General features: G+C 44.8%; 7 protein-coding genes and 2 long non-coding RNA genes across 20 annotated transcripts; 5 read left to right on the top strand and 4 right to left on the bottom strand.

The window, feature by feature from the left end:
* Window positions 1–18,373: 18,373 nt before the first annotated feature.
* Window positions 18,374–20,913, top strand: LOC129591108 (uncharacterized). Of its 2 annotated transcripts, XM_055486640.1 has the most exons (4): window positions 18,374–18,539; window positions 18,768–19,150; window positions 19,355–20,418; window positions 20,500–20,913. In XM_055486640.1, the coding sequence occupies exons 3-4, from the start codon at window positions 19,625–19,627 to the stop codon at window positions 20,651–20,653; spliced, it is 948 nt and encodes a 315-aa protein (XP_055342615.1). In that variant the 5' UTR covers window positions 18,374–18,539; window positions 18,768–19,150; window positions 19,355–19,624; the 3' UTR covers window positions 20,654–20,913. The 2 variants fall into 2 exon arrangements, with proteins under 2 accessions (XP_055342615.1, XP_055342614.1); XM_055486639.1 differs by having other exon boundaries at window positions 18,374–19,150; window positions 19,317–20,418.
* Window positions 20,914–46,617: 25,704 nt separating this feature from the next.
* LOC129591057 (uncharacterized) lies at window positions 46,618–48,205 on the bottom strand. The gene is made up of 4 exons (XR_008690801.1): window positions 48,097–48,205; window positions 47,063–47,133; window positions 46,833–46,961; window positions 46,618–46,752 (listed from the first exon to the last, which is right to left on the bottom strand). It is a non-coding gene; the product is annotated as an uncharacterized LOC129591057 (long non-coding RNA).
* LOC129591056 (uncharacterized) lies at window positions 47,696–48,738 on the top strand. The gene is made up of 3 exons (XM_055486577.1): window positions 47,696–47,776; window positions 47,833–48,027; window positions 48,099–48,738. Exons 1-3 carry the CDS (start codon window positions 47,719–47,721, stop codon window positions 48,371–48,373), a joined length of 528 nt encoding a protein of 175 aa, XP_055342552.1. The 5' UTR covers window positions 47,696–47,718; the 3' UTR covers window positions 48,374–48,738.
* Window positions 48,739–80,390: 31,652 nt separating this feature from the next.
* On the bottom strand, window positions 80,391–94,032 carry LOC129591055 (uncharacterized). 5 transcript variants are annotated; one of them, XR_008690798.1, is made up of 11 exons: window positions 93,847–94,032; window positions 93,612–93,779; window positions 93,460–93,542; window positions 93,019–93,078; window positions 83,364–92,876; window positions 82,922–83,295; window positions 82,534–82,865; window positions 81,590–82,461; window positions 81,242–81,519; window positions 81,060–81,176; window positions 80,391–80,991 (listed from the first exon to the last, which is right to left on the bottom strand). XR_008690798.1 is itself a non-coding variant. In XM_055486574.1 (11 exons), exons 8-11 carry the CDS (start codon window positions 82,414–82,416, stop codon window positions 80,678–80,680), a joined length of 1,536 nt encoding a protein of 511 aa, XP_055342549.1. In that variant the 5' UTR covers window positions 82,417–82,461; window positions 82,534–82,865; window positions 82,922–83,295; window positions 83,364–92,876; window positions 93,019–93,078; window positions 93,460–93,542; window positions 93,612–93,769; window positions 93,847–94,032; the 3' UTR covers window positions 80,391–80,677. The 5 variants fall into 5 exon arrangements, 2 of the variants coding, with proteins under 2 accessions (XP_055342549.1, XP_055342550.1); XR_008690799.1 differs by having other exon boundaries at window positions 93,612–93,769; window positions 93,941–93,989; XM_055486574.1 differs by having other exon boundaries at window positions 93,612–93,769.
* Window positions 94,033–94,275: 243 nt separating this feature from the next.
* LOC129591133 (putative aldehyde dehydrogenase family 7 member A1 homolog) lies at window positions 94,276–95,381 on the top strand. 2 transcript variants are annotated; one of them, XM_055486668.1, is made up of 2 exons: window positions 94,276–94,471; window positions 94,688–95,381. In XM_055486668.1, the coding sequence occupies exons 1-2, from the start codon at window positions 94,318–94,320 to the stop codon at window positions 94,891–94,893; spliced, it is 360 nt and encodes a 119-aa protein (XP_055342643.1). In that variant the 5' UTR covers window positions 94,276–94,317; the 3' UTR covers window positions 94,894–95,381. The 2 variants fall into 2 exon arrangements, with proteins under 2 accessions (XP_055342643.1, XP_055342642.1); XM_055486667.1 differs by having other exon boundaries at window positions 94,685–95,381.
* Window positions 95,382–105,639: 10,258 nt separating this feature from the next.
* On the top strand, window positions 105,640–117,323 carry LOC129591094 (uncharacterized). 6 transcript variants are annotated; one of them, XR_008690808.1, is made up of 10 exons: window positions 105,640–105,925; window positions 108,928–109,867; window positions 110,397–111,035; window positions 111,657–112,239; window positions 112,311–115,017; window positions 115,085–115,297; window positions 115,437–115,520; window positions 115,645–115,684; window positions 115,901–116,266; window positions 116,958–117,323. XR_008690808.1 is itself a non-coding variant. In XM_055486621.1 (4 exons), exons 1-4 carry the CDS (start codon window positions 115,392–115,394, stop codon window positions 117,023–117,025), a joined length of 603 nt encoding a protein of 200 aa, XP_055342596.1. In that variant the 5' UTR covers window positions 115,334–115,391; the 3' UTR covers window positions 117,026–117,323. The 6 variants fall into 6 exon arrangements, 1 of the variants encoding a protein (XP_055342596.1); XR_008690810.1 differs by lacking the exon at window positions 108,928–109,867 and having other exon boundaries at window positions 110,512–111,035; XR_008690809.1 differs by lacking the exon at window positions 108,928–109,867.
* Window positions 117,324–128,810: 11,487 nt separating this feature from the next.
* Window positions 128,811–129,255, bottom strand: LOC129591047 (uncharacterized). The gene is made up of 3 exons (XR_008690793.1): window positions 129,121–129,255; window positions 128,970–129,020; window positions 128,811–128,855 (listed from the first exon to the last, which is right to left on the bottom strand). It is a non-coding gene; the product is annotated as an uncharacterized LOC129591047 (long non-coding RNA).
* A 6,268-nt stretch (window positions 129,256–135,523) lies between these two features.
* LOC129591078 (dual specificity testis-specific protein kinase 1-like) lies at window positions 135,524–138,715 on the top strand. The gene is made up of 3 exons (XM_055486598.1): window positions 135,524–135,941; window positions 136,351–137,404; window positions 138,124–138,715. The coding sequence occupies exons 1-3, from the start codon at window positions 135,569–135,571 to the stop codon at window positions 138,713–138,715; spliced, it is 2,019 nt and encodes a 672-aa protein (XP_055342573.1). The 5' UTR covers window positions 135,524–135,568.
* A 553-nt stretch (window positions 138,716–139,268) lies between these two features.
* LOC129591152 (uncharacterized) lies at window positions 139,269–141,538 on the bottom strand. Its single transcript, XM_055486688.1, has 4 exons — window positions 141,238–141,538; window positions 140,331–140,778; window positions 139,469–139,828; window positions 139,269–139,368 (listed from the first exon to the last, which is right to left on the bottom strand). The coding sequence occupies exons 1-4, from the start codon at window positions 141,513–141,515 to the stop codon at window positions 139,312–139,314; spliced, it is 1,143 nt and encodes a 380-aa protein (XP_055342663.1). The 5' UTR covers window positions 141,516–141,538; the 3' UTR covers window positions 139,269–139,311.
* Between the last annotated feature and the right edge of the window lie 1,242 nt (window positions 141,539–142,780).

The raw sequence follows: 142,780 nt of genomic DNA, 5'->3' as shown, positions 1-142,780 counted from the left end.
AACTACGCTACGATCGCGACGAAAATTTTCAGACGATTGTATTTTGGCTGCATTAACGCTGTCCTGTGTGCTTGGGAATTGTCTTATATTTTTATCATGTCGGCAGCCAGCGAAAAAATTGTGTGCCTGGCAGAAACGGGACGAGCATTGTGGTAAATTATTAAGGCCTTCCGATCGAACAGTGATATTAAGCTTCTTAACTGGGCATTTTATCGTTTCTCTGGCGATTATTGCTGAATAATTTGTATTTTTATGGTTATGGCGATGTTTTTGGCAATATGTTAGAGGCGTATCATCATTCGTATTTCCCCAATCTTTCACTAGATGCACTAGCTATTTTTAGCATTGTTTACTATTTTGAATCGTCATCGTTTGAGCATGTGCTATTAGGGTATGTTATTTTTCTGGCGATTGTGACTAGGCTGATATTTCGCGAATTGCGGGAAGACTTCAACTGGTAGTAACCGAAGGCCAGCGAGTACAGGGTGTGCGTCCGAAGGCCAGCGAGTACAGGGTGTGCGTCCGAAGGCCAGCGAGTACAGGGTGTGCGTCCGAAGGCCAGCGAGTACAGGGTGTGCGTCCGAAGGCCAGCGAGTACAGGGTGTGCGTCTGCATAGAGCGGTTGGTCAAATTGTCAAAGATCTCGATGCAGACTTGTTCTGCAGAACTCAATGCAGACATATTCTGCATACGTGTCACGGCTACATTAGGATGGATCGTTATCGCGAGCTGAGGATATGCTGGCTGTGGTACCGCGGCTGGATCAGTTCTGGTCACCCTCGTTAATTCGGTGCGGAGTTTGGGGACCGTGACCTTCGCATGCGTTTACTCGGTCAAATAGGTAAGGGGTGTACGATTTGCAGCTTGTGTTGCTAGGAGTGCTGTTTATTTATTTATAGTTTTGCAATCATTTTTTTAAATTGAGCTTACATTATCGAACACATTAAACAAATCAATACAAATATTAGTAAATGGGTAAAACAATAACTTTTTTAGCATGTATTATCAGTAAAGTTAAAACTAACATGGCGAGTAGCAGAATTCCATGTGGCATGTCTCAATTACAGGCGCAGCGACTGGTTTCCGTTGCTGAAGTAGACCTTCAGAGGCGTTGCACAACATCCCAGCTGAACATTCCAGACCTAACCGAGCCCGGGCAATACCGGTTGCAATGGCTCTACGTGCGTCGCCTAAAATTTGCTCGACCAGGATTCACTGTGGCCATGATGGTGGGCAACGTGGAAATGCGCTTGTGGTAAACAAATGCAGCAGATAATAAAACAATCTGGTTTGAATTGTTATTGCACCGGTAAGGAGGCCACTGGCATGATTAGCTGCATTCTCGTTTTCACGGCATTAGCCAGCGGCAACAAGCGGTTTCAATTGTTTATCAGCTGCTGGAACTACGGCACGACTTATATAAGTTCTTGATAAACTCGCTGGGCACTTGTTACACATGAAAACATTTTCGTGCACTTAGTGGCTGAAATCTTCCCCAACCAAACAAGAAACAGAAGTGCCACGCACTGAAAACGCCCATTGCGTTACCATGCATAACGTCTGAAGATCAAAGAGTGATTCCCAGTATAAAGCACCGATAACATTCATGTCGAAGACCGCTAGTTCGCTTCCGAGCGATCAGAAGCTTTTCGGCATTGCTGTTCGACATTCTGTAGCTAATTGCTTCGTATGCACCCACACCTTCGCGTGATTAGCGTTTATGGGCACGACTCAGTTTGGGACTTTAGAAGGTTATCAGTGGAAAATGGTACCTAAACATTGAAACGTAAGATGGAGATGGGGTATCGAAAGTTTCTCTTATGGTCCAATTTTCTTTAAATTAGAAAGTGATTTAGTGAGTGAAGTGATTACAAAGCGGCTAGTGATTTCTTTGGCATAACTGAACGCAACAGCTTTTCATATACAGTGTATTACGCTACATCACCGTATTTGAAAAGATATTAGGAGCAGTGAACTGTCCCACCGTCAGTGCACATTTCTGGTACTTCATACATAGTACAGTGACAAAAGCAACAGGAGCAACGTATGTACTTATAATTTACAGCAAACAAACTCTGACTTCGTCTATGTGCGTGCTGTCTGTACTCTTATTATATAGGAAAATGCGGGGTTGGCTTGTCCATATAGCAAACCTCGGTCAGCAACGGTCAGTGCGTCCTTTAATTGATTTAAAATTTTATATCATCATCAGCATTACAACATGAAATCTGCATAAATCTGCATGAATCAGTAGCGCTCCACAATTTGCATGAATCTGCCAGTTCATTAAAATGCACCACAGGGTTCATTCTTGTTTGTGACTATTTCATATTTGCATGAAATTTTTTTAAAGCTTTTATTGCGGTACTGAAGATGTTATCATATCCTTGGCCATTTCAGTTTTAAGGAACGGGCACTGCTTGTACAATATTGTACGGTACTGAGAACGTAGAGTCAAACGTTCGGTATACAGGCGCAATTTAAGCTTCAACCTGAAACATGAGACCCTTCGTGTAATCAAACACCGTTGGCTCAGTTTATCATCTCCCCGAAGTTCAAAATACCCATCCTGATGTCGTGTTGGAATTAACCATACAAGTGAAACTCGTATTGTTGGCATTGGCCAGCTCCGAGAATACGAGTATACAGCTGATGAGCCCGATAGCGCCCTGCACCGTCAAAGCATCCATAAGAAAAGCTTAATTCCATGCTGCTAGTGTACTTGTCAAAGTACGTAGGTTGTGTTTACCTCAATTGCTGCCTCCCTGGACACAGTAATACCGGCCATCGAAAATCCCGGTGGGGAGTCTTTAACGGACTCCATGTACAGCCACATCCGCTGCACCAGCTCAGCGTCGCATGAACCGTTCACATGGTGCACCATGCTGCGCTCCTCCAATTCCTCACCGATGATCTTAATGATTAACTGAGCCTAGAACAGGTAAAGGTAGCTTGTGAACCATAAGCAGCTGTCTCCCATAAGCCTGCTAAGACGAAAGTTTTGCAAGACTGATATGGTGAATGCGTAACTGTAAGTTACCTGCTCGGATGAAAAGACTTGAGATGCCATCAAGACGCACAACACAATTAGCGTCTGTGCGAGGGTCACCAGCGTGCTACCAGCCGGAGCACCACAGTTGCCATATTGACCACTGATATTAAATGTCGCGATTATTACCCAGCCCAACATCGCAATCAAGCTGATAACGGATACGTTGGACAAGCAATCGTCCAGTTGCTTAGTCAGTGCACTTAGTCTCTCATGGACAACAACAAAATCCTCAAACCGGTTGCCGGAAGCCGCCGCTTTTAAGCAGACACGCCGAAAAGTTTGGCCAACGGCCTAAAATTCGAAGTTTCATAGCCACTATTTGGTTATTTGGCCCTTTAATCAACTTTTTAATATATACAACGTAGAACAAAATGGTCGCATAGCCCCTTACCCAACATTCTGTACGCATGCGGGGCAGTGCACTTGTACGAAACGGATATTTTGAACTCAGTCGTACAGTGCACTGCACTGCATTCGTACTGAATGCGGATATGTTGGGTATGCGACCATTATTATTTTCGTCCTAAGCTGTAGTCTGGATTTGCTGTATAGTCTGGATTTGGCTGCATAGTCTGGATTAAGTTTTCTAATTGTAAAATAATGTTGATGTCATATAACCCTTTAACGGCCTTTAACCAGCCATGAACATCAGTGAATCACCGCCAGTTTATTACGGTAACAACTCGCAACCTGATTGCGCAACCTCGCTTAATATGTGTCAATATTCACATTTCCCAATGAAAAAGTCATATAGATGTCCGCGTTTTACTTGAGTTTTAATGTATGGTCAAACCACTTACAATCGCCACAAAAGAGATGAAGCCAACAGCAATGCGTTTGCTGGCATCGAAGGTTCACGTTGCCACATAATAAATGCTATTGATAGACAACAAAATTGTGGACGAAGCGTCAGGAAAATATGATTCCCCAAAGTCAACAGCGTCACTGTAGAAAACGCCGCTGCGATGATAGCAATAAATCAATGTACTACTGCTGGCTACCATCATAATCAAGTAAGCCGATGTAAAAACAACGAGGCCAATGTAATCGTAAACCTTTAAATATTTGCCAAATTCGCTGTCCAACACCTGGATAAGAGCAATGACTTTCTTCCTGATCATGAAAAAAATAACAAAGACCGGACATTCGAGAACGCACAGCACACTGTTGATGCATCCAACCACAATAACGGGAAAACGGGTCGCCGTGGAAGCATAAAGCCGGAATGTGTCGTAGGCATAAAACAGATTGACAATCAATACTAATATTGCCCAGGATATCGTAGCAATTATTGCGAATAGCGCTAGCTGTTTCTGATTGACTATTGGATAACAGAACAGTCCCGTGACTTGCAGGGCGATCAGCCAGAATTGCGTTGTTTTCCAGACGATCTTAGGTGGCGCCGCTACATCCATAGTGAACACGTTGATCTGCGTTCCGTAGCACAGGTAACGGTCTCTGCGCAGTTTTCTGTAAATTTCCATCGAACAGCAAACATTTTAAGAGTTACCCAGTTGTAACGACTCCTACCTTTTCTTTTTGTACAAACAACACCACCAGGGTCGATGCAACCGGCCATAAAGCAATTTCCACGGAATGTTGGTCAATGCTATGCGCAGGAGTTTTTCATTTTTAAAGAAATCTTGTACGTCAACGATTTGTACTAAAAATCTAAGAAATATTGTACGAATAAAATAAGCTCGGGTTCAAAGCAGTTCATCGTACGAACTTGTACTTAACTTGTTGACACTTTACTTTATTTAAAGTACTGCACAGTAGTTAACACTTCTCAGATGCCGTGGATCCGGGAATTTGCGAAAAGTTAGTACTTTATGTAAAATACTGTCAATACTTCATACTGCCAATACTTTCCACCATGCCGTGAATCCCTTAACTGGTGAACAGTCCGTACTTTGTGTAAAGTACTGCACAGTTTGTGTATCTATCCACATATACCTAATTCCGTGAATCGGTGAAAAGTCAGTACTTTGTGTAAAGTACTGCACAGTTTGTGTATCTATCCACATATACCTAATTCCGTGAATCGGTGAAAAGTCAGTACTTTGTTTAAAGTACTGCACAGTTTGTGTACCTATCTACATATACCTAATTCCGTGAATCGGTGAAAAGTCAGTACTTTGTGTAAAGTACTGCACAGTTTGTGTATCTATCCACATATACTTAATTCCGTGAATCGGTGAAAAGTCAGTACTTTGTTTAAAGTACTGCACAGTTTGTGTATCTATCTACATATATATATCTAATCCCGTGAATCGGTGAAAAGCCAGTACTTGACGTAAGTACTGCCAGCACTTTCCACTTCCCACATGTCGCGAATCCATGAATCCGGGAAAGGGTAGCATTTGTGTAGAATGTTACATAGTAGTCCAGCCACTCCAATATGCCGTGAATTTGTAAAAATCCATATTTTGTGCTTAAAGGATAAAGCATATGTTATTTTTCTATTGGAAAGAATGTTAAAAACTGCTCACGAGTCGAATACGGTGCTTTAAATATTATTTTATAAATTCTGTTTTGCTAGTTCATAATAAATTAAGTAGTTCACGATAAATTCAGCGGAAACTGGACGGTCAGTGTTCATCTACTTATTTTGATCGTGATCTGTTGGTTTCACCTCAGTATCATAAAATTGTCTTTTGAATGAGGCCAAGCCATTTGCGATACAACAAACAAGTGGCTTCCGAGAAACAAAATGTGAGCGATCTGAGCAGATAGCCATTTTTGTTTAGCAAAAACCACGTCAACCAGTGTTCACTGGTAAGTAATACAAAATGAGGACTGGCTTTTGCTTCCCACCTTTACCTTGTAATTTGGATTTCAGTTATTGTACGTACAGAATACGGTGGTTACACTTGCTCAATAATATAATAATTCTTAGTTAATGCTGCCTTCATAGGAAAACATGGGCGTTAGCTGTGTGCACGGGTGTTTACACGGGGTTCGGTTGCGTTCACGGGATTCGGGAACGGGTTTTATTTTTGGCAGTAAAATATCAATTCTCCGACCACCGTTTTGCTTCCCGGCAATTTACTAACCGGCATACTTCGCTTTTACTATTATTTCCAACGGATGCACTGTACGAATCAATATTTGTAACACCCATCACACACATTTGTCCGTGTTGGACTATACGAAAAATAATTTTATACATTTAACTAGGTAAATCTTTCAAGTTTCAACTCCCGCGACTGTTTAATAAAAAAACCAGTGCAATAATTTACATATTACAGTTCATAATACAGTTTAAGGTGATCAAGTAGTTGCCCGACAGAGCGGCTGTTAACCCGACCGAGTGTTAGAAAAATTATTCGCACAGCGCAACCGTTCGAAATAATGGTAAAAGCGAAGTATTGCTGATTCACACACCCTGCTGACCGACAATTCGCTTTTCAACAGTTTTGCTGCCGACATTTTGCAGAACCTGTTTTGTTGATCAATAGCCTGCTTGTCCGTCTAGTTTCAGATTTCTGAGCTTCTAAAGTGTTTTTCTTATGGTTTCTTATGTTTTTATTTGTTTTCTTATGTTTTCTTAGGTTGTTCTTGCGTTTTTATTATGCATGTTTTCTCAGGTTTTCGAATGTTTGTTTTTTGCTTTCTTCTGTTTTCTTATGGTTTTTACTCGATATTTTTTTCCTGTGCTTGCTAACGATTTTCAATTTTTTCTCTATTTTCTGGTGTTTTCTTGCATGCGTCTCCCGTCCTATGTTTCATTATGATCCGTTTCGTTTTTCTTGTTTTTTGAATTATTAGCAAACTGTAGGGTTCAGCAAATTGGCGTTCAGCAAGTCAGCAACCGATCATCCAGCTGTCGGTTAAGCAAATTGTCGGATAAGCCCTTTGTCGGTCAACAAGCTAAGAAATCGTCAGAAGTTGTCGGTGCGCCGGTTTTGGCTGCGTGCACTGCTGAATTCTTTCAAATTGCTTGAAATTAAATTTCCGGGGGGCGCTAATGCCTTTCCGGGTGGCGGGGAGGGAGGAACGCGTATTTTGGATGTCCGTCGCAGAGTGGGGTCAAAATATTTCTTCCTGTCAGTAAGACCCGGAGTAACATCGAAAAAAAGTTTTCAGAAAAATTGAAAACGCTATTAAAAATTTAAAACAAATTACTAAAATTACGGAAACAAAAAATTAACAAAAGGAGGATATTTCTAAGATTGATTGAAAGGATTTGATTGATTTGATTGATTTAAACGTATAGCGCCCTTGAGCGGCTGACTTCCCGCCGGATGTAATGTAGATATTCTGTACAATCCGACCAGTCATGTCAAGCAAACGTGACGGACTGCTACGAAGGGGGAGGGAGGGGTGAAAAAAACGTGGTTTTCTGCGTACTTAATTTACGGATGCCCCCTTAGGATACTGTCATACGGGCTCACTGCTACAATACAAGTATCTGTGTACAACAGCGAAAACCCATGGCAAATTCCCGTGCACGCAGCCAGCACCCGTGCGGACCCATAAAGGTCACCCGTGCACGCTGTCAACGCCTGTCTTTGTCCGTGCTCGCCGCCCCAATGTAATTATTATTGTAGCTGTACAAATGAGATTTGTAATGGAGATATGTATCTGTACCTCACTGGTGCTAGTTAAACCAGAAATATCTAAATGTGTACAATACTTGTACGAAACGACCAGTTATGCATAGATGACCTTTCAAAAGATCCGAATGTTCTGAAATCAATCTTACTCTTGCCCTTGCTTTTCCTAATGACTTTTTAACTGAGTAAATGACTAATTGATTACAAACCAACTGAGGTGCACATTCGAAGGATCGCACATGCGTTGGCTAACACGTTCGTAGTTGCATAATTGAATTTTGGGTAATTAGTTAAGTTCACTAAAACCGATGATGGCCACCGATGAACCATCAAATTTCGTTTTATCGTGTCTGTTTTAATCAACTCCACTGAGGGCAGCTTAGAATTTGCCGTTGAATACTAATCATCTCGGTCAGGATTTCGAATTCTCTCCATTTCTCTCAATGAGCTTGTATAGTTATTGTGATAGTGCTCCTAATCATTATAACTAAGTCTTAATGTGCTTTTTATTTAACTATTAAACCGTACGACTGCCGCATTCAAAATCCGCCATTTTAAAAGCCCAAAATTTAAAGACGGCTGTTTTTTTTCGCTGACGTTTTATCTTCAGTCGCCCTAATGACGTTAAATCGTTAAATAGTTAACTTCCATGAGTACAAATGAACAGCACAACGTTATTTTATTAAGTACTGTATTTAATTTCCTGTTACTGGAGCATACAATAGCTAGACTCGAAAGGCACTTTAAATGCGTTCTGTACGATACAGAGCCGGAAGTTCTGTAATTTTTCGATCACACCCCCCTACCTCTGATTGGACGGCCGAGTTAAAGTGTTCTGTATCTAAAAGGAACTCTCCTGCTCCGTTACGATACAGAACTCGCATTTTTCACCACAAGTGCAGGTCGATCTCACCAAGTGTATGCAATAACAAAATATTTTCCCTTGCTAGTTGCTACTTGCTACCCTTGAACCCGAACATCTTTTTAGTGGTTTTCTGGTTTTTACCTGGTTTCTAATTGCCTTTGTCTAACTTTCTTTAAATCACTAACGCCTGGCCCAACGCGTTCCGCGCTCTAGGCAACCACAGTCTTCGGATGATACAAGTCCGGCCTTTAAACATACAAGTCTATCAGTCTATGAGTGATACTTCTAGCGCTGATTGTTCCAGTTTTGACATCACTGGATCCGCGATAAAACGTTACACCAGCTAAAATTAAAATAAACAACGCCTATATCGACCATCTATTTGTGAATAATCATTTTGTGATGTGAGTTCGAAACTCGCTGTACGCTGAAAGTTTCGACCACATAACTGGAAAATTTTGAGTTGTGGTCTCGTTGCTCTGTAACGCTCTGTAAGATTAAGCGCTGTGCCATTGGTAGATTCACTTTTACAGAACTCCCGGCTCTGTATCTTACAGAACGCATTTAAAGTGCGTTTCGAGTAGTACTAATAACGGAAACGGGAAAGTATAGTACAGCAAATATCTCCATGACAACTCCGTTAAAATTACGGTCAGTGCTATGCGCCCCGATTGTCGGGGCGCACAGCCATTTCGTAAAATTAATCGGTATCCACGTGCTGTTAGCAATGTACTGCCACTTGGGCCACCTGACACTTGGGCCACCACATCTTACGCATCTTAGTTTTTTTAGTTCTTATTTGTTAGACGTTTTTACTATACTTTCCATTACGTACTATACTTTCCACAACATTGTTTTTAATCTACTTTCCATAACAATGTCATACCATCGTATATTTTACCAGTGTAATTGCACCATCACTGCATCATACAGCCGAGCTAATCCGTTACACACAGCAAGCAGTATAATTATAAGTACTTAATTATGCATTACATGCATGTGACTGTGTGCACGGTCAAAAATTTCAAATTATTTGTAGAGGTGATTCAAAGTATTCATTACGTACACCTGTGCTTTAAATTCGAAAATAAGTGGCCATTTACATGCCGCATGCAAGTGGATGTGCATGAAATGCAGGAATTTCATCACAGCAGCATCAGCCAGTGTCATAAGTGAATCGTACTCACCTGCAGTATTACTTGACTATAGATTGTGTTCTAAGCATTTGCCGTTGTACTTTTTGCATATCTTCCTGATTTTAAATTAATACGTTGCTCTTCGTTTTTGCTTAACTTTCAGTTAAAATATGCCCCCAAGTAACTTTTTCCACTACTAACCGGTAAGCGAAAGGGTAAAGTGTTAAACTTTAATGGTTACGGATATGTTGAAGCGTGGAAACGTGCGGATAATACAACCGAACCTGGGGACGGTCGGGTGTTCTCGAGAGTTAGAAGAGTTATTTTACTGGTCCTAATTATTTGGGTTTTTAAAGTTTGAATGCAAATGGCATTGGCTTGTACAAGTTCACAATAAATGAGATAAAACAGAAGATTGTACCACTTGGCGTAATGGCGTTGCTGTGAGAAGACCCAAAGGTGGCCCAAGCGTCAGGTGGCCCAAGCGTCAGGTGGCCCAAGTGTCAGGTGGCCCAAATGTCAGAGGCCCAAGCGTCAACTTAACCGCACAGCACGCATGCGTACTGAATGTGGATATGCGAGTATGCGACCATTTTGTCCTATATATTAAATTAAATTGAATACAACACAATACAATTGAATACAACACAATTAAATTGAGCATAATAGTTTTTCGTACAAGACTACTTGTATACAGTTAATCTCAAGATCGAAAATCTCCTGGCTATCTGTGTCGCAACGTTTTACAATAGAATTTTGAAAATTCTAAGCACAACATATGATTCATATTATGGCACAATGGAAGGCACAAATGATATGAAATCGGCCAGTCAGCCGGTGGTGCAAAAGCATCAAGTGCAGCGGTGCAAAAGGATACCCGCCACCAGTAAAGTTTTGTTACAGAGTTGGAAAAACAAGGAAAATGGAGCACACGCTCCTCGACCTAAGTACTTAACGTGCACGATGCCTGACAGGGAGCACGCAGCGGCCGGATCTTAAAGTGGTGCAACTTCATCTAACGGTTACAGTACAGACCAACTTACATAAACGATAAACGTTTTGCAAATTCCGGAATCAAAAAACTCGTAAATTTTTTCGTTATTACTTATTATTAAATTTTGCAGTATTAATGAGGAATGGGTGCTACATCCGAGCATAGGACACAGGTTTTAAAGAAGGCAGTCGTAACCACAGTTAGGCCTTTCGTTGAGCAGTGCGGTGTGCACTACCGGCACCGAAATAAAAATAAAAAACGAACAGCTGGCAGCAGCAAGAAAAAAATTAGTATTAGAAACTCATGCAATAACTTATTAGAAGCGCTCTGCTCAGCCAAGTTGGGGCAGTTTGCAAAATAATTACAAAATAAATGGATACACTGTTTCGCTTTTGAATTTACAATTATCTAGTGTAAATTTTTAGTGCACAAACTCCTGCGCATAGCCACTTTGCGGAAGGTTTGATGCATCCATTTTGCTTTGCGCTGCCAGGAGTTTGCTAGGTTCTCACGTTTTATGACAGGGCGGTATCGGTTATCCAGGGGGATTCCATCCACGGATGACTGTCGAAAGTATGTATGCTTTTGAGCAAATGGACTGTTAATGCAGTAGTAGGTCCCATTACATGTACGTAGTACTTGTGAAAAAAAGTTTCTGTTAATTTCATCTCTGGGGATATTTACGAATTGGATTGTTGTTTCTTCTCAAGTTTGGATTTTCGATCATCGCTTGGCGTTTAAATAGCTTTTAACAGATGGTACCATTTAGCAGATGATAGATGAAGCCATTTAACAGATGATACCGATAGTACACTCATTCCATCTCTGAACTTACAGTTACAGATTCTCGCAAAAAGTCTGTAGGGCAGTCAGTATTAATTATTAATACGCACGGCTGCATATTAACGAACCTCCCTTATGTAAGCTTCGTACTTTGTTTTTTCTCATAATATTACTAGTATACATATTCATATTTTGGTCAGGGTCACTAGCACGACCACACGCGTGACGCACTACAGGAATGGCTGCTAGTCGTACAATTTTTTCTCAGCGACTTTCGCAATATACGTGTAAGTATGTCTAGCACTGATAGCTCTCCACCTGTACATAAGCCATCAAAACTCAGATTCCAGTAAAACGTTTCCGGTCAGACTTTTGTCAATCCTGCCAGTGACAGGAGAGAATGATTTAATTTTGATAACATGCATCTCAAACTACTTTCATAAGATTCCTAATACTTTTGTATCCAAAATCTACTTTAAATTTTAAAAAATTCGAAGCGCTTTATAATTTGAAAATCGAAACAGAAAATCTGAACAAATAAATCAGCCGTGCACGCAACCATTTCATTTCAAGGTCAAACGAAGGTCTGAAATTCGGTACTGGATCCCTGCTTTTGTGAACAAGACCATTTAATAGCTGTAAACATTTTAAGAGATTTCCCGACTTTCACATCACAATAACCCACCAGATTTCCCGACTTTCACATCATAATAACCCACCGGACACCAACCATGAGATTTCGGATTGTAAAAAACAAATAATTTAGCCATAGATAACAGGATGACGATTCAACTACTGACCTCCGGCAAAATAAAAAGAAATCAAACCTTTGTAAATTTCATATTTGTATATTTTTATCCGTACTTGTATCCTATAGACTTCGCCCCGACGTTCCGTTAGATAATAAGCAGCCGAAACTTATGTTGTTATCACTGGCCAACGCCGTAAAAACCAGAATGCAGCTGATCAATCCAATGGCGGCCTAAAACAATAAAGTATTACATGGATAAGCAAACACCTTATTGACTTAAACAACAAAATTGTTCAATAATGGGTCTGCTGGCCTCGAGTGCTTTTCTTCGTTGCGCCACAATTCCGGCAAACGTGAATCCCAACGGATCGAATTTCAAGCGTTCTTTGTATAGCCATTGAAAACGGTATTGTCCTGGCTCGCTTAGAAAATCCATTTTGGATGTTTTACAGCGTTCTCGAAGGCCAGTTTCAGCGATGTGTACTAGGCGTTGTGCCTGGAATCCAACACACACTTGTGACATTATTAGATATAGAGGGTGACGCGTTTTTGGTCTATAGCCGTCCCCAGGTTAATATCAAAAAGAATAGCAAAAAAGACTACGTACTAATCGGGCACTATTTACCTGCTCGGTAGAAAAAACACATGCGAATGTAACGCAGCACAAGCTAAACAAGGCATCGAATAGAGTAAGCAAGACCGATCCAGCCATAGTGCCACAGTTAACCATTTCTCCGCTGATGTTACATGCCGCTATAATTGTCCAGCCTAGCATAGCCACGACACGTATGCCGAATATGAGCGACAAGTGTCCATCGAGATCTCTGACAATCTGACCGAGAGTATTATGTAGGAGGACACAGGCGCCCTGCTGATCCTCGTTACGTGCTAGTTGAAATTTCTCTGAGATTCGTCGAAATATTAACCCGGTCGCCATCGCCAGAAAAATTATATACCCAATTAATAAACGATTCCCCAGCTCAAACGATGCCGAATCAAAATTGTATACAGCATTAAAAATAGCCAGGGCATCTTGTGAAAGGTTGGGAAAGTAAGACATCTGATAGACTTCTATAATACTGTAGAATGCATCGCTCCGATTGTAGTAATACAAAAACGCACCAGTCACACTGAAAACCCAGACGGAGTACCCAGTTATAAATATCAATATCACCGTCCAGTCACGTGTCGTTAAAAACTGGCCGTGATATTCGTCCAGTTGGCAGACAAGGCGCACAATTTTTTTGCTGGGCGGCAGCATGATGAATATGAAAGATAATTCGCATACACAAACGAAAGTGTTGATGCAGGCAATCACTATCGTCTGAAATGTCGTTGCGGTCGTAAAGTAGTTGGTCCAGGTGTCGTACGCGTAAAATCCTTGACCAACTATCGTCAGAAATGCACGTAAAACGAGAACGGTTCGAAGGCAAAAGGTTATCAGGCGGTTATCTGTCAGTGGGTAATTGAACAACCCAAAAAACTGCAGAATTATGAACCAGGGTTTCGATATCATCGAAAGCCAACCAAGCGTTGCACAAAATTTTATTTTTGACGAGCACTCCGGCATGACTGCTATTGTTCTTTAAGTTTTAACCATGACTTCTTCATGAAATTGCTGCAGCCTATAAGCAAGACTTAGTTCCTCTCTTACACGATCACTCAGAAAAACTGAGTGTGTGAGTTGAAGGATAGCAAGCTGATGTAGTTTTATCAGCAGAAGTACTACGGTACTTCAGTATGCAGTAATTGGGGATCTCTAAGGAATTCTCTGGAGAAGGACATACCCGCTGCTGTGTAAACGTCAGAGTGCAAACAACGTTTTTAGCGCTTTCGAATATGTCAATAATGCAACATTTCTGACTTACGGCTTAGAGCAGTAACGACTAATTATTTATCAAATGAATGAAATGAGTAAGTCGGTTTAAGTTCATAACAAAGCGCGCTACCGGTAGCATTTAAATTGCATGAAACGGTTCGTTGACAAGGAGAGCTGAATATACCGACACTACAGACTCTGTACCAGCACAGAAGTTGACCTTTCCCGTGATAACGCTGTGCTGCAAGTTCAGAGCAGCCGCCCGGCGGTTCCATTGGTTGACAGACATGTAAAATGGGTATCATCATAGCTTGCTAAGGCAGCAAAGACTAGAATACAGCTGATTATGCCGATCGTACCCTGGAAACCCAAGAAGTGCAAGATTGTATAAATAGGTATGTATATTACTGTAATACGCAAAAATAAGATCTTTCTATCGTTACTATTACGCCAGACAGACTGACCTCCACGGCTTTTTGACGTGAGACGATAATGCCTGCCAGAGTAAATCCTGGTGGACAAAACTGTATACGTTGCGCGTAGAGCCACTGGAATCGGCATATGCCAGGTTTGTTCAGAATGTTAAGCTGATGATCAGGCATAGTGCAACGCTTTTGCACATATGCTCTGTTGTAGCTGGCGAGCGACTGTGCCTGCAAGAATACGGGACTTCATAAGTCAAATGTTAGTGTAGACTGTGTAGTCAAGAAACGGCCAGGATTCCTGGACAAGGTCAACATAACGGCCGGTGTAATAAAAGGAAGGGAAAATTAATTAAATAAAGGGGTTTTCGTTGGTCAGAGAAGGGAGGAAAAACTACCGAGATTTTTATAGCTCAGAAGAGATAGGAAACCTTGAGAAAATTTAAAAAAACTGAAGAAGTTACAAACGAGATTTGTTGCGACCATACTAGCGAGGCGAGCTTGCGTTTTACAGATAGGACTTCAAGTTTCTAACGCGGAGACCTTGAACCGGGTTCATGGGTATACCAATAACGTCGCCCAATTTTCGCCGGTTTACGCCGAATTTCTTAAACAGTTCGATGTGCTGAGTCAATTGAGACACGAAGATTCGAGGCCCTTGGGCAACTAAGTTCGTCGGTTCAGAAAGTTTGGACAAGCTGAGCTTAAAGGGCATCCCGAAACAATTTTCAACCATTTTTAATCTTTCCAGAGATTTCTAGATACTTCAAAGCATAAATATTGTTGCATTTCCAAAATATATTTGTGAATAATTTTAGGATTTCTCAATATTTTTAAATGTATTACTCGGCATTGTCTCTGTCCAACGTGCTTCAATCTTGGTACTTCAGCTGAACTCGGCGCGTTGAACGGTCTAACAAAGTTGCATAACCCCGGCGTTCGGGATTTCTGTGTCATTTTTATAACCTCAAATTCCATCAAGTAAATGCGAGCAGCTTTTGCCCGCATGATCGCAAAAGATCCCATAGCATGATCGCCAAAAATTTTGTATGATCTCATAGCCGAAAGAAACAGCTTTTTGCTGAAAAATTTTCTAAATGACAGCGTGAACGGGAAAGAGTAAAAAAATTAATAAAACGGTCTCAATATGGCGTGAATACTCGTTTTACCTGCTCAGTAGAGAAAACGAACGCGAACACAATTGCAATCAAGTTTCGCATCGCTTCGACGAGTGACAGAAGAGAGGATGGAGCTGCGGCACCGCAGTTAGCATATTGTCCGCTGATGTTGAATGTCGAAATGATGGCCCAGCCGAGCACTGCGACGATGCGCATGCCTGCGATTCCGGATAGGCTGACGTCGAGATCGCTAACGACCTGATTGAGGAACTTATGGAGCAACACCCATCGGACTGTATCCCGGTCGGTGTGCGACTGTGCGAAACCCAGCGCGATCCGTCGAAATATTAGTCCCGTGCTGATTGCCAGAAAGAGGATGAATCCAACGAGAATGTCCTTAGCGACATCAAACCACGTCGACATGATGTAGTATACCGCATTGAAGGCTGTCACCGAATCCAGCGATAGACCAGGAAAGTACGAAGCACGGTAGACGTCAGTCATGATGGAGAACGAATCGCCGCTATCGTAGCAGTACCACAGCAGACCCGTGATGACGACAACACTGATCGCAAAGCCACCCAAAGCAATGGCTAGCGCTCTCCAATCCGATGCCGTTAAAACTGTATCAAAGTTTTCATCAAGCTTGCGAATTAATCGTAAAAGTTTCTTGCTGGCACTGCACATTACTAAAATGTACGAGAGTTCAGATGCGCACAGAACCGTATGAATGCATCCAACGACGATGATTTGGAATTTCGTGGCCGTCCTGTGGTAGCTTGACCAGGTGTCATAAGCGTAGAACATTTGGGCGGCAAAGGTCAGCACAGCGCTGAGTAGTAAAATGACGTTAAAAAAACACTTTAATGCGGAGTATTGTACCGCTGGAAAGCGAAATAGTCCAAAAATTTGTAGAATAATCAGCCACAATTTCAGCACTCTCCATAGCCGGCCACCATATCCCGATACGGCATCCACGTTGTTAGGCCGAAATTCTGGCATGGCAAATGCAATTTATTAAAGCTTGATTTAGCGGGATATGAGTTACACAAAGGCTTTTGATAAGATATGTACTGTCTTAGATATCGTATTATGCGCAATGCACAAGGCAGACTCTGCGGTATATTTCAGAATTATATAGTAATACTAAGTTTGGGTTTCGACGGTTTCAGTTATAATGCAACAGATTTTCTCCATTTTTAAGAACCACCAGTTCTAAAGAGGACTGTCAGTCTGTCACCCCATAACACAATTTTCTCAGTTAGCTTCAGGAGCCACTGTATGTCCTGGTAAGGCAAGAAACCGGAAAATTAGTTAGATGGAAGAAAATATAGGGAAAGTATTAGACTTCAATGGTATGTAAGTTTTGCAATGCTCCCTGAATTTGAACATTGAGAAACCGGATATGCAAACTTCAAATATCACCCGGGCCAACTGTGGACCGCTCGCCCAGATCATCGATGAATGGACAAATCCCACAGGCCACATGGCAAATGACAAGGTCACACCATTTTTTTGTTTTCTTTAACGTATCTAAAATATATGGCAACAGACGCAATGTCTAACACTATCGCACTGTGTGAAAATCGCGTGCTATCTTCGGGCTAATCAATGCTCGCCACTTGGCATTGAGGTTAGTATGACAATTATGCACTTGTTTTTAAATGATATGGTTTCTCCTTCACCTTGCTATCTTCACGGTTTACGGTACGAAAATAAAAGCATAAACTACAGCTTGTACAAGTGAAATGAGTGCATGCATCTCAATAACTTTGAGCATCTCAATAATTTTCTGCTCTTCCCAGCAAACAACAAATCCCTATGGAATTTAAGCACATGAGGACTAAGGCCAATTCAGTCGGCCTTTGAGCTACTGCCTGACCAAATTGTCATAGGGGTTACAGGTATAAAGTTTTCAACCGTTCGCTGGGACAACTGTCTATTTGATCTAGCGATAAAGGCGGTAACGTGGTCGTGTCCATGTCAGCGAGAAATCGTGAGACATTTGTGTTATCCGCCATCGAAACATTCGCACAGAACGTTTATGCGGAGCTACTCATGTTGAAGGTCAACGTATGATGGAAGCTGTTTGAAGTACAACCGTTGAAGCGTAATAGGTGCAAATTCCGAAAAATCGAAACTGTTTAGGCTTTATGTATTGTACTAGGAACAACCGCTGGAAATTTGGATCCGGTATCCAGTGGGGATCAAGTTGCTGGTTCGCTTTAAAGGGCAGTGCTCAATGCAGTGCTCATGCTTGTATACATTGATCGAACACTCATAGTAACAAGTTAAGAAAACCACAACTCGAAGTTTACAAATAAGAAATTTATAAAAGTTTTAGAATGTCATACTGGGCATTTCAAATGCCATACCGGGCATTTATACTCTCACACGGCGGCGTTCTGAGCTCTGACATTTAGTTCTATGATTTTCATTATTTTCTACGGTGGTGGACCTTTAATAAGTATCACGTGAAAGTACAAACTAAGTACTAGAAAACAGAAGTTTTATTATTTTCTTGATATCAGATATAGTGCAGATTTTTGTGGGAATATTATCGCGCTTGAAGGAATTGACTAACAAGTAAGACGCATTTCGACAACACGTACCTATGCGTATCTAAGACAGTGAAAATTGTGGAAGTTAGGAACATTCGATAGTCGATACAAGGTGGTTATACCGTATAATTACAACGCCGAACCCGGCGCAGTCGGATATACGGGTACAAACAAGTAAACGTGTGCAGTGTGCACAGCACAAAGTCCGGCTGTAGTAAGTCATGCGGTTCCCCTCAAGACATTTACCCAGCGCAGGTGAGAGATCGATATTCAATATTTTCAACATAATTTTATTCTTAGTGCAGCCTAGCAAACGCTTTCCGGCGTGCTGCTAAAATTATTTCAGCAGCACGCCGGAAAGCATACAGTCGCACGAGTTTCTTATACACATACAGCCGTTTTCGCTACAAATCCACGGGAGACCGGCGACCGCCGCATGAGCACTAAGCACCACGGAAGAAGTCTGCAGCAGACAAAATGTAGCGCCCTTTCTTACAATATTAAGTTATGGTCTTTTATAGTATAAGCCGTTTTGTTGTATGCCTAGTTATTTTAACTGTTAGTTAAAGCAGGCCAGGACAATAAGGCTTCTTTTTGGTTATATATGACGTCGGGCAATGGCGGTGTGACTTACCAACACTCAGCCAGATTACTCTAACGGCACCATTGATCGGGTCCTATCTAACGTTCGTGATCGCTTTTGATAGCATGGACCAACAGGGCTGTTAATTTGGTACAATGGCCAGAGACTCGGTCTCCGTAGGCAGAAATTAGCGCAACACCCCGTCGTCTACGGCATTCCGGAGCACGCAAAGTCAACTAGGGAACACGGTGCTGGTGCACCGTGCCAACGAGCAATGGTGGCTGGGATATATGTAGGACATCGAAGGCGATAACTTTTTTATTGGCTTCGATGCCCGCACAATCTGCGCCCAGTGGATCCATTCTCGGCACGTATTTCCTCACCACTTCTACTGTCCGGCAACCGAGGACCGCTCTGATGCCCGTGGCACTACGTGATGAGGAAGTTGATCCCCTGGTGTTCCGTCCGGCAACCCTCCTCCACATTCTGGATCATATACGAGGGGATGTCAGTAGCACACCTAGATAATCCCCTCTATTGCTGCCGTCACCCGCCTGGAGTGTGACGTTACGGCAGTACATATGGCTAAATCTGGCGCGGTACATAAGCGCCATGTATAGCCATAACGTCATGCGCCAGCCGGCTGACGGCAGCAATACAGGGGATTATCTAGGTGCGCTACTGCCATCCCCACTTATTCTACATCGTCAGTGTGGAATGTCTGGATAAGCAAAGTGTAGCGGAGCCGAATGCACAGACCGCGTCCAATCACCTTGTGCATTTTACGCAGTTCTCTTGGCGGCCTCCAAGGCCCGGTTACAGTTTCTTCGGTAGATCGAATTGGATTCTGTTCAAAAAACACGTTATCAGCTTCTCCAAAGCGCATCTGTTGCGTAATCAGGATTTCATGCCCACATTCCTGCTTAAAATGCGGCAGATAGAATTTATACCCTGGTGCAGCGTGTAATTCCCGTTGTCGATATGACCGGGAAGAGAGCTTCGATGAAGTTTTTTTTCCTTTGCCAAAGGAAACATGGACCGGAGGTGGAAGATCAGTTTCGTTTCCCTGTCGGCTGTCGAGTGTTTGTCCGCGCGGATGTCGACACAGTTATTCTGATTTGTGCTGAAGTGCACAAGGATGCTCTGCGGCATAATCGGTACCCTGAGGAACCGGCAGCCAACAATATAATATTCTGGAAGATTGAAAAGCCGGGCTCGTTCCCGAATTTCCGCTTTAACGTTGAGGAGAATTTGCCGGAGATTAGAGTGTTGTTAGGCGTCAAAGGCATTCGTGTACCCCGGGTCATCGTAATGAACGGAACCACGTTGGGTCCACCAGCGTGTTCCTCCTTGGTAACCAGCTGCAACGACCCCAGCGAGGAGTTCGAATGCCACATGTTGACCGATTTTTTGTCGGTTTGTGAGGAACTGCTGCTGATCAATTACACCGCGTCAGAAGCCATTGTCGGATCATCTTTGAAGATTCTCTTCATCTACATTAACTTCCACGTTCCACCTTTAATGAAGCGGGAAAGGTTACTATTACGCAGGGTATTTGAGGTTGACGCTCCGACAGCAGTGGTCGTTCCGTTCATGCGCTTCCGCTCCACGGAAACGGCTGCTGAGCAGTGCCGACGCTTTTTATCCACAGCCAACGACAACTGCCCGGCGATTACTCATCGTGTTTTTCAGAAGGTCTCCGCGATTTATGCGCGCTGGGTACGAATGTTGTCCTATCCGGAACAATGGACCCGTGTTCACATCTTCCTGAAAATGTGAGTAATGCAATATAGACAGATTTTACTGTCATTTTTTATGATATAGGTACAACATAGCAGATCGCATGTTTTGTTCAGGTTCAACAGTTTGAACCTTACTGACAATCCACAGCGATGGGATAGTGTGGATCCGCGCCAACTGGATATTTCCGCCCTGAGCAAGATGACTTTCGAAGCGTTGGACGGATGCTTCGAAGATGAAGAAGACAAAACGATCTGTTGTTTGCTTTAGGAAATATGCCGAAATATGAAATGACTTATCAGGTTACCAGTCTTTGTGATTGTGCGCGTTTTGTTCCATACGAAGAGTTTTTTATCTTAATTTTAACATTTTTTGTAATAATGTTATCGGTTCAGTTAGTGTATTTAAAAAATTCTGTAAGTTACAGCTTTTTTATATCGCATATGCTTTGGTGTACGTATGCATTGAACTGTGAAGCGACTGACAGATTTTGTTTTTTAAATATCGGTATATGTGTACATGAAGTATGATAAAATACAGCGATTTCGAATCTGTGAATAGCAGAAGAATGCTAATTCGTTAAATATTCCAAATTAGAACCGTTCTCCAACATTCCAGCAGAACTTAATATAATATTTGACAGTCGGCTGCTATAACGCTATTCAGAACGGTTCTTTGATAAGTTACGGTCCTCTTCTTTCGAACCAGCTTCCCGAGAAAAGCCAGAGCAGCGGCCCGGCTCCTATTGCGGTGTCCGTTGCTATCATAATTATGCTACTTCCGCAAATGACGGACAGAGATCCGCTTCGTGCTGTGCTACCACTTCCTGTACGCCGGCGGTTCTTCGATCGGATTATTTGGTGAGAACAGAGAGGATGGTGGCGGAGCCGGGTGTGGAAGAATGCTTTCCACTGCAGCATCCCGTTACCTTTCGATTGCCATCTGTGCCCTCACGAGTATGCGCTCATGCGCCATGACAGCGCGGAAAAGATCAGAGGCAAATTAGATAGATAACATTAACCGCATATTGTGGTCAAATCGGTTTTTTTCGGTCCCCAAAGTGTTCGTTGTTAGCTGTAATTCGAGTGATACAGTTGCGCTACATCTGCACCGTGGACTTCTAAAAACTCTTTCGATCTACTTCGCTATTCCTTTCCGATGAGGAAGAAGAAGGTGAATTCGCTAACATATTTATTTATTGGGCGGTCTTTGAACATAACGTCAGCATCTCATGCTATACAACCTTATCCTGAGTCCTACTGGTTTCTGCAAACATCGAAATACAGTAAAGGCCAAATTTCGCTTATTAATTTTCAGAAAATTATTTGGAAAATGTAGTAGCTGCAATGCTGGTAAAATTTTCGGAAAGATCACATGCTAGCCTTCCGCGTAGGGCATGCACTTGCTATCCTGGCCCAGGGTCACCAATTGTGCGATGATAAAATATGTTTTGGACATTTTACGGGTCACTTCCGCATTCCTAAAAAAACTGTTAGCAGTCGAGCTCTTAAATTAGAGCAAAATTACGTCTATGATAACATATCAGTAAATTTATTCGATTATGTAACCTACAGTATTCCAAATCAAGTACAGTTAATTCTTCTCAGTGTTCGACCGTTAACCAATCGGGATCCTATACAAATAAATAGCTCGCTCAAGGGCAACTGCATACCGAAACGCTTCCGATAAACACTGATGGACAGAAAACTCCCCAAGTACGCGCTCCCTTAGGGAGCTTCCTTGGGGAGTCTTGGGTGCACCCCGCAAAGTCGTAGCACTTGTTATCAATTGTCGTTTCACAAAATACGGCAGCAGACGAATACCGGAGAAACAGCTGTCTGATTTTATAATACCTGCCAACCGCCGGTAGCGTATATACGGAGATATTACCTCATGTTCATTTGCACCATTACATCTGGAACCAGCTTCCAAAGTCTCACTCGTGTGTTTTTCTTGTTGGAAGAGTGTAAAATTATTAACGAACCTATTGCTCACAAACATTCTTTGAAAACGTGACGTTCAACTAGACGGAACAGCATTAACGACAGCATGAACAAGCCCATGCCGGCAACTGTGGTGTGGAAAATTACGAAATTCTGGATGGCTTTCTTGCAAGCTACGGGACTCTGCCCTTATCCAGCCATCCAACATAAAATGTTGGCACTATTCGCGCAGATAGTTACTCTTTTATGGGCAGCGCTGGTGGTAATTATCAGTTTTTTCTATGCCTATGACACCTACAGATTGTACACCGCCCCGGCGACGCGCTTCCCAGTAATTGCACTTGGATTTATAAACGGCTTGTTATGTATTATTGAGCTGCCGTATTTTATTACATTTTACCTGGCCAGGCAAAAGCTTGTCTTCATCATGCAGCAGTTGGATCGAGAATTTGGCCAGTACCTAATAACAAGTGATCGCATTTGCCTAATTCTGTTTACGGTGGCTTATCTTCTGGCGTTTGCAGTCGCAAAGGTTGCACTGATTTCTGGTGTGATCCACAGTGATATTTTCAACATTAGCACTGTCTATTTTGGAGATTTATATTTTCCCAGCGCTTCTCCGACCGCTTTGACCGTTTTTAATAGTATATACTCGGGTACCGTTTACATGTTCGACCTAAGTAAGCGCATTGCCGTGGGTTTTGTTTCTCTTTTGGCCATTGTAAGTGCACCAGTTAGCGTATAACTACTGTAGATCTACTGTAGACCAGTTTTCGTGCACGTTTAATATACAAGTACTCTTAAACTTTATTGGACGGCAGGTTGTTTTAGCTGCGTGATATATCCGTAATATCGCGCACCATAACCTGACAGTATCTCCTACGTATCCTTCTTGCATCCTACCAGTTTGTGCGTATGAAACACGTAAACCACGCCATGCGAGCCAGTGCACTAAGCCACATTTACCCGAAATGATCCCAGTGGGATCATTTCACATATAATGAATTCACTTCACAAACTCACTTGCGGTTTTAGCGAATTCGAATCGTTGCTTTTTATCGTGAGTTTGTTTTTGCATATATTAGTGTGTTTCACAATTAATTGTACTGAGAAATGTACAATGAGTAACATGTGGAAAAATTGGGAGATACATTAAGAATACGTATGGAGTGCTGAAGATTACTTACGCTGAGATTTTGTGGATACAATTTAAAAACGATGCCTTAAAAAATTAACGTGCTCGAAAATGTCAGAAGTTTACACAAGAACGAAGCAGCCGAACTCCGTGATTAAGTGACAGACAAAAGTATTATCTATCTGAAGGTCTCTGTCGTCATTATGGGCCTTCTCTTCAATTTAAAAATTGAATCGTTATGATTTAGTTATGCATTCGCGTACCATCAGTTAATAACTACCCTAAGTGTAAAATAATCAAGACAATTTCAGACCGTGGGGCTATTACACAGGCGGACCTCCTTAAACGCAACCACTTCTGATAGTCGAATGTGTGAGTGTGTTGCTCAACATAAAAGAATAAGTTCTCTGGTGAAGGAGCTGGACAACTCCCTGTCCATTATATCCGGTATCACTCTGATTGCGGTGCTAGGCTGGTCAGTTATTGCCACGTTTAATATCAGTGGACAGTACGTCAACTGTGGTGAGGCGGCCGGCAGCACGATCGTGACCTTAGCCGAGACGCTAACTGTGTTGTCCGTTCTAACTGTTTCGCGTGTGTTTTCTGTCGAACAGGTAAATCATCGCTATGTTGAATCAAGAGCGTAATCTTATGAAAGAAGCAAGTGGTGAATAAATTTTTTTTTAATTGCAGGGCCAGTTAATCGTTCCAGCTATCGATGTCTACCTGCAAGAGTGCAACATTGTGCTCCGTATAAATGATCCGCACGACGCTGCGACGACCATCCGTCGATTGTGGTTGTATATGCAGTCTGTCAAAGACTACCCGCCTGGGTTCACAATAGCTGGTATTACAGTGTCCAGGGAAGCCGCACTCCAGGTGGGTTCAGTAAGGTTTTATGCGGATGAAACGCCGTAAAAACCAAACGCATCTGCTACGACGTACAGCAATGTTGATCGTGAAAAAGGGATTATCAATTTCTGTTCTAGCTCAGTGCTTGGGATTCATGCGCTCTGGTTGAACCCTTCTTCCACACTTTTTATTATCGAGTAATCTTGATAAACTACATATTGGGTAAATCCTAACTGTATGTTGGGTAAATACTGACTGTTAATGCCTTACAACGAACCAACACACACATATTGTTAATTATGCATGCATGACATTTTCCGAATTACTAATACCGACACCGCTTTATGTACCATACATGGGATGGCAAAAACACCCACTGAATCAGGTTTTCGCCCTATAAGGAATAGCTGCACTTTTTGCAAACGATCAGGCATTACGTTACACATTCACGATGACTAATTTTAATAGAATTTTCAACAAATATAGAAGTTTGTTAAATTTAATACCGTAATCACCACTTCTTTTGTACCATGTTGTACTGTCATGGCACCATGTCCGAGGACTGTTGTGGTTCGCAGGGCGCCATCGGTCTGACCAGCTGCATTCTAGTTTTCTCGGAGCTGGCCAGCAGCAACAGTACGAGCTTCACCTGTGCGGTCACCTCCAACGTAACCTCCGGATGGGTATTCTGATGACATTCATATCATCTCGGCATAGCTTCTGCTGCTTCTACACCATGTTCGCAACTTATGATGTTAAGGCTTCGGTGCACGAGTTTACAAATTACAAGCGTTGCTTTTGATCATACGGAAGAGATTTTTGTTTTCGACACCGCTATCGCAAGATTTAGTGTGATAGTGGTCAGAGTATGTGGTTGATGCATCCATAGTATTGTGGAAACCATTATATGTTAAGGAAATAAAATTATGCTAATACAAGGCGCAGGCACTCGTTAAAATTACAAACTGGGAAACATATCCAAACGATAACACGAGGACAACGAGCGGATTGTGGCGATCATTAACAGAAAACTATGAAGGGAAGACATGCCTGAAAAACCAGGGAAATCGATTTCACTAAAGTCCACATGCTTGTGGGCATCGAAAGATACACGGATTGCAGTGCCGGCTGAGCAAAGCTCTCGTTAATTAAACAAGTACTTTGTTTTATCGAATTGGCACCGGTATACCACGTAAAAACTATGAAGACTTCTCTGCGAATACACCTGCAAAAGTTCGTTTTATTTCTGAGAGTTTTTTGCCATGTTTGACTCAGCTGCGTAAATTATTTTAAGTCATATGTTGTGGAACAGTGTTATGTACACGACAAAATTAGTGCGTGGGTACTGGGTACGTTTGTAACCGACTAAAACGTCCGGACGACCAAGACGTCCGGCGGACGTTTTAGTCGTTAAACCGACCAAACCGTCCGGGGGCCAAAAAAACGTCCGCCGTAAATTTTGCCCACTCAAAAATTTTTGCATTCTCGATGTGACCTGAAGCTTCTGAGAGCGTCTCAGCCCGGACACTTTGGTCGGAGCACTATTTCAGCCCGGACACGTTGGTCGGAGCACTATTTCAGCCCGGACACTTTGGTCGGAGCACTATTTCAGCCCGGACACTTTGGTCGGAGGACTATTTCAGCCCGGACACTTTGGTCGGAGCACTATTTCAGCCCGGACACTTTGGTCGGAGCACTATTTCAGCCCGGACACTTTGGTCGGAGCACTGTTTCAGCCCGGACACTTTGGTCGGAGCACTATATCAGCCCGGACACTTTGGTCGGAGCACTATTTCAGCCCGGACACTTTGGTCGGAGCACTGTTTTGACCGGACACTTTGGTCGGAGCACTATTTCAGCCCGGACACTTTGGTCGGAGCACTATTTTGACCCGGACACTTTGGTCTGAGCACTATTTCTGCCCGGACACTTTGGTCGGAGCACTATTTTGACCCGGACACTTTGGTCGGAGCACTATTTCTGCCCGGACACTTTGGTCGGAGCACTATTTCAGCCCGGACACTTTGGTCGGAGCACTATTTCTGCCCGGACACTTTGGTCTGAGCACTATTTCAGCCCGGACACTTTGGTCGGAGCACTATTTTGACCCGGACACTTTGGTCGGAGCACTATTTGGACCCGGACACTTTGGTCGGAGCAATATTTCAGCCCGGACACTTTGGTCGGAGCACTATTTCAGCCCGGACACTTTGGTCGGAGCACTATTTCAGCCCGGACACTTTGGTCGGAGCACTATTTCAGCCCGGACACTTTGGTCGGAGCACTGTTTCAGCCCGGACACTTTGGTCGGAGCACTATATCAGCCCGGACACTTTGGTCGGAGCACTATTTCAGCCCGGACACTTTGGTCGGAGCACTGTTTCAGCCCGGACACTTTGGTCGGAGCACTATTTCTGCCCGGACACTTTGGTCTGAGCACTGTTTCAGCCCGGACACTTTGGTCGGAGCACTATTTTGACCCGGACACTTTGGTCGGAGCACTATTTTGACCCGGACACTTTGGTCGGAGCACTATTTGGACCCGGACACTTTGGTCGGAGCAATATTTCAGCCCGGACACTTTGGTCGGAGCACTATTTCAGCCCGGACACTTTGGTCGGAGCACTATTTCAGCCCGGACACTTTGGTCGGAGCACTATATCAGCCCGGACACTTTGGTCGGAGCACTATTTCAGCCCGGACACTTTGGTCTGAGCGCTATTTGAGCCCGGACACTTTGGTCGGAGCACTATTTGGACCCGGACACTTTGGTCGGAGCAATATTTCAGCCCGGACACTTTGTTTGGAGCACTATTTCAGCCCGGACACTTTGGTCGGAGCACTGTTTTGACCGGACACTTTGGTCGGAGCACTGTTTCAGCCCGGACACTTTGGTCGGAGCACTATATCAGCCCGGACACTTTGGTCGGAGCACTATTTCAGCCCGGACACTTTGGTCTGAGCGCTATTTGAGCCCGGACACTTTGGTCGGAGCACTATTTGGACCCGGACACTTTGGTCGGAGCAATATTTCAGCCCGGACACTTTGGTCGGAGCACTATTTCAGCCCGGACACTTTGGTCGGAGCACTGTTTTGACCGGACACTTTGGTCGGAGCACTGCTTCAGCCCGGACACTTTGGTCGGAGCACTATATCAGCCCGGACACTTTGGTCGGAGCACTATTTCAGCCCGGACACTTTGGTTGGAGCACTCTTTTATTCCTGACAGTTAAATTTTGAAATCAGGCGCATTGGTAAAATGTGTTACTACTTGGACAGGGTTCTACGGTTCATGTTATTATGCAAAAATGTTTTCGTCGTCACTCTATGAATAAATTTTCTTTGTTACAGTCATTCATCACCCGCCTGAACGAGTGTGCTTTTCTTGAAAGTACACTCTTTGCTGATTATGGCAGAAGAACTAAAATGAGTGCTCTAATCAACCATGCTTTGATACTTTTCTTTACCGTATGGACGGTATGATTAAGTGCAAGCTTTCGGTCAGCCTAAATACTATACAAACTGACCGTATAATGGTTGACTTGTAAAGGCTGCCTTTCATAGCTGTTTTAAATAAACGGGTGACCGAGCGCAAACTGCGCGGAACAAATTAGTTACAGATCAATTACGTTATTGAAAGACTGTTAAGGTTTCATTTGATGCTTATCGAAGCTACCTTGATAATTACTTAGTTATTAACAAATTCATTACCTTTTCCACTGGCAGGCGTCAATTACGCACCAGCTAACTACTTACATGAACTTCTTTGTTTAGTTTAAAAGGATCAATTCTTGCAAAGCTGGCTGATACACTGAAGAAAAGAAAACCTCCAAACATGCTTTCGCTTGACTGCTACTTTGCGAGCTTTCCTCGTGCAGCAGTTCGGCTTCGCCTTATGTTCCTATCACTTATTTACTACCAAAATTCAAAGATCCTTTTTTTCATGAAGATACCGTTTGAAACAGTGACGCTGGAATCATTTGAGTAAGGTTAGTTGCGCTCATCCATTTTATTCGCAAAACATCTTGCCGGTTCTCAAGAGTAGCATTCCTCAGCAAGCATTTATTATTATTCGTCGAAAATCGACAATTTTTGGCGTGAACTTTAAAGTTCAAGCATTATGTGATTAAAGCGTTCATCATAAAGTTCATTTTAATATTCACGTTTCTCGTAAATCGCTATGTTTCTAGTCCACAAACACGAACAAAAACTTATAAAAAAAGTGGAACGATGTACATATAGAAATTTCAACACTAGATCTGTAGGAGTAGTCTTAAGTCTCCACAAAGTGGGACTCCAACATTTGGAGTCCAAATCGGTTCAGAGGGCGATTCGATAACAATAGCCCGCAATGGCTTAGACTTCACAAAGGCCTATTGTATTTTTAGTCTATACATTTTACGCAATTGACAGGGCGGTTCGACAAACGGTGGAACATGGGGGTATCAGCAAACTATTCTAAATGCATAAACTACCGCACAAAGAAACGGTAATACGTTCGTCTGCGACCGTTAAGCGTGGAAATATCAATACCGTGCCTTTGCCGTTGTGTTAACCTTTCGTATAACTGTTGCTCTTTTTTGAGCAAATCAATGCATAAATGACGAATGCTGCGTTGTTAAAGTTAACTGTGTTGTGTTGAAAAAGTTAAATATTTGTTGAAAATAAAGCTTGTTGAATCGCCCCAAAGGGTTGTCGCATCGCCCGGCGAAGAACAATGAACACGGAACCAGAGTTGCGCACCCGGATTCACTGATGGATCCAGGTTTGCTTTAATAGCACTACGTACCGTCCAAATCGCAAAATTTTTCTGATACAGAACACTGCCTTCTACATAAGTATCAAGCTGCTACCCGCCATCCCGCAGCTACTCGAAGCTTGCCAGTTGTCAGCAAAAGGTTCGCGAATCTCACTTGGAACACTTCTTTAATAGGTTCCCCTAGTTTTTTGTGCGTTCAGTTTTCAAAATAATTCAGACCTTTCTCGAGTATATGTTTTTGTTATCCTAAAACCCAACGCTATACACAAAGGTTTCTAGAAGCTTACTTCCCAGTCAGACCGAAACAAAAGACCGAAAATATCCAAGTAAACCAAATTCGCAAAATTTCAATATCACCACACAAGCTCCCAAACAACTGAAGCCAGCAGTTACTTAACGTCCTCGCTAATTGGTTGTGGTGGAGGTCCGTAGACTTTGTATGATAAGGTTTTTTGAAGTTTTCTATCAAACGATCTTTGGTTTTTGAAATCCACCGCTAGGAGATCTCGGGGATTTGACGCTGGCCACGCCCCCTCTTAAGCTTTTATTAAGCGCAATAATTTATGTGTGCGTGACCGACGTGACCGACGTGACAGAAAGTCCCGTTTCCTTTAACATAGAGGACCTTCGCTTCGCTTCGGTCGAAAATGTAATACTGAAAAACAAACATAAAAAATATTAAACTAGAAAGCGTAAACCATTAAACATTTTGGGGGGAAAGCGCCAGCATACTGTCGCCCCTTACAACTCATCATCTCACCGTAATTTTTAAGGTAAGCTGTATTTCCTTAAAAGAAGCCTTACCAAGTAGAAAGTGAAAACATCAAAATTTTAAGAAACTTAGAATTGGCAGCTACTCGGTTTTTGATTACTTCGTATCTTGCCGAATTCATGCTGGCATATCGTTTCTCTAATGGGAATGCTCAATAGGTTACAGGCAATGAAATGCGCGGCATCCTATGCGCTATTGCGCACTGCCTTTATTCAATCGCTAATTGTTGTTTTTTTTCATTTTTTCGCTATCCAACAGTTTCGTATCGCCGTGGACGCTAATGCAGATATTGTAAAATAAATCCCATCCGCTTTCCCGCCAAAGGTCCACTGATATGTGATGAACCCCATGATCAAAGTGCCCGGGCTGAAATAGTGCTCTGACCAAAGTGTCCGGGCTGAAATAGTGCTCCGACCAAAGTGTCCGGTCAAAATAGTGCTCCGACCAAAGTGTCCGGTCAAAATAGTGCTCCGACCAAAGTGTCCGGGCCAAAACAGTGCACCGACCAAAGTGTCCGGGCTGAAATAGTTCTCCGACCAAAGTGTCCGGGCTGAAATATTGCTCCGACCAAAGTGTCCGGGTCCAAATAGTGCTCCGACCAAAGTGTCCGGGCTGAAATAGTGCTCCGACCAAAGTGTCCGGGCTGAGATATTGCTCCGACCAAAGTGTCCGGGTCCAAATAGTGCTCCGACCAAAGTGTCCGGGTCAAAATAGTGCTCCGACCAAAGTGTCCGGGTCAAAAAAGTGCTCCGACCAAAGTGTCCGGGCTGAAATAGTGCTCAGACCAAAGTGTCCGGGCAGAAATAGTGCTCCGACCAAAGTGTCCGGGCTGAAACAGTGCTCCGACCAAAGTGTCCGGGCTGAAATAGTGCTCCGACCAAAGTGTCCGGGCTGATATAGTGCTCCGACCAAAGTGTCCGGGCTGAAACAGTGCTCCGACCAAAGTGTCCGGGCTGAAATAGTGCTCCGACCAAAGTGTCCGGGCTGAAATAGTGCTCCGACCAAAGTGTCCGGGCTGAAATAGAGCTCCGACCAAAGTGTCCGGGCTGAAATATTGTCTGACCAAAGTGTCCGGGTCCAAATAGTGCTCCGACCAAAGTGTCCGGGTCAAAATAGTGCTCCGACCAAAGTGTCCGGGCTGAAATAGTGCTCAGACCAAAGTGTCCGGGCAGAAATAGTGCTCCGACCAAAGTGTCCGGGCTGAAATAGTGCTCCGACCAAAGTGTCCGGGCAGAAATAGTGCTCCGACCAAAGTGTCCGGGTCAAAATAGTGCTCCGACCAAAGTGTCCGGGCAGAAATAGTGCTCAGACCAAAGTGTCCGGTCAAAACAGTGCTCCGACCAAAGTGTCCGGGCTGAAATAGTGCTCCGACCAAAGTGTCCGGGCTGATATAGTGCTCCGACCAAAGTGTCCGGGCTGAAACAGTGCTCCGACCAAAGTGTCCGGGCTGAAATAGTGCTCCGACCAAAGTGTCCGGGCTGAAATATTGCTCCGACCAAAGTGTCCGGGCTGAAATATTGCTCCGACCAAAGTGTCCGGGTCCAAATAGTGCTCCGACCAAAGTGTCCGGGTCAAAATAGTGCTCCGACCAAAGTGTCCGGGCTGAAATAGTGCCCAGACCAAAGTGTCCGGGCAGAAATAGTGCTCCGACCAAAGTGTCCGGGCTGAAACAGTGCTCCGACCAAAGTGTCCGGGCTGAAATATTGCTCCGACCAAAGTGTCCGGGTCCAAATAGTGCTCCGACCAAAGTGTCCGGGTCAAAATAGTGCTCCGACCAAAGTGTCCGGGCTGAAATAGTGCCCAGACCAAAGTGTCCGGGCAGAAATAGTGCTCCGACCAAAGTGTCCGGGCTGAAACAGTGCTCCGACCAAAGTGTCCGGGCTGAAATAGTGCTCCGACCAAAGTGTCCGGGCTGAAATATTGCTCCGACCAAAGTGTCCGGGTCCAAATAGTGCTCCGACCAAAGTGTCCGGGCTCAAATAGCGCTCAGACCAAAGTGTCCGGGCTGAAATAGTGCTCCGACCAAAGTGTCCGGGCTGATATAGTGCTCCGACCAAAGTGTCCGGGCTGAAATAGTGCTCCGACCAAAGTGTCCGGGCTGAAATAGTGCTCAGACCAAAGTGTCCGGGCAGAAATAGTGCTCCGACCAAAGTGTCCGGGCTGAAATGGTGCTCCGACCAAAGTGTCCGGGTCCAAATAGTGCTCCGACCAAAGTGTCCGGGTCAAAATAGTGCTCCGACCAAAGTGTCCGGGCTGAAATAGTGCTCAGACCAAAGTGTCCGGGCAGAAATAGTGCTCCGACCAAAGTGTCCGGGCTGAAATAGTGCTCCGACCAAAGTGTCCGGGCAGAAATAGTGCTCCGACCAAAGTGTCCGGGCTGAAATATTGCTCCGACCAAAGTGTCCGGGTCCAAATAGTGCTCCGACCAAAGTGCCCGGGCTAAAATAGTGCTCCGACCAAAGTGTCCGGTCAAAATAGTGCTCCGACCAAAGTGTCCGGGCCAAAACAGTGCACCGACCAAAGTGTCCGGGCTGAAATAGTGCTCCGACCAAAGTGTCCGGGCAGAAATAGTGCTCCGACCAAAGTGTCCGGGTCAAAATAGTGCTCCGACCAAAGTGTCCGGGCAGAAATAGTGCTCAGACCAAAGTGTCCGGTCAAAACAGTGCTCCGACCAAAGTGTCCGGGCTGAAATAGTGCTCCGACCAAAGTGTCCGGGCTGATATAGTGCTCCGACCAAAGTGTCCGGGCTGAAATGGTGCTCCGACCAAAGTGTCCGGGTCCAAATAGTGCTCCGACCAAAGTGTCCGGGTCAAAATAGTGCTCCGACCAAAGTGTCCGGGCTGAAATAGTGCTCAGACCAAAGTGTCCGGGCAGAAATAGTGCTCCGACCAAAGTGTCCGGGCTGAAACAGTGCTCCGACCAAAGTGTCCGGGCTGAAATAGTGCTCCGACCAAAGTGTCCGGGCTGATATAGTGCTCCGACCAAAGTGTCCGGGCTGAAACAGTGCTCCGACCAAAGTGTCCGGGCTGAAATAGTGCTCCGACCAAAGTGTCCGGGCTGAAATAGTGCTCCGACCAAAGTGTCCGGGCTGAAATAGAGCTCCGACCAAAGTGTCCGGGCTGAAATATTGCTCCGACCAAAGTGTCCGGGTCCAAATAGTGCTCCGACCAAAGTGTCCGGGTCAAAATAGTGCTCCGACCAAAGTGTCCGGGCTGAAATAGTGCTCAGACCAAAGTGTCCGGGCAGAAATAGTGCTCCGACCAAAGTGTCCGGGCTGAAATAGTGCTCCGACCAAAGTGTCCGGGCAGAAATAGTGCTCCGACCAAAGTGTCCGGGTCAAAATAGTGCTCCGACCAAAGTGTCCGGGCAGAAATAGTGCTCAGACCAAAGTGTCCGGTCAAAACAGTGCTCCGACCAAAGTGTCCGGGCTGAAATAGTGCTCCGACCAAAGTGTCCGGGCTGATATAGTGCTCCGACCAAAGTGTCCGGGCTGAAACAGTGCTCCGACCAAAGTGTCCGGGCTGAAATAGTGCTCCGACCAAAGTGTCCGGGCTGAAATATTGCTCCGACCAAAGTGTCCGGGCTGAAATATTGCTCCGACCAAAGTGTCCGGGTCCAAATAGTGCTCCGACCAAAGTGTCCGGGTCAAAATAGTGCTCCGACCAAAGTGTCCGGGCTGAAATAGTGCCCAGACCAAAGTGTCCGGGCAGAAATAGTGCTCCGACCAAAGTGTCCGGGCTGAAACAGTGCTCCGACCAAAGTGTCCGGGCTGAAATATTGCTCCGACCAAAGTGTCCGGGTCCAAATAGTGCTCCGACCAAAGTGTCCGGGTCAAAATAGTGCTCCGACCAAAGTGTCCGGGTTGAAATAGTGCCCAGACCAAAGTGTCCGGGCAGAAATAGTGCTCCGACCAAAGTGTCCGGGCTGAAACAGTGCTCCGACCAAAGTGTCCGGGCTGAAATAGTGCTCCGACCAAAGTGTCCGGGCTGAAATATTGCTCCGACCAAAGTGTCCGGGTCCAAATAGTGCTCCGACCAAAGTGTCCGGGCTCAAATAGCGCTCAGACCAAAGTGTCCGGGCTGAAATAGTGCTCCGACCAAAGTGTCCGGGCTGATATAGTGCTCCGACCAAAGTGTCCGGGCTGAAATAGTGCTCCGACCAAAGTGTCCGGGCTGAAATAGTGCTCAGACCAAAGTGTCCGGGCAGAAATAGTGCTCCGACCAAAGTGTCCGGGCTGAAATGGTGCTCCGACCAAAGTGTCCGGGTCCAAATAGTGCTCCGACCAAAGTGTCCGGGTCAAAATAGTGCTCCGACCAAAGTGTCCGGGCTGAAATAGTGCTCAGACCAAAGTGTCCGGGCAGAAATAGTGCTCCGACCAAAGTGTCCGGGCTGAAATAGTGCTCCGACCAAAGTGTCCGGGCAGAAATAGTGCTCCGACCAAAGTGTCCGGGCTGAAATATTGCTCCGACCAAAGTGTCCGGGTCCAAATAGTGCTCCGACCAAAGTGTCCGGGCTCAAATAGCGCTCAGACCAAAGTGTCCGGGCTGAAATAGTGCTCCGACCAAAGTGTCCGGGCTGATATAGTGCTCCGACCAAAGTGTCCGGGCTGAAATAGTGCTCCGACCAAAGTGTCCGGGCTGAAATAGTGCTCCGACCAAAGTGTCCGGGCTGAAATAGAGCTCCGACCAAAGTGTCCGGGCTGAAATATTGCTCCGACCAAAGTGTCCGGGTCCAAATAGTGCTCCGACCAAAGTGTCCGGGTCAAAATAGTGCTCCGACCAAATTGTCCGGGCTGAAATAGTGCTCAGACCAAAGTGTCCGGGCAGAAATAGTGCTCCGACCAAAGTGTCCGGGCTGAAATAGTGCTCCGACCAAAGTGTCCGGGCAGAAATAGTGCTCCGACCAAAGTGTCCGGGTCAAAATAGTGCTCCGACCAAAGTGTCCGGGCAGAAATAGTGCTCAGACCAAAGTGTCCGGTCAAAACAGTGCTCCGACCAAAGTGTCCGGGCTGAAATAGTGCTCCGACCAAAGTGTCCGGGCTGATATAGTGCTCCGACCAAAGTGTCCGGGCTGAAACAGTGCTCCGACCAAAGTGTCCGGGCTGAAATAGTGCTCCGACCAAAGTGTCCGGGCTGAAATATTGCTCCGACCAAAGTGTCCGGGCTGAAATATTGCTCCGACCAAAGTGTCCGGGTCCAAATAGTGCTCCGACCAAAGTGTCCGGGTCAAAATAGTGCTCCGACCAAAGTGTCCGGGCTGAAATAGTGCCCAGACCAAAGTGTCCGGGCAGAAATAGTGCTCCGACCAAAGTGTCCGGGCTGAAACAGTGCTCCGACCAAAGTGTCCGGGCTGAAATATTGCTCCGACCAAAGTGTCCGGGTCCAAATAGTGCTCCGACCAAAGTGTCCGGGTCAAAATAGTGCTCCGACCAAAGTGTCCGGGCTGAAATAGTGCCCAGACCAAAGTGTCCGGGCAGAAATAGTGCTCCGACCAAAGTGTCCGGGCTGAAACAGTGCTCCGACCAAAGTGTCCGGGCTGAAATAGTGCTCCGACCAAAGTGTCCGGGCTGAAATATTGCTCCGACCAAAGTGTCCGGGTCCAAATAGTGCTCCGACCAAAGTGTCCGGGCTCAAATAGCGCTCAGACCAAAGTGTCCGGGCTGAAATAGTGCTCCGACCAAAGTGTCCGGGCTGATATAGTGCTCCGACCAAAGTGTCCGGGCTGAAATAGTGCTCCGACCAAAGTGTCCGGGCTGAAATAGTGCTCAGACCAAAGTGTCCGGGCAGAAATAGTGCTCCGACCAAAGTGTCCGGGCTGAAATGGTGCTCCGACCAAAGTGTCCGGGCTGAAATAGTGCTCCGACCAAAGTGTCCGGGCTGAAATAGTGCTCCGACCAAAGTGTCCGGGCTGAAATAGTGCTCCGACCAAAGTGTCCGGGCTGAAATAGTGCTCCGACCAAAGTGTCCGGGCTGAAATAGTGCTCCGACCAAAGTGTCCGGGCTGAAATAGTGCTCCGACCAAAGTGTCCGGGCTGAAATAGTGCTCCGACCAAAGTGTCCGGGCTGAAATAGTGCTCCGACCAAAGTGTCCGGGCTGAAATAGAGCTCCGACCAAAGTGTCCGGGCTGAAATATTGCTCCGACCAAAGTGTCCGGGTCCAAATAGTGCTCCGACCAAAGTGTCCGGGTCAAAATAGTGCTCCGACCAAAGTGTCCGGGCTGAAATAGTGCTCAGACCAAAGTGTCCGGGCAGAAATAGTGCTCCGACCAAAGTGTCCGGGCTGAAATAGTGCTCCGACCAAAGTGTCCGGGCTGATATAGTGCTCCGACCAAAGTGTCCGGGCTGAAACAGTGCTCCGACCAAAGTGTCCGGGCTGAAATAGTGCTCCGACCAAAGTGTCCGGGCTGAAATATTGCTCCGACCAAAGGGTCCGGGCTGAAATATTGCTCCGACCAAAGTGTCCGGGTCCAAATAGTGCTCCGACCAAAGTGTCCGGGCTGAAATAGTGCTCCGACCAAAGTGTCCGGGCTGATATAGTGCTCCGACCAAAGTGTCCGGGCTGAAACAGTGCTCCGACCAAAGTGTCCGGGCTGAAATAGTGCTCCGACCAAAGTGTCCGGGCTGAAATATTGCTCCGACCAAAGGGTCCGGGCTGAAATATTGCTCCGACCAAAGTGTCCGGGTCCAAATAGTGCTCCGACCAAAGTGTCCGGGTCAAAATAGTGCTCCGACCAAAGTGTCCGGGCTGAAATAGTGCCCAGACCAAAGTGTCCGGGCAGAAATAGTGCTCCGACCAAAGTGTCCGGGCTGAAACAGTGCTCCGACCAAAGTGTCCGGGCTGAAATAGTGCTCCGACCAAAGTGTCCGGGCTGAAATATTGCTCCGACCAAAGTGTCCGGGTCCAAATAGTGCTCCGACCAAAGTGTCCGGGTCAAAATAGTGCTCCGACCAAAGTGTCCGGGCTGAAATAGTGCCCAGACCAAAGTGTCCGGGCAGAAATAGTGCTCCGACCAAAGTGTCCGGGCTGAAACAGTGCTCCGACCAAAGTGTCCGGGCTGAAATAGTGCTCCGACCAAAGTGTCCGGGCTGAAATATTGCTCCGACCAAAGTGTCCGGGTCCAAATAGTGCTCCGACCAAAGTGTCCGGGCTCAAATAGCGCTCAGACCAAAGTGTCCGGGCTGAAATAGTGCTCCGACCAAAGTGTCCGGGCTGATATAGTGCTCCGACCAAAGTGTCCGGGCTGAAATAGTGCTCCGACCAAAGTGTCCGGGCTGAAATAGTGCTCAGACCAAAGTGTCCGGGCAGAAATAGTGCTCCGACCAAAGTGTCCGGGCTGAAATGGTGCTCCGACCAAAGTGTCCGGGTCCAAATAGTGCTCCGACCAAAGTGTCCGGGCTCAAATAGCGCTCAGACCAAAGTGTCCGGGCTGAAATAGTGCTCCGACCAAAGTGTCCGGGCTGATATAGTGCTCCGACCAAAGTGTCCGGGCTGAAATAGTGCTCCGACCAAAGTGTCCGGGCTGAAATAGTGCTCAGACCAAAGTGTCCGGGCAGAAATAGTGCTCCGACCAAAGTGTCCGGGCTGAAATGGTGCTCCGACCAAAGTGTCCGGGCTGAAATAGTGCTCCGACCAAAGTGTCCGGGCTGAAATAGTGCTCCGACCAAAGTGTCCGGGCTGAAATAGTGCTCCGACCAAAGTGTCCGGGCTGAAATAGTGCTCCGACCAAAGTGTCCGGGCTGATATAGTGCTCCGACCAAAGTGTCCGGGCTGAAATAGTGCTCCGACCAAAGTGTCCGGGCTGAAATAGTGCTCAGACCAAAGTGTCCGGGCAGAAATAGTGCTCCGACCAAAGTGTCCGGGCTGAAATGGTGCTCCGACCAAAGTGTCCGGGCTGAAATAGTGCTCCGACCAAAGTGTCCGGGCTGAAATAGTGCTCCGACCAAAGTGTCCGGGTTGAAATAGTGCTCCGACCAAAGTGTCCGGGCTGAAATAGTGCTCCGACCAAAGTGTCCGGGCTGAAATAGTGCTCCGACCAAAGTGTCCGGGCTGAAATAGTGCTCCGACCAAAGTGTCCGGGCTGAAATAGTGCTCCGACCAAAGTGTCCGGGCTGAAATATTGCTCCGACCAAAGTGTCCGGGTCCAAATAGTGCTCCGACCAAAGTGTCCGGGTCAAAATAGTGCTCCGACCAAAGTGTCCGGGTCAAAATAGTGCTCAGACCAAAGTGTCCGGGCAGAAATAGTGCTCCGACCAAAGTGTCCGGGCTGAAATAGTGCTCCGACCAAAGTGTCCGGGCTGAAATAGTGCTCCGACCAAAGTGTCCGGGCTGAAATAGAGCTCCGACCAAAGTGTCCGGGCTGAAATATTGCTCCGACCAAAGTGTCCGGGTCCAAATAGTGCTCCGACCAAAGTGTCCGGGTCAAAATAGTGCTCCGACCAAAGTGTCCGGGCTGAAATAGTGCTCAGACCAAAGTGTCCGGGCAGAAATAGTGCTCCGACCAAAGTGTCCGGGCTGAAATAGTGCTCCGACCAAAGTGTCCGGGCAGAAATAGTGCTCCGACCAAAGTGTCCGGGTCAAAATAGTGCTCCGACCAAAGTGTCCGGGCAGAAATAGTGCTCAGACCAAAGTGTCCGGTCAAAACAGTGCTCCGACCAAAGTGTCCGGGCTGAAATAGTGCTCCGACCAAAGTGTCCGGGCTGATATAGTGCTCCGACCAAAGTGTCCGGGCTGAAACAGTGCTCCGACCAAAGTGTCCGGGCTGAAATAGTGCTCCGACCAAAGTGTCCGGGCTGAAATATTGCTCCGACCAAAGTGTCCGGGCTGAAATATTGCTCCGACCAAAGTGTCCGGGTCCAAATAGTGCTCCGACCAAAGTGTCCGGGTCAAAATAGTGCTCCGACCAAAGTGTCCGGCTGAAATAGTGCCCAGACCAAAGTGTCCGGGCAGAAATAGTGCTCCGACCAAAGTGTCCGGGCTGAAACAGTGCTCCGACCAAAGTGTCCGGGCTGAAATAGTGCTCCGACCAAAGTGTCCGGGCTGAAATATTGCTCCGACCAAAGTGTCCGGGTCCAAATAGTGCTCCGACCAAAGTGTCCGGGTCAAAATAGTGCTCCGACCAAAGTGTCCGGGCTGAAATAGTGCCCAGACCAAAGTGTCCGGGCAGAAATAGTGCTCCGACCAAAGTGTCCGGGCTGAAACAGTGCTCCGACCAAAGTGTCCGGGCTGAAATAGTGCTCCGACCAAAGTGTCCGGGCTGAAATATTGCTCCGACCAAAGTGTCCGGGTCCAAATAGTGCTCCGACCAAAGTGTCCGGGCTCAAATAGCGCTCAGACCAAAGTGTCCGGGCTGAAATAGTGCTCCGACCAAAGTGTCCGGGCTGATATAGTGCTCCGACCAAAGTGTCCGGGCTGAAATAGTGCTCCGACCAAAGTGTCCGGGCTGAAATAGTGCTCAGACCAAAGTGTCCGGGCAGAAATAGTGCTCCGACCAAAGTGTCCGGGCTGAAATGGTGCTCCGACCAAAGTGTCCGGGCTGAAATAGTGCTCCGACCAAAGTGTCCGGGTCCAAATAGTGCTCCGACCAAAGTGTCCGGGCTGAAATAGTGCTCCGACCAAAGTGTCCGGGCTGAAATATTGCTCCGACCAAAGTGTCCGGGTCCAAATAGTGCTCCGACCAAAGTGTCCGGGTCAAAATAGTGCTCCGACCAAAGTGTCCGGGTCAAAAAGTGCTCCGACCAAAGTGTCCGGGCTGAAATAGTGCTCAGACCAAAGTGTCCGGGCAGAAACAGTGTCTGACCAAAGTGTCCGGGCTGAAATAGTGTCTGACCAAAGTGTCCGGGCTGAAATAGTCCTCCGACCAAAGTGTCCGGGCTGAAATAGTGCTCCGACCAAAGTGTCCGGCTGAAACAGTGTCTGACCAAAGTGTCCGGGCTGAAACAGTGCTCCGACCAAAGTGTCCGGGCTGAAATAGTGCTCCGACCAAAGTGTCCGGGCTGAAATATTGCTCCGACCAAAGTGTCCGGGCTGAAATATTGCTCCGACCAAAGTGTCCGGGTCCAAATAGTGCTCCGACCAAAGTGTCCGGGTCAAAATAGTGTCTGACCAAAGTGTCCGGGTTGAAATAGTGCCCAGACCAAAGTGTCCGGGCAGAAATAGTGCTCCGACCAAAGTGTCCGGGCTGAAACAGTGCTCCGACCAAAGTGTCCGGGCTGAATAGTGCTCCGGCCAAAGTGTCCGGGCTGAAATATTGCTCCGACCAAAGTGTCCGGGTCCAAATAGTGCTCCGACCAAAGTGTCCGGGTCAAAATAGTGCTCCGACCAAAGTGTCCGGTTGAAATAGTGCCCAGACCAAAGTGTCCGGGCAGAAATAGTGCTCCGACCAAAGTGTCCGGGCTGAAACAGTGCTCCGACCAAAGTGTCCGGGCTGAAATAGTGCTCCGACCAAAGTGTCCGGGCTGAAATATTGCTCCGACCAAAGTGTCCGGGTCCAAATAGTGCTCCGACCAAAGTGTCCGGGCTCAAATAGCGCTCAGACCAAAGTGTCCGGGCTGAAATAGTGCTCCGACCAAAGTGTCCGGGCTGATATAGTGCTCCGACCAAAGTGTCCGGGCTGAAATAGTGCTCCGACCAAAGTGTCCGGGCTGAAATAGTGCTCCGACCAAAGTGTCCGGGCAGAAATAGTGCTCCGACCAAAGTGTCCGGGTCAAAATAGTGCTCCGACCAAAGTGTCCGGGCAGAAATAGTGCTCAGACCAAAGTGTCCGGTCAAAACAGTGCTCCGACCAAAGTGTCCGGGCTGAAATAGTGCTCCGACCAAAGTGTCCGGGCTGAAATATTGCTCCGACCAAAGTGTCCGGGTCCAAATAGTGCTCCGACCAAAGTGTCCGGGCTCAAATAGCGCTCAGACCAAAGTGTCCGGGCTGAAATAGTGCTCCGACCAAAGTGTCCGGGCTGATATAGTGCTCCGACCAAAGTGTCCGGGCTGAAATAGTGCTCCGACCAAAGTGTCCGGGCTGAAATAGTGCTCCGACCAAAGTGTCCGGGCAGAAATAGTGCTCCGACCAAAGTGTCCGGGTCAAAATAGTGCTCCGACCAAAGTGTCCGGGCAGAAATAGTGCTCAGACCAAAGTGTCCGGTCAAAACAGTGCTCCGACCAAAGTGTCCGGGCTGAAATAGTGCTCCGACCAAAGTGTCCGGGCTGATATAGTGCTCCGACCAAAGTGTCCGGGCTGAAACAGTGCTCCGACCAAAGTGTCCGGGCTGAAATAGTGCTCCGACCAAAGTGTCCGGGCTGAAATATTGCTCCGACCAAAGTGTCCGGGCTGAAATATTGCTCCGACCAAAGTGTCCGGGTCCAAATAGTGCTCCGACCAAAGTGTCCGGGTCAAAATAGTGCTCCGACCAAAGTGTCCGGGTTGAAATAGTGCCCAGACCAAAGTGTCCGGGCAGAAATAGTGCTCCGACCAAAGTGTCCGGGCTGAAACAGTGCTCCGACCAAAGTGTCCGGGCTGAAATAGTGCTCCGACCAAAGTGTCCGGGCTGAAATATTGCTCCGACCAAAGTGTCCGGGTCCAAATAGTGCTCCGACCAAAGTGTCCGGGTCAAATAGTGCTCCGACCAAAGTGTCCGGGCTGAAATAGTGCCCAGACCAAAGTGTCCGGGCAGAAATAGTGTCTGACCAAAGTGTCCGGGCTGAAACAGTGCTCCGACCAAAGTGTCCGGGCTGAAATAGTGCTCCGACCAAAGTGTCCGGGCTGAAATATTGCTCCGACCAAAGTGTCCGGGTCCAAATAGTGCTCCGACCAAAGTGTCCGGGCTCAAATAGCGCTCAGACCAAAGTGTCCGGGCTGAAATAGTGCTCCGCCCAAAGTGTCCGGGCTGATATAGTGCTCCGACCAAAGTGTCCGGGCTGAAATAGTGCTCCGACCAAAGTGTCCGGGCTGAAATAGTGCTCAGACCAAAGTGTCCGGGCAGAAATAGTGCTCCGACCAAAGTGTCCGGGCTGAAATGGTGCTCCGACCAAAGTGTCCGGGTCCAAATAGTGCTCCGACCAAAGTGTCCGGGCTCAAATAGCGCTCAGACCAAAGTGTCCGGGCTGAAATAGTGCTCCGACCAAAGTGTCCGGGCTGATATAGTGCTCCGACCAAAGTGTCCGGGCTGAAATAGTGCTCCGACCAAAGTGTCCGGGCTGAAATAGTGCTCAGACCAAAGTGTCCGGGCAGAAATAGTGCTCCGACCAAAGTGTCCGGGCTGAAATGGTGCTCCGACCAAAGTGTCCGGGCTGAAATAGTGCTCCGACCAAAGTGTCCGGGCTGAAATAGTGCTCCGACCAAAGTGTCCGGGCTGAAATAGTGCTCCGACCAAAGTGTCCGGGCTGAAATAGTGCTCCGACCAAAGTGTCCGGGCTGATATAGTGTCTGACCAAAGTGTCCGGGCTGAAATAGTGCTCCGACCAAAGTGTCCGGGCTGAAATAGTGCTCAGACCAAAGTGTCCGGGCAGAAATAGTGCTCCGACCAAAGTGTCCGGGCTGAAATGGTGCTCCGACCAAAGTGTCCGGGCTGAAATAGTGCTCCGACCAAAGTGTCCGGGCTGAAATAGTGCTCCGACCAAAGTGTCCGGGCTGAAATAGTGTCTGACCAAAGTGTCCGGGCTGAAATAGTGCTCCGACCAAAGTGTCCGGGCTGAAATAGTGCTCCGACCAAAGTGTCCGGGCTGAAATAGTGCTCCGACCAAAGTGTCCGGGCTGAAATAGTGCTCCGACCAAAGTGTCCGGGCTGAAATAGTGCTCCGACCAAAGTGTCCGGGCTGAAATAGAGCTCCGACCAAAGTGTCCGGGCTGAAATATTGCTCCGACCAAAGTGTCCGGGTCCAAATAGTGCTCCGACCAAAGTGTCCGGGTCAAATAGTGCTCCGACCAAAGTGTCCGGGCTGAAATAGTGCTCAGACCAAAGTGTCCGGGCAGAAATAGTGCTCCGACCAAAGTGTCCGGGCTGAAATAGTGCTCCGACCAAAGTGTCCGGGCAGAAATAGTGCTCCGACCAAAGTGTCCGGGTCAAATAGTGCTCCGACCAAAGTGTCCGGGCAGAAATAGTGCTCAGACCAAAGTGTCCGGTCAAAACAGTGCTCCGACCAAAGTGTCCGGGCTGAAATAGTGCTCCGACCAAAGTGTCCGGGCTGATATAGTGCTCCGACCAAAGTGTCCGGGCTGAAACAGTGCTCCGACCAAAGTGTCCGGGCTGAAATAGTGCTCCGACCAAAGTGTCCGGGCTGAAATATTGCTCCGACCAAAGTGTCCGGGCTGAAATATTGCTCCGACCAAAGTGTCCGGGGCCAAATAGTGCTCCGACCAAAGTGTCCGGGTCAAATAGTGCTCCGACCAAAGTGTCCGGGCTGAAATAGTGCCCAGACCAAAGTGTCCGGGCAGAAATAGTGCTCCGACCAAAGTGTCCGGGCTGAAACAGTGCTCCGACCAAAGTGTCCGGGCTGAAATAGTGCTCCGACCAAAGTGTCCGGGCTGAAATATTGCTCCGACCAAAGTGTCCGGGTCCAAATAGTGCTCCGACCAAAGTGTCCGGGTCAAAATAGTGCTCCGACCAAAGTGTCCGGGCTGAAATAGTGCCCAGACCAAAGTGTCCGGGCAGAAATAGTGCTCCGACCAAAGTGTCCGGGCTGAAACAGTGCTCCGACCAAAGTGTCCGGGCTGAAATAGTGCTCCGACCAAAGTGTCCGGGCTGAAATATTGCTCCGACCAAAGTGTCCGGGTCCAAATAGTGCTCCGACCAAAGTGTCCGGGCTGAAATAGTGCTCAGACCAAAGTGTCCGGGCTGAAATAGTGCTCCGACCAAAGTGTCCGGGCTGATATAGTGTCTGACCAAAGTGTCCGGGCTGAAATAGTGCTCCGACCAAAGTGTCCGGGCTGAAATAGTGCTCAGACCAAAGTGTCCGGGCAGAAATAGTGCTCCGACCAAAGTGTCCGGGCTGAAATGGTGCTCCGACCAAAGTGTCCGGGCTGAAATAGTGCTCCGACCAAAGTGTCCGGGTCCAAATAGTGCTCCGACCAAAGTGTCCGGGCTGAAATAGTGCTCCGACCAAAGTGTCCGGGCTGAAATATTGCTCCGACCAAAGTGTCCGGGTCCAAATAGTGCTCCGACCAAAGTGTCCGGGTCAAAATAGTGCTCCGACCAAAGTGTCCGGGTCAAAAAAGTGCTCCGACCAAAGTGTCCGGGCTGAAATAGTGCTCAGACCAAAGTGTCCGGGCAGAAACAGTGCTCCGACCAAAGTGTCCGGGCTGAAATAGTGCTCCGACCAAAGTGTCCGGGCTGAAATAGTCCTCCGACCAAAGTGTCCGGGCTGAAATAGTGCTCCGACCAAAGTGTCCGGGCTGAAACAGTGCTCCGACCAAAGTGTCCGGGCTGAAACAGTGCTCCGACCAAAGTGTCCGGGCTGAAATAGTGCTCCGACCAAAGTGTCCGGGCTGAAATATTGCTCCGACCAAAGTGTCCGGGCTGAAATATTGCTCCGACCAAAGTGTCCGGGTCCAAATAGTGCTCCGACCAAAGTGTCCGGGTCAAAATAGTGCTCCGACCAAAGTGTCCGGGCTGAAATAGTGCCCAGACCAAAGTGTCCGGGCAGAAATAGTGCTCCGACCAAAGTGTCCGGGCTGAAACAGTGCTCCGACCAAAGTGTCCGGGCTGAATAGTGCTCCGGCCAAAGTGTCCGGGCTGAAATATTGCTCCGACCAAAGTGTCCGGGTCCAAATAGTGCTCCGACCAAAGTGTCCGGGTCAAAATAGTGCTCCGACCAAAGTGTCCGGGTTGAAATAGTGCCCAGACCAAAGTGTCCGGGCAGAAATAGTGCTCCGACCAAAGTGTCCGGGCTGAAACAGTGCTCCGACCAAAGTGTCCGGGCTGAAATAGTGCTCCGACCAAAGTGTCCGGGCTGAAATATTGCTCCGACCAAAGTGTCCGGGTCCAAATAGTGCTCCGACCAAAGTGTCCGGGCTCAAATAGCGCTCAGACCAAAGTGTCCGGGCTGAAATAGTGCTCCGACCAAAGTGTCCGGGCTGATATAGTGCTCCGACCAAAGTGTCCGGGCTGAAATAGTGCTCCGACCAAAGTGTCCGGGCTGAAATAGTGCTCAGACCAAAGTGTCCGGGCAGAAATAGTGCTCCGACCAAAGTGTCCGGGCTGAAATAGTGCTCCGACCAAAGTGTCCGGGCTGAAATAGTGCTCCGACCAAAGTGTCCGGGCTGAAATAGTCCTCCGACCAAAGTGTCCGGGCTGAAATAGTGCTCCGACCAAAGTGTCCGGGCTGAAATAGTGCTCCGACCAACGTGTCCGGGCTGAAATAGTGCTCCGACCAAAGTGTCCGGGCTGAGACGCTCTCAGAAGCTTCAGGTCACATCGAGAATGCAAAAATTTTTGAGTGGGCAAAATTTACGGCGGACGTTTTTTTGGCCCCCGGACGGTTTGGTCGGTTTAACGACTAAAACGTCCGCCGGACGTCTTGGTCGTCCGGACGTTTTAGTCGGTTACATACGTTCCTTCATATTGATACTTTAATATTTAGTTTACACACTCTCACGGCTGTTAGAATGAACGGCAGCAACGTTAGTAATTTTTTGAACTCGTCGTTCAACGCAATGGAAGCGCACTGGAGCTGTATGACAATAATGTCTGTAATAAGCGTCATACTGTCCTTATCGGCGAATTCCGTGGGAATCGTTGTTTTCGCCATCAGATACCACACTTCTGGGAATTGTTTCTGCACTTACGTTATTGCACTAATGGCTGCCAATCTCCTGTATACCGGCTTGGGAAGCTCGTTCGATATAATGAACAGTGTTTATTCAGTGTGGTTTCTAGGATGGTATACTTGTATGGTTTATTTGTACGCCATCTGGGTTCTTCCCACCGTGCAAGCCTTTTTGCACCTCGTAATTACGGTTAATCGCGCCTGTGCCGCGGCGGTACCCGTTCTTTACCGACGGTACCACGGTCATCGAATTGCGATTTTCTTAATCGTTGCAGCTTGGATAGCTGGTCATGTTCTGGTTACGCCTGGTAAGCCGAATTCCAAACATTATTACCAATACATTGATCACCACCACAAGTTACCACGCTATTCTAGCACTTGTAGTCAGCACTTGTAAGCACTTATAATTACCAAAAGCAAACAAAAAATGTTTTTCTTGCCTCTTGTATATTTGAATATTTTCGCACGGAAAAGATGTTGTTTGATGATTTTGTAAAGAAGCACCTCACAGTCGACAATCGGCACACATACAAAAGCGTTCGGTCCATTTCTGCATCCACACAAAAAGCAACTTTATAAAACCAATGCCCATATTGCATTTCCGAGAAAAATTTGTATTCGGATAGTAAAAAAATAATATAAATTTGTATTCGGATAATAATATGCGTAATATCGCGTTTGCGAAATTTAATTTAACAATGTAGTAAACAAAGTTTAATGGAAAAGAGGACAGCAAAATCGCATTTGACTAAAATTGTATTTTGGCAATGTACTTTTTTTCCGCCAACTATCGTTGTTCTGCTTGTTGCGCGCTAGAGTCGCTCTTCATAAGAAAACATTGAAACATGATACAGCAGAGCGGTGCCGTTTAACTGAGTGCGTAACACTTAATTTTTTCAAGGCTGTATTCAACATGTCTTTATTAAGGCTGTGATTTCGGTTTCTAACCACATCAATCAGCGATAAAATAAAATGCAATCAAATTTACCGTGGGATTTACATATTTAGTCAGATAGTCAATCAAATGCAACAACGCCGTAACGCTTAAATGCCGTAGACTCATTGCACAGGTGTCCTTTTGGATGGTTTATTTAATCGACCGGCAACGGATGACCTGATGAATGTTTGCAATCTCGATTCAGCAGCAAGTGGATCTGCTCGAAAAGACTGGATGTTGACTAACCAGATAGTCATATGTTTCGTGCTACTGATCATCGCCATCCTGTATCCTTACGTTCTGTGCGCTAAACGCCGATCTAGGAGAATCGTCTGCAGCGTTATCCCAACCGTCAGCACGATGACATCGTTATCACGTGTCAATAATTCTGTCGAATTAGGTAACGTATGTCGTGAAAATATCGACCTAAACGTATTCATAAAATATGTTCAGTGTACAGCGCATTACTATTACAGAAGCAGTAACGAGACAACGATACCGCACAAAACAAAATAAAAGCAACGTACTGCTGACTGTGCTGACCGCTAGCTTGCTGATCTTCTGGACGCCCAATGCCGTCTTTTTCGTCGTCGTTCCGCTACAAAATCAGTATAATGAATTAATCGATAATATCGTTACGTTGCTTGTTAACTGTCAAACGGTCATCGATCCCATAATATTTATGTTAGCGTTTTGTCGTCGACCAGTAAACTTGACGCAGCTCACCTGCCGTTCTAAACGGCACGCTAAATTCTGAATCGAATGCCTTCGAAGAGGAAATGCTGATGATAATTATGTAGCGCAATAATTTAAAATAAATTATTTTTTAGTTTAATATTATTTATCTAAGTATGCTGCCTGTAGGTTCTGTTATCACACAATAATGATCCAGCTAAGATACAACAACGGTTATCGATACAACAGTTTAAGTCTTTAATATACATACTCCGAAAGACATTGCTATCGAATAAATTTCATGACCACAAGTAACCAGCTTGACTGCAGATTAATCGACAGTTTATTGTTACTGGCTTACTGCTAATTTATGCAGCAATAATTACCGACTTTTCCAAGTTGTAGTGGAACGAAACTGCCCACAGGCATCTATTTCTTCGCTACCTTGTAAAAGCACAGGCGAGACACAACCGCTGTCAGGATGGCTTATGCAGACCAATTTGTCAAAATGGCGCATCGTAATTTTTTAATTCGATTCTGGTTGAGCGGATTGTTGTGTTTACAAGGTAAGCACCAACTTCCACCCATGACCCCTAGCTTACACTGCTTTGTCCTTTGTTAGGCACAGTGTCAGCTTTGAAATGCCAGCAGTGCAAGAACTACGACAGCTTCCTGGTTTCTCCGCAACTCAACACACGGGACTGTCGCAACTCCTCTACCACGTTAACGGTGGACTGTCCCGGGAAACTATGCGTTAAATTTGTTGGGGCGCTGTATGGGAGTGCGTCCGCTGTACCACAACCGAACACTCTCGATGGTACAGATAAATGTTTGGGATAACTATTACGGTAGTTCTGTAACATTTATATTATACGATGGCGGTTACAGGCATTCAACGAGGATGTGCGAGCGATTTGGTGATCCAGTATTTGAAACCGGAGAGCGCCGCCTACGGTCCCTATGGAAGCTGCCAGAAAGGCGTGCGGATGGTACCCACTCCGTACTTTTCCATGTTCGGCAGTAATTTGGTGCCGACGTACACTTTCGACGGAATCTGGTGCTTTTGTGCCGGTGATAACTGCAATGCCGCCGTATCTTTATCCAGGAATATTTGGCTCATTATGTCATCCTTTGTCGCCTACAAATTGCATATGGTTCTGTGACTGCATTACATCTTTTCTCGTGTCGTGTTTCGCTCACTGGAGAATACCGCATCGCATTCCGGACGCCGGAGACGCGGAAATCTCCATGGTTTTTCACATAAGCAAACTTGGAAAGCCTTTTATTTTCTTCTGCTCTGTAAAAAATTTGTAGAACGACAATAACTATCACTTAATCAAGCGTAGTAAAGTTTGTCATGCGGAATATCGTAGTGCAGCAAATTAGCAACGTACTCGTAATTATATTTATGCAATTTGTAGCGGATTAACAGCACTTGTTTGACGAGTCCAATCGGAAACTGATCATGTTTAGAAACTGCCGATAACGATCTTAATTTGTATCTGTACCGAAATAAAAAATAGCTTTAGGCGAGGAAGTTAATTGTTTTAATTTAACTAGATTCCCATCATTTGATCACGGCCGGGTACTATACGTGCCTCTAATATACTGCTTTATATTGATTGGTACAACGATGCCGAAGGCAATCAGAACCGTTAAATGCCGCTTAACACATATCTGTACTATTGCTTTAGATGTGTTTGTAGAGAGAGCTTCCGCTTTTTTTCGTGATGCAGCCATGGTTTTTGGTGTTTTTCCTTAGGGGTATGTATATGTACACAGTAGGCCTGTGCGGTTAGCATAGTCGCCTATTTTTAACGAGCCCCCAATAGACGGCTACGTCAAAATTAAGCAAAAAAAATCTAACGCTGGATTACTGGAATGAAAAAATTAGTGTTACCAATGTTTGAAGATTCAGATTCCAACACTGTGGCATGGGCCCCCACTCACATGTTTCAATAACGTTGTCGCTTGACAATCAGCACTCTCGAATCAGTGCGCCTGACAGGCTCAAAAATAAATAATTCGATTTACCGTATGTAAAGCGCCTAAATCTATTGTGCTCTCACTGTACTATGTTCTCACTGTACCAGCCCACCATGACCGGTGCATGACCGGTGCCCACTATGACCATCGTACAGCGGTGAACAGTGAGTATTGCGTTGTGCGTTCTTATGAAATTATGGAAGAAATACCCGTCATTGCTTCCCGGAAGCTACAGCGATCTCATGAAGCTAAAATTTAACACTGGAGAATGGATGCAATGGCCAAAAATACAAAAGAACTTCAAAAATTTGGTCACAAAAGCGAATGCAAAATTTTATTACATTTGGGCTACGGCATGGCATGTCTGCATGTTGTTCCGTAATAAACTTATAAAAAAAAACAAAAAAGGTGTTCGAATACGAAATTGTAAGCAATATAATATTTGTAGACTTCGATATCGCCTATCCGTTGTCAGCCCACATTTGCAGGGAAAATGCTTGAAGCTGAACCTTTCCGATTTAGAGTAGCAGGTTATCAGAGGAAGGCAGCGACGATTGCTGCACATTTGAATTCAAAAATATTATTTACAGGTACGCAGGTTTGCTTTCCCGGGAAATAACTTATTCTGAATTGGGTATTGGCTTCGAATTCTTCGAACAATCGTTGTCTACCGTACAAATAAAGGACACCTACAGATAAATTCAAAGGAGCAATCGGACAATTTCATCAATTGAAACGATAACACGCTGATATGCCGCTGTACCGGTACAATTCGGTAAAAGAATCAACATTTTATGTTGATTGATGACCGCTACAATTTTAGTACACTACAGATCTGTACACACGGTCAAATCAATCATAACTCGGGGGAAACAATTAAAAAGGGTTTCCAAAACAAGCAAACTAAACCACATTCGTAGGGCTAGCTAGGTGCCATGACAGGGGTGAAAAACATGCACTTTAATACCAATTTATACTGCGACATAACAGTCAATCATTCCACTACAGACATTACTACACAATCAAGAATTAAAAAAAACAACCAAAATCACAATTTTCAACAACTGTATTCTTTCCGGCAAAGTTCCTAAAACCGCGGCCGCATTGCCTTTAATAATTGCAAGGCTAATGCGCTGCTTTAAAAACGCCGTGGATCTGCCTTCTCCAGATCTCTCCTTGATTTTCCGACCAAAAAAGCTGACCATTTCTCTGGCTCCTTCGCCGAGCACTCCGAGCGTTTCTTCAGCAAAAGGGTTAAACCAGAACTGATCGCCCAGATCCCGATAATTGTACCGTTTCCGGCATTCTGCTTGGTGTGCCGCTGCGCCCGCTGCCTTTGCAGACCGTTTAAGGTACGACTGTGCTAACGTGTCCGCAAAGGTGGCGTTCCATACCAGCTGCTTTCCCTCTCGAACTGGCACCAAGGTCAATCCGTCTGGACGCTTTCCATTGTCTCTGGATAAACCTACGGGTTCCAACTCGCAGGGAAAGCCCGCTGCTACGCATCCTCGTTCCAGTATACTGTTCAGTTCTGTGTGTTGTCTCCATCGACCTTTGCTGTACAGGCAGGATAGTCCATGATGACCATCGGGAGTTACCTGAAAGCCACATCCTGCGCATTCATGCGGTGCCACTCTGGCAAACCAAATCGTAGTCCGACTGCAATTCGAACTTGTTCGTCATTCACCAACGTTCCCAAGCATGCTGCCGGTAGCGCGTGCAGCCATGCCACGGATTCTTTCTCAGATGCCGCTGATAGTGCTGCCATTTCCTGCGGCTTACCACTGGCCATTGCTTATAGGCGTAGCTGCGAGTATGTACGTTCCACGACTGGCCAATCCCAGCTTTTCTGATATTTCCTTAAATTTTCGCTTTAAGGCTTTTGGTCGCATCATGAACGCAAAAAATTTTGGGTGTGCAAAATTTACTGGGGACGTTTTTTGGCCCCCGGACGGTTTGGTCGTCCGGACGTTTTGGTCGGTTACATAATTATGTGCTGCACAGCCTCAATACTAAATTCCCGTAGTGCTGTGAGCCTTGCAGCTCGTAACGTGCTGGCGCTGCTGCACGTCTTTCGACTCAACCGGGCTTTGCTGGGGAATCCGTGTAGAATGTTGTTGTCTGTTTATAAAAGTTTTCTACTATTCTAAGTATTCTTCCTTTTTTAAAACTGCAACAATAGCAGCAACATTGTTTTGTTTAAAACGTCAGGGTCGTTTTAAATTTGCATTATGTTGTTTTCATGTTATTGGAGTATGTTGGTTGCTTGATTATCCGTAAAGGATAAATCCCGAATTTTTTCTTGATACTTTTATGGATCGCGTGCGGTGCTATAATCCCGGGAAATTGGGGGCCTGTGGCATGCGGGAAGCGGTCCGACGATCGCGGTGGTTGCCTCCATAAGTATGCTGGTCCTTGGAAACTTTTCTTCAATCCGCTAGCTGCCCCATGGCTCTTAATCGTACGGGACTTAATCGCTCGCTCGCTCGGACTTAATCGATCGCTCTCGGTACTTAATCGTACGGTTTTTGGCATGTTTGGCGTTGAACGGTCTGCAATCGTCTGAAGCGGTAAAACCGCAATATATGGATATGGCCAGATTTGCATAAAATGGGCTGATTCTTTATGTTTGCTACTCAGAATTTTTTTCTGAGTCGAATGGACCGAGACAAGAATGGTTCTGAAGTCACGTGACTGAGTTGCAGGCTAATTTGCATAAAGGTGCCTTGATATATCTTTTTCAAGAACTGCCTAATAAAAGTAGACATATTGTAGCTTGTTTTGCTCAGAAAAAAATTCGGAGTCGAATGATATATAACCCATGCGGATATGATATCAGGTGACCAAGTTATGATTTTTTTACATTTTTTCCTTGTTTTTGGCAATTCGTAACTGGGATGCTTTTGACAGCCACGACAGATTTGCCGTGACTGCATACTTCATTCGATTCTATTTTTTAGTACAAAGGTCATGACCATTATGAGAAAAAGTCATCAAAAGGTCATGACAAATGCGGCTTTTAATGGTAAAAAATCCAATATAGGGACACCATCTGAATGAAGTCATACTAACCTGTTCTGCACTCATTAAAAAAAGACGTTGCACGTTTAAAGAAAGAATAACATTGTTGTGGGGTGCTACTGGTTCTGTCTCATTTAAAGAAAGGAGTGACACTGTTGTGGGGTGTTACTTCTTTGGCTTCGTTTAAAGAAGGGAGTAACATTGTTGTCAAGTGTTACTAGCTCTGTCTCATTTAAAGAAAGGAGTAACATTGTTGTGGGGTGATACTTCTTTGGTCCCGCTCAAAGAAAGGAATAACATTGTTGTGGGGTGTTACTTCTTTGGTTTCGTCTAAAGAAAGGATTAACATTGTTGTATGGTGTTACTAGTTCTGTCTCGTTTAAAGAAATGAATAACACTGTTGTGATGTGTTACTTCTTTGGTCCCGCTCAAAGAAAGGAATAAAACTATTGTGGTTTGCTACTAGTTTTGTACCTAACCTAAAGAAACCTGAAAAACACAGCTAATATATAACAGCAAAATTGATCTACCTAAAACAGTTAAACCTAAGAACCCAGAAAACCTTTGTTAATATGAATAGTGAACTGAGTTGTCTTACAAATTTAATTAAATTTAAATAAAAAGCTATATAACTAAAACTTTATTTTAACTTTAAAGAAGCTCAGTTGAACTAAAAACCATTTGTCTCACTTTCAATAAGCAGCCTTACTTTGAAATATAATTTAAATTAAATCGACAGCAGAGACTGAAAGGTATCTGTCTCGCTATAAAGAAAGAAGCAACCTCACTGTGAAATATTCTACAGACAAACTGAAAAGCACTAACCGAAAGGCATCTGTCTCGCTTCAAAGAAAGAAGGAGCCTAACGGAAATATAACGCTGAATATTTTCAAACGATTATTTTCCAAAAGAATGATACTGTGACCTTTGTTCAGCTGCAAGAATCGAATGACGTATTTAGTGACGTCAATAACAAACGCAGGTAAAAGACACGAAATCAACAAACTGGCCCAACTACGATAGAAATTTTAAAAAAATCCTACCATGGTCACGTCACTCACGTGATTTCAGATCCACGTGGGACAATTATCACTCGACTCAGAATTTTTTCTGAACAAAACAAACGTCCACTTCGAAAAGCATTTCATAAATAAACCTTGGGAAACTACCTATATGCAAATTAGCTTGAAACTCGGTCACGTGACTTCAAAACCATCGTTGTCCCGGTCCATTCGACTCAGAAAAAAATTCTGAGTAAGAAACATGAAGAATCAGGCCATTTTACGCATTTTTGGCCATATCCGTATCTTGCGGTATTGCCTCTGAGGTAATCTGAAGCAGGTGCTGGATAATCGCGATTCCAAACGCGGCCTCATCACCGTCGCCAGTCACTACTGCTGCGCGGTTGATCCTGTAGTCTGGGGTAAGGTGAGCTTATACTTTCTGGTGATTTCTAGTGCTAAATCGGTGCAGTTTTCGTGCGTTTGCGAGAGAAGATCAAACGTTTTGACATTTTGCGACGATTTCGCAGATGCTTGGATGAAGCGGGCGTAATGGGGCGACTTCCCTGTTAACAGATGCTATGTTCAAAGTGCTGGAACAGGTTCTTCGGATGTTGCGCTACATTTTTGCTGGGAAATAGAATTCTTCGCTTATTGTGTAGAATACTTGTTATTACGGAAGACTTTCCATTCCGCTTTAAAACTTGCAACTAAAATATTTCTAGAACGAAAAAATTATTAAATAATCAAAATGAGTAAGTGAAAATCCAAAGTATTGTATGACTAATGAAAGTCTTCAAGATATTGTGAGCCATGGCTGCACTCACGTACACCCTCACGCCTGTGGCGTCAAGCGGATGACGTGTCTGTGTTGTGTCTCTTCTGATTGGTTGACGGCTAAAGCCGTCCATTGTATTTGCCTTCTGTGGGCGCGCCTATGTGCGCTGCGAAGAGCGTTGATTTAGCTCTTCGCTTGGCAGATTTGCCAGTGTGCAGTCAGTAGTGATGTGAGTTGGACTTTCACTCAATAAAGTGTGTCTATGCTAGTGGATGCCGTGCGTTGTGCATTTATCCAGTATTGATAGCATATCACACAACGCAGGATCTTGTCAGTGGAGATCTCTGTCCTGGACTCTTCCAGAGTACCACGTTATATGGTAGCAGAGCCCGTGAAATCCGCGGTGCTCGATTTATCTGTTTGGCGAACGGCCATATTGATCTGTTTTGGCGAACGGCCACATCGAATCTGGATCGATCGACATTGATCGACTGCACCAGTAAGGCACTGGTTTTTCTCATCTGACAGCAAGGCGCATCTCAGCGGATTGCCAGCAGGAGCGGCAACACTGAGTCAAGTATCTCCTGTGGAGAACTTGTCTCGTGTTTTCATCGAGTCAGACGGCAGCTGGCCGCGGTGCAGGTCTCTCCTGTGGAGAACTTGTACTGTTTCCACTGCTAAGCAGCGAGATCCTCTGTAGAGGACGAGGCTGCTGGGCACAGGCGCCGAGAAGCCACGAAAGTTGGCAGCACCGAAGGAGGTGCCAAAGAGATCAGTTACGCGCTCCACCAAATTGGCTGTAGAGCGACCTGCTGGTAGGCCTGACAAGCCCAGCAGAAGGCTGAAGAGGTCGGAACAGGAAGGCGCCAAAACCGTGCGGAATACGGCTGCGCGGGATCGGATCGTGGAGAAGAAAATCGCGATCATCTGGATCACTTTGGCGGAAATCGGATCGGTAATCAGGTAAAATACCGTTATTAATTATCGGATTGGTTAGCGCGTAAAAAGCGCAAATTTCATTGGTCTGTACTGAGCTGAGCTAGACGGAGGCGGAACTTTTGCACTCGGCGCGCAAGTCTGGCCGTCGATCTGTGACGTCAGGCAGGTCAGAAAATTTAGCGGGTTACCGTGATTGGTCAATTATATGAGCCGTGATTGGTCGAAATCTTTACCGGTAAAATCGAACTAAACGATCTCATAACGAGCTCCAAAGTACCTAAAACGAACTTTTCTCTACAAAATCGATCTAATACAAGCTGGTAGGAGCTGTTTTTAACTGAAATAAGTTGAGTGAAAAGTGGACCAACCGGACCTGAGATCGATCTCTGACTTTGAGCTGAGCTGAGAATGACCTACTCAGATGAGCTGAGATGATCTAATCTGATCTTGTATATGATCTTTTTCATCGAAAACGAGCTGATTTCAATTGAATCGAGCTGATTTTAACCGAAACGAGCTGAGTAAAAGATGATATAAGCTGAGCTGAGATCGATCAGCTGATCCTAAACGAACTCGAAACGAACTTTTAGCAACTCAGTTGATATCCGTAGCTGATCATCGGCATCTCCAAAGTGAGCGTATCGAACTTTTTATTGAAAAAGTGATCTTCTAAAACGAACTTGAGCTCATCTCCTGAGCTGATAAAGTGATTTATAGGGATCATAACGATCATACTATAACGTGTGTTTGAGATAAATCGACAGGTGCGTCTAAGTTATCCGATTAAAGATGGAAAAAGAGATCGATGAACCGACATCTAACAGCAGTCAGGGGAGCCGAGGCTCTCACGGATCCCAGCAAGGCGCACCTAATCCGTATAAAAAGGACTTGAAACCATACACACGTCCCGTCGCACATGATCGGAGGACCCGGGCACCTAAAGCCTTTGAGAGGAAGGACTCTCGAGGCTCGGACGCGACCTATCAGAAGGCACTCGAAGCAGTGTCAGGTCAGGAGAGCTCCAGCGATGACCGGAAACGATCTCCCGCGTCTGCGGCGGGAAGCAGCGAGGTGAACCAGCAGGTCACCAAAGAAGGAACGAGCTCACAACGAGCTAAGGAGATGGATGCGACATCACAAAAGGATGTCAAGATCAGCACTCTCACATCGGAGCATGCCAAAGATGCCGAACCGGATCTCGTTGAACGGCCACAAGATGAGAAGCTTGATGACCTGAAGTTGGGCGATGTCTCACTCGACGATGACGTCACAGTGGAAGATTTGTTTGAGAGCCCAATGCAGTTCGACGAGACGATGCGAAATCAGAAATTCAAAAATGAAGAGTCGTACCTCACCGAAGATGATGTGACGATGAACATGTCGTTCAGGACGGCTATGAAGGAAGCTGACCGAGCTGAGGGGATGATATCGTTCAAAGACATACCCGAGCATCTAATCGAACGAACTCAAACTGGGAAGATCATCAGTGTCCGATCTCCATCTCCGAATAGTCCCACCTCCAATCTGAAGAAACAGATCAGGGAACTGCAAACCTCACTGGAGGAAAAAGAATGTCAGATGCTTCAGAAGAAGCAGGAATATCAGAACCGAATAAACTCACTCGAAACTCACGTATATGAGATGGAGCAACAACGTGGGGTGCTGGAAAACACAGCAGCCGAGTGGAAGATCAGATACGAACGACAAAAGGAGATTGCCGAAGAAGCCCAGAAGATCGCGGACGATAAAGAAGTTGAAAAGTTCATCGCGGTTGATGAACTCAACGAAAGCATGTCCGAAGAATCAGCTGAGAGATCACGACATGTAGCTGAACTAAGGGATCAATGTGATGAGCTTCGCAAAAAGGCGAACGAAGCTGAAGTCAAACGTAACGACTATGCAACCAAGTTAGCTGAAGCTACACAACGATTGGCAACGATGTCAACTGACATGTTGAAGCTCAGAAATGATCTGAAACTGCGCGAGGAGAATATTGGCATCCTCCAGAAGGAATCACAAGCTCATCAAAAACGAGCTGATGATGCACTCCAGGTGGCGAAGGAGCTCACAGAACTTGGAGCAACCGAAGGTGAACGACTCAAAGCAGGAATCAAGGAAGTTAATGAAGAAAACCAGAAGTTAACGGAAGAAAATAAAAAACTCACACAGGAGAGTCAAAAGTGGCAGTCTCAAGCATATCGGCTGGACACAATGGTCACAGCTCTCGAGATAGCTGACAAGGAAAATCAACGAAAAGTCCATGAGCAGCTCGAAGAAAACATTAGGCTCAACACGGAACTCACCGCAATGGCGACTACAGCGATGCTTCGAGAAGATGAAGCTACGGAAGTGCGAAATCAGCTGATATCGGCAGGGCAGGCATACACCGAGCTGGAACAGCAGGTGAATCAGATTGCCGAACGAATGATCACACTTAAAGACGAAACATATAAAGAGATGGATAATCGAACCACCAAACTTCAGAATGAGATGCTGAAGATCAAACAGGACAATGATCGGCTGAGGAAAGAGAGAGATGAACTCAACTTGAAGAGCAGACGCCTCGAGGATGAGAACAAAGCTCTCCAGGTGACAAATAAACACAAGGATGAGCAACTATTGCAGCTCGGTGTTAAGAAAGCCACCGATGTAACACCCCCGCCCAGTTATAGTAAGGCACAAGGAACTGGCGGGAGTGCCCATTTCGAAATGCCGCTACGAACGGGTGGTGGCACAGGCGGCTTCAAAACTGAAAAAGACGATGAAACCTCAGATAAACGAAACCCAACGGGCAGTCACCAGCCACATATGAACTCAGGTGACCCGTCGCAATCTCAGCCAATCGAAACAGCGGTCAAAGATGACACAAACCGAGATGCGCGTTCCCTGCGACACGAACATGATGGAAGATACTTCCGAGAATACCAAAACGAACGTAATCAAAGAAATGAGCAAAACGACGATCGCGTCCAGCGAGAATTCAACCGCTCCATCAAAAACATGGGCCGAAAGACTGACCTGGCAACTTTCGACGGCAACCGAGATGCGGTGAACGGATGGATGCGGATTGTGAAAGATACACAACGGACATATGATCTGACCGATGAGCAGATCATGATTGACATAGCTAGTGCCGTAAGAGGACCAGCAAAGATCTGGTTCGATAGCGAGAGAGACATTGAAGAAGCAGAAGAAGAAGTTTACACGGTCACAGAATGGCTGAACAAGTTCAAAGATGAGTATGGCGATCGCAACGAGGAGGTCCTTGGTCTACGTGAGGCCATGGCTAGGAAGTTTAAACCGGGAAAAGAAACGCTTGAACAATTTTATCAAGCGATAATGAAGTTTAAGGCGAAGAAGGCAATCACCGAGTTACAAGCGGTCGCCTTCCTGATCGACGGATGCAGAGTTGACAAGGACCTATATCAGGCGTTGAAAACGAAGGGGTTTAAGACGCCAACGGAAATTAAGGACTTCTTCAGATCATGGGCAGCTGGAGAAGATAAATACAAAGTGGTGGAAGGTCAACGTAACCAACCGGAGGTCGTGACCATCCGCTCGGGCCAAGTTGAGATGGCACCGAGACAGTACGCAGCTGCACCGGCTCAACAAGCGGAATATCGGCCGAGATCACCAGCTCCGGTCCAGAACCAAGTGACTTTCATTGATAGTCAGACTGGACAACCGATCACGTATGCCATGGTTGCCGCGATACAGGCACAGGCTCAGGCACGACCAGTGGCACCGGCTAATGTGATGCCGAACCCCCTGAACGTAGGGGTGCCACCTCAACAAGGAAGGCCCAATAACGGAAATCAATATGGAAACGGGAACAATAACTGGAATGGTCAAGGCAACGGAAATGCCAACTGGAATAATGGCCAAGGAAATGGTAACTTCAATCAAAACCGAAACCAAGGGAACCAGCAGAATCGTGGTAACTATCAACCTCAACAGGGTTCCCGAACCGAATGGAAATTCGGCCAAATTGATGACTGGGTGACCCAAGGCGTGCAGCTGTGCCAAAATTGTGGATTTGGCAACCACAACGCACAGAACTGCATGTTCGCCAACATGCCACTGAACCGGAACCCGAACTTGTTCGCCACCCAAGAGTGGGAACGACTCCGCACCCGAGGCGGCTGGCGACAGGCAGTAGCGAACGGCTATGACCTGGTTGCAGCATGGCGGGAGTTCAAGCAGCAGAACGGCGGTGGCCAAGGAGGTGCTCAAGGAGCTGGCCAAGGCGGATATAACGGCGGCGGCCGAGGTGGCTTCCGCGGGCGAGGTCGCGGCAACGGACGCGGCAACTACGCCAACCGGAACGGAGGTGGCTGGCGCGCCAACAATAACGGTGGTGGCGGCGGCCAGAACAACGATGGCGGCGGCGCGAACGGCGCTGGCCAGGGGCTGCAAAATGAGCAAGCCCCGCAGCAGCAAATGGATCAGGGAAACGGCCAAGATCAGTAGGCGCCGGTGAGCCTACTGATCCTCCCGAACCGAAACCACCGGATAAAGGAGGAACACAGAATCGGACTGTGTTCGAGATGGCTAAAAAGATGCCATCACCCGTGGGCAAAGTACCACAGCCTCAGAATCGGACTGCAGGCAAAACGGCTTATAAGATGCCGTCACAGCAGCTGAAGGAGATGGCTCAAAAGATGCCATCACAAGTGGGCAAAGGACCACCACTGCAGAATCGGACTGCAGATGACATGGCTCAAAAGATGCCATCGCAAGGGGGCAAAGGACCACTGCCGCAGAATAGTACTGCGAAGTCACCTCAGAATCGGACTGCAGGTGAGATGGCTCAAAAGATACCATCACAAGTGGGCAAAGGACCACTGCCGCAGAATGGTACTGCGAGCAACGAGGTGAACAATAAGGCGAGATCACCTTACTGCAGCGAAGAGAAGCTGAAAGAACGACGTGCTCAGCGTAATGAGATCATCCGAAAAGCGAACTTGAAGAAGAAGATGGAAGAAGAGAAGGAAACCGATGAGCAACATGCCAGATTCCGGGAATTCCTCTGTAACCGAGAAAAAGACACCCCACCACCTGCCGCACCAGAGCGAGATAAAGGAGCAAGTGCAGTCGCTAAAGAAGACGACAAAAAGGTCGTCCAAACAGGTCAGGCAAAGGAACTGACGCTGCGAAATGTGCAGCTAAACGAGAGCGAACGAGCACAACAGGTCTCCAATGACTCGCTGGATGACGCGAACACGCTGAATCAAAAGCAGATGTGGCAAAAAGTGGCATATCGACCCAATGGGAATCATGGGATGTGGATACCGGTTACGCCAAAAGCGAAACTGAAAGGACAAATGTCGCAAGAAGACTTCTGGGACATAAAACAGCTTCAAACGGATGCTGCGAGAAAACGTCTCGAGGAGATGGTTACCGGGAAACCATCCAAAGGGTCAAAGAACTCAGTCCCGATCCGGAAGTGCTCATCGTGCTCAACACAGAACCCAGAGGTGCTCAATACAGCCCCAGCGTATAAGAAAACACCAGCTGACTTCTGCTACTTGAAAACCGCCCCGCCAGAAGGCAAGCCGCCGAATTACGGAGAAAAAGTTCCGTTACAAAAGTTGCCAAACGGCGGATTTACTATAAAGAAGAAAGAGAAGCCACGGGACTTCTTGCAAGTTTTGCAGGATGACGCTAACAGGTCACCACCCCGAACAGAGGGGATGTCTTCACAAGTCGAGCCGAAGCAAACCGACGACGAATGGGCTAAAAAGATAACTGACTGGATGAAAGACAATGAGCATAAAATGATCGTCTATGAGAGATCACCAGAAGAGCTGAAAGATAGCGAAGAAGATGAGCTGACATTGGCTGAGCAGATTACAATGGAGGTCATTGACAAGCTCCGTGATAAACCGGCAGACGATCGAGATGCGACCAAGCTGTATCAGACCATCACTGAGGTGACAAAGAGGCACACAGAAGTTGCGAAGGGGCAACTAGACGAGGTCAAAATGACCGCCAGTGATGAAAAAACCGCATCGAAAAACGAACGTGAGGAGTTAAAAAGCTCAAAGGAGATGAAGAAAAGAGAATTCTACGATGCCCGAACTGATGTGCCACATCGTATTGATCATCTGAGCTCGATACTGAAAAAGAAAAGCACTTATGCGAACGGGCAGGTGCTATCTGACATGGATCCGGGACCAGTATCACTGATACCAGTTAAATGTACGGTCCGGAAGTTAAAAGTCCAGAATGGGAACTTACCGAAAAGGATCGAAGCGTATACACATGAAGTCAAAGTTGGGGACATCAAAGTGATAGCGATGTTGGACACGGGAGCTGAGACATCACTGATCAGCCGGCCGTTTTGTGAAAAGAACGGACTTCACATCTTACCGCTGCCACCTGATAGGTTGGTGAAGATAAATGGAATCAGCGGTACATCGGGCTTCGTCGTCACACATTACTGTGTGGCGCCCGTAACACTGAGAAAACGAACTACGGAACACTCCTTCTATGTGCGTCCAAAGACGGACGACGTCCAGGTCCTATTGGGACATGATTTCCTGGCGACAAAGTTCGTCTTAATCGATAATCATGGAGAGGAGGAAGTCGAAGATGAACCGAAGCCAATTGCCAAAGTTCAAGCCGGAAAAGTTGCAGAATTTTTAAAAGGGGAAGTTAAAGCTAAAACGGAGCAAAAAGCTATCCCAGTACCAGAGGCACTGGGATCAACAGAGATGAACATAAAAAGGGGAGGTTCATCTGCCCAGCTGTCGATAGTTGAACGGATGACAGCTATCCAGCGGGAGATCTCTACCAGGTTGGGGAGATCAACAGCTAAACCGATAAACCGGGCAAACGTCGTTATCCCAGTACCAGAGGCACGGGAAACGACGACAGATGATCAAAAAAGAGATGATAAAGGAGTTATCCCAGTACCAGAGGCACTGGGAACGAAAGACGAAGCTCCCATGACGTTGGAGCAAATCGCAGCTACACAAGATGAAGCAGCAATCGAAGCGAAACGAGCTCTTGTACCGGACTTGGAGTGGTCGAAGCCTATCCCAGCACCAGAGGCACTGGGAGTGAAAAGTGTTAAAATCCGGAAAAACAAAAAGATAGAAGTCCCAATGGAGATATTAAAACGAATAACTGAAGAGGAACAGATGTTCCCGAGCGAAATCCGCGACAAAGCAATTGAACAATTAAAAGGCCACCAGACGAAAGCGGGAACGGAGGTCATTGAAATATCCTCAGATGGGGGGAGTGTGACACTCATTGAATGTGAGCAAAGCGCCACAAAACGAAATGATGTAACGGTCACACAACCAGCGGATAGAATTTTAACCCCAGAAGAAAGAGCCGGGAGTTGCCACCATGGTTATTACGAAGATCCGCGCAGAATTCAACCGCAGCGGGAATGCTCTGAGTGTAGCCGGATCGCATCCCAAGATGACCTGTCAGAATGGCCCAAATGCAACGCAGCGATAGCGGACCTTAAAAATCACGTCCTGAAAGAAGTGCGAAGTATCTTACGGACCGTGAGCATGTGTAACCCACACATCGAACGATATCATTGGAACAGATACCGAACGTGGCTATCATGCGTTAGAAACTTCATATATGGAAGAGGAAAATGGTTGCAATATTGGCAACGATGCGTGGAGAAGGGAATCCAAGACCCACATGAGAAAATATTGTCAAAACGGAAACTTGAAATTGAAACCGAAGAAATGAACGAAGAGATTCAGTTATGGGAAAATGTGAGAATTGAATTATTCTGGGACTTCCGCATCAACCATATGTACAAAGGCCAAGGGAAAACGATTAACTTCCCATTAGGACTTGGCACACCTGTTTACGAGTCAGTCGAGCAATTCTGCAAGGCACTTCACCACGACGACTCGGAGATATTCGAAACGTATTGGAAAAAGTTCGAAAACGAAATCCCCATATTCGACGTTAAGGACATGCGGGAGTTACAAGTAACTCGCAAAAGAAGGGAAGCGGGTTTTATGACAAAGAAGAAAGTGACCTTCGCACCAGACCCTGACGGAGTTGAATACCCGGAGCGGGGTGGTGACACGTGGTGCATGTATGAAACGATTCCAAGTGATGACTGGATCACCGAAGAGCTGATGGCGAATTGCGTCTTTGTCGGTCCCAAACGACCTAAAGGTTACAAAACGGCTCAGAAAGATAAGACAGATGAAGAGCCCGCAAAAGAGGCGCACAAAGAGGAATTGCCAACAGAGGCAGCTGAAAAGGAATCGAATGCAATCGAAGAACGATCCCCAAATGCTTTTGAAATTGCACAAATGCTAACGGAGAGAGGGAAGATGTGGGAAAAGTTCAACGAGGAGCTCCAAAAGATCTCCGAGGGACATCAAAACCCAGTAACAAAGGCAAAAGAGGACGAGGAGACACTCGATAACGGTGAGGAAGGTCCACCGGTCGAGAAAAGTCGATTGATGAGCCTCGAAGAGATCGATGAGCTGGAAGAGGCAGCTCCCAACGATGAAAATTCTGCCCCAGATGAAAGAAGGTCATCGGCAAAAGTACGAGTAACGCGTAGTCATCCGAGAATCGCAGCTAAATATGGAAGAAAGACGATGGAAACGGGCAAACCCCTGCCCAAAAATGTAAAAGCGAAAAAACCTAGCGATTTACAAGGTGATGAAGATGACCCCTCATCTGAAGAAAGAGCTGATGAGCGACCACTTGAGCAGAGAGCTGCAAAAGATGATGAGAGTAGCAACTCAGATTCAGACTGGACGAGTTCAAGTGACAACTCAACGACCTCAGAAGATTCTGGAGTAAACGATCTCTCAGAACAAGATGACCTGCTCGATCTCGATGAAGACGATGAGGTTGATGAAGAAAAGGAGCAGGAGATCAAAGTGCGAAGAACGAAGGTGCAACGGATGAGATTAAACCGAGAGACGATCAGAGTCTACAGTGATCAACGGATCTTCCTGAAACCATCTGTTTGTACACGCGTCAAAGTTAAGATGGCACGATTTGTACCAGCTAACGAGAAGCTGATGTTCACACCAGTCTTTCAAGTGGAAACCGACATTCAACCGTTAGCAGGAGTGACTGATCATAGAGGAAAGCACTTCGATCTGGTCATCGCCAATCACAGTATTAAGCGGCAAGTGGTAAAAAAGGGACAGTTCCTCGGATACGTGGAGCCCTACGACCATATGGAGAACGTCCAGGTGAATAGTGGCACAGTAAGGAACGTGCTCTCTGACCCATCAGTCGATGATGTAACGAAGGCTGAGCTGACAAAGATCATCGGAAACCTGAAACTCGGACCTGATCTGACACAGGAACAGAAGAATGATGTGTATAATGCGTTTTGGGAGTTCTGGAAGGTGCTCCCGACATCTAAAAAACCGTACGGAGATGTCAAGGGGATCACCCACGTGATTGATACGGGAGATGCGAAACCGGTGAAATGCAATCCCGCCAGAACTAGCTGGACAGGTCGTGAGTTCATCACAAAGCATATCGAAGAGATGTTGGCGCAGGACGTCATCGAGCCATCAGATGCCGACTGGAGTTTTCCAGTTGTGCTGGCAGCGAAAAAGAACGGTGACGGGACAATGGGCACCAGGTTCTGCGTCAACTATATCATGCTGAACAAGTTAACGAAAAAGAATAACTACCCGTTGCCAAACCCGGATGAGTTGCTGGATGCTTGCGCAGGCAACAAATACTATGGGAAAATGGACCTGCAAAGTGGATTTTGGCAGATTCCCATGGATCCGGAGTCGATTAATAAGACTACATTCGTGACCCAAGATGGCATGTATCGATTTAAAAGGATGCCGTTTGGAGTCTGTAATGGACCTGCAACGTTCCAACTTTGTATGGACAGAGTCCTGTCCAAGGCGAAGCGAAAGGGCTGCGTCTTTGGATACATCGATGACGTCATTTTTGCTGGAAAGACCTGGGAGATTTTCATGCAAAATATGAGGAACGTACTTCAAAGTTTGGTGGAAGCAGGATTCACCATTAAACCGACGAAATGTGAATTTGGAATGCGGGAGATGGGATTCCTGGGTCACATACTCAGTGAGAACGGAGTTCGAATGGATCCGGAAAAGATTACCGCAGTATCGGAGTTCAAACGACCTCAGACTGAACGACAGCTGAGATCATTCTTGGGACTAGCGAACTACTATCGGAAGTTCATAGCCGGCTACGCACAGCACACCTGCCATTTATATGAGCTGTTACGCAACGATAAACACGTGAGAAAAGACTGGACAGAAGTTCACACGAAGGAATTTGACAACTTGAAAAAGTTGCTATGTGAAGGTCCAGTGCTGGCAAAGTTTGATCCATCTAAACCGACAGTAATTGAATGCGATGCGAGCAAAGAAGGAATTGGAGCAGTCCTATCACAAGATGGTCATCCAATTGCCTATGCGAGCCGCGTCCTACATGGAGCTGAACGGAACTACGGTGTTACTGAATGGGAGTGTCTGGCGGTCGTATTCGCCGTCAGGAAGTTCAAATCGTATATCGACTACTCCGAGTTCACCGTACGAACTGATCACCAGGCGCTGACGAACTTGCTGAGATCAGAAACGAACAAAGTTGGCGTGAATCCGCGATTAACGAGATGGGCTATGGCATTACAAGGCCACCAGTTCAAGATTGAGTACAAACCGGGAAAGTACTGTGATAACGCGGATGCTCTATCGAGAGCACCTATCGAAGGTCCGACATGCCACGATGAAGAATTCGATGAAATTCCGAACTTCGAGGACATCAAAAAGGAATACGACATAAAAGAACCAGCTATCGAAGTCTGGCAACTGTTCGTTCAGATGGCCGACGAGAGGGAAAAGAGAATAATGATCAACTCAGTTACGGCGAAAGAGTCGGCTGAGACATCGATCATCGTTAACCGGCTTAAAAGTAAAGTTGGACCTGATTCGGCAGCTCAGAGAGCTGAGCCTAGCGAGCGAAGTAAAGATCGAGATGATCTCTGGGAACCAGATAAAGTTGCGCAGGCATTAAACGAGTGCCCAATAAAGCTGCTGAAGTTCCCTAAGAAGTCGACAAACCGATATAAACCGTTGCCAAGATGCAAAGTCATCTCTGATTGGAATGAACTCAGCACTTCAACTGTGCGCATCGTCAACTTGCAAGGAGATGAGGAAGAGGTAGATGATTCGAATCTACAACTCCGGAACAAGCAGCTTAAAGATCCTCACCTTGCGATGATAATCGATGAACTGGAGCACCTACCGGATGCAGAAACGAGATCAAAATTCGAAGTCCATTACCAGTTATGGAACGGAATCTTATATCGGGTGAAAGATAATAAAGGCAGACTTGAAAGGACGTACGTCGTACCACTGTCGATGAGAAGAGCGATCATCCATGCACTGCACGATGAAAAAGCAGCAGGTCATCTTGGATTCGAAAAGACGCTAGCAGCTATCAGACTGCGATACTATTGGGACAGAATGAGTACGGACGTCAAAAATTATATACTCGCATGTCAAGGATGTCAGTTCCACAAGACACCACGGAAGTGTCCACCTGGCAAGTTGCAGGAGATCAAAGTGGGACATCCTTTCTTCCGCGTATATGCTGATCTGAAAGGACCTTTATTACCGACAAAGAAGCGTGGATATAAGTACATCGCGGTCTTCATCGACCAGCTGACGAAATATGTGATAGCGGTACCAATGAAGACGGCGACAGCGAAGGAGTTCGCCAAAGTCTTCGTTAAACATGTGATATTGGTACATGGAGCTCCGCATATCCTGCATACGGATCGTGGCAGACACTTCACAGCGGAAGTTTTATCGAAAGTCACCAACGTGTTCAAGATAAAACATACGTTCGGAACGGCATATCACCCTGAAGGCCAGGGCCAAGTAGAACGGCAGATGCAGATCATCGGAGATGGTTTAGCACAGTATATGAAAGCAGGAAATGAGCGGAAATTTAACAAGTACCTGCCATACGTGATCTCAGCGATGAATAGAGCGGTACATGCTACAACTGGCTACTCAGCATATTATATGCTGTACGGAAGGGAGATGACTATGCCAGAGGACGTAGTGACCAGAACGAACTTGCCGGATAACTATGGTACTCCTGACGAATGGGTGGAGACCATGAAAAAGAATTTGACGTTCGCCGAAGAAGTCGCCAAATGTAATATAAAAGACGCGTACGAGAAGAATGCAGAAATCTACAACAAAAAGAAGTCGGAACCGAACTTTAAAGTTGGTGACTTCGTCCTCATACGACTCCCCAAAGATACGAAACAAGGAAAAAAGGAAAACCAGTCGGACTTTAAAGCGAAATACGACAAAGTATGGAAAATCCTCAGCTTTCCGAGGACGAATGAAGCTGAAGTCATTGAACAGAACCCGATAAAAGAGGCGGACCTGAAAGTCGTCTCTATTGATCGACTGAAACCATGGCACCCACCGTTACCTAATAATCAGGAAGACAAAGGAGCTGCGGATATACCCCAAAAGGAGCTGGAAACAGAGCGAGGCCCGCAAAACGACTACAAAACATTTTCCGAACCAATTCTGCTACCTGAAACGGAAGATGATGCAGCAGAGCGCGCTTCTTTCAAACCACGCTCCGAAACCGAAGTGTCGGGAGATGCGAAGGAAGCTCAGCCGAAAAAGCGAAGAGGCAGACCTCGAAAAGAGGATAAGGACTTTGAAACGGCAGTAACATTAAAGCTGAATGCGGAAGCTGGAAATCTAGCCGAAAAATTCATAAACGAGGGTGGAGTACCAGAGCGTACTTCTCGAAAAGACTTGGAACAGTCCCTTTTCGAACCACGCACTGCTACCGAAAGTAATCAGCGGAAGGTCGCTGATAAAACAGAGCTAAATTTAAAAGCTCTATTACCGAGGAAAATCAGCCGAAGGTAGCAGAAGAAGCAGACCGTGCTTCCTCCATACCGCGCGACGCTTCCGATCAGCGGGCGCAGCAGCTTGAGACAGCGAAAGCAACAGCCGCACAACTGGGGCGTGATATTGCCGCTGCCATCGAGCTAAGAAAGGTGAAAAAGAAGAAGTCACGACCCACTCCCACGGAAATCCTCACAAATAAAGGAGAAGAGGAAGACGCCGCCGACAAAGAACTCTTTGATCGGATAACTAAAGGACGCAGGGATATTAACCCAAAAATAAGGCTTATGGGCGTTTACGATATTATGAACGGGAGTTGGGAAGGTGTAAAAGTGATTCGTCGTAAACCGGCTAACAGATATCGTTTTCATTGTTCAAACAGGTATTAAAAGTTCATGGAACGATTGGAACGGCAGAATTCAGATAATTCTGATTCTGAAAGCATTGGAAACCCGTTAAAAGCACCGATAAGAATGGAAGGTGATCAGGGTTATAACCCATACTTTGGAGATGAATCGAACTCGTCTGCAGGAACGGTGCAGAACGAGCCAGGGATATCGAATCAGCCAGTCTATGTGGGAGGCACAGTCTTTTACCCACACCAGCAGGACCCGACGAGTTACCAGAATACGCAGAACTGGGTGTCGGATCATTACGGCTCAAATGTCGGACCACCCCAGTTCCCAGGACAAAATGTTCCTTTCTCGGGACAACAATTCCCAGCGTATGGCTCAGCACAAGTTGCAATGGGATCACCGGCATTATTGATGCCACCACCACAACAGGTGGTATCGAATTTCCCCGTTGGAATGCAAACGGCACCCGTACGATTACCCGGATTTGGTGGGATACCGATAGTACCTGGCGGACACGGAGGATTTAGCGGCATGTCCCCAGTCCGAACACCAGGTATCGGTGGAACGTCACCCAGATCAGTATATGGAGGACATGGCGGAACGTCGCCTGCCCCATCCATGTCCCAAGGAGGCTTAAATTTACCGCCATTATTTCCGGACTGGACCGCAACGGCGCCAGGACCCTTTGGCACATCTGTGCTACCACGTCCACATCGACGATTTGATCGCGGAGGCATGTCCCCACATAAACGAGGAGGGAGATCATATGGACGAGGAAACCGATTCGAATCACCTCGATTGAGAGGAGTGTTGCCGTCGTTGGGACCACAATTGGAAGGATTACCGAAAACCCCTCCAGGCGAACCCTCAGTGTCAGAATACTCCCCAAGACTGACGGTCAATATAAGAGAAGATGATGATCGTCTGAACGTGATCGTGGATGAACACGAGACGATTACGGAGGAACATAGGAGAGTCATACACGACTTTAACCGAATCTGCCATGATTTTTATCGGATCCATGAACGCGTCGATGATGAACATGCGTTCTATGGCAAATTGATGTCAGTGGCAGGGATGTCACATCCCACACACGAAGCACTCAAAGAGAAAACAGCGGTTCTTATTCAGAAACGAAAGGAAATCGGGATTCAAATCGTAACGATGAAAAAGTGCCATCCAGCCTTAGTACATCGAGATTGGCCGGATATGGTGGAAAAGATCCTCCGCTTTATTAGGAAATATCCAGAAGAAAGGTCCCGATCGGTAGATGTCGCACCGACTTCATCAAAGGAAAAAGCGGGGACACCATTGGTGAAAACTGTTGAAGAAATGACAGATGAAGAAATAATGGCAGAAAAGAAGAAACTCGACGAAGCTCTGAAACAGCGCACGAGATCACGGACTAGCTCCACAGCAGAGTCGTCTAGCTATAGCACGTCAAAACGTGCGAGATCGGTGACGAAAAGTCCGAAATCAGGAGACGCAACTGGTCAAAAGGCGAAAAAGCCCACGGTGAGTAAGGAACCACCGCAGGTGCATGAAATGCCCGTACCAGTTGTACCGATGGCCAAGAAGGCTCAACAACCATCGGTACCACCTCCAACTCAGCCGATCCCACCACTACCAGTGGCACCCAGTCAACCGATACCTATAGCAGAGATCCTACCAGTCAGAGCATACTTGGCAATCTTCCCTGGAACAGATGGCCAGGAGAAGAAGATTGCTGCTCGATTCGTGGATAAAAAGACGAGTCAAGAGATCCCGTCACGCACGGATAAGGGAGATAAAGAGTTGAAGAATCGGATCAATACGGCATCACGGGAACAAACTGAAGCGGCCCTATTAGCTATCCCGAATGAGGCGGATCGCAGAAATCCCAGAATCCTCATCCGGATGATGAAAGAGTTGATAGCGAAACAGGCGAAAGAAGAGGACGCCTGGATTCATATACGGGTGGGCACGAACGAGGACCACATGTTATATACGTACACAACCGAAGGACGGATATTGGCGGTCGAAAGAAAAACGTTAAAACCAGACGAAGAAGATACAGGCGGGAAGAAAAAACGAAAACCCGATTACGATACAGTGTACCTGTATACGGAGCCAGTCTGCAGATTGTTTACAATCGGATATGAATATGGACCTGACATACCAGGAATAGCGATAGTTGAAATTGTCGATCCCTTATCGGGAGATCCGATTCCCTTTGCACCGATGTGTATATCGAAGGAAGACCGAGAACACGCCGACAAGGAATCAAGAAAAGCCCTCAAGGCACTATACAAAATGTTGCCACCGGAGGTGAAAAATAACGCGGTAGCATTGACAGCAGCGGTGCTCAGCCTTATGCAACAGCGGGCGGAGGCAGATCAGGCATTCATTCGACTGACCTACAACCACGATGATGGTACGCTCCGAACAGCTTGTTATGATCATCGAAAAACACCATTGTACTGGGACATTACACCTCCGGAACATATCAAAGCTGCACAGGAACAGCTCGCCAAACAGCAGCAAGCTCACGCCCAAGTTCAGCTCGCGGCACAGGAAGGTCCTGCCGGAGAAGCTGATGAGGAAATGGAAGATAATGGAGCAGCCCCCGAAGGAGGAGATGATGCTCCGGAAGATGACGATGAAGAACCGGAATCAGAAGATGAACCGATTGATGAAGATAACCCTAAACGATCATTGGCCAGAGTTTTCGAGATCGTCAAAGGAGCTAAACATAAACCGTGTAACGATGTGAATTGCCCTCAGTGTTTCCCACCTCAAGATTCAGACGACACTGAAGACGATGACGAATCATCTGAAGAAGATTCGGAAGATGAGAAGCCGAAGACAAGATCGTCCAAAACGGCTGCAAAGCTCAAGGGAGCTGGTAAAACTGGGCAAAAATCGGGCCAAACTCCGAAAGGAGACACCAAGAAAGGAAAGATGGAGACTCAACATGAGAAGAAGAAGGGACACAAAAAGGAGGAGTCCTCACCAGAGGTGGATGTCGAAATCGATTATGAAGATGTTGTCGTTACAGATGACAGCCCATCAACGGCTACAGCACCGAAGAAAATCGTCATCGAATCAGCGACATCGACCGCGTTTAAGTCGAAACCTATTGCGGTGAAGAAAGCAGTTCCGCTCACACAAATTATGTCCGCATCAACTCAGAAAGAGCGGAAGGAGAAAGCTCAAACTGATAAGAAGAAACGCGAATCATCTCGCGAGTCGACAGTGTTATCGGAAGCGAGCAGTCGCCCAAGCACATCAACAAGAAAATCCAAGTTAGCTCCGGCAGCACGAGCTACACGAGGGAGAACGGCGGAACCGAAGGCGGCGCCGAGCTTGGAGGCGACATTGGAAAAACAGAAACAGCTGGCTCTTGATAAACAGAAGAAAGGAGGAAAGAAAAGCGGCGAAAAGAAATCAAAACCCCCAGCAGTCAGGAGAATCGACGCCCCTGGGATGGCTGGACACGTCCGAATGAAGGGCGACAGTGATCTCGAATATTCAGAACCAGAAAACTCGCAGCCGTTTCCAGAGTTCGATGACCCAGATGGGGAGGATTTGACACCAGAGCAGCTAATCGATATCACCAATAAGATTGTGAACAAGATGCGTACGCGGGACACATCAATCACATTGAAATTTCGGATCAAAGCCAAGAAAATATTTGAAGAACAGGACATCACCTTTACAGCGCGAAAGTTCGACACGTTGGTAGAATACGCCATGAACGTTGGGAAAGTGACCAAAAAGCACCTGGAGTGGAAACCCAAAGCAAAGTTGGTCAGAACAGGCGGAATCGATAAACAGCTGTTCGATCAACATGCGGATAAGAGAAGACAGATCGAGTTAGCCATAGCAGGGATGCGCAGCCCCACTGGTTCAACCCGACACCGCATCACGCAGTACATCAACGGATTGTGGCATGGCGGAAATGGCAATTTTGCAGAACTTGAAGCGGGAAACGCTACGACGTTAACAAAGATGATTCAAGAAGGAAAAGTCATCACCACTAACGCCCATATGGGATCTCCAATTAGATACACCACGTTGGGATTAATACCGGTGGAAATTGAAAATCAAAACCATTACTCGGAAAGTGAAGATTCGACGCTGCTGGATGTTAAAAAGCGAGATGACCCGAATACACCGATACTAAATATTCTCCATCAAAAGGGAGATCAGCTGAGAGAAGCGGAAGCGAAACTTGCAGCAGATAAGTCGAAAAGGAAGCCGTTGGAAGACAGAGGCATCATGGATGCAGACTCTGATACGGATGAAGAAGATGACGATGATGACTTAGCAGTAGCTCCTGCGAAACCGGTTGGGAAAACTGCGACAAGGAGAGCAGAGGATGAACGGAAGGTCGTTCTCCCCACCGATAAATTGGCACAACAAGCCGAGGCTGAACTCGCCGCCATGCGTGAAAGACGAAAAACGTCTGGACTCGCGCTACCCAAGACCAGTGGAGCTGGCAGCAACAAGCCAAAAGATGACAAAGCGGACTTGGCACCCTCCCAGAGCAACGAACCGAAATCGGCAAAATCATCGTCAAGTTCAATGGCGAAACTCACAATCGATGAGAAAGGACCCGTGACGGACTCAACAGAAGGTTCGGACAATGGAGCGAAATCAGAAGACCGAGAATATATGCTCGGAATACCGTTGGATAACGCCAACCAAATCTGGTGCGAACTTAAACGGTACTTGGGAAATCAACCGGACCAGACGATGGGTCACAGGGAACTCAAAAAAGCCATGTGTACCAACAGAGTTCTGAAATTATCGGGAAATAGTTTTGATCGGATGACTAAGCGAGCCTACAAAGAAGGAAAACTAGGCTTTAGTTATACGGAAACGAACAAATGGGTATATTACCTGCCGACACAGCCGACACGAACCCCTCGGCTACAGATGGATCTGAAGTTTTGGAAAATCGCTATGACCGATGCAGCGATACCGAGACTGGGTGGAACCAATGGAGTGACATGGGATGATCTATCGAATTTCTTCGCCGTGAACTACGAGTTGGGCGAATTCAGCATCGAAAAAGATCGTGAATGGATCCGGAAGGCGGTCGAGAGCCTGATGGATGAACATATATTGGAGATCAAGGACGAGAGAATTTACTCTGTACCAGAAGATCAATCAGACGATACGGTGCAACCCGAAGAAAAGAAGCAGCACAAGTTGCGGCGTCCGGGAAAACTGATCCTATTCCGCAGGAGCTGCCACCAACAGATGCAAAGTCATCACAACCTGATCCGCAACCACCAGTTATATCCGATCCGAAACCGACTGAAACTGAACCAGAAACAGCGGAGACCATGTCAGCTGACCCAGCTGACACTCCGCAAAAGGATTAGAAAACGATAGATGTGTGATATGCGGTTAGGAAGGTCCACCGCATGTCACGGAATGATATTATCAGTTCAGATTAAAAGAAGGCGATCAAATGGGAATAGCAGCGTTAAAAGTTACAAATGGACAACTTAGCGAAAGTGCTAAACAGATGCTAAATGATATGCGAAAAGTCGGTCAGATTAGGCGAATGAGCTTACAATCGGCAGGCTTAAAAAGGGTGTTATGAGCTAGGAAGGTCTCAGCTCAGTACAGGAATAGCCTTAAAATAGGTGTAAAATTATTAAGAAGGACTGCTTGGAATATTGATGAGATGAAGAAACGATGATCTGATATGTTCTGATTACAGATTAAAAGCGGAAAGATGGCTCAAAAAAGTCAAGCCAACCCGAAAGTCCAGATGACTAAACAGATCCAGGCCAGGTCCACAACTCAACCGGCATCTTTGAACGTGAGAAGCCAAGCAGCACCTGCGCCGGCGAGACATCAGGCTGCCCCTGGACCTTCAACGAGTCAGACAACATCGACGCCTGCAGATCCTGAAATTGATCAGTTTACGGGCTTTAATCCTAAATGTCCGGACTGTATCCGAAATAGTAAGATTGACAACAGGAAAAGCCCATGCTGGTATTGCATATTTAAGGAACCAGGCAGAACTTTGGTGGCATATACAGAAGCCATTTACGGAAACCGAGATGTTTTCCGCACCCTTACATCTGTGGAAGCATGGAAAACGGTCCCACCACGGGAAAAGATGTTGATAGAAGACCGCTATCGTCAGGCCATCAGGAATAACGAACCTGGTTGGGACGTCACCTTCGAACCCCCGCAAGATGACAAAGCTGATGCCTATAGAAAGCAATTCAACGCTGACTCCGAGCGAATGCAAGCCGAAGCGAACCGACAAAGAGAGTTGGAGGCTGAGAAAGTAGCCAGCCGTAAACGCGCAGAAGCACAAGTTGCACGTGAACATCGAGAGAAGTTGGCACAAAAAGGAAAGGAGCCAATACCCGTTTCTAAGCTGAATGAGGATGAAGCAAGAGCCAGAGTACAATCTCTCATCATCCAGATCGACGCGTTGTTGAAGGATCCAGCTGGTATTCGTGCGGATCTGTTCGAAGTTTTTCTGCGCGAGAAAGTTCGACTTGAAAGGGGAGAAGCCCTCAATCCAAATACGAAACTGCTGATTGAGAAACAGACAGAAGAAATACGGAAGTCACGTCAACGAGAATCCGATGTCATGAAGGCGTTCCAAAGCTTTAAACGAGATGAAGGAGGGTTTACACGACCTCGATCACCTGCCAGACGAAGTGAGAGATCACGTGAATATTCACGGGAAAGAAACTACGACTTCCGGAATGAGAGATCGCGGGAATACTCTCGTGAACGCACCCGGGACTATCATAACGAACGAGATGATAGATCCCGTGAACGATCTCGCGATCGAGATCATCGTGGCCCGAGAGGTTGGGAGCGCCACGGAGATGAAGTGGTTAAAGTTGGTGCTCGACGTAGACCAGCTCAGAATAACACCGAACGACGATCAGAATCACGACAACCGGAACCTGAAAAGGAACGTCGTCAGGAACCAATGGGTTGTGCATTTGTGCATCAGAAAGTCAGAGGCCTTACACCAGAGCGACCTCGAGATCAACGACGAGATCGCCGAAACAGAAGCCCAGACCCGTACGATAAAAGATGGCAGGATGATGTGGCATTCTTCAACACCTTTGAGTTGCCGACTAAACGATCTTCCAGCGGAGAGAGGGAAGACAGCCCACCTAAATATAATCGTGTACAGTCCGAAGTTTATGTGGTAGATCCATTGATCGTGACGTTACCGAGAGACGAACCGATGGACACATCAATGCCACAAGATAATGTTGTCCATAAAAGACAGGTGGTTCTTGACAGCGATCTTCAGCCGTCGACATCGGCGAGTAAGGCACCGCCGCGACGTGAACAGGATGTGCGTCAGATAATCGAAGAAAGACGACAACAAGATAATCGACGAGAACCGGAACCTCGCGAACCAGAAAATCGTCGCGAAGTTCATAAACCGTCCCGATTCAATAACTCGCAAAGACGTTCACAGTTCATCCGAAAAACGTTTAATATGGATGATCTGGAAGATCAACGAGCTGAGATAGTCCGATATCTCGGACTGGACATCGAATCGGAACAGTCAGGAATCATCTTGGCTCAGTTGCAGCATCTGCGACAGTTCCTTATCGATTCGAATTACGCGGAGGAGATTCGAGAAAGCAGACTGGGGCGATTGGAAATCACAATTGAAGATGCGAATACGTATTATACGCCCATCAGACAGTGTGGTCTGCCAAGCCTGCTGGACTTAAATCTATTGGGAGTTCCATTGGATACCGTCGATACAACGGGATGGACCCAATTTGAATACCAGGAGATAAAAGAACGACGGGAATATGTCGCGCAGTTCATATTACGACATGTGAACCCGGCATTTAAAGTGCTGGCAGCACGAGCAGCGATCGGCTTGGTAGTTGATCCTACCAGCCATGACGCAAGAACGTGGGGTCAGAAGATCTTCGCTGCACGAATGGCGCATTATTCATCAATTAGCCAATTGAGCTCGGATATGATGAAGAACAAAGTCCCATTAGTGTTTCGGGATAAAGCAGCCAAAATGGGGTCAGCCGCGAAACATCAAGCGATTGCTAAGAAAGCGGACGATGACCTGAAAGGTGTTAAGAACAGATTTGAAGACAATAATCTGCGGACAATTTTCAACTCTAACTACGAGGAGATGCTCGATCGGATCCGCGAGACAATGGACACCCAGTATGTTGAACCGAAAGATCATGTCCATACGTATATCAAAGAGCATCTACACGGACATAAACAACCGGCATCACCTCAAATCCCTAACGCACCCGGAAGACGAGCTGCTAGGAATCAGCAGATCAGAGATCATTACGAGGATGTCCGACAGCGGTTGGCAGATGATCCTCGAAACCGGGACTTACAGTTAGAAGAAGACGACGCTCGGCATCGACTTGAGGCGATCAAACGAAGTCGCCAGGGAAAAGGGCGTGGACCACGTCATGTCAGCGTCCGAGTCGTACATGAGGAGCAGGCTGCAGAAGTCGCACCGGCGGAACCGGCAGATCGAACTTCTGATCGAAATCAGCCAGCTTCGACTCGAAAACGTCAGCCGCGAGATGGTGGCGACGGAGATGAGTCGAACGAGATGATGGAATAATGCGAAAGATTAATAAGGAGATGCTACGGCTTAAAGTCGGCTCCCTTATGGTCCATCAACTCAGCTCATCTTTAAGTGTGAGAATCGACGGTAATTAGCCGGATCTCTAAACGGAGTTGCTACGGTATAACCTGCCGGCTCTCTGTAATAAGGATGAGATGTGCGACAGATGAACTTTACCAGGGAGGCAAGCTGAAACGAGCTTGAAAGTCGATACCGAAACGACTACAGTTCCTTCATGACATAAATGGAAGATGAATTATTACGATGTCGCACATCTGGATCATCTCAAAGATGATCTTACCAGGGAGGAAGCGAACTTCGCTTGTCTACACGACGTCCCTCCATGACCAATACGGATCTCATCTGACCGAAGTCGTACAGTAGATACGCAAATTATCCCAAAGACGAAGCAGTATTCATAAGTCGTACGATGATACGCACTGATTCTCAAGCGGATCTGACGTGATGAAAGTCGCATTGCGATGCGCAAGATGCTCAAGCGGAGCGAAGTTGCTCAATGGAGCAGGAATGGGCCAAAGTTCTGGAGACCTGACTGGAGGATCCTAGTCTACGGATTTTGATTATTACTTCTGTTGATCTGTTTTAACTGTTGATATAGTATTTTTGATACAGATCTCTTTATTTTCACATCGTGGAATTGAAATTGTATAGACTTGATGTGATAAATGGACTAAAAGAGATGATGTTTTTATTAGCATTTTTTTTTACGAGCACACACAGGCCGTCGCCAAACGATCGGATTCAACACGGAGATGGATCAGCCTCGAACGGAGCTCGGCATCCCTCCCAGAGGCATGTGAGCCATGGCTGCACTCACGTACACCCTCACGCCTGTGGCGTCAAGCGGATGACGTGTCTGTGTTGTGTCTCTTCTGATTGGTTGACGGCTAAAGCCGTCCATTGTATTTGCCTTCTGTGGGCGCGCCTATGTGCGCTGCGAAGAGCGTTGATTTAGCTCTTCGCTTGGCAGATTTGCCAGTGTGCAGTCAGTAGTGATGTGAGTTGGACTTTCACTCAATAAAGTGTGTCTATGCTAGTGGATGCCGTGCGTTGTGCATTTATCCAGTATTGATAGCATATCACACAACGCAGGATCTTGTCAGTGGAGATCTCTGTCCTGGACTCTTCCAGAGTACCACGTTATAATATGTTACATGAATAAATTTCCGAATTGAATGGAAATACGAACTAAAAATTCTAGAATGACTGAATGAGAACTACATTTCCTCTCCGGTAGGGGTTTCTCGTTTAAGATAATATGTATTTGAATGAATCTTGAATTACGAAAATTTCTCCGTTCCGCTTTGAAAATAGAATGTCTCTGTAATGAATAAAAAATTGAAGAAGTAATGAAAAATAATAAAACGAGGCAGTTAGAAAAGTAACCAGAAGAAATTAGAAACATCCTAGAATTAATTCATTGTAAAATTTCAGTGCGAGCATTTTTTCATTCCGCTCTGAAAATAAGCGGAGTCCATGCTGGAGCGGCTCAGTCTAGGTGAGTGGGTGCACGTGTTTCCGGAGGCCCGCGTCAATCAGGACCACCAGTTGATCAGGATGAAATGGGGTAACAGACATTTATTGGCTGGTTTATCATTTGTTTATTTATCTTCGTAGTAATAGTTTTCTATTTATTTATTGGCTGATTTATCATTTGTTTATTTATCTTCGTAGTAATATTTTTTTATTTATTTATTGGCTGATTTATCATTTATTTACTTATCTTCTTAGTAATATTTTTCTTATTTTTTTATTGGCTAATTTATCATTTATTTATTTGTTCTCCTAGTAATATTTTCGTATTTTAGTTATGTAATTTTGTTTTTAAAAATGCCCAGTGGTTGTTTCTTCTTGTTGCAATAAATTTTGTATTTGCATTTAAAAAATAATTGATTAGTTTTAACTTAGTTTTGCATTATAAGTAAATCTGAATTGGCTTAAGATCGTTGCGTTTGTTTCGAAAAAGAGCATGGAGAGGACAACATTTCCCGGCTAATTACTGTATTTAACTTTATTTAGAAAAAAATGGCTTAAACCAAATTGAATTATTTGAAATAATGTACCAAAAAAATGTAATCAGTTAACGCCTTTCCGTATTGTTAACAATAAGGTTAATATTACTGTGGTGCCAAGTGAATTCCGCACTTTTTCGTACAGCATGCTAGACAAGCGCTGTATGGACGCCTTTAGCGTTCACTGGGTTCACTGTCTACAGGCTCATGAACTGGCTGAACAAGCAATTTCAAATAATTCATATTCAGTAGTACGTGCGGGTACGGCAAAGCTATTCGAGTTAGATAATATTCACACCAGTTCGCATTCGCATATTTTGTAAACATAAATTGTAAAAGCATATTTTGGATTAGATTCAAGTCTATAAATCTCGATAGAGAACCGTTTTGAAGCAGGAACAATTTTTCAAAAGTGAGCAACGCTCGGCCCTTTGCTACTGGCTGCCTGACGCTGTTCAGCGCGTTCAACGAACGCTGAACCCCATATACAGCTCTAGAGCATCACGTTTTACGAAATGGTGCGGAATTTACTTGGCACTACAGTATTAAAATAGGTGTAGTTGCTTTAATATATATTAATTCGGCTTTATTTAAGTGGGATTTTTCCCTGTTTCAAACTCACGGCTTGATGTTAATGTCATAAATATAGTGCTGAAAAATGCTTAATAAATATGAAATGTAAAATGTGTTGGCTGAAAGTAGCCAACACCGTGCAGGCCCGCTTCGGCCGCCTGTTGCAGGAGCAGAACGGGAATCACGCCGTGGTTGTCGCCGAGGATGCCGATCTGAACAAGGCGGCCGGCGTCGCTTTATACAAGCAGACCATCGCCGACGCCCAGTTGGCCGGCTTCCGCGTCCTCGTGGGCGGGGAACCCATCAGCCACGCCTCCGGTGGCAACTTCGGCTAACCGACCATCATCCCCAACCTCTCGCACAACGCCCCGTCCTCCTCAAGGAGACCTTCGCCCCATTTCTTACGCCCTGAAATACCGGACTTCGAAGGAGGCCATCGCCTGGAATAACGAGGTTGACCAGGGATTGCCGTCCAGCATTTTCCCGCAGAATACCGGGACGATGCACGCGTGATTGGGCGTCGGCGAATCGGACTGCGTGATCGTCAACGTCAATAGCAGCACGTCCGGAGCAAAGATGGACGAGCCGTCGGGGCGAATAAGCACACCGGCGGGGGGACGGGAGAGCGGGAGTGATCCGTGGAAGCAGTATATGCGCCGCCGAAGGCGTACGAATAATTACAGCAGGGAGCTGCCCCTCGCGCAGGGACTGAGTTTGATTTTTTAGAGTGTTCTTCATGCCGGTCGCTTGATTGTGGTGTTTGTTTGCGGTGTGTTGTACTCGTAGTATAGTGGCTTAGAAAAAAACGCTGCTCGCTTAAAAATGGCGGCGCTTACGTCATAAACTGGAGTTGGGAGCTACACCTTCCAGCTGTAATTTTCCGGTTGGACTTTATAACTATAGTTCCTAGATCTACTTTATGAATCAGTAAGTTTGTACACTGCATATACTTTACAACTGTAGATACAATGCAGTTTACATGGAACGTATGGGTCTGCGCCTTTATTCATACCTCTTTAATTAGAGTTAAGCTGCGATGTTTAATGCAACTTTTCTATTGAAGTAACTATTAAAGAAACAATGTTCAAAGAAAACAAACACAATACCCGAACATAGTCTTGCTAAGATGGCTCGCATTGTGTGCAAAAAGAACTTCTGTGAGGCAGCAATAGGCTCCTGCATTGTCATCATGCTGATTCTAATAATATTGCTGGAAGCATTTTTTGGAATTAGCTATAATATTAAAACTATTATTAACAACTGTACGGTACTGGAAATTGAAGGCCTATTCTCCGGAAACATCACCCCAGGGACGAGTATGAAATTCGGTGTCGACAATTCGACGTTTTGAGTAGGTAAGTCTGAAGCGCTTATTCATTTCCGTAGACAGAACCTCCAACTTGCGCTTATTTCGCGTAATGTTGAACGGATAATTAACCATAATATCGTTTGGTTCATCTGGCGGTGCAAGGCTTTCCAGTAGCAATTCCTTCAAACTTTCCAGATTCAGCTGTTTTCTGGCCTGCCGTGTTAACGTAAATCCCTTCACTTTTATTGTTTCGTGACCAGTGTTGGTACGATAAGCGTAGCTTTTAGGCCCTATAAAGAAAAGTAATACACACGTATAGTACTCAGGAATAATTAATTATTGGAAGTTAATGGTGTACCAAGCGCCACAAATTTTTCTATGTGCTCGTTAGGTTCCAGCGATGATGACAAGTCGCCAAGACAAGTTCCCGTTGGTGGGTCAGGCAGTTCGTCTTTGTGAACATAGAAAATGCTATCTGCAACGAACCAAAACCCTATGAATAAAGAAGGCAAAAACAAAATCACTATTATTACTGCATACCGGTATCATGATATAGTAGGCGGTCCCCAACCATCTCCATAAATTTGAGGAGGTGCAATCGTGCATAAGCAGTAGTGAAAGCCGCAATGACAACATTGGTTTTCTTATTCGTTACTATATAATCCTTCTTCGAACGGTATTGTACGGCCATGACTTCATCCGTAACCAAGTCGAATCCAGCAACTTCGTATTTATTTGAAAATAAAAAGTCATGAAAGACCTCTTTCTTCTCCACCATTGCCGTGTTGGAACGGTCTTCCTGCTGCCCAAACTTTCCCCTGTAAAAAAAAACAATTCATCCATAGTTAATTAATAAAGTCGGGTTTTTGGCAGCTTCACGATTCTTACCAAAAACTATTCAACATAAGCTTGCAAAGCGCTCTGAGCGCATCATTTTTAGCAATATTATCTTTATCCAGCTGAATATTTTCTTTACCAAGGAATTCTTTAACATAAAAGTCTTTCTCCTCGTTTGTGTGACAGTTTGAAGGATAGCCAGACGCTTCAGTTTTCAGCTTCAAAAACAAGTCAATGTACTCCCTGAATAGATATTGCATTTGCTCGGGGTAGTGCCACGCAGAATAAATTTTATCGATGCGGTAGCCAACTTCTAACGCTCGATGAATTTCCGGTGTACACCCCGTTCCTTCCAGAGCCCTATCGTCATCCTCATGATCACAGGGAGAGTTAACACGCTCTTTCACGCACCTCGCGCATAACGGGAATGTTAGCTTATCCGTTCGGTAGGGCAGCACTGGAAGGAATAAAGACGGTGGTGGAATAATGCGACATTTTACCACTCCAAATATTTTTTCCACTGGTGGAAAGTCGTTAGTAATAACAACCGGTGGTCCAACGGGGTAGGGCAAATTTTTGTTGATGTATGGATATTCGCTAATAACGTCAAGTGAATAAATTTTCTCCCCTGGTCCGCATTTATGGTAAAGCTTTATTGCATTTGTTCGACCACCAGTAAAGGCATCCCGCGGATGCAACGGCTCCATCACGTTGGCGAGCTCAGTTAGCTTTCGAAACTCAATGTCAGATGCTAATTTCATGTCGTAATCGTGCTCCCAAATCGATACAATCGTGTATCCCAGAGTTTTTATTGCATCAAGGCGCAAAAAAGTCGCTTTCTGAACCTCTTCCATTGGTTTACCAAGAAACGGGTGCATGCATGCTTTTCGTGGTACAGTCGCTGCAGCCGTGCCACATACATCCTAGAGACAGAAATATTTTGTCGGTAAATGTCAAAGATCGCAAGTGATTAAACGTATTATCCTGTGACAGACCTAAAAATTCGTAAACTGTTTTGGTTTCTGAATGGAAGCCATCAACGGTCCAGTGCCCGATTCGAAATTCTTTTTCCAGTTTTGTATCGTTATCCAGTTCTATCGATCGTAGCCACCGTTCTGCTTTTACAGATGATTTCTTTCCCTGTCCTGGTGGACCGATTAAAGCAATTTGGCTCTTCTTCAGCATTCGCGCTCTCCAAAAATAATTGCACATTCCAGGGGTTGTAAGGCCAGAAGCAAATGGACATAATCCACCAGATACTTGTTGGAAAAGCATTCGAAATTTTTCACATGCTTGTTGTAGTACGAGAACGTCCTGGGAACAGTACCTGTGAAACAGTTGCATATAGCGAGTGTATTATTAATAAGAAAAGATCGGACATACTTGATGAAATGTGCATTAAAATCAAACTGATTGTGATGACGGCGTCGTTCCTTGCGAAACCATTTTATGGAACGTTTCCGCTCACATCTTTTCATGGATTGGTAACCGTAGTCATGCCGATCTGGCCAAGGGATGATCTTGTTCCAATTTTCGGGTTTATTCAGCTTGTGTGGAAAATCTCCTTTAGTTTCTTGCAAACCAAACGCCTTCGCGAAATTCCTTAGTGACGATGGCACGTAGTTCATGGAATCTCGAAATTTTATTTTGAGTTTACTGAAATCCATTTGCATAATTTTACTACCATTAAAAATCAGTGGGTGTGGAATAACACCATTTTTTACTAAATAGTTTAACAGGAAATACCCGTCGAACCCCTGAAATACAAACCACATCAATCAGTTATGAATAAGCTGCTGCTGCTGTTGATTTCGATATTTTTTACCTTTAAATTATGCGCAATAAAAGTGTATCCCCGAAAACGTTCGCTGAAAATGAAATCCCCAAGAGCATTTGCGATGTCGCCATTAATGTTTCCATCCTCAGGGAGCACAAACTTCTCATCCTTCGTGGCGATGACTGCTAGATTCACTCGGAATTCACCTGTGTCATCTTGGTAGGTTTCGAGGTCGAAGTATGCAAATTTTTCGTTTTGATGTTTCGCTTTCTCGTTATCCGTAAGTTCGATGGGCTGCATATAGCAGACATGGCTTTCTTCCGGCAAGTGAAAGAGTGAACAGGTTGCGCAGTACACTTCACCACAACGATGTTGCTGATCGTCAATATCCAGTTCGATTTCCGGTTCGTCTTCGTCGTCATCGCAGTTGTCAGCATCTCTTCTGTTATCTCGAGGTGCGTCGTAATTTGTCCGCATTCGACGTTTTACAAGAGAAACGAAAGATTTGCATATTCCACATACAAAAAACTTTGAACAGATGGGACTGGTTCCAGACTTGTGCCTTTCAAAACACTCCTGGCCATAAAAGTCGCGATTACATTCCGAACAAGGTATTTTTGAATCTTTTTGCATCTTGCACGCTGCAGACAGACATTGGTGACATTTAAACTCACACCGGTGGTCTTCTCGTTGATTGTAGCCTTTCATGCAACGGTAACAGTAGTAGTGATGCTCGAAGTAAGCCGGCAAAGATGTCAGAACATCAAAATGCCGGTCATGATCGAGCAACATAATACGCTTCTCAGCATAAGCGCCACAGTAGACAACTGAGTTTCCGTGGTCGACAGATACTACAATAATCTGATAATTTGGCAGAACTTCTTCAAACCGAGGAACGTCTTCCAGGCTGTATTCTCTATTTGGCAACCGGGCAGCCCGCAGCAATTCTCTGGTTTTTTCATCCTGCAGTTTCTTGGTTCGGTAGAGCTTTGTATAAAATTCTTTATCGCCATCCGCATGCGCTTTAGCGACCACAATTGCTCTAGCCATACATAAACTGTCCGAGTTTCGAATCTGGGTGATGCACCGTTTTTTGTCCAAAATTTGCCGCAACAACTGGGAGACGTTCTTTCTGCATGAGCCGATTGGTGTATCTGTATGCTGCACTGACAGTTCAAAAGACTCGTCCAATAAAAACGCTTGATTTGAATTCAAAATTCTTTTGATTGTCGTCATCCATCGCTCGATAGTCAACTGATCGCGTTGAATAGGTGGCATCCAAATAGGGTACTGCAGTGCCGCCTGGTATATGCGAATTCTCACCAAGTTGTGCGCAGGTATTTTGGAAATCACCGTTTCAAGGATATCTTTCAACAGCAGAGTTATGGTCTTCACTGCGTACTTGAACGATAAATTTTCAAGGCCGTTTATCTGACACTTATAACTCTCAAATAAAACTGAAAACTTTTGCGAATATTTGGCTCCGGTTTTTTCCAACTCATAATGTTCTTTAATATCATACAAATCTGGATCAAGCTCTTCTAAACGCTGCGCAGGTACACCAGCCGGAGCTGCAGAATAATTATGATCAAGAAGCGCGTAGTTATGATTAAAGAGAGCACTATCTGCAAATTCAGTTTCCGCGTCGGTCTCAAGGGCAGTTGACGGTATTGACGGATCAGGAATTTGTGTCATGGTGTAGAAAAACAACCTGATGGAAGTACTTTGCTATTCGCAGAAATCCAGCCTCATATAAGCAGCTTATTTATATGTGTAAGCAAAATTCCGTACAGCATTTTATAGTTACATCGGCCAACAAAATTTAATGACTCATTCGATGAAACGTGCTGGATGCGATAATATTCGCAACACGTTTTTTATTAGGCGCAATCAGCGTTCGAGGGAGGAAACACAGCGCCACAGCGGATGCAACATCTATTTTTTTGGTCATCTGCAATAATATAGACCACCTCGAAATCTTTGTAAAATAGCGAGATATATATTAACGCATACCCCAGTAAGAATTCTGATCTGGTCTTTTGCTGCGGCAGTGTCGTTGCAGTCGATGGGTAGCTCTTTCTTCAGGAATCGGCATTCGGCAAAGCAGGCATTTCGTACGGCTTTTTAAATAGTAGTCCAGCATCCAATTAGAGTACGATTGCGCTTTGTTAGGACTGTAGCACTTGTCGTTACTTAGAGCAGCAAAACGCGGACAGCCAAGTGTATCAAGATTAATGACATCAGATTTGAGCAGTTGTTGAAGAATGAGACACTTTTGTCCCCCTTTTGCATAGAAAACGACAACGGCAGGATCATCAACATAGCGGAGATAATTTTTAAACGATCGATTTAACTGATGTTCTAACTCTGAGAAAGCTTTATCGAACACAGCATCATTATCCGAAGAACAAATGCCAAATTTATTAACAATGTAATTGTTTGGCGCTAGCGCAAAAGTGGTATAATAAAGGCAATAAAATTCGACAGAACTTATTGCAAGTGACGTAATAATTGGCTTCCCATTAAGCGTATACCACTTAATGTCTACAACAATATGGTAAACCATTCTTTGAACAAAACAGAATCAGAAATCGTTAGTTTCCGCTGCGTAATGAGATGAAATAACTGTTATATTTGTAAGTTACGCACTGACAAAGTATTTTATATATAGCATCAAAACGGATGCAGCGCAACGTCACGCTGTGGTGGCAAAATACTTTGGTGCACAGCAAATTATTTTTTACTCCTATACAAACAGTACGTGAAAAAACTGGCGTTGGTGACGTGACTTTATTGCATTAACTGGCGGAAAACAGACTGTATAAGCATAGAGTTATCACGGACTACAGTTTTCAAACTGAAATAATAATTAACATAAGCACAAACCATTCGATCATTCGAAGATTTGCTACTGGTAAATAAATGAATAAGAGAAGTAAACGACTCGCCGGAGCATCGTTTTAAAATAAAAAAGCAGCAGTACTGTCCACACACGGTACTCCATTCCATTTGTAAACGATGCGCTTGCGAAATAACTCTGCCAGCGTTCTTGCAAAAATTTTCAATGTGGCGGCCGTAGTAATATGGTTCATGTCCGTAAGAGTCAAAATATTCCAATTGTCCTGGTACAGCCTGGTAGAACGCCAGCCAATGCGAGCCAGGTTTTGCAGCTTCGTCAGTATTGACAACACATGCCCATGGCAGTTTGGCTGGAAGCAAAGATGGTAACATGTCCGCAGCAAATACACCAATGAAAGCGTCTCGTGTCACCGCGCTTGAACGTAATACATGGCTGATTTCAGCGGTGTCCATTGTAGTGCCAGTCTGTATACAACAACAGCAACGTTAAAAATATTCTTTTGATTTTGTCCTGTAAACAACGGGCGACCGAGAGCGCGAAGCGCTCCGGTCGCCCATTGTTTACCACATCCGTCACGATTCACTTCAGCGTCGTCAGAGGCCGACAGCGCGCCCACCCCCGCTTGCGCCCCTGAAGCGTACCGCTCAAGCAACAACACTTTTGTGCAAAATCTTACACACTCACTTACGCTGTGCTTTTTATGCAGTAAAATCCGCAATCAACTGGCGATGTGAATTAACTTCAATGATATTATCCCACACCATCATCGTTATCGCCATAATTGGTTCAGTTAATTGGGCGGCAAACTGCAGACGAATCGACAGATTTCCTTGGCGCACGGTGCTCATTGGTCCCCGGCCAGTCCGTGAAGGCGTCAGGTCGAATCCCCAAATAGCAAAACCTTCCGCAAATGCTTTACGGTCAAATGGCAGCGCCCCGTCCGGTGCGTGCAAGCGGCCAAGCGTTTCCAACAGGCCGTCATATGATTGTAAATAATCACCCGTGGCGAAATTTGGTCGGTAGGCTTGAGCAGGATACGATTGTCCGTCGACTTCGACGCTTATATAGTTGAGGTTGAAATGTTCAAAGTTAAATGGATTACCTCGGCGCAGCCCGTGAAAGCTCGAGCTCTTCACGAATCCCACAAAAACACATTTGGGTACTGCGCCAATGTGTAAATTAGCCAGCACCGTGCTCTGAATGTTGCCAATGTCATTAACGCGCATACATACTCGCTCTATGGGATATTTCACTGTTTTTGTCGATAATTGGGCCGTGACCGCAGACAGGTAAACCGGATTAGGCACGAAACGTTTAACATATAGTCGTGGATTACGAAGGTATGCTTTAAAAGTGTCTACTGGAAGATTGGCATACGACCGCAAATAGAATTCCGGCTTATTTAGGATGAGGCGCACATGTAGCGGTACACCGGTGATCAGATTTTTTCCCTGCTGGAAAATGTCGGTGCACAATTTGGCGCTAAAAGGAACGTACTCGTTGGTCACAAACACGGCCTTTCGCGTTACTTCTCCAGCGTTGTTGGCATGATCTTCTAGATAGCCAGGGCTGTCAAAATAAAATCCTGCACTTGTTGCCTGGCTTTGAAGGGCAGCCGGTGTGTATCCCAACAAATTTTCCAAGTAAGCTCGGTAGGCATACAATGGGGTGGAATTAGTTATCAGGCGGTTCGCCATTGTTACCTCTACCGAGCTGAATATAGAATGCGCTATGAGGTTGACTGGTGCTACCAGATCCGTGTTTTCAATACGCGTTGCCGCCCCAAGTCCTGCAATTTGCTTTTTGATTGCAATATCCATTTCCAGCGTAATTTCTGGTAGCACTAGCAACGCTGATGTTGATGGTGGGATGTAAAAAGAGATTTCTCCCGAACTAATTTCTTCTGTTTGGCCTGAGGTCGGTAGAATGCGTTCTTCTTCTGTCCGCACAAAATCCGCGAGAGTGGCTGGAACGGAAAATAAATCCGACTCAACCTGCATAGCTGGTACGCTTCCTTCCAGAATAAAAGCCATTTTAAAATGCGTCCTCAAATTCTCTCGGGGAATCCGTTTAAGCCGTTTCAATCGTATGGAATGTCTCTTGATCTTCTTCGTTTTCTTGTGCTGCTGCTTGAGCCGCTTGATGCCTCCTTGCTGTTGAGTTTGCGATGTGAGTGCTTCCGAAATTTTTTCTCCTACTTTCCTGGACGTCTCATTAAGAACTGTTGTCGCTGCGTCGCATAGGTGAGGCTTTGCTGCTTCCATGGCTGCTCTAGCATGTGGCGCGGCAGCTTTAATAACCGGAGCCGCAAAATGCGCTAATTTACTGAGCATTGCGCGCAGAAAATTGGGCAGCATAAAACCACTCCCATTTTGCATTAAACTTCCGCGATACCGTGTCATGACGGCTCCATACCCGTGCTGACTACCGGCACCCGTGGCGGTCCCGGCAAATAAATCCAGATAGAACGATGGTGACGGTTCAAAGAGGATAACGGGCATTTTTTAGCGATAGTAATACTGAATGGGCCGAAAGTGCAGCTTTACCATTGATTTTCCAGTCTGAAAAATTGCCGGTTCTCCCAGATCAGTTGCAATGTTGATGTCGATTGTGTCCAGTCGATCGTATAAAACAGGTAGATAATGTGGATCCTCGAACCTTTCCGAAACAATTTCGAAGCGCGGAACACTTGCTTTAATGGGGAAAGCGCGCAAAAGTTGCATAGTTTCATCACCCACAATATTGTAGTCACACTTGTTGCAGTACACAAAAATTGATTGGTTCCCAATGTGCATGTTCACAGGTTTATCCGCCGTCATTAGTACAGAAGTTTCCAAGAGCTGCAGCTCTGCCAATGCCTTTAACTGGTCGGACAGCGTGGTACTTGCGGAAGCAAAATTCGTTTTTTCCATCAAAAAATTTTCATACTGTTCGGAATGTGCTGCAGAAAATCGTCGTTCTTTGAATCCCAGCATACGGGATAGATGCAAAGATGAGGGAGGAAAATCCAGAAAAACCCGCACGCTAGGAAACTTTACTTTGAGCTTGGGTTCAGTTTTTAATAATTCGAATTGGAAAGCCTGTTTTTCCAATGCAGAATCGCCGAACGGCTTTAACCGCGGCACTTTACCGTTTATAAAATCAATGATATCACTTTTCTCATAGATTCCTGCAGGTACTGTAATTGTGTCGCGATCCATTACGAAAACACCGTTGCTATCCATGGATGTAATTTGGTCTACGTGCAATGTTTGGGGGCTGGGTAAATTGTACATTGAATTAGGATACTGTATTTCCACCAATGCCATTTCCCATTGTCCCGGTAGTGATAAAACACTCTTTAGCTTTGTTGTCCATTCAGCTGCATTATTCTTTGGAAACTGCTGCATACAGGCATCAGATGGAAGCGTGACATAGAAGCTGTTATGAGTCATTTCTCACACGACTGAGTTCGGCTTCGTAATATTTTCCGCGAATTAAGTCCCCGTCTTCATCCACTAATACATAAAGCGGCTCTGGTTGTTGTGGTAGCACTTGATGTATTTTGTAAATTTCCTCCTTAAATGTTGACTCGTATCCTTTTTCAAAAAGTGTTTTGTCGATGGCTACTCGTACTGTGTCACCCACGCCGTACTTTGGTTTTTTCTGTTTTCCCATTAATAATTCTGCATATAATCGATTGAATATTTGCAGAGAATTAGACTGGCTAACATCATTGGGGGTGACTTTATGCGAAGAATGGATTGCGTTGTTGTAACTCTTAACCAAATCACTCAAAACGTCCCAGTACACTTTAGACTGTCGGTGTCGAAATAATTGCCATATACGTTTCTTTAGATTACGTATGCCATTCTCAGCTAAGGATGCTTTGATTGCTTTATTTTCAGACGAGAACAGGAAAACCTTCTGGACCGTCAAAAAATTCTTAACATCCTTATTGTAAAATTCAAGACCTTTGTCGGTTTGCAATTTAATAGGTACGCCAAGTTCTGCAAAGACCTTTTCCAAACCAAATTTAACTTCGGTACCGCTTTTATTCTTTAGTAGTTGACAGCTTACTTTCTTGCTGAAGACGTCGATCACAAATAGTATCCAACGGTACCCCTTGTTCTGTTTCGCATATTTTGACATGTCTGCCAGATCGGCTTGATATTGCTCCGCTAGGTTTGAGACAACTACGGGGTTTCTTTTGAACTTTTTTCGTCGAGATTTGTGGACTGTATATGGATCCAGATGTTCTAGCTGCTCCCGCGTCTGTTGGTAGCTTGTTGCTGGTAGATAGTGGTTGCGAAACTTTTGAATCCCCGTAAAGCTGCCCGGGTGTTGGGGGTTCAGATACGCTTGTCGCAACAGTAGATTGGCCATCGTCTTCGTCGTTGCTGCTGCTTGATCCATCGCAACAGCTAGATGTGCAATTCCAAGTCATACCTTCTCCCAAAGACAAAGAGAAGGGAACACATCCACCACTCATTTGTTATTGACAGTCATCCAGTTGAACTGGGATTTAGTTCTTGAACCGATGGGACCTTCGACTTGTAAAGTTTTTTCATCAAATACTTCTCGCTTTGCACGTTTGCGTTTCGCCGGCGGTGCAGGTGGAATAGGAGGGAAAGCATCTAACATACGATCAGGCATATTAGGTGGTACCCATGGCTTCTTTAATAGTTGTACTGGAATCGGTGGCACAGATGCTGGTGGTGGAATAACCATTTGGTCAGGACCGAACGCCGATTCCTTCAGCGCCAAAAAACGAGCCAAATTTCTTGATAACAATTCTGCCTTTTCCCACTCGCTCAGGGCATTCCTTGAAATGATTTCTTTCATCAAGTCATCAAGTCTCACAATATCTACAGCTTCAGTAGGCTGCTGTTGTAATTGAACATCCGTTGCAATGCGACCAGCCGTGTCGCTGGCAAGTTTCTTCATTTCGCTCACCGGGATAATATAATGCACTTCTGGTTTCATTTTAGTAAAGCAGTTCCCAAAACAGCTGCCAATACAGGTAGAACCGCAGGTAAGAATCCTCCGCGCTGTAATAATATTTCCCTCTTGCTTCGTAAAGGATATTTTTTGAGGGCAATCAGCTTTAATGGTCGACGCCAACGTTGACACACCTTAAGCTGTTCGGCGGTCAGAGGCACTGAATTCTTCACCAAATTTAGACAGATTTCTTCAAAACAGCGAAGTTGTCGTTTCGAAATATTTTCCAAAAGAAAACGACGCTGCTTGGGTTTCAGCGATCGCAGGGTAAGGAGAAACGGAGCAAAGTCTTTTAAAATCTGATCACACATTCTTAGGCAAGTTTGTCGTTTGTGGATCGATGTAAATTTTTGTCAACTCTCCCGGTAATATTGCTGAACGAATCCTTAAATAGGCAGGGGTGTCCGGTTTCATATCCAAAATGAGAGGTTGAAATGGTTCCTGACCGATTTCCTCGTAAGCTCCGCTGAGATGTTTTAAACCAGTCTGCCTTTCGAGAATCTTGATTTGGTTCACATCACGATTATTTTTGAACAGGATAAGATATTGCGCATTAAGATGAACGTCTCGCATAGCAGACCCTTGTTTATATAGGTTATTGAATAATAGAAATACACAAAGCCGTTCATGGTGTACTTTTTGAGTGAAAAGTTTAGATAAATGCTCATTCTTCGCCAAACCGCTTGTCACGTCATCCAGTATCAACAAAATATTTTGTTTACCATCAAAATAATTTTCATCCTCCACAATTTGCTGAATATTTTTTGTCAGTTCAATCCCAGGGATTTTTCGCTGAAGCATTTCGTATGCTGGCTGCATTTCTCCGTACACCAAAATAATTCGTCCAAATGGTTGGTCAAATAATTTATCGCGCTCCATAATTAATTTTGACACATACGTGGTTTTCCCCGAAGTCGTTGGCCCCACAACAAGAACTGAAGCGGGCAATCGGATTCTCAAATCAGCTGTCGTGCGCGGACACCTATTAAAGGACTCCATTTCCAAAGGGAGGAGCTATTGCTAGCGTACCGGCAGCAGAATGGAGAATTCAAAGCGGAGGGTTGTCTTGGATATTGATTGGTTTATCGCTGGCTCCCAACGGCTTATAAAACAGCTGGCATTTTGTGATTGCCAAACCAGTGTTAGCAGGTGCTACACATTCACCATTCCATCCCACTTTAATCATTACCGCGTTGAATTTAGGAGCCAATCGCGCCACTCGCACGGACTTGTCTGGCATAATCGTGGAGATTATTTATACTTAGACATTGCTAGTGCCATTCAGGATATGCTAGAGCTTATTGGTGAACGACCTGCGCGTCTAACGTTTTTTGCCAAAGGATTAGAAAAGCTAAAGATTTTGGAAAATTATCTGCCTGAAGTGTTTAATCTTGAAGACATTGGGTGCCCGAAGTTTAAGGAGCTTACTTCATTACCACAAACAACGCTTGCGAAAGCGGAGACGTTTGCAAATTGGCTGAATGGCGAAGATAACTAACGTAATTGCAACTGCTGACCTCGGCTGCGCAATTGACTTACCCAGCTTATACGAGCGCGCTCCGCTTTCTCATTATGCACCACATAAATATTCCGGGCTTCTTCTCCGTTCCATTCGTCCGCAGAAATCGCACTGCCAAGTGTACCGCAACGGCAAGATCACAGTTAATGGTGCAAAGTCCATCAACGATGCTCTCGCGTTATTGCATCATTATTGCCGGAAACTGCAAAAATATGGCTATCAAAAAGCATCGGTAAAGAATCCACGAATTGTTAACATTGTCGCCACTTTTAATTTTGGGAAATTTCTTAGTTTAGAAAAATTATACAACTCAATAAGAGCAAAAGTCGATGCCATGTTTGAACCTGAATTATTCCCGGCCATGCGAGTCCGGCTTCAAGGTTGTACGGCGATGATTTTCCATTCTGGAAAAATTAATTTATTAGGTGCAAAAGATGCTGATACTCTTCAAACTGCTGAAAACGAATTGCGATTGTTATTAGAAAATGTACTACAGCAATAAATAAAATTACCAAAAAGTTATCGTTGCAGATTTCTGTTGCGTGGCATTAGTAAGCAGTAGTTGTTAATTTAGTAATAAAAGTAAAAACGTTTACCCTTTAAAGTATGTGATACATACTACATATACAGTGCAGTACAGTACAGTACATTGCTCATTAATTAAACTAATTAAAATTCAGTACGAAATGTATTTTTCGTTATAAAAGCATTGAGTGAACATACGAGCATATAGTAATAAATACTCCGATGTAAAAAAACTGCAAAATCAGCAAATTGCACCATACCGTTGACAAGGTGGAAAAAATCTTTGAGAAGTTCAGGCCAACTTTTTCCACCCGCGCCCCCGTTGCTTGTAGCATCCCCGAAACTATTTGCACATAAAAAATATAGCATGTGTTACAACGCAATATGAAATAAAAACATTTGCTTCACTTACTTCGTGTGCAAGAAATCCATCACTTCTGCAATTAGTGGAGTATTTGTTAATAGAAATGCGACATTAGCTCTAGTGGAAAAAAATTTGCGGCGACCCTGGCGGACTTTTTCCAGTTGATCTGCACGCACGCAAAAGCATGTACGCAATATACCGCCAGACTGCAAATAACTGTAAAACTTGATTACACAGTACAGTCATAATGTATAGTAGTAAAGAAAATAGTATTCTATCGTACCTGTTAGTTTTCATGATTATATATGTATAAATAAGTTGCGAATAGAATAGAGCAAATAGTTATATCCACTGAAAAGTAATTATATGTCACTTACTGTACGTTAAAAGGCTTTAGCGAGCTAGACGCAGTGCTGTGCAAGTCCCTCCATGCTGTAGAAGTATGTAAACAACTGGTCGAATAGAGCATTAAAACTGTATAATGCACTGTGTAATCATATAGTGCATTGCGCACATGTACAGTCCAGATTTATATGCCAGGCAGTGTGCACTCCCGATAATCAATTAATACTCATGGTAATGTAGAAGATAATTATGTGTAACATAAATGCAGGATAACTAGTAACTACTACGGTGATAAACAATTAAGCAGCAAAGACGCGTATGCTGTGCAGCAACATTGCTGACGAGCCATTTGAGCTTGTGTGTTGGTGCCGCTCCACGCGGGAAAAGAATGTAAACAATGTGTGTTTGAATGTACTGTATATGTGTAATATACTGCGTACCATCTTATACAGTATACATGTACACTGTTGAAATGACTCGTATGCTGGAGTTGGGAACTATAGTAATAAAGTCCAACAGGGAATTACAGCTGGAAGGTATAGCTCCCAACTCCAATTTATTACGTAAGTGCCGCCATTTTTAAATAATTGATGAGTCATATCTACTTATACAGTATCGCATTTCTTCTTAGGTGTAGTTGCTTTAATATATATTAATTCGGCTTTATTTAAGTGGGATTTTTCCCTGTTTCAAACTCACGGCTTGATGTTAATGTCATAAATATAGTGCTGAAAAATGCTTAATAAATATGAAATGTAAAATGTGTTGGCTGAAAGTAGCCAACACCGTGCAGGCCCGCTTCGGCCGCCTGTTGCAGGAGCAGAACGGGAATCACGCCGTGGTTGTCGCCGAGGATGCCGATCTGAACAAGGCGGCCGGCGTCGCTTTATACAAGCAGACCATCGCCGACGCCCAGTTGGCCGGCTTCCGCGTCCTCGTGGGCGGGGAACCCATCAGCCACGCCTCCGGTGGCAACTTCGGCTAACCGACCATCATCCCCAACCTCTCGCACAACGCCCCCGTCCTCCTCAAGGAGACCTTCGCCCCATTTCTTACGCCCTGAAATACCGGACTTCGAAGGAGGCCATCGCCTGGAATAACGAGGTTGACCAGGGATTGTCGTCCAGCATTTTCACGCAGAATACCGGGACGATGCACGCGTGACTGGGCGTCGGCGAATCGGACTGCGTGATCGTCAACGTCAATAGCAGCACGTCCGGAGCAAAGATGGACGAGCCGTCGGGGCGAATAAGCACACCGGCGGGGGGACGGGAGAGCGGGAGTGATCCGTGGAAGCAGTATATGCGCCGCCGAAGGCGTACGAATAATTACAGCAGGGAGCTGCCCCTCGCGCAGGGACTGAGTTTGATTTTTTAGAGTGTTCTTCATGCCGGTCGCTTGATTGTGGTGTTTGTTTGCGGTGTGTTGTACTCGTAGTATAGTGGCTTAGAAAAAAACGCTGCTCGGAGACGATGATGCAACGTGAAAAATTAATAAAAAACGATGGAAAAATATTAGTAATCATTTAACACTCGAAATACAGAGAACTTTTTTAAAAATAAACATATGAAAAACTTTATCAAAATTACTTTTTAAAATTCTTGCCGGTTGTTTGCGCAGTTTTCTTGCCGGCTGTGTAGATATTAAATAAATCAAAGAGGTAGTGATATTAATTTATGGGATTGTCGACGAAATTTTGGCCATTTTACGCGGCGTATGATAGCTACCATTAATTACAAAACATACATCCACAAAAAAATTATTGTTGTACGTTTAGAACATCTGTACGAGGACATTTGGGTGCTGTGAACATACCCTGCACGATTAGGTTGCGATGAACAGCTGGTTTGCCGTAGCTCGCAGCGCTACTGATATCACACTCTGAATGCAAACGGCCATAAATTTAGCCGGCTGTTCATCACAGCCTAATCGTGCAGGGTATGTTCACAGCACCCAAATGTCCTCGTAGCGACGCAAACGCCAGAAGAAAAGGTGAACAAGCAGAACATCTGTCCGCTGAGGATTAGCACTGACAAAGACATCCAAATGCCTGATTTTTATCTTGACGATGTTTATTTGGGTGCTTGGTGTCCATCTCGGTTTTTGCTGATGAAGTTTCTTCGCCGTATTATCCACTAGTCTCGGTCAGTCGCAGGAAGCGTTGGGGTGCTCTCTTCACCATTGCCTGCTTCCGGCAAAGAATTTCCAGCATGATACCCGGCTGTCTATGCCGCATAAGCAGCCGGTATCAGGAATTCTTTGCCGGTAGCACAAACGTCATTTCGCGACTCATCATTCACTGGTGATAAGATCCGTTATTTCGGTCCGTACTTCCATGGAGCCTGGATCACAACAGGGCTGCATAAAGTATGGGCCTAAATAACATTATTTAAAATTCGCAGTTATTGTCGAATATAAGGTAGAAAACTTTGAATTTGTACTGGTAGATGCTTCGTTTTATTCAATTTTCGAAAAGACGCGTGTGGCAGCGTTGTAAGAAATAGCATTTACTTTATTTTACCCACCTCGCCAGGAACTTAAGGCATGAGCCGCTTTAGGGAATGCATTTACGTGTTTTATCTTGCAACGTGCGCTCAAGTGTTTGTCTTATCCGGCCTTTATTCCCAAACGGCACAAGCCCTGCTCAGTGATGTGCGCTTTCTGAGTGATTTCCTGAAAAATAAAACGCACCAAGAATCAACGAGGGACTGGTGTGCTCATGCGTGCCGCCGTGCACGACGCGTTCTGCTATATACAATTTTGCGTAGCTTTTTGGCTCGACCGGGTCCCGCTTGCTTGCAGCAGTACTGTATTACAATGTACGACAAAAAGAGGTTGAACCGACCGGCTTCGGTTTAACGCATACTGCTTCGGTTTAACACATACTTGTTGATTTTATTATTAAATTTTTGAACCGTGAGCCGACCGGTCGGTTCAACCTCTTTTGTCGTACATTGTATCTTGAAAACAGGAAACAAAGCAAGGGTGCCGGCTTTCAATTGCGCGAGGGTGGTACTGAGTCTTGACTGGATGGCAGTCATGTGTCATGCTTTGCAGCTCTTCCAGTGTTGGCTACTCCAGTGAGTGACGTCTAACGGGTGCTCAGGAGTCAGGTCAGATCACTTTGACCATGACCTGTCCCTCGACCATTTGTTACTGAGCCACATGGCACGCTTTGCGGAAGAATCCGTAGAAATGGTTCCTTATGCAGTGAACATTTAAAAGGTAATTTTTGATTCTGGTATATGGATATCGGTTTATCGATTCAATTCATAAATAAATTTGGGAACCGTGGACCGACTGACCGATTTATTTCTTAGTCCTGCATTCAATACAAATATTTGTACTTGAAGCATTGATATAATACTTAGGTTTTGAATCTACGAATCGTGAAAACAATGTAAATTAGATCAAGTGAAATATTACAAGGTACAACTGCCCTTTATTCAACATTGCGGCACGATGCTATGTAATATGTACGACAGTCGGCTGCTATAACGGTTCCCAGAACGCTCATTTTAAACTTCACAGTTTCGCTCTTTCACACCAATAGGGCCTTCGCAGCGGCCGAAATGCTATTGTTGCGACAGTTGGGATCATTTGTCACTTCCGCGTATGACGGAGGGAGATCCCCTTCGTGCTGCGTTACAGCTACATTGTACGCTGGCGGTTCATCGCTCGCATTACACGGAGTGATTACAGAGGGTAGCGGTGCCGCAGGGCGTGGCAGGAAGGTTTCCACTGCAGAATTACGTGGTCTTTCGATGAGCGGCTGTGATCTACACAAGTACGCGCTGATGCACACCGACAGCGCGTAAAAGACCAGTTCCACGACAAGAATGACAGATCCCAGTATAACTTCGCTATTGCCGGCCGATTTCAAAACCGACCTCTCGGCTCCGTTAAGGCTCCCGTTGATGATAGTACTAACAGCGATTAGTACGCTGATGGTCATTAGGCTCGTGTAGACACGATAGAACACCCATCCCCGTAAAGTACAATTCTGACGGGTGGGCGGTCGAGATGGCGGCCTGGTTCCTTTTACCAATCCGAACAGTCCGATTAAGTTGTACAGGATTACCCATGCCGACGATGCCGTTCCACAAAACAGGGTTTCGCCAATTTTTTCCACATCTAAAAAACCAAAGCGTACGTCTAAATTCCGTTATGAGGTTTTCCATAACTTAAAAATGAGGTCTGTAGCGAAATTGAGCATTCTAGTTCGAGCCCGGAAAGCAGCTGTATGTTTAACCGGGCGAATTGTCCAGTTCTAATGTGGGTTTCCTAAAATTTTTTTGAATGGCAGCTATGAACGATTCGCTTATTTGTAGAAGGCAGTAATTATTGGCAAATAGTTGCTCGCTCATAATTACATGTATTCCGTTTTTCGCGCATTGTTAACCTCTGTTATGGTCTTATGGATGTACACTGTATACAAAATCTCAGCTTATTCTTACCATGCAGGTTGCGCAGGATCATCAACGGCAACGCCAATAACCCAAACGGCAGCTTGACGAAAGTCTGGAACACTGTCCAATCGTAATAGTCCTGGATAAACCCGGCCTGCTCAAATCTCTTCCAGTGAAAGAAGGCAATAACGGCGGTCGGCAGCTGACCTTTCCTCAGGGCTATAACAGCGGATGCTATGCACGCACCATTTACAATGAGGAACACATAGGCAGCGGCCGAAAAGAGTATTATAATTCCTGGTTCATTCTGCGTAGCGGTTTGCAGAATGACGCCCAGTGCGACCAACACGTCGATGACCATGCAGATCAAATAAACTCTGCCGATCCGGAAACCTGGTGCCTGGTGGTTGGCGACTCGTTCCCGGCCGTTGGTGTACTTTCCATATCCCCGGTGATCGGCGATCACTCCGGCAATATTATACAGCAGCGTCCACGCGATGAAGGTGTATGCTGTTGCCAGATTGCTGGACACCATACGGGCTGCAAAATTACACACTCAACTTCATGGACAATGGAAATGACATTTTCGACATGCTGATTAAATTTTTTTTGTTATTGTTATTGATTTTAACTGCTGCTCAACAGAGCACACTTGTTTTGCCGAATTCACGTTCGGACAGATTAAATTCATTATCAGAAATTTAATTACTATTCACGGCAGCTGAAATTTAATTACTAATCACGGCAGCTGAAATTTAATTACTAGCTGAAATTTAATTAACTAGTGACCTAGCTTAAATTTAATTACTAATCACGGCAGGCAACACGATTCGCTGTTACGCGCATAAATCGTTCATATAATTTTGCTGAAGAAACTACAAAAACAGACATGTGTAACCGGCTAAAATATCCGACGAACATTTTTGCCGGTTACAGACGTTTGCGTAATGCTGCAGTCTGCTGTCTGCAGAGAACAAAGTTTCTATAGATTTTCAGGCGATGTAGCCGTGATTGCATTTAAATGTAATTTTTTTATTTTTGCTTGAAAATAAAATTGTTCTTCCGATCAGAATGGTTTTCAGGCCGCCCAGTAAATTTTAAGAATTCATATCTGTACTGAGAAATGTAAAACAGTGTTGTGTAAACTGTCACAAGGTAGTAAGTAGGTACATAAGATTAACGGCGTTCACTTTACTTACCTTGCGGCATGGTCAGTATGGCAACGGGAAATGACACAAACATCAGGTGCACAAAGGACAACTTGGATACCAAATTATAGAATGTCGATTTCCGCGGCCAGGAATCGTCGCTCATAAGGTGACGCAATTGATGATGCATCGTCAATGCAGTACTTTGACTTTACTCAACAACGGATCACCTTACTGTTAGCTATACATTTCGAACAGCGAATTGCTGGCCTCCCCATGTGGTGCGACACCTCTTCGCACGACGTGTTACCTTCTACTCAAAAATCCCGAACAGTGAGAGTTCGGAAATTTTCGAATAGAAGATGGTCCAAAGATTAAGGTTATCGTTTCATTTCATACTGCAACGTCTCCAGTCAACCTTTTTTCTTTAACGACATAAACATGCCCTCGATTTCATGTTATAACAACTAAAAACGCAATAGAACTCTAAACTGTGCAACACACGGCGAAGGTTTGTTACAGTATGAACTGCGATAAGCAGTTGATCCTGTAATACACCACATGTTGGCCACAGGTCCATTGTACAAAATCCCTAACTGAAGTGATCCGTTGTTGGGAAAAGTCGAAGTGTCGTGCGAGCATGCAAGAGAGCCAGTTGCAGCGTCAACCTCAATTTCTGTGAAATACGCGACCCTGTGCCAGTGCAGGAACAGGAAAAACTAGAAACTGGGCTCAAACAATTTTTGATACCAACCATACCAAAAGAGAAACAAGTTAGAGCTGCAGCAGGTTAGGATACCAAGAACCGCATAGCGTCCGCTGGCAAAGCTATTAAGTACAATTAGCCAACGTTGCTAAATGCAATTAGAGTACTGCAAGTTGTCGGCCCTTGAGGATCTTACATACTGTTCCCGTCATCCATATTGGATCTCTTCAACATTTGTTAGAGATGAGCTAGAGCATTATTGATTTTCTCGTTCTGGGTGCGCGGTATCCTGGCACAATTCACATCAGTTTGTAAGTACATGTACCAACACGCCGCAGTACGTTGCCCGATAAAATTGTGTACATAATACATACTTTAATGATAGTTCATCACTATGGTCTATTATGTTTGTCCATGTAAGTCCTGTCTATGATAAGAAACGTCATCCGTCGTAGCTCAAGCCGGATCTGCTACAATTACTTACTTGGCGAATTTTACTTCCGGCTCTCTTCCCAGTATTCTGCAGCAGTAATCCACCTTGGAGTAAAGATAATACAAAAGAAATAACCGATGTGTTGTTCCTTCTAGATACGGTCTCTGAAATGATAACCCGTTGGCTACAGTGGCGAGACAAATGCAACTGATCGGTGACCTTTCTAAAACTACCACTGCTAATCGAAATAAAAAAAATTTAGAGAACTGATTAGGACGGGATTATTATTCTTGGTTAACCGTAAAAGCGCTTTGATGAGAGAAACAGCATTTAAAGCGACTTCACTACACATGTGCTAAGTGTAACCCTTGAATTTTTCAAATCACATTTTAAGACAGTGTTTTAAAAAATCCGTTTTTATTGATCAGTACGTAGCGAAAAATGCAGTACAAAAGTATAACAACTATCCATAACATCATTTCCGTTCAGCTAAGTGAAAGGCAAAGTACACCCTTGAATTTGTATTTTTCACTGCACCTTTACGCAATCACTTCGAAATCTGGCTTGTGCAGCTTTTACAACGCTTTGTGACTTCATCCGTAAAATAAACTGACAGGTCAGGATAGACAACCTTATTCGCTGACTACTATAGGAAACATACTCAGATTCACAGCAAAATATACCTAGTTTGTCGGTGCTTTCATATTGTATCGCTGATCGACACGGTGTGAAAGTGTAGTTTATTGTAACCCAAAGCAGTTGACAAGCTCTTATAAATATAACAAATCAATATTACCACTGCTCAAGAGAGAGAGAGAGCGCATCTGGAAGCCTTTCAGGGCGACAAAAAACTTATTTTTTCGAAAGTTTATTGCTTCTCGGTCGGTTATGCCGAAATAAAGGCGTTTGACAATCTTTCTGTTTACTAATGGCCGAAAATTTTTAATCACGAATTCTTGCTTCGAATACATCAGCCGAGGAAAAAAGAATAAGCAGCAAAAGCCGAAAAGGGCATGAGTTACACTACTTAAATCGCATTTTCACAACCACAGCACCGCCGGGCACTTATCAGTTGGTTGGCAGATTGTGGACTGGAAAGTGTTACAATGGAAGGTGGTGCATTACTGGCTATCAATGTATGCCCGGTCTGGCTTCGCACACCAGGCGCTGTCTGTTGCAGGTCAGCGAATGGGGCTTGTCTCCGCAGCAATCCGCGTTTTTGCAGCTTGCACCTGCCTTTTTCTGGCACACCGCTTCCGTGTGCGAAAACTGTAAAAATTAATGGTAATTAACTAAAAGTGCACGTGCCAGTTTGATATGGATACTGGAGCTGGCTTGCTAAATGTTAAGCGGGAGAAAATGCTAACAATAAGTAGGTTGCGTTTTGCATGGCCTTGCGATTAACGGCAAAATTAACGACGATTTTAGCGTTGTTAATTTAATGTGCCGTTGATTGGAATAAGAGGTTGCGTTATAAACTTAACAACAAGCAGAACGCGCGGCGCTTACGCGCCGCGCTGACGCGGTCCACGGTTTTAACGGCTGAAAAGTGTGGGTTCCGCGCGCGTGGCCTTCGGTGACCAAAGCATTAAAATGTCTACGGTGACAAAAGGCTTATTAAGGCGGACACCGCACGCGTAACCTTTGATGACCAAAGGTTTAAAAGGCCTTCGGTGGCTAAAGGCCTTCGGTTACCAAAGATTTAAAATGCCTTCGGTAACCAAAGTCTCAAAACGCCTTCGGTCACCAAAGGCTTAATAAGGCGGGTATCGCACGCGTGACATTCGGTGACCAAAGGCTTAATAAAGCAGGTACCGCACACGTGGCCTTTGGTGACCAAAAGGGTAAAAGGCGATCGGTCACCAACGGGTAAGAAGGCCTTCGGTGAACAAAGGCTTAATAAAGCAGGTACTGCACGCATGGCCTTCGGTGACCATAGGCCTAAAAGGCGATCGGTGACCGAAGGTTTAAAGAGCCTTCAGTTACCAAAGGTTTAAAAGGCCTTCGGTGACCAAAGGCTTAATAAAGCAGGTACCGCACGCGTGGCCTTCGGTGACCATAGGCCTAAAAGGCGATCGGTGACCGAAGGTTTAAAGAGCCTTCAGTTACCAAAGGTTTAAAAGGCCTTCGGTGACCAAAGGCTTAATAAAGCAGGTACCGCACGCGTGGCCTTCGGTGACCAAAGGGGTAAAAGGCGATCGGTGACCGAAGGGTTAAAGAGCCTTCGGTTACCAAAGGTTTAAAAGGCCTTCGGTGACCAAAGGCTTAATAAAGCAGGTACCGCACGCGTGGCCTTCGGTGACCAAAGGCCTAAAAGGCGATCGGTGACCGAAGGGTTAAAGGGCCTTCGGTTAGCAAAGGTGACGAAAGACGAAAACCTTTGGTGACGAAAGAATAAATAAAGCAGGTATCGCACACGCGGCCATTGGTGACCAAAGGCTTAATATGGCGGGTACCGCACGCTTGGATTCCGGAGACCAATGACTTAAAAGGTCGGATGCCGTTAAGTTTGTTAACTTAATTAAAGTTATCGAGTGTGTTGAAGCACTATGGTCTTGAAACTTAGAAAGGGTGAAGCTAAACGTGTGATCCGGTTTATCAGGCGAAGGTTTTACAGGTGAGGGCACTAAAATTCGGAAGCTTAGTAAGGTTAAAGGCGTAAAAGCACAGGTTTAAGGGGCTGCAAAAGCGTAAAAGCCGTTAGTCGGGTTTATGCCAATCAGAAACGTTAGGTTGTTTCTGGCCAATCAGAACGTTTCGGAGGCAGGAGCGTTCCGGAATCACGGTTCTGCTTTAATATATAGGATTTACTGCTCCTGTTATTAACGTGAGGAACCATAATTGTATCAGAGAGTCTCCGCTGAATATTTTGAACCAATATCAAAACAATTTCGTTTACCAGCGGAAAAATAACAAATGCAGATTTTTTATGTGGTACGAATACATTAGAAGGAAATGCGATTTGAGTTTTCGCGCAGACGTTATAAAGAAGTAGAACTGTCATTCCATTCTGGAATGCGTGACTCGCTGTTGCACTTGAAAGATGGTGAATATGCACAGCACAGGCTACAGAGTTGCTATAGCACACTGCTGCAACAGTAAAGTCAAAGTTTTTGCAATAATTTTTACATTTTGAAAAAACCAAATAATTTTCTTTTCAATGTAGCTGGCAAAAAAATAAATGACAGCAGTGCAAGCGTCGAGACTGGTACGATTTTCAAAAATTCGAGTCGAGTGGGCAACTCAGGATTGAATGCCCAGGCAGAAATTCACTGGGTAGACTGTCTCGCCTACGCAGTCTTCGTGCTCAATGGTCTATGTGGGCCCAGTCGTTCATTACTGAATTTCAACGTCGTTATTAACGAAACGATACCCCCTTCGTTTCGTTAATAACGACGGGTACTGCCGTTTAAACGTTCGTTAATTGTACTCCGTCGTTAATTCTATCGTCAATCGTACCCCTTCGTTGATACCGCAACCTGCTTAATACATATATTGCACGAGTAGCGTTGGTTGGTAAGTTGGTAACCATAGCCTTGCACCGAGCACGAGCCAGTTCACAGAACTCTGCTTAGCGACACGGTGATGCAGATTATATTTTTTGTCTTTATGCATTCAAGAAACTTTGCTCTTGATGGAGTACTTGAAATCTTTAAAATCGGTTCACTTTTTATTAAGTTATTTGTGTTATAAAAAACTGATGACGAAAGCACTTAAGCCACGCCACGCGAGCCACTGCACTACAGCAAAATAACTGGAGCCACTGCCACATGTGTGCGGCTGCAACAGTTCTGTACCTCAGCACAGCCTCAGCACGCAGATGGTGGTGAATGCAGTCATTATGATGTTCTGGAATCTTTGCATACGTGATGGAAGAAAGAAGTGTTGCAACCGCGCACGTGTGGCGACGACTGCAGTTTTTCGCTGTAGTGCAGTGGCTCGCTTGGCGTGGCTTAAGTGCTTTCGTCATCGGTTTTTTATAACACAAATAGCTTAATAACCAGTGAACCGATTTTTAAAATTTCAAGTACTCTAAGAATCTTTCTGACAAACTTTCATGAATCTGCCAAAACAAAAAGTCTAAAGAAACAAATCAGGAGAGAAATAACAGAAGGTGGCCCACTTAAGTGTATGTCGCCCATTCACTTATCAAAGTGGCCCACTTCACTGTCTTAAAGAGTAGATAAGGGGCTCGGCTGACAGAGTGCGGTAGCAGTGAAAAAAAGGGAGTTAAAAACACGTCAGAATGTTGCACTTACCAGAGCGAGCGCGGCAACAAGCAGCACCAAACACCAGCGTTGAACATTCATGATATCGGAATAAAAGGGATATCTCACGCGAGACTGATAAATAAAAATCCGGCACGTTGCAATAGGAAGTAGTAATTTTGAACAAAGTCTGTGAAATGCATTTCATTTATATAGGATTTGGAATGTGTAAACATGACAAGCAAGATTCAGAAACGTTTATGTTGTTATTGTTGTTGTTATATGGCGACAATAAGGCAAGTGAACAAACACTTGATTATTGCCCTGTGGGCAAATAATTGCGCTGTTGTTCGAGAAACAGTGGTTTTGAGAGAAAAATGAATGTTAACAAACAATGAATTTGCAACTTTCCGGGTGGTGCGCATTCTAACAAAGCTTCGTTGAACACAATACAAAAAAAAACAGTAAAAAATGAAGTTCTGTCAAAAATTATTTGTTTCTTGGATAAAATTATGGGGAAATTTATTTTCATAGCGCTTAAAGGTCAAAGTCAGCAGGCGAAAAAAATTGTTACTACGGCTATTTGAAACCGAGAAGGAATTTCCATCGCATGCCTGCAGGGCAATATAATAGCGGTATGTGCCTATCATTACTCATCCGATGTTTGGATTTCAGTAAACTGTTCGACTTAAGGTTATTGTTATCAAATGTTAACTGATATTGTTGTACGGCTGATATGGCATTTGTAAATGGTATATCAGACAGACGTCAAATGGTCAAACTGGTTGGTTGATACCAGATAAAATTATTTTATTATACCAGATAAAATGAAATGCAACGCGCAAAAATTTTATAACGCATTAATGTGAGTTATTCGAAATGCGAGTGCAGCATTAAATTGTTACAATAAGGACACTTCTCAACTTGCAAGTACATATTTACGAAAGTTTTGTGAACCCTTTCATTTGCTTGTTTGTGAATCGTTTGTCAGAATTATATTATTCATCAGTAGTTGCGATAATAGTATTCAGTTTGAGCTGATTTGGATGCAGCGAGTTTATCTGGAAGACAGGTGTCACATTCTCAGCATTTCTCACCACAGCAAAAAAAACGGTATGGCGTAAAGTAAAGCATCATAATTCTCATAAAAATTGCGTTAAACCGTTATTTATTAGGATATTGACTCATAGCTTAATATACAAATACCTAGATACCTAATACTATTATTACTAAATTATTATTATTATTCAAATAGTAAATACTGTACAGTGTATACACTACACAGTACACACCCGTTCCGTAATGATATAACATTACGCATAAGGTTCCTACCCTGTTATTTAATGAGTCTAAGCGACGTCACAGCGGGAGGAGCCAAACACGCTTATAGTATAGCAACGACCGCCTATTATTTTTCATCGACCAACAAAAACCCTAAGACTGCAAATATGACTGAGCAAGGAGACAGCGTAAACGCATTTTCTCTATGGCTCTATAAATCGCTAAAAACTGCGCCTTCATAGCTTGCGCCGGCACCGCGACATTTCGCCGCCGACAACTGGTCGCAGGAATTTTGGTCGCAGACATTTCACCGCAAGGTAATCTCGCCACGCGACGTTTCGTTGCAGGACATTTCGTCGGATGGACTTTACGCCGCAAGACTTTCCGTCGCATGGCCGTTTCGAAGCAAGGAAAATTTGCCGCAGGGACATCTCGTCGAACCGACATGTACCCTATCAGATGGACGATTTACTAAGCTAAAAGAAAGAGCCGAATAAATTCAAACTCAAGCAAAACCACACGAACGACCTAAGAAATCTGAGAAACCTAATAAACCTAAGAAACCTCAGAAACCTAAGAATCCAAAGAAACCAAAGAAACCCAAGAAACCTAAGAAAATTTATGAAGACGTACGAAAACCTAAAAAAGTCTTTGAAAGACTAAGAAATCCTAAGAATAACACCTAAGAAAAACTAAGAACAGTTCTAAAAAAACTAAAAAACTAGTGAGAATTAAGCGCGGTGAATTGTTTTGTGACGAGTTGTCGCATTGCTCGAAAAGTCCCAAGACGAATTGTTCGCGACCAGACATCTTGCGTCGAAATGTCGCAAAGGTAAAAATAATTAATGTCTCAAAGCATACTGTCCCAAACCGAAGTGTCCCAGCGTCCGAATGTCCGGTGGCGAAATGTCTTCGCCACGAAAAGTCGCGCGGCGAGTTTGAGTGCGGCAAAATGTCACACTCCCAATTGTCCGGGTGCGCTTGCGGCGTTTTCGAGAACGCAAATTTTATAAAAACTTGAAAACCATATGACTTTAAATTGCTTGAGAACAGCAAGGTGAAATTGATTAATTCTTTCAGCGGTGCATACATTTACCGCGACCTTACACCTTTGCCCTTTGAAAAAATTTGATTTCGTTCGTAGTTTTAATTAACAAAAGTGTGTACTCATTTATTTTAAAAAAATTGAATTACATCTGATGGATAATGTATTTTTGAAAAATTATTTATGTACAAAATTTCTCTGCAAATTCAGTCAGAACACTCTGAAGTCTGAACAACAGCAAATAATCGGAAGAGTCACAAAATAATTCCTCTGGAATGTACCGAAACCGATTCTGGCTGTCCCTAAATTAAATTTTGGAGCTGCAAGAGCTGGATGGAGTCGCGAATATGCTGCAGACGGCGCTGTATTTAGTACGAGCGGAAGACACGGTATATACAGTAGGCATCGCTTCATTTACTGCGCTTGGTGCTATTATCGCTCACGATTTCTAACGTTCGCTGGATATCAGCAAATCTGTATCTCAGAACATTTTATGTAATTAAACGTCATTTGCGTCGGCAAAAAAACTAGATGACAATTTGGACTTAAGTTAATTTGGCTTACCCTCTAGTCACTGTGAGATCCCTTCATGGATCCACCTCAATACAGCTGTAAAGTTTTGCCTAAAAAATATTTGTTTGTGAAACTATTTCTTCCTGATGTTGTAGCTGGATAGCCGCGGTTGTTTGTCGTGTACAGGTACATTCGGAAACTGGTCATGTTGAGAACTTTGTTGATAACAGTCTTCAGCTTGTATCTGTACCGAAAAAAATGCTCAAGGCAAGGAAATTGACTGTTTAATTAAACAAGGCTACCACCGTTTGATGCTCCATACCTACAATAACCTGCTTTATACTGACTGCTCCAACGTTGCCACAGGCGACCAAAACCGTTAAATGCCGCTTAACACGTTTAATGCGTCAAAGTGAGCTCACGCTTGATTTTCATAAGGCAGCACATTCTCATTATGTATACGATTACGGTACCAAGGATTAGTAAGTCATTAAGCAAACATATGACGTTTGGTTTAGATACGGCGTTCAAATTCACCAAATCCCGCTAGCAATCGCACTTACTTTTATATGATAGAATTAGCCATTTACCACTCAATCAATATAATAAATATGTGTAACAATAACAATGCCGTTTAGTTTTCACGCAGTATTGTTGTTGGAAATCTAGAGTAGCCGTCCGGCGGTTCCATTGTTAGATAAACATGTCAAGGTAGCATTGTCGCTGGCCAAAGCGGCAAAGACAAGGATACAGCTAATTATACCCATGGTGCCCTACAAATTCAATAAAATGGCAGTTTTAAGTTTGATGAATTATCGTCGGTAATTCGTAAAAGGGATAACTGCTAGTGCTAACTGACCTCAAGTGCTTTTTGGCGTGATACAATAACTTCAGCCAGCGTAAATACCGGTGGCCGGAATTGTATACGTTGCATGTAAAGCCACTGGAACCGCAGTTCTCCGGGTTTGTAAAGACGGTTGATCCCTTTGTGAGGCATAGTGCAACGCTCTTGCAGATTATTTCGATAAAGGAGGCTAATAGTAGCGCCTACAAAATTAGGTAGGTGACGTATCATAACGTGCTTAGTAGACTGGTAGTGCACATATAACAGCAAAAATCCCTTAAATACGGGAAAAATTGTTCGTATAAATAGTTGTAATGAAAACTAATCTGATTATGCCTGCATTCGCATCATTTTGAAAAATGCAATTAAGTATGCATTTATGCAATTATTATGAAAAATGCAATTATCATTTTGAAAAATGCAATTATGCAGATTTGAAATGAATCGGTACCTGCTCCATGTTGAAAACGAATGCCAACAAAAGTCCCAAGAAACTCCGCGTTGCTTCGGCTAGAGACAGTAAAGACGAGGCCGCTGGCGCACCGCAGCTAGCATATTGCCCGCTTATGTGGAAAGTCGCAATGATAATCCAGCCCAGTATCGCGACGAGGCGCACACCAGCAATTCCGATAGACAGGCGTCCAATGCGCTGACAACCTGGTTCAGAGACTTATGCAACAACACAAAGCGCATTCGTTCTTCATCGGTGCGCGACAACGAGAAACCCAGCGCTAACCGGCGAAATATCAGTCCCGTGCTAAGGGCAAGGAAATGACGAACCCAACCAGGATATCTTTAGATACTTCAAAAAACAGGGAAAAGAAATAGTACAGCACATTCAGAATCGTTACCACCGCCAGCGGCAAATTTGGAAAGTACACTGCGCGGTAAACTTCGGTCAAGGTGGAAAATGAAGTCCCGTTATCGTAGCCATACCACAACAGCCCCGTGATGGCGAGCATGCTACCCATGAATCCGCCTAAGGCGGCGGCCAAAACGTTCCAATCGGATGCCGTTAAAAATTTTCCAAAGTCTGCATCGAGTTGCCGAATTAAACGTAGTAGTTTCTGGCTGACCCGACACGTCAGCAGCATGTATGATAACTCCAGCACGCATAAAACAGTATGGATGCATCCAACGACAGTAACTTGCAGTTTCGTGGCGGTGGCGTTGTAGCTGGTCCAGGTGTCGGAGGCATCAAATATTCGTGCGGCAAAAATCAGCAGCGCATTGAGTAACCACACGGCGCTAAGAGATATCCTTAAGCCCGAGTGTTTAACCACAGGAAAGGGGAACAGGCCAAAAGTCTGTAGAAGAAAAAGCCAACATTTCGATACTCGCCACATCCGACGAGAAGAGCACGCACGCGTCGGTACGAGATCGTAACTACTGTGTTGAGATTTCAACATAATTAAGTTGGCTGTGGCAGGAAGCAGTAAGATATCGGTAACTATGGACCAATGGGTCCGGTAGGGAGTTAGCATGGATAACTGAAAGCCCTAATGAAGGCAGACATTCGGTGACATATTAGAAAAATTTAATTTCATTAGCTGCAATTCCTGCGATGTTCCGACATGAGGATACTGCGTACTCGATGCACTAACAGCAAACACGCTCTCGGTTGACTGATAGACCACTCTTGAGAATCATCGATGGGTGCAGAAATCTCCAAGGATGTTGCAAAGTCACTTCTCTACTTGTAATCGCTTTTCCACAAATATTGTAACATGATGCGATAACATAGAAGCAACGGCATCTAAGTAAATGCTGTCCTCGATTTTCACAGTTTATTCTGTCTTTCTGTGCGATTCGCGGTGATGATGTTATTGATGTATATGCGAGTAAAAGAATCGCAAATTAATTTTTTAGTTAAATTTCTTACTAAATCTGCGTGCAATCAGGTGTAAAGTGTAAACCACGGTACCATGGATACATCCATGCCGCCAACAGTGGTTTGGAAGACGACGAAAGTGTGGCTAATTATTCTGCAAATCATGGGGCTTTTTCATTATTCAGCTCTCCATCATAATAAGCTACGACTGTTCACGCTAATGGCCACCGTATTCTGGATATTGCTAGTGGTGATTATTAGTGTTTTCTACGCCTACGACATATACCAAATCTACAACGCCACGGCAACCCGCTTTCCCGTCGTTGTGGTAGGATCCATCCACGCCGTGTTATGTGTGCTAGAACTGCCGTATTTTATTACATTTTTCCGGGCTAGAAAAAAGCTTGTCGACCTTATGCAGCATCTGGACCGAGAATTTGGCCAACATCTGCTGACCTGCGATCGCATTGGTTTAGTAGTGTTCACATCGGTGTACTTCCTGACATTTGCAGTTACCAACATCATACTAATTTCTGGCTTTGTCCACAATGATGTGTTTAATACTGATGCAATCTATTTCGGGGAACATTATTTTCCCAACGCTTCACCGACAGCCTGGTTGACTTTCAGCGGAGTATATACGTTTGTTATTTGCACATTTGATGCGAGCAAGCGCATTGCCGTGGGGTTCATTTCGTTCATGGCAATTGTAAGTAAATAGAGAACAGTCGTCAATTTTCATTAGGCAGTAACTTCGTTCACAACCTTTTGCTATCTTCTGCTCAGTTCACAACCTCCTGCTCTACCTTTCATTCCGTTTGATACATTTTTGTTTTTTCGCTTTTCACGCTATTCCGTAATCAGAAGAAAGAGAAAATGTTGCGATTTATTTTCCGCACCAAAATTTGCAGTGCTAAAAGGGTTACATCAAAATATTATGCACTGACAGTGTACATACCAAACTTCCTGGGTTCTACATCCATAGGTTGGTTGCGGAGGCATAAACGGCATTTTGTGCGCTATCTACTACACGTAACAGCATCATTTTATGAAGGAACAATTTTAAAACACACAGCTGTGGCGTAGTACCAAGTAAAAATATGTATTCGTTTTTATACTCGCAAATCACAATAAATAAATTATCGAAACAGTTATCGGAGCTAACCGCAGTGTCAGATAAGGTTGTTCATGGGATAAAGGTTCGTGCAAATGCTTATGAAGTGATGTGAACCGATTAAAAGGCTTCAAACAGAGCGGTCACTTTTTCATTCTTGATGCTCCTCTGTGTTTAACGGTGCACAGAATTAGGGAATAACCGAAGCTGTTGTAGGCAGCCGGGCTAATATTTCGGAGGATCACCGTTAAAGCAGCTGTGGCTGGCAGCCGATTGGATGAATATATTGGTTTACAAAAACGAGCGTCCTCACTAGTCAAGGAACTGGATAACTGCGTGTCCTCCGTATCCGCATTCAGCCTGATTGCAATGCTGGGTTTGTTAATTATCACGACATTCAACATCAGTGGACAATACGTCAACTGTGGTGCGGCAGGTGGTAGTACGCTGGTGACCTTAACCGAGGCACTGATTGTATTGTGTGTTTTATCAGCATCCCACGTGTTTTCCATCGAACAGGCACACACCCTTTCGCAGTGCCAAAATCCACCGAGAAACGATTCGATAACAATCACACAAACCTGAAAAAACGGGTTTTACTCGTGAATTATCATATTTTAGGGTCAGCTAATCGTTGAGATAATTGGTGTGGATCTGGAAGAGCGTAGCCTGGTGCGTCATGGTCATGCTTCTGACCCGGGACTTGTACAGTGGATGTGGCTGTACATGCAATCTGAAAAACTCGCCGCCTGGATTTTCGATGGCCGGAATCCCAGTGTCCAGAGAAAGAGCGATCGAAGTTAGTATTGCTGCTGCGTTATGAAGGTTTGCTTCGCTTAAATTTAATAACTTTCTGTTGGTTGGTTGCAGAGCGCTATCGGTCTAATCGGCTGCGTTCTTGTGTTTTCGGAACTGGCTAGTACCAACAATACGAGCTTCACTTGCGCCGCAAATTCCAACATGACTACCGGATGGGTAATTTAAAAAGTGTTCCCAGTACCACAGCTTATCAGTTAGCGACGCTTCCGAATCGAAACCCTTTTCTGAATTAAAGAATTAAAAACCTTTTTAAAAATCGGTGACCGGGCCAGCAGAAGCCACGTTAGATGTCTTTTACGATAGCGTGCTTAAATTTGTAAACTGTAATGTGAAACTAGAATTACGTATTGTGATGTATTGTGGTGATAGACAGCAGGCTTAACAGCAAAATACGAGTAGTTCTATGAAATAATTTCGGGAATTGAAAAAAGAGTAGAAAATTGTCGCGGTCCGACACATGACGATCGGGGGGTGATGGCCGTGACCCGGTGTATAGAGTCGGCAATTGGCATTGATCAGATTCTACTTATTAATCGGCCTCAATGAAGTTGTATGCAAAAGCAAGTTGTATGCAAAAGCCAATTTTGGACCATGTGCTGCAGAACTCAAGATTTCTACATTTTGCTCAGTCTGCAAGTGCTGGATCCCGAGCCTTTCGACGCAGCGTTAATATCGCTTAAAGTTTGTCTGGGAAAAAGCGAGACGTGCAATAATTGCGCTCAAAAGACTCCATTTTTAGATTTATTCAGCCAGAGCTATGCACTTGCCGGCTAACGAGATGCAAAATGTAAGATTCAATAATGGCAACAGCAGCAGTCTGGTTTTATTCTTGTACGTGCAGTGCAAGTGTGCATCGATGCGGTTGCGCAGTACGTGCAGCACTGAAAATGTTGTTCACAATGATACGATTACAAATCCGCTCACAACTAATTCTTCAAAACCGCCTTGTGTCCATGAGCAGATTCCGGTCCTGGCAACAGCCAACCCGAAGACAACTATGGTCTAACCAGAAGATTTTGCGGGATATCGGATGTTTTTCGACAGCTCAATCATTCTTCTTTTGATATTAGACGGTTTTCCATCTTTGATATTAGACGGTTTTTCCCCCGTGTAGCTTTTAAGAAAACATATTGTGCCAGCAAACCAAAAGCCCAAAAGTGGCCACACATGCGTACGACCAACATATTTTCATAAGTACTTTAGCGATAACAAACCGATTTGTTTACACTGCCGTGGTATTTCGTAATGGACAATAGTCAGCATATCAAACAACAGCAGCAACAACTACACCAGCATTTTGAAAACCACTATCTGTATTCACCATCTTGGCAATTATAAAATTACCGCCGCTCCTCTCAGCGCTGTTTTATTTCCATCAACGACAAAGATTCGTGAAGAATATTCCTCAGTTATGTGTGTATTGGTTGTCTGCATATTAACAACATTACGTAGCACAAATTGTATATATACCACAGTATAGTGCACAAATTAAAGCATATAAGTGACACCTTGTAGCCGATTAACCGCTGCTGTCTAATCAATCCGGGTATAGTAATCGCTATCCAAACTGATCTTTCCGGTTTTAGAATTTAAAATTGTGAGTCTAAGGTTAAAATACTCTACTGAGTAAGAAACATAAGAACGCACTTGCACATAAGGGCAATCTGTACAATGCAAAAAGTTTGGAACGTGTCTACTCAAAATGCAAATCAGATTTTCTTTTTGCACGACAAGAGACTTTTTTTAATATGAAAATATAAATTTTTTTGATGAATTCTTGAAAAAAAATTTTTTAATGTATTCCTAAGCATCTCGCACGTACCCCGAAAAGTATGCATCCATCGAAATCGTATTCAGTTCGCTAGCAGCGGATTGTCGCGTATCCACGAGTCAAACGAATAGTCTGTGGCAAGAGGTCTTGATGCAAATTGTCAAAGAGTCTAGAATTCTAAAAGGAACTGTTCTTACGCAAACTGTTACAGCTAGTACAATATAAGGCGAAATATCTTTGCGACAAAGGTCTTCATTTTTTCGAAATAAATTTTACGTCGAGCTGTAACACGTAGAAATGTGTCATTGTCCAGGCGCAGTAAAATATAATGTCAGCGTCTGAATTTCATCTCGGGCTGGTAATAAAGTAATAAGCGCATTCTGAAAATTTGTAACACCACGGTAGTTAGAACCTTTCTAAAAGTTTAAAACGGACTTTCAAGGAATTTATTTCATTTAAAAATCGGACATGTCACAGAACTCGTAAGTCAGATAAGTATTCTTAAATCCATGACTTCTTTAACAAAGTGCCAAACAGACCGGAAAAAACTACCGATTGATACGCAGTTATGTGCTTGAAGTTTTGAACCTTCTTTCTATTTTAATATGTCTTTTTTCAGCAAATGGACGACGAGCGCGCAGTAACCATTTTTTTCTAATAGATGCAGTTGTTTTTGCTTTACTATCAAATGAAGCTATACGAAAACGCGTTGAGATAGTGCACAAAATCTAAGGTCCTCGTACAGCAAAAATAAATAACAGTAATAACTAATATTTTTACAGTACGCAAAAGTATTTTTCAAGTACTGTAGTAATAATTTATTACCGTGCATATCCGGCTATTTCCTTTTGGAAAAGCTGAGCCAGCACTTTATTCACACACTTAACAGCCCTAATGGAACTACGCGTGGCGTCGTGCTGCGAAATTTCATGTAAATCTGCGACGACTTACAGACATACAAAATCAAGTTACAAGAAGGACGCTTTGGTAAGCAAATTATTGTACCCAAAACTCATTTTCATTCCTTGAATCAAAACGGTTTTCGGCTGGACAGACTGCGCAAAAGTTCGCCACCGTCGCAAAACGGAGCGATAAGCCACTTCAGCGCATATACATACATGTACCCGTATTCCAGAAGCTGCCGACTCAAGTGGGAAGTTATTGGAAAGCCGGCTGTAATAATGCTTGCCTCACCGCAAATCTCAGCGCTCGTTTCCTTTCGAGTGGATTTTCCGCTAACTAGTCAGCGCGACTATTTAAACGTCCGGTAAAATGACACATAATATGTGATTACTGTCTGCGCTGTTATATCTTTTAGGAATTACTTTGCATATCCTATACGCAATTACAAGGAACAGAGCATGTTGCTAGCTATTTTAACCTTTTGCTTTTTTGCGGTCGCTCAGCTTGGCCATTGTCAATGGACGCAAGACGACTTGATCATTGACTTGGAACGCAGAGCCGAAGAAGCTGCAAAGGAGCGTGGTATCGTAAGTTGCCAGTCTGCCTTTAATTTGCTGTATAGCCGTAAAATTATATTATATTATCATATTATAAATACTTCTTAGCGCATATCGTGCAATTAAGGCATTGAAAGAGAGTCTCACTTTGCAGCGCGTTGAAGAGCTGCCTGGCATCTACCGCCACTCTAACGGTAAAGACCAAAACTAACCCTTGAAACGGTTTGCATTAAAAATCAGTTTCTCTAAATCTAAATAATATATGGAAGTTCAGATTCATAAAAAAAGCTTACGAAGGCGGCGTTGACATTAACGTTTTTGCGCGAATATTTACTCGATGTGCTTGTATACTCGTACCGGCAGCGGTACCGACGGTACAAATTGTTCAATGGCGGCAATTTCTTTACCAGGTCATTCTTACTGCGGTCGTTTCAAAGGCGTCGAAGAATTCGACCGAGTGAGAGAATTAGGCCAATGTCTACAGACGGTATTCGGCTTCCACTCAGCCGACCAGCCACAACTCCTGGTTAGCCGGAATCAGCGGCTCTGTATGCAAAAAGTCAGTTTTGGAAGCGAAGATGATATGATAACCACAGCCATGGATAGCATGTATGCCAGTAAATGGTTAACTCTCCACCCGGTGGACCAGCAGCTCTTTGATACAGCGATGATATCCATCAAGGACTGCCGCGACAAAACCGGAGGCTGTGCGGATTGCGTAAATCAGACTCGGCTAGCGGATCTGATTGCTGAGAGCCATGCTGGGCGCACGAAACGTAAGGACTGGCGGCGTGATTCTGTAACATAGAGCTCGAAAAGGAAGACCAAACATAACTAGTGCACCGCGATTGAATAAATAGTTTTTCTGTACATAATAAATCGTTATAGGAATGATAACGAACGATGCGTAACAATCTGACAGTGGGCAATTTACCAAATGTTATAGAAGTTGAGAGAACAATTTTCATTTTCAACAGTTTTACACATGAAACTCAAATCCTTTCAAATGCTTTCATGTTCTCAAATCCTTTCAAAATATCATTCTTTGAAAAATAAATATTCCATAGGATATGATCTCTTGCATTTGGCTTCGAAAAAAATTATATTAAATCATTTTTAAAAACAGCTTAAAAAAGCGTTTAAATTACAGCAGTAGCTGGTTACACCCTACATATGGGTTTCATTGTCTTATTTTTTAACTCCAGGCGGCGACTGCATCGTACGTTTCGAAAAACCATGCGGACAACGTGTATTTTCGGCGTTTAAAAACTTTGCCTAATATAACTGTATTGAAAAGTGATTGCTCGAATTCACGCTAAAACATCAATTATCGAAATTTTTTTAAAGCAGTATTTTGATAAAATTGGCAATATGCCTGACATACGTATACATGCAGTACTTCAATATTCCTGACATATTCCATTCCACATTCGATGCAATATTCCTGACATTTCTCTGTCGTTTAAGGATATTCCATCAGAGACGGTCCCCACCACATCCAGCACGGACACGATGACCAGATTGTCAGAGCCTGAGTGGACACGCCGCATGCAACGTCAGTGAGGGAACCTACTGCGACTGCTGTTCTGGACCGAAGGAGGAGGCTATGTGCCAGAGAATGGCTCAAAAAAGTCGCCATCCTTTTTCGACTATGCATAGAGTACTACGTATTTTCTAAACCTTAGCAATCAAATCCGATCGTGTCCTCTAACCCTGTGGTTCCGCTGTTCTTTCATTCTGCTTATACCGTACTTTGTGTTGCATATTTTCTTTCTGTTTAGTTTGTCTTTTTACTTTATTTTTTTGTCATTCTGTCAGTTATTTTGTAGTATGTTCAGAGATTCATAAAAATGTGCTGATAATGAAGTTTCATTCCATTCAGCGTAATAATACTGCGGCATCATCAACGACGGCAAAAGGTATGAACCGTAGAAACTGAAAGACATTGTTTGTTATCCATAACCGTACATGTTTAAATACTTCAAGTACACATCTTGGATCTTCATCAATCTTGCACGTTTGTTAGCGAGCACGATAAGGTTCAAGCGTTAATTAAATAATTTAATTTATTAGTAGTGCAATCGCATTTCGAGTGCCGGCTGTGAACGCTGTTCCTAGCAGCCACAAAGGAAGAGAATAAGATGCTACATAATGTCCCACTGGCTGTATCGAAAACATGTTGCTGCAATGTTTGCCTCTGCTGAGATGGTGTAGTACCGAAAAGGTTATTTTTTTTTTTTTACGGTTGTACGAATTTATTGAGGTTCGTATTGGACTGTGTAATACAAGAATATCAGTTAACAAAAACCATAACATCAAATACTTCAAGTACACATCTTGGATCTTCATCAATCTTGCTATTAGACAAAACCAATAAGTGAGATTATTAGACATTATTAGAGAAAAGGTTATTAGACAAAACCAATAAGTGAGAGTGTACCAGGGTAAACTGAAAGAGATCTCAGCTCGCTTACGAGGACGATTTGCTGACCACTACATTGCTAACGGACTAAATGCTGATTGTTCTTTGGTGGCCGATAAAATTCTTTTAGGGTAAAACGTTGAGACGACAATTTGATAGTGGGCTACCGCCGCTATTTGTTAGCGCTTAATCCCGACGGTTGTTCGCGGGAACTTTTATAACCAAAAGCAAAAGCCAGTAATGCAACACCGGAATGTGAATTGACTCGGATGGACATATTATAAATGGCCGGCAATGTGCTTAGTCAATACCGCTGCAAGGCGAAGGAGGAAACAGCTTAAACAATTATGGTCGGTAACTATCAAGGGCTTGCAGTAAAAAGGTCAGCAAGGTTACAACCACCTATACAAACTAATGGTGAGCATGTGCAGATGCTGTGGAGTTCCGATACTCTGACTTAATTTGTACGCTAGCGTTCTAATCGCGATGCAGTTTGAGAATAAGCATTGCTGTTGCACGCATGGTTTCCTTTAAAACTAGCTTTTTCTCTGAACCTTTAAGGTGCCATGCGGAATTACTAGCGTTTTAATACTTTGTAAATTGCTCTCATACAGATACAAAAGTAAAAGACACCTTGAAGAATGCTGCGCAGCCTACGCTTAAGTTCATCATTTTTTACTCAGCCAGTACGTGACCATATCACCACGACCTTTGACTTGCAGCGAGCCTCGAACTTGAACAACATAGCCATGATCGGTAAACCAATGCAAAAGTGAAGCGGACGCGTAGCTCAGGTGTATTCGGCCCGGCAATCCTTGGCTGCACATTCGCGATGCCACATTGATCGTGTCTCCAAATCTGATAAACACTCAATTCGTTCAGTTTTGTATACTTTCAAAACGGTTGCATTCCTGTAAACGTACAAGCAGTAACGTGGTCTCTTCATTCCGATGACTCCGGCGGCACACGGCCCTATAACAAAGCCGTTGTCTGCCAGAACATTACGTTAAAACAGTTCCTGTGCAACCTGAGTGCAGTCCAATCATAATGCGCAGCTCCTCCGGTAGACTAAGAGATGGTTGCAACTGCAGCAACAGCAAGGCGAAATCGGCCATTCGCCGGACCTGATCCGAGCCGATTCGGATGGGCAGTCCACTGGCAACCTGCAATTCCGCCGCATTAAGGATGTCGAGAAAATACCACACACTGTGCGAAGCTTTATGCCCCATAATTTGTTCACATGCCATTTTATATTACGGTGAACAGTATGTAGAAACTTTATAGGAGCAAACACTCTGTACAATATCAACGTCTGCGCATTCTCAACGGCAGTGAGCACTATTTCTCAACTCTGTGACGCAAAAATCCTCAAAGTGCGGAAGTACTGCGTAAAATTAATATTGTTGGGAATTGAGATAACCATAGGAATAAATTTTGCGCTTACCAGGACAGAATCAGAAACAGCCTCGACTTTATACACATCGCACACCGAAATCGGAACGTCCACAGAATCTTCCATCTTGGAAATCACGGTAATCACTTGTTCGGGAGATGAATCTTGCGTAAAACCGGCAAATCCGTCATACTGGGAAAAACATATGGTCACACACTCGAAGAGCTCTGGCGCGACGAACTGTCCAGCTCGCAGAGTTTCCGCAATTTCTCTGTTATAACGACAATAATAGAAGATCGTCGTACATGTTTTCAATAAAGGCACCGACATCGGTGTTGTATACTTTGGTAAGAATTGTCGAACTAGGGCATCACAACGTTTTCGAGCATCCAGCAGTGCCTTTGTCCGCAGTTTCACCTCGTCCTCCAGCTTATTCGAGTACAGAGACAACTGTCGGTAGATTTTATCGAAAAGTTTATGCTGATTCATTTCCGGTGCCAGAAGCGGCGACGCCTCGCGGAGTCGTGAGCGTAACTCCCTGATATTAGGTCGGCCTTCGGGAAGTCTACTCAGGCACTCATGAATGACACTGGCCAGCTCGGCGATCTCCATCAAATCCACAGCGGCAACCAGTGGGTTATTGGGAGCACACTCCATATCGACGAAAGTTGAAGTGCCTGAAAATTCATCTTTACAGTCGACAGTAGTAAAGACGAAGTGCGTTCGCACTTACCGAACTTGTCCTGCATTTTTCGGTTTAAGGACCCTCCAGTCAAGATATCGTATAGGATCAATCCCGTGGAGAAGATATCGACTGCTTGCGCGGACTGGACGGTACTGTCCCATTGGTCGATTTCATCGAGTTCCGGGGCCATCCAGAAGAGCGGTTCCCAGCTGCATTGCTTCGGACCACGGCAGTCCGTAATGTCATCCATACTTTCCAGCTGACCACAGATCCGGTCACTGGCTACATTCATGAGCTTCAGAGTGAAGTGCTTATCGATCCAGCAGTTAAAAGTACTCAAACGACCATGGTAATTCAGTTGTGAATGATGCACGAAACTCAGTCCCTGCGTTGCAGTAGGAAAAACAAATTAGCTCTTACGTTCTAATTAAGCAAAAAGATTTCGCGAAAGATGACGACTAGTACCTCTAGAAAATCCAGGACGAAGGAACTGACAAAAGTAAGCTCCCTGCCTACGGGACTGCTGCATACCTGAGGCAGACTGCCCCGTGATGGACAGCTGAATACCACGAATACAAACCTCCTAGCAGCGCTTATGCTAAGTCCAAGAAATTGTCCAACATTTTGGTGTTCCAATTCCCGCAGCTGTGAAGAAAAGCCTTTACTGAATCCTCACGCTTACGGTGTGCGTAGAATAAAAGTGAAACGTGCAGTGAAAATTATATTAATTTGTTAATATTCAGTCAACGGTGTGAGACTGAGAGTCTAACCAGGGGCCTGTCAAAGGCTCCCCCTTCCGAAAAATCCCATCTTTTGTTTGAAGACAGAGTAAGCAGTGAGAACACTTAAAAAAAAACATTTTTACTGGCAATGGTCCAGTGGGCGTGACCAAAACCAATTTTTATGATGCAAGCATCCTATGTATTATCATTGTATTAAGTTGCAATGACTTGCCATACTACATATTTCTGATTTGACAGTGAAACGATATTTTACGTGCGTAGTGTTTGTTACCCCCTATCACTGTAAAGTCCGATAATAATATTTTTGAATAACTGACCTGTCCATATAAACATTCTATAACACCTTGGCACTTATCGAGCTAAATAGTAAATACGTACCTGCAGATCATCAACGTACAAAATAATGTAGCAGCATTAGAGTAAGTGCTTAACATTCAGCCGATATGTGGCAAAACGACAAACGCTATATTACCTGCATTATGTATATACTATACAAAAAGGAAAAAATGGATGAGGCACCATTTATAGTGTTAACAGATAATACTATGGCTGGAATATATTTCTACCAGCGACACAGGGATATTTAGTATGGTAACTAACCGTAAGCAGTACTTATATGCTGCTAATACATACAGTCTGTACGACTGCTTTTAAATTGGCTTTTGGCCACGCCCACTGGACCATTGCCGGTGAAACTATTTTTTTTTAGTTTTCCCATTGCTTACTCTTCAAACATAAAATGAGGTTTTTCGGAGGGGGGAGCCTCTGACCGGCCTCTGGTAAGACATATCCAATGCGCATTAACCGACACCAATGGGTTCTGCTGCTTGCGTAATATGCGTCAAAAGTAAGAATCTAATTTGTATCTAATTTGCTTCTATAGTAAACCTTGCTCTATCCTGCTGCAAAGGCACTTCCGAATTTATCAGCACAAGTATCATAGTCATCATCGTTCTTACTTTTTTAAACAACTTGAGCAAATTGTGATTCTTTGATATATCCTTAAAGTTCAGTGCGCCTTCTCCGCGCGCACATGGAAAACACACCGCAGCTTTGCCATGCAGCGATACAAATCGAGTCGTTGCCTCCTGTCGAGAAAACCGCCATTTCATTGCACTATTCATTCAGAATATTGTTTTTGGATTGTGACGAAGAAGCGCTTACCGCTGTAAAAGAAACCGAAACAGATCCATTGTAAGGTTGGCCGGGTGCAGTAAATAGAGAGGAAACGTTAGAGCGGAAAAATGACCCGGCTTTTAAATCCTCCATGTTTACTTGCCACCAGTTATCAAGCAAAATTTGTTCGTCCGCTTTCATTTTATTATACCTGCATGTTATTTCGAAAGAGTACGTCAGTCAGTTTCAAAATTCGTTAAAAATACGTAATATTCTTCGACTTCCGTTGTTCGTTTTACGTTCAAAAGCTCGTAGCTGTATGCTTACCGCCAATACAATACAGCGAAAATCCCTGCAGCGATGGATATTCCCAGTAGAGTGAAAATACTGATCCACAACGGTGCGTTGCTGCCTGAAAACCATAGCGCTTTACTTCGAAAATCATTCTAAGGAAAAATGTCAACCGCGCATACTATTTGATGGACATTTATGGTTCAAGTATCCGCACTGTGGTTCATTCGGTGGAGGAAATGGTTTCCTGGAGTCGGTCCATTCCGTTAAATTTGTGGCCTCGCTCAACGCGTTCTCAGTGCCGGTTTTGGTTAGCAGGGGCTAAAATTGAGCTATCGAACGTCAGAATTCATTGTGTAATTATCAGAAAGCACTGCAGCCAACACTTCGTACTGTTCGAATGCCCAGTGCTGAGAAATACGTGACGACAAAATCCGTGCGACGTTGTCCAGTACTATCCACGTAAAAACTACCGTACTCATCGGTGTGTGTGTGTGATTGAGGAAGAGGCGCGCAAGGGCACTGCCATCCTGATAATCCAGACTATCCATTCGAGAAAGGGATTCATTGATCAGCTAGTAAAAGACCCAGTAACTGTTCACAATATGCAGTACGATGCGTCGATAATGTTGGACAGCTGCATGGCAATCTGTAAGCTTGGAGCAAAAACTGAGAAATAATTGCACCGAGCGATAAGTCTAATGCAAGCGATCACTGTTGCCGTTACCTCTGATAATTAAATCATATGAATACTTTAGTCTCTAATTATACGACGTTGTATGATTTGTTTTTTCTTCTTACCGAGGCGGTAGCCACAACTGCCCAGTAGCTACTCACAAGGTTCGGAAAGCTCTGTGGCACAAAAAAAAGACATCTGGTCAAGAACGCTATTTTTCCTCAATTTACATTACCGCAGTGAATTACATGTTACTACATTACCTGATCTGAAATATTGTATGTAAGGTTATAATCCCGTGCGGAGCGGTGAACAAATTCTATTCCCAGCTGCATGTTCGGTGGCGCGTCGACGTTTTTCGGTTGCACGAGCAACAGCGATTGGCACGCACGAGAGGCGGTCTAGAATTTTGCACAATCGGTCAAAGCAGAAACTTGTGACTAATATAAAGGCCTGGTCACCTGGTCATTAAGATCATTGTAGTTCCAGTTGAAATCACCGATGAGCGGTTTATTACGCATAGTTTCCAGACCAATGTAGACCTAAAGCGTAACTCATGCAGATACAGCATCAAAATTGAAGAATATGTTTAGGTGTCTAGTAAGAACTTCCCATATTTAAAGTTGCATGGACCCTTTGAAAGTGGCTCAACTCACAAAACGTCACTACTGGCCGATTTCGAGCCATCTATAGACAAAATTTCTTAAATACTACCGGAAAAAAATTCCCCATTAAAGCATTTCAAAACGTTTCTTAATCAGACCGATTCACATGTTGAAAGAATAAAAACCTTCTTCGAAAACTTTTTTAATCGCAATACTCGGCAAAGACTTAGCGCCGTTTCAGAATTTTTTAACATTTCGTAAGTTCCTTATTGCGCACATATTCTCCATTGGTCATGCCCATCCCTTCCGCCGTAATCTAAAACACAAGCTGAATGCAGCACAGAACGTACTTTGGTGAAATATAGAAAGAAGCGTTTATAAATGGATTACCAGAAGCTCCCGTAGAAATATGGCATGGCCGAAGAATAAAACGACTATAACACAGTAACGTAAATAACTCAAGTAAACCATTAAAGGGTGTTACAGATACCACGCACCGCGACTGACTGCAGCAATGTCCATGAGAATCGACCAAAAGTCTCCGTAACCTACACCGGCGCCTTTCGTCGATATCCACCGCACGTAGTGGCGGATACTCGACTGTTTGCCCATTTCCTTTAAGAGCATTCCAGCCACAACCCCGTACACGCTGGGATTTCCCGGGTCGACAATCAGGTATACCGTAGTCCAGCGCAACTTTGTCAGTATTTCCATGTACAGCTGAGCACACTGCGCGGTTGAAAAGTCGTTAATGGCGATCCATGTGGAATTCATCACACGGTCTCTGATTTGCGAGGTGGCCGACAGCCTGTAAAATATTTTAGATTCGGGTTACCAGCATTAGGATGATCATGCGGACTGCGGATGCTGCTTACGCGGAAATCCATAAGGTGTTCCAATATCGCATAAAATGGGGGATTTCCGTAGCTAACTCTACCCCGCCTACAATGTTGAAACACTGTGTTTACGACTGGGTAACAATTTTCAGTCTCTCTCTCCTTTTTACTCTTTCACGTTTAAGTCAAAGTTGGAACATCACGAACGTATCCACCGTTAGTGCTAATTATCTCATTATACTAATTCTGCCGTCGAGAAATGCGCCCGCGCCTAAACCTTTTTGTGTTTTCACGTGTTCTGTTATTCTGTTCATTGCGATACTAGAGTTTTCTGGTCAACCAATCATTTTTACGATTTTATTCTGAATGGCCGGTCGTTGGTCCGTCCGGTTACTAAGTGCGGTAAATACATGTTGCACTTTCGATGGCATGACATGGTTTAACTGGCAGCGGCGAACCCTCATGTGCTGCGTTACCAGAGGAATTGTGCTCCCGCGACGTGGGCGATCGTCTGCTCCACTTTCAAAGCATGTTGTGAAAATGATCGGTTGTTGTTGAAAAAATCCGAAGTATCAACATCCTACGCTAGACCTTCTCAAATTGCTAACTGAGCGCTTCCAGTTTCTGAATCGCTTTAGTGTAGCCGTTTAGGTACAGATTTGAATTCGTAAACATGATGAACCGATTTGGCAACATTTCAACCGCTTTGGATTTTAAACGGAATTATCCATTAATTTAAAAAACAAATGCTACAGTGATATTGTACGTAAGGTATCTTATTCCGAATTAAGTTTACAAGTTTTGTACCTACTAGAAATGAGATAGATAGTAATGTCGCTCTCCTTCCGTTTCGTGTAATGCCATTCGGCAGCCAATCGTACAGCATGATCGGCTATTTCTGGCGGTGTCTGGCCGGGACGCAGCGGTTCAAACAGGATGTTTAACGTAAAGTTCATGGTGCCGGCGTATTTTTGCTGAACGTATTCGGTGCCAACCGACAACGGTGGGCCAGTATAAGGCAGTGCTACCAATGTAGTCAGCGGTGCTATCCGTCCAACTGCCACAAAACTTATGTTCAGCATGGAAAATATAGGTTCAGCGCTGAATATCAACAGGAAGCACACTGTGATTAGGGACATTGTTTTTATTAACCTGGACAAGACTAAAAAGGATTAAGAGAAATAGTCACGACCGGTTTTGACTGGAAGAGCATAAGGTTGGTGAAAAATAGATGTTACCAGAATGAAATGCAGACGCTATCCACCAACGCGGGACACATTGTGCATATTATATTAAGGCAATTACTTTCCATTTCTTCAAGAGGTAGAGATTTTTAACTACGAAGAGATTTTTAATCACGAAAATTGATGAAAGCGTAGTCTCGTCGTCCTTGGCGCACCTATGGGTAGCATTGTTTCTGCTGCAGAGCTTTCGGTAAAATAAAGCGAGTGCCAAAGCTAGATTTCCGGCCCACTGATTTGCCTACATCCAGGAAACTGAGTGAAATGAGCATTTGAGATGATTGCGCTAACAAAGTCCTAACGGCCTAACCAATGTCAGACAATGACCGCTTTCGTTTTGCCGGGCACATTCGTTATACCCAAGCTTCATCAAGCATACTACGGCTTAACTGTTATCTTTGCACTGCGCGTGGCATAAATAAATAGCAAAATAATGTTTGTACTGATTTCAAGACCTGCCGTCCAGTCATCTTTAGGGCGTTTGTTACGTGCCATATTCACAGTGATATTGCATGATTCCATCTTTTGTAAGGATGGCGGTTACCGGATGACATTATTTCAGAGTACTACGCGTCTACGCCCACCGGCATTTTTCTCTAGGGCTTTGCAGGCAAACCGGTAGCCGCTGTCTTTAGTTAACTTTTTGTCGCACTGCGAAAAAAGTTAACTCCTTGGAGTTTGATAGAACGTCTCGACCGCAACGGAACATTTCCGATCTCTATTATCAGTCGTACCAAGTAATTAACAAATGTACAACGAACACTTGCGTATGATTTTGTAGATGATACTTAAGGAAGCAAAATTATGAACATTCTAATTTTATCAGAAGTGGCTCAATCTGTACCAAACTTGAGCTATGCCGTCACTGTCGCGTCGCGGACCAAACTTGCCAGCCATCGCAACAGCGCCGCGACACGGTATATAACCGCGGCAGTACTTGTGCTGCGGCCAGGCTGTATTGCCGCGACGCCGCGACAGCCGCGACACGGTATATAACCGCGACAGCACCGCGACAGTACTTGTGCAGCGGCCAGGCTGTATTGCCGCGACGCCGCGACGGCCGCGACACGGTATATAACCGCGACAGCACCGCGACAGTACTTCTGCTGCGGCCAGGCTGTATTGCCGCGACAGCCGCGACACGGTATATAACCGCGACAGCACCGCGACAGTACTTGTGCGGCGGCCAGGATGTATTGCCGCGACGTCGCGACAGCCGCGACACGGTATATAACCGCGACAGCACCGCGACAGTACTTCTGCTGCGGCCAGGCTGTATTACCGCGACGCCGCGACAGCCGCGACACGGTATATAACCGCGACAGCACCGCGACAGTACTTCTGCTGCGGCCAGGCTGCGACGTCGCGGCCAGGCTGCCGCGACGTCGCAGCACTTCACTTAACCTCGGCGTTTGTTTATGTGTTTAAAATCATATAAATGTCTCCAAAAACCGTTTTGCATGAGATCGCGTAAAGATGATTTCTGTCTGGAGTATATTAAAATCTGAGCGTAAAACCAAACCACCAAACCATTTGATTGACAAGAATAGTAGCACGCAGCATAGCATAGTAGCTCAACAAGATATATTCTCCACAATACGCATATGAGCATTATATGACACATTGCACAAAAAAGATGTTGCACAAAAGGAATGATTTTTTAAAAAGTTTTATAACTCGTAGTTTGTAAAGGTCAGCCAGCCAGCATTTGCTGTTGGTAGTCTATCATAGGAATGACGCTACTACCAGCAGTCAATATGTTTCGCCTGTATGCTATTATACCGAATTCGAGGTTTACAAGTTTTTCTCCTTTTCAAGGTTTGTTAAGCCCCGCTGCAAGAGAGCCGCAAGCACAATCTGCTTTTCGAGGGAAGCAGTATCCAATATCCATGCTGTAGGTCACGGGGCAAAACCTGGCGGTAGCATCTGGCAAATGCAGAGCATTTGATAGATATCACAGCCAGACAGTGTGTAGCTAAATGGATAAGCCTTCGGGCTTCGACAGGCAGGCTGCATCGAACGCGGTTTAGGCTTATTTAAATGGGTGAACAGTGACCACTGAGTTCAGGCTCCGAGTGCAACGGCCTGTCAGGCCGGTGTGCGAAGTGTTTAATCAGCGCCAGCGCTGACCGTACGAAGTGGCCTGTGCGTTTCTTCGATGGCTGGGAATGCTGAAAGATGGGATGGGACCAAGAAAACAAATAAATATATAAAATTTTGATATTTTAGCCTGTTTTTTGGGCTAGGAGTACGTAAAAATGCACCATTCGATCTCCAAAAACAAAAACTTTTCTGCGCTCCGAGCGGATTTTATCAGTGACTGGCAATGAGTGAGCATATTTTCTTGAATACCGATTTTTTGACGCCCGGCAACTCTATTGTATGCGGAAAATTTGCAAAAAAATGGGGATGGAGATGAGATCGAAAAGGTGAGAAGAGATGAAAATTTGAGTAGCCGAGGGTGGGATGGGCTGGGAATTAGACGGTGAAGATGGGGGTGGTATGAAAGTGGATAAAGCAAAAATGGGCACTGTATACTCCTTACATGCTATCACAGCTGTGCAATGTGCCTACTGCGAAGTGTGTGATACTTAGTGCGAAAATGCTGAGTTGAGTCTGCAATCCAGTCAAAACTTGTGCAGCAAAAACAGCCTGCCGTATTCTTACGGTGCAGTTCTTTTGGGTCTTGAATAACACACGTAACCACAGGCAGCTCAAACCGGCAACAATTTTTTGCTGTTAGTTGGTTAATGCCGTTAAAAAGCTAGAAGAATTAAAAGCAAACATCTAGAAGAATTAAAAGCAAACATCTCAAGCGCACCTTAAAGTCGAGCTTCTACTCTTTTGCAAACAAAAACCTCGTTAAAAGCAAAACATAACGCTGTAATGCGGAAGGTAAAATGGCTGAACAAGCAGACAAACGCAGCATATGAAAGCAAAAAAATGCAAATTTATTTAACGGTTACTACCGCATAGAAGTAAAAATGGCCCCTACAGCGGCTAATTCGATTATAAAAAATTGGCTGCTTATAATGCGTCTTTTCGAAAACAGAATATCATTGAAATTTCACGCCTGTTCACAAGACTGGCACTTGTAAACCTTTTCCTTAGCGGTAGTTAACCTTCCATTGATTCCCCCGCACTTCAGGTGATACAGTTTTTTGCACACTGTACAGGCGACTCCAACATCCTGCAGTTTGAAGGATTTTCCGCACTTAGCGCACTACATTAGTGAATCGTTTACGCAATAGCTTTTATAAATGCGCATGATTGTGGCTGCACTACTCACCACCGCGCGGTCGTCGTTTAAAAGCTCCTGAACCTTAGGCTTTTTCGTTCGTGTAACCGGCGCACGTCCTACAAACATTCCTTAGACAATGAAAATCCCGTTCACCATAATCTGAACGGTCGAGTTTTTTTAGTTTTCGGTTTCATATCTCCAAAATTGTTAATCCATATAGTAGCACATACCTGTGTCAACAGGCTTGCGTTTTCCGGCGTCTTTCTTCTGCTTTGCATTTTCTGTTTAACAGGACGTATGAATTATTACAAGTCATGGTTTATTTCGTTTTGCGAAAGCAGCTATCGCTTTTATAGAAGTTCTTTTTTCAGCTGGTTTTACCTTCTTCGAAACGGTCATTGTCCAACACAGTTTCAGCATCCTGGACATGCGCTGGTTCGCTACTTTGAGGATTTACTGGCGAAGGCAAACGTTCTGAAGCAGGAACTCGTTCGGATGTTGAAGGGGACATTTCTGTTTCTTGTTCATTAGGTGGGGCCGCGGTTGATGCTTCATCCTTCGAGGTAGTAGCCTCAATTGTGTGGAATGCCAGAACACGTGGAACGGCGTCGTTCTGTATCGTTTGCTCAGCTATTTTCGGTTCCTCTAAAGTCTTGTCAGCAACATTAATTGTCCGATCCGCGACATTGGTGGTGCTGGCCGAGATGCCTGAGAAAGCATCCGTTTTCTACTGTGTAATTACGCTCAAAAATATTTTAATTCTGCATATTGATGAAGACGAAAAAAACGAAACTGTTAATAAGCTGAAACGTTAGCTAACTTCATGATCAAGCAAAGGTCACGATAATTAGGTGGTGTCGAATCAGCTTAATTATTATGGTAAAAAAATTTCCGCATTAAATATTTGTACATTTGGAATCTCGTTTCTCGTTGCGTTTTCTTACCAAACTGTCCTAATAGTTCCAGAACCCTCTTTGAAATGTGTTGAACAGGAACAGCGGAAGCTTTCAACGAGCGACCGGACAGACGAACATCACGAGAATTTTCTGCGTTGGGAATGAGGCGCAGTGCGCTGGAAAAGTTGGCCAGGAAGCGCACATCCATGCCCTTGGCTCTTAAATCAGCCTCGAAGGCATCCTGCTTGAAATGCAGGAAGGTTACAGTTTCTCCGGTTTTTGCTCTTCCGTTGGTGATTCTGACGTTTCCTTTCACCTACCAATACGAAAGGATGACGTACATTTGTGACAAAGCATAGATTGTGGAAACTCACATATTAAAGTAATGGAATAATCACATAATTATTAAAGTAATGAAATAATAAGGCTAGTATTATGGTAGAGTTTAGTCCAAATATTATTTTTTACAATATCATAGTCGACTACCGTGTTGGGTTCGGCTTTCTCCACTGCTTGTTCAATGATCAAGCTGAGATCGTCAGGAGCCGATGAAACCCGAGTTTTCTTCGTGTTAGGAGATAGCGGCGTTTGCGGTGGCGTATGCTTCGCTTTCGTTGCAGGTTTTGTCTGCCACGTAGCCGCTTCCTTGCACATCTCCCAGACATATTCGCGCAGTGCATCTCGGTTAACGCAACCATCAACGTCAACCTTATCGAGTACCTGAAAAAAAATTAGAACATTGCTGCGTGCACGGGTGACCTTTTTTGGTCCGCACGGGTGTTGGCTGCGGGCACGGGATTCCTGCATGGGCGTTGGCTGTGCGTACGAGTCATTTTTTTAATTTGTAATGTTTTGATTTAAAACTTTTCGTTTTATTAATTTAACTTCATGATATTCTTTTATTTCGCAACTTTTTACATAATTAATATGCAGCTTGACTCACTTAAACTAATCTTTCAACAAAAAGGGTAAAGTAATGCCGCGAATTTTGGTGTACATGGTAAATAATAAATATTACATAGTAATTGAGTCAATATTACTCGTAAATGTTATGTATTACATGTCAATAGTACACGTTAATTGTTAATGCTTGACAGTGCAGTACTATGAAGTATGAAGTACTGGAAAGATACAGTACGAAGAATCGTAGACGGCAATTTCAGTAGTATTTTTTCTGTAATATTCGCTATGGACGCTATTTAAAGACCAACATGGACTACATAAAGAGACTTTACATCTGACCTATAGCACTTTACATCTGACCTACAGTAAATAAAATTGCTGCATGAGATTTATTTGTTTAACTTTTAGGGCAGAGAGTCTCGGCCAGGTTTACCTCTTCGTCGTTAGCGCACTGTACGAGCTGCTGCAGGATGTTCCTCAACAAGAATGGGAAAACGTTTTCGTATGTTATGACAACATTTGCCAGCTGAACAGACTTAAAGCTGCGAATGAAATGCTGCCCTTCCCAAAGCCGTTCGATGAATTGTGGAGTCGCGTTTCTAAAATTGTTGACGGTCTGCATATTAAGAATCACAAGGACCCAAAATGCAAAGAAAGATACCATCCAGATAAATACTTGGAGCGTCATCCAAACGCCCCAGAGCGCAACACAATGGCCGCCGAACAAACGTTCTCTTGGATTGCCAAGTATAAAAAGCAAATTAATGCAATGAACAAGAGCAGGCAGTTCTTCTTCATCCATCGCCTGACTGTTCGACGAAATGATTATTTGTCGCAGTGTGTTGCTGACAACAAGCGACCTGTGGGTGGTACGATGCGCGGGTTCAATGAGAAGTAATGAAAAGCGGCTGAAGAAAGTAAACCATCTCATGCAGTCTTATGGTTACAGCCGATCGGATTCCAGTAATGTATCGGGCTGTTGGTTTAACATTTTCTGCATAGAGACTATAATGCAAGTATTGTTCAATGGAAAAAATTGCTTAAATTTGGCTAATCTTTTCGCAATGTAGTTGTCTAGAAAATGTTTTCTGGGTACGGTTCTCTTACCTCTGATGTAGGCTTTCTCTAATTTAGTTTTTCACCGTTGTGATTTTTTTCTTCGACAAATTAATAGTAAAAATAAACGGCAACATAGCCCCCGGCCGTCACCGCTTACGGGACATAATACCCGGCGAAAGGTCAACAACCCAAAAACATTTTCCTTTGCAATCGTGCAACTGCCCGTCGGTATAAGCGGATTTTCCATGCCTAAATCTGACCAGCCAGGACTTGCTAAACACACTGCACCTACCCATAACAGCGTAAGAACAAAGTCCTCGAAATTGCGGCCACAAAGCCGTCGGTAATGGTACGGATAGCAGATCGCCGCAACACGACTGACAAGTACGTATCGATCCAGATGGCCGCGCATGTCATGGTAAACTACAGCGCCACTGGTAAACCTCAGAATCAGGGCCAATTAGGACATCGACGGTTTGTCTGCGGTAAGTAGACACTGGAAAAATTGAATAAGAAATGGCGCACAGAGCGGTGCGCGAGGGTATTGTAGACATTAGGCGTTCAATAAACCGCATCAACAACAGAGGCGCCAATTGCGAAAAACATCAAAGCGGCTAAAGGAGTGTTTCCAGTAAGTCCATTGTAGCAGACAGTTAGCTAGGTCGACATCCTAGGGGTTACTGAACGAGCCGACAGCGGTAAACTATCAAGTAGCGTATCACTATATCTTGACAATTTAATATCAAGTAGCCTCGAGTACCTCTATAACTGATCAGTTCTACGTTTTCAAACAGTATTGCACGAAATATTTCCACAAAATAGGCTACTGATTTCCACATTCCTAAGTTTTAAATCAGAATTTCATACCTAGAGCTCAAAGGAACGCGCTAGCGCGACCAACACGTGTATTTATGAACTGAACGATATATTTATAGAACTAGTAACCCGATCAGAATCAGAGTTACAAAAGACGGCGCGTGGTGGCGTAAAACGGTATATTTTGTTTCTTCATTGCTACCTGATCGCCAAATAAAAGACAAAACGACCGGAATATGTTTCGGGTGAGTGGATAAAAAAATTCATGTGATACACAAGTGTGCATGCCGGTTCGCGCAAATCACTTTCAGCGCACACTGATGGTGTCTTGGCAGCTACGGTTTTATCAAGCTAAGCACAAATTGTAGTAATAGAAAAAATTTTGTTTGGAAAACACAAAAGCTGATTTCAGTCGACAGGCAATTGTCGAAAGTAGAGCTGCTATAATCGTGCAGCAATACTGTTACTACTAAAAAAACAGTACATACCAGTCCAGTACCAGCGGCGATGCAGCTACAATTATTATGCAAACCGCGCAGCAATTCCCGTCGGAAGGAGATCTCAAACGTTTCGAAAGGCTTTTAGGAAAACGCATTTCGGGTAGCCGACAGAACGTTGCTAACGGAGTTATCGTTTTTTCGGAACACCATCATCAAGGAAACCTCCTAAAAAGCGTACCCTGGAAGCATTTTTTAAAGTCTCTGAAAACGGTAGACCATGGTTAACTTTGATAACTGCTAATATGAAAGTGAAAAACTAGAAACGAAGCGATACATGTAAATATTTCCTGTTCTATGTCACACAAGTGTCCAAACTAACGTGGCCATGATGCACATTTACATTACATGTTGCTCGTGCTGTCCGTATATCAATCTAAGTGACATAGTCTACAGACACATTGAGGTGATTATGCCAAAAATGGTGTTCGTCTGCCGGTAACACCGCCCTTTACACAATGGGCCGGATGCAGGCGCAGTTCTCAAGGTGACTTATAATCCTGTTACTGCACGATCTTACGGAGCATATTATGGAAAAGGACCTAGCAACAACGCTATTTAACACTATTTTCAAGTCCAGTGTATTTACTACACCCAACAAACTAGCAATCGCTCCAATAAGAAAGCATAAAAATGACTTTCAATCAGGAAAAGTCAAAAGAAAAAAGCTTATACACACAAATTCTTTCTAGCGACTGATTTAAAAAAAAGGTTCGACACAGACGTTCTCTCGTTTGAGTGATCTAAAGTTAACCCTTACCATTGTAAAGCTGTTCAAAGCAGGAACTGCTAAACAAGTAATGCAAAAAATTCCAGAACCGTTGTTCGGTGTTGCAGCAATCTTATACTTGTGCGCATCTTCATGCATCATTTTAATTTAAACACACCATAGATTTTCGTTCGGAAACATTTTTAAACAATTATAACATAATTCTGAATCTTAAAGAAAACGGAATCGTGAACACGCTAAAGATAATCGAGGTTTTATTATTCTGGCAACACCAAAGGCACCCCCTTCCCACCTGCTGTCTAATGGCAAACTTTGGTATCCAGTTAAGGACAACTGCTGAACACTGTCGCGGTGCTGTCGCGGTTATATACCGTGTCGCGGCTGTCGCGGCGTCGCGGCAATACATCCTGGCCGCAGCACAAGTACTGTCGCGGTTATATACCGTGTCGCGGCTGTCGCGGCAATACAGCCTGGCCGCAGCAGAAGTACTGTCGCGGTGCTGTCGCGGCTATATACCGTGTCGCGGCTGTCGCGGCGTCGCGGCAATACAGCCTGGCCGCAGCACAAGTACTGTCGCGGTGCTGTCGCGGTTATATACCGTGTCGCGGCTGTCGCGACAATACAGCCTGGCCGCAGCAGAAGTACTGTCGCGGTGCTGTCGCGGTTATATACCGTGTCGCGGCTGTCGCGGCGTCGCGGCAATACAGCCTGGCCGCAGCACCAGTACTGTCGCGGTGCTGTCGCGGTTATATACCGTGTCGCGGCGTCGCGTCAATACAGCCTGGCTGCAGCACAAGTACTGTCGCGGTGCTGTCGCGGTTATATACCGTGTCGCGGCTGTCGCGGCGTCGCGGCAATACAGCCTGGCCGCAGCAGAAGTACTGTCGCGGTTATATACCGTGTCGCGGCTGTCGCGGCGTCGCGGCAATACAGCCTGGCCGCAGCAGAAGTACTGTCGCGGTGCTGTCGCGGTTATATACCCTGTCGCGGCCGTCGCGGCGTCGCGGCAATACAGCCTGGCCGCAGCAGAAGTACTGTCGCGGTGCTGTCGCGGTTATATACCGTGTCGCGGCTGTCGCGGCGTCGCGGCAATACAGCCTGGCCGCAGCAGAAGTACTGTCGCGGTTATATACCGTGTCGCGGCGTCGCGGCAATACAGCCTGGCCGCAGCAGAAGTACTGTCGCGGTGCTGTCGCGGTTATATACCCTGTCGCGGCCGTCGCGGCGTCGCGGCAGTACAGCCTGGCCGCAGCACAAGTACTGTCGCGGTGCTGTCGCGGTTATATACCGTGTCGCGGCCGTCGCGGCGTCGCGGCAATACAGCCTGGCCGCAGCCTATGTGCTACAGCCAAAATACTGTCGCGGCTGTCTGTTCTGTCGCGTTCCTTGTCTGTCGCGCGACGCAACACAAGTTTGGTACGGATTGAGCCAGTCCTAAATTTTATATAGTAAAAACAGAGAAAGCACGGGTGATTTACCCTAGTCGCTCTCATCCATACAAAGCCCACCATTCGAACGCCATGGAAAAGGCACAACGAGCCCTCTACAAAATCCTGTGGGCTGTGAGAAACACGTTCTGTGCTACTCGAGCCATAAAACGCCATCTCACCGTTCTTTCTATGCTTACGGAAACTTATGCACTGCGGCAATTGCACTTTAAACAAATACACAGCAACTGTACGGCATTTTTGTCCTCAACTGATATTACTGGTTCATGAGTAAGGCATGCTAGTACAAAGCAGGCATTTGTAAGCTACAGCAACTGTTTATTGATGTTTGCTAACGTCGCTCAACTATGAAATTTTGAAACCGGGGTGGACAGTATGGCGATAATAAGGCTCAGATATGAAAAAGGCGAACCGCTATCGGCGGTTATCGTAAGCGCACGCGAGTGGTTATCGTAACTGCAGCGTACTTCCAAGAATGCAATGGGAAATCGTCAAAACCCCTCATCCAAAGCAGCACCGTCGACCCCGACAACCGAACGGATCGGAAGCAATTGCCGGTACCGCTACAAAAATGCTGACTACATTGGTCGAGGAAAGTTTGGGATCGTATATAAGGCCCGAATAACGCGACGCGGGAATTATTCTGGGGAAAATTTTGTGGCTGTTAAAGTGATCCACCTGCACGATCACACAGAGTTCATGAATGGCGGGGAAAGATGGGAGAAGTGGCACAACCGATTGAGAAGTCTCGTTGCGTTTAGACATGATGGTTTACTGACGTACCATCAGGTCAGGGTTACCAGATCGTTGACTGGAAGGGTGGTTGTGGAACTGGCAATGGATTACTGTGACGGTAAGGATGTGCCATTTTCCTGTCAGAATGTGCTGCTTTCCTGACGGAATTCGCAATGCGGTCCGCCTAATTTTTTCTTCTTGTACTCTTCAACTGTGGCTTTGTACTACGATATGTGCAACGCCTCCCGGGATACCAGAAGTTTCTTAATTTTGTTATTGTCATGGTGGATTCTGTAATCATTCACTGCAGGCTGTAGAAATACTGTACTGGATTTATTGCTAGGAGTAGAGTGTCCGTCACTACTGTGTTATTCTTTCCAACAATCACCTTTAATATAAACTATAGCATCCCGTAAAATATTGATAGTTACAGGATTCAGGTAACTGGTAATGAAAACGGTATTGCTTAGCAGACAAACTGTCTGTCACACCATCCACCATGCGATTTGTCTCTTAACTTTTGCCAGGTGGAGATTTGGCGTCCTTGTTGAAAATCCTCAAAGAACAATCGCGTTTCCTGGATTACGCCGCTGCCATCAACTATATTGCCGAAATTGTCAGTGGTGTTGATTTCCTGCACCAACACAATATTATTCACGGAGATCTCAAGCCGGAGAACATATTGATACGGCGCATGCATAGCACAAAACCAAAATTGGTTATCGGTGATTTGGATGAGTTGGTTCATATGCAGGATCACGAAACCGCTTCGTGTGACATATCCCACCTCCGTGGAACCACGCGCTATATGGCACCCGAGATACTGAGAAAGTTCGCGCAAACCGGACATGATTTGCCGGGACGGAAAACCGATATTTGGAGTCTCGGTTGTGTTATGTTAGCCATTGCCGATTCGGTTATGGGAGTTCAAATTAGAAGTTTGCGCGATCCATTCGGCACAACCGTAGTTGAAGCAGAATGCAGGATACCGGAAAGCCGATATGTTGGTTTGATCATTGACGGTTACATGCCAGTGGTCCCGGATTCCGTTCCCGTGGAACTTGCTTTCTGCATCCAGCAATGCTTGCGTACCGAAATCACCGAACGGATTTCCGCGGATCAATTGTTTCGCCAAGTAATTCTTCTTCAGAAGCATTTGTCGCCACAGGTCATTATGCTTTTCCACTGCTTGGATCAGGGAGACCGTGGGTCTAATGTTCGCGTACAAGTTTTGGATCCTAGTGCCAGAACCATGCGTGATTGTAAACTCCCATCACTCCCATCAAGCCTCGATACGCTACATTTCCTGGGAATCTTCACGGCTAATAGCACCCAAATCTTGTGCCACGTACGAGCAAACGAGTTGGGTCACGAATTAATACTGTGGGATGTGCCTCTGCAGACATGGCAGTGGATCGTGCCCTTGCAGCCGCTGCGCGCGATGATATGTCCGATCATGATCAAGAAAAAAATTTACTTTTTTTGGAAAACTGAACATCAGGATTTGCTGTTTAGCGTGTTAAATATGTCCGACTGGCGCATGGGAGCGTTACCGGCGCCTTCCTTGCCGGATGGTGCGAGGTAATTATGGTATGCAGAGTACGAGTACTAATTACAAGAGGAAACCAAACAGCTAACCAGGGCACATTCCGCGGCTATTAATTCAGGAATCACAATTTTTTGCAGAAAGATAGAAGAACCATGCAGGATGCTTAAAAAATTTATGTCATGTGCCAATGCCAATGGGTGTGGCCAAAACAAGATTCAGAAATTAATTTTTACACTGCGCTGTAGCCTATAGATGATGAACCTCATCAATCATCATACGTTATAACGTTACTTAACAATCTTTACGAGCAGGTTTACTTGTTCAAAATTACAAGCAGCATAAGTATGTGCTCCTGGCTTGTTAATCTTTGCCACCGTTTCTGGATATTATGGTAGAGTTTACACTTAATTTTTTTCAGTGGAAACGATTCACTTTGCTTCGTGTTAGCAATTTTTCGAGTATTACATGTGCAACAGAAACGAGGACAATGCGCAAAAACTGTCGTTGCCAAATCTGAGTGGGAACAGAAATGCAAGTTATGCAACTGACTGCACAATATGCGTTGAAGCAAAGCATCTGCTGTTTAAATCCGCCATTTTGTGTATTTCCTAATTCTCTACCTTAAAGAAATTGTATGCATATAAAACGACATATCTAATAACTGGCACCACTACGTGTTACGTTCTAACCATAAGTACAGTATTCCGTTTAATCGTACAACTGTTCACTTGAAACCGTTCGGGTTTTACAGGGTGCACGAAGTCATCTCCGGTGCACGTTTTGGCCATCGACTGGTATACTTTTCAACGCCGTCACTAGATTCTGTCTTCATGTATGTGACGCGGTTTGATACCGTTACCCGTGAATGGGTGGGCTTCCGCCAACCACTCAGCTATCGAAAGGGTTTTGCCACGGTGGTGGTGCGGGGACATCTTTATATTCTGAGTGGAGTAATTCCCGTCAACGCCCAGGAAAGTTCAGTTGACAGTTCTGCAGAGCCTACCAACCGAGAAGCGCCATGCCAGAAGCTAAATATGCGAACCGGTGTTCTGGAGGCCATACCTGACCTTAAATATCCACGGACAAACCATTGTGCTTTCGCAAGGAACAGCCGCATATTTGTATTAGGTGGCACCATTGCCGTATGCGCAGGTGATAATACTACGTCCGTCACAGAGATGTACGATACCGAGCGGCATGGCCAGTGGTCTCTGGTGCCTTTTTGTATGCTGAATAGTCAAGAGCGGCTTTCGCCGTTATCTGCTGGTATCCCTTATAAAAGTACCAATGCAGTGTCAATAAATCGCCTGATTTGGTTACCAGTTGCGGATCCACGTAATTAATTAGTCGCGATACTGTACCTAGTATTGCACCCATGACTGTACTGTAGAAGAACGAACTGTAAGAAGTCTGCACATGTTGCGCGTTTGTTTAGAGTCAAAACATGAAGCACAATGGGTACGAGTAATATTTTGGGTTTTACTTTCTACGGTCAGCTTGTTCTGTTGCTATTGCCAGAAAGGAAAGTTGGTAATAGTTAATTCTATGGATAGCCTGCTACCATTCGATATTTTTATTACATTAATAATTATTCGAAAATGTTCTTTTCGAAAATATAATCATGCCACAGTCCAGCTGCACGGTCGTCACAAAGTGCCACGGGGAACTTGAGCGGCTAATTATTACCACTACTCACTGGCAGTCTAGCACATATTTGAAATACAGTATACAATTATTAACTATCAAATATGAATACAACTGTCGATTGTATTAATATTTAATAGCTACCTCGTGTATGTTCAGCCTTCCTCTGAAAATTTTGCTACAGAAAATTTGAAAGCGCTGGGTTACATCGCAAATTCTTTCATAAACAAAACTCCGCGATCCATATTGCGAAGCCGTTCGAAATGCGTTCAAGGAAACTGTCCAGCGTGCATGTTCACACATCCTTGGAGACCGTTCTAATCTTCACAGGACACTGATTGTTGAAGAAAACCTGTACATACAGAAAACCTGTCTGTATAACCGTTAACCACAATTATGCATTTGGAAGAACTGCATAGAAATTGCTCGTCATATGCAGGATATTTGCTGACCGTTAGCGTCACCATGTTGCTGACTGTTCCGTCCCCGTCACGCGCCACAATCCGGTAGACGTCAACTTTGGACTGTTTTTCCATGCGGCTACTGGTCAATGCGGCAATAGGCAGCTGGCGACCGGTGAAAAAGTCTTTGATTCGCTCCACCGGCCCCAGACGATCACGGTGCGCACTGACCTTGTCCAGGTCAACGGTTAATCCACGCCCACTACGCAGACAGTTGGCACCGTTCAGAATGTTGGCGTTGTCGTCTAGACTGATGTCCGGACCGGGGCTGTCGTCCGGTAAGATGCTGTTGGAGCCGGTGGAATGGATGCGATTGATGGTCCAACTGTACGGAGGAACGCCCATCAACGTCTAGAAAATGCGCCGAGAATGTAATTTTCGTATTCTGCGTGGAGAGTTTCCCACGAATTTTGAGAGTTTTGGCAAAGACATATTTCGCAATTCGCCCGTATCAGCGAGCTGAATAATCTAAGAATAATAAGGGCAATATCTATCATAAAATAAATACTGCAATAACAACTACGTTTTAATAAAATTCAGTTCTGCATTTCGTTTAAACTTCAGTTCTTTATTTAACTGATTTATGTCAAAATAATTAAGGCAGTATAGTAGTTTTATTGAGTGCTTGTAAATAAAAAGGAAAATTACTGCTGTGTGTAATTTTGTTCTCCTATTTTAATTTAGAAATAATTGTACGGAAAAATTTAGTTATTCAAATGGAATTTTGTTTTTATGTAAAGTTTAGATAAAAAATTAAATTGATAATAAAGTTGAAAAGGGTTTGGAAGAAATTAAAGCAAACTTTAGTACGTAGTTGTGAGTAGTTAGTGCTGAACCTGAAAATATATATTACGTTAATTCCGGAAACGATTTGACACGGCTCGGCATCACACCCTACTTCCACCACCGGCGCCGGTGCAAAGATCCGGAAATCCGCTCCACGTGCCGGGATGCTGACGGCCGCTGGCTGACATTTCGTCCCTTCGCGCACACTCTCCGCCAGATTGCACATGCACGTCGAGAACTCCGAGGAGAAATTGGAGCAGATGGAACGCGGTGGTCCACAGCGTTCGCCCCAGTTTTGGCAGGGACAGTCCAGACCGGAAGTGTTCTGGAACAGCAGACTGCAGTGGACACCCTTCCCGGGAATAGGTTTGATGGCTGTGCGCGGTGGAGCTCCGCGTGGATGTCCGGCCTGCATGCCGCGGATAGAAGGCTCCAAAGCCAGACGGTTGCGGGGTGGCACGTTGATGGTGGACGGGGAGGGCGTGGTTCGGACAGTTGCTTCGCAGGAACATGGCCTGCCAAAAACCAATACTTCAGTCTAGTTCCTTAGCCATTCATGCTGTACATAACTCACAAAACATTTTAGAAAACAAAGCAAACATAAATTACAAAAAAGGTTAAAAACCCAACAACTGTTAAACAAAAACAAATAATCGATCAATATTAAAATTATTAGCAATAAAATTCTTTGATAACTAAATAAGCTAACTGAAAATGAAAGTAATATATTTAATAAAAATAGATAAACAAAATACATCCCTAAAAATGGAAAAATAATTGCATTTTGAACAATGACAATATTTTGAGACAAAATCTGTTGGAATCTCTTGGAATTTTTGCTGCTTAACTGCGCGGTTCGGAAGAATAGAACATGGTTTTATTCAACCTGTATGTTTAAAAAAACATACAGTTTGATCATTTAAAATAATTTCTGAAGCGCTAATTAATTTTTTAGACTTAGTGACTGTACTGACCTAAAGTTCGGTACAGGAATCTTCGGTAAATTGGCATCCAGTGTCGGGATGACCGGGGCAACGGCGATGGCCGCGCGCGGGTGCACCACCTCATTACTGCTATCGCTACCAGCGCCAGCGAGGAGATTGATGGACACCGCTTCGGATACTTGCAAATTGGGATCTTTAATGGGCACCCTGGTTTTCATCGGGATATTTGCTAAGTCCACACTCAATCCCGCCAATGCACTGTCCATCAGGCTCCATACAAGCACCACAAAGCAAAGTATGATGTTCATTCTTTCAAAATACACACTACGTAGACTTCACTGTGGTCTGTAAATGAATTCGGATCGTTTTAACCACGGTTTGCTTTATAGTGTTAAATATTTCAGATAGAGTCCGTTGGTATTTGGTAATTACCGGCTCATTAGAGGTGATGGTCGTAGACTTAATGGTACAGTTAGATGGTTTGAAAGGTGTCATTGTTGTTGTTTACTTATGCGTACATACTAAAATTCAACTGACCATGAGATGAGTATTACACATACAATTTTTAATGAGTCTTAAATTCGGCTTTTAGTTTTCGTATACCGTTATAAACTGTCTGTTGTGCGCCAAAGTATATTACATTTTATTTCAGAAATGTTTCAAAAATCACGTGCGGTCGTCTGTGCAGAAATGTTGCAGACAAATCAGGCAGCACAAAGAATTTCTATGCCAAAGAGTGTCCCAAATTACTTCACATTGAAATCGACCTGCACTGAAATCATTTCGTTAAAAAAAACGGTTTTCAGTTTTCACTGCCTATTAGCCATAAACTGAAGCAGCGGTTGTTACTAAAAAGACGCCGACAGGAAATTATCTTCGGAAAAATGTTCAAAGAAAAGCAAAAATTGCAAAAAAAATTGTTTAGCTCTTCTGTTCCGGTATCAATAAAAATTCGCTAATCTCTAAGAATAATACTTCTATAGTTGTTTATGTAACATTGTGTTTTTCGGTACAACTGCATCGAAATGCAGTCCTCCATTTCCATTAACAGTATATTGCCTAAAATTAATTGTGATAGTACTATACAGAGCAATATGTTGTAACGAATATTGTTTATTTTTTCCTGGTTAGCACTGCGCCGTGTTATACAAATAGTATAATTTGCAGATTGTGTGTGTTCTCTGATTTTCACTGTACTGCGCAACACATTTAGTGCAAAAGCTGAATGTATGGCACGCCAGGCACCGCAAGACGGGATACTGCGCTGCGTGATTTAGGTGCATTAAATATTTAATTATGTTATTCGACATGTAACACGATTATCCCATCCCAACTAATTTGCACAATGCACACCTTCCATTACACCCCCGCGCGTTCAATCCCCTAAATGACACATCGATACACACTGCCAGTCCCCGTCCGCCATGTAAACCGACACCGGCAATAACATTGCTCTAAAGTCAAATTGAAATACGACTCAAAATCCCGTTTTCTAACCCAGATAAATGGATGACCTGTATTACATATACATAACGTAATCACTACTGTATACCAAGGAGATTAGTATTTGTCG

The sequence above is a fragment of the Paramacrobiotus metropolitanus genome, unplaced genomic scaffold, assembly GCF_019649055.1.
Source record: "Paramacrobiotus metropolitanus isolate TYO unplaced genomic scaffold, Prichtersi_v1.0 Parri_scaffold0000044, whole genome shotgun sequence".
Lineage (NCBI taxonomy): Eukaryota > Metazoa > Tardigrada > Eutardigrada > Parachela > Macrobiotidae > Paramacrobiotus > Paramacrobiotus metropolitanus.
Note: the sequence above shows the minus strand (reverse complement) of the source record. Positions and strands in the feature narration are given on the sequence as shown.

Coding starts and splice junctions, on each gene's coding strand:
- LOC129591152 (XM_055486688.1), bottom strand. CDS start 141,515: ATGAACATCATACTTTGCTTTGTGGTGCTTGTATGGAGCCTGATGGAC. Junction 140,779..141,237: donor ATTCCTGTACCGAACTTTAG/GTCAGTACAGTC, acceptor GGTTTTTGGCAG/GCCATGTTCCTGCGAAGCAA. Junction 139,369..139,468: donor GCAACATGGTGACGCTAACG/GTCAGCAAATAT, acceptor CTGTATGTACAG/GTTTTCTTCAACAATCAGTG.
- LOC129591078 (XM_055486598.1), top strand. CDS start 135,569: ATGGGAAATCGTCAAAACCCCTCATCCAAAGCAGCACCGTCGACCCCG. Junction 135,942..136,350: donor GGCAATGGATTACTGTGACG/GTAAGGATGTGC, acceptor AACTTTTGCCAG/GTGGAGATTTGGCGTCCTTG. Junction 137,405..138,123: donor TCCTTGCCGGATGGTGCGAG/GTAATTATGGTA, acceptor CGGGTTTTACAG/GGTGCACGAAGTCATCTCCG.
- LOC129591056 (XM_055486577.1), top strand. CDS start 47,719: ATGGCGCATCGTAATTTTTTAATTCGATTCTGGTTGAGCGGATTGTTG. Junction 47,777..47,832: donor CGGATTGTTGTGTTTACAAG/GTAAGCACCAAC, acceptor GTCCTTTGTTAG/GCACAGTGTCAGCTTTGAAA. Junction 48,028..48,098: donor ACAACCGAACACTCTCGATG/GTACAGATAAAT, acceptor TGGCGGTTACAG/GCATTCAACGAGGATGTGCG.
- LOC129591055 (XM_055486574.1), bottom strand. CDS start 82,416: ATGCACCCGTTTCTTGGTAAACCAATGGAAGAGGTTCAGAAAGCGACT. Junction 81,520..81,589: donor CTTATGTTGAATAGTTTTTG/GTAAGAATCGTG, acceptor TTTTTTTTACAG/GGGAAAGTTTGGGCAGCAGG. Junction 81,177..81,241: donor CCTACTATATCATGATACCG/GTATGCAGTAAT, acceptor GGTTCGTTGCAG/ATAGCATTTTCTATGTTCAC.
- LOC129591133 (XM_055486667.1), top strand. CDS start 94,318: ATGTACTGTATATGTGTAATATACTGCGTACCATCTTATACAGTATAC. Junction 94,472..94,684: donor TCCCAACTCCAATTTATTAC/GTAAGTGCCGCC, acceptor GTTGGCTGAAAG/TAGCCAACACCGTGCAGGCC.
- LOC129591108 (XM_055486640.1), top strand. CDS start 19,625: ATGACCGGGAAGAGAGCTTCGATGAAGTTTTTTTTCCTTTGCCAAAGG. Junction 20,419..20,499: donor GTTCACATCTTCCTGAAAAT/GTGAGTAATGCA, acceptor TGTTTTGTTCAG/GTTCAACAGTTTGAACCTTA.
- LOC129591094 (XM_055486621.1), top strand. CDS start 115,392: ATGTTGCTAGCTATTTTAACCTTTTGCTTTTTTGCGGTCGCTCAGCTT. Junction 115,521..115,644: donor CTGCAAAGGAGCGTGGTATC/GTAAGTTGCCAG, acceptor CTCACTTTGCAG/CGCGTTGAAGAGCTGCCTGG. Junction 115,685..115,900: donor CATCTACCGCCACTCTAACG/GTAAAGACCAAA, acceptor TTTCTTTACCAG/GTCATTCTTACTGCGGTCGT.